This window comes from Dermochelys coriacea, chromosome 6 (assembly GCF_009764565.3).
Source record: "Dermochelys coriacea isolate rDerCor1 chromosome 6, rDerCor1.pri.v4, whole genome shotgun sequence".
NCBI classification, from domain to species: domain Eukaryota; kingdom Metazoa; phylum Chordata; order Testudines; family Dermochelyidae; genus Dermochelys; species Dermochelys coriacea.
In genome coordinates, this window is record NC_050073.1 from 52,459,879 (window position 1) to 52,604,057 (window position 144,179).

The following is a 144,179-nucleotide window of genomic DNA, read 5'->3' on the forward strand; positions in this document are numbered from 1 at the left end:
TTGGGTTCCCTTCACCCCCATTGCCCCCCAGTATCAAATTCCAGCTGAAATTTACAGGATAGGTTTGTTGTCCCCCCAAAATTTAGCATCTCTTTAGCAAACTGTGTGAGATCAGGGGCATGTAGGAGAACACTGCTCCTTTTCCAAGGCCAAGCCTCTGTACAGCCCCAGCTGGTAGGGGGAGGATAGTGGAGTCAACAGTCCCTCCAACAGCTGCTTAGTTCAGGCCGTCTGGATTTAGAAAGCCCGGTAGTGAAATTAAGTAGCTGGGAGCTAGGGAGCCAGAGTGAACCACCAGGTCTGTCTTTGTCCAACAGACTCAGTAAGGGATCCTCTTTATGGTCATCCCAGCCGGGTCCTGTCTCTTTTCGTCTCTACAGGGCAGTGGGTGGCAGAAGCACTTTTCAAATCACAGAGGGCTGCTCAGTCTGGCTGAGGGGGTTTGGAGTGGGTGCTAGATCTGCCCCAGCATCACACTGGCAGCTTGACTGTTAGATTTCTGCTTAAATAAGGTTATTTTGAAAGGTTTTTTGTAAAACCAAGTAGCGATGGACGGAGGAAATGAAAACAACAAAAGCTGGCTCTAGGGCAGGAGAAACGGAGGGTGAAAGTGACCAGACCAGCAACATTGATGATGCAAGTGAGGGGCAAAAACTAAATGAGCTGCAACAGTGGGGAAAAGTCGGTTTGGGCCCCAGTCCTTCCACTGGAGCCTGTGGCTCTGCACAAGACCTTGGAGCCATCTACCTGGATTCTATTCCACGCTCTGGACCTTTAGAGGTTAAAAAATCCTTTCCATTTTTATTAGAGGAAGGAGTTTTTACTGACACTAGGCGGGGTGGGGGATGGGGGAGTTGCATTGTTTTTTTGTGGAAGAGGGAGTTAAAATGTGTTTGTTTTTTTAAACCTTGGCGTTATCTCTTTAAAATATACATGAAAACTGGAGAAAATTTCAAGAAGGGCTTAAGTTCTCCCCTGTGACTCTGTCTGAGGTGGAAGGCAGCCTTGTTTCAGCAAGTTGAAAACCCACGCAGGGAACATGTGCCTAATCCAGCGATTCTCAAACTATGGGGTGAGACCCCCAAAGTGGGTCATGAGCCTGTTCTAATGGGGTCACTAGGGCTCCATTAGACTTGCCCCCCACCCAAGACTGAAGCCCTTTGGCTTTGGCGGCCCCCAGGGCAGCGGGGCTCAGGCAGGGTCAGGCTTCAGTCCCCGCTCCTGGGGTTGTGTAGTAATTTTTGTTTCAGAAGGGGGTTGCAATGAAGTTTGAGAACTGCTGGCTGATCATTAAGCTAATCTTCCACGCTGAGGCACAACTCCTGTTCATCCTTGGCTGACATAGACTCATTATTACACATGGACTTCTGGATACGTGCATGACACCTCCCTCACTGAGTGTGGGGGAAAGCTTCACTTAGAATTCTACTGACCCCAAAGACTTTTGAGGGAAAAAAGAGACAGAAGTATTAGTTTCACTTAGTCTAATAAATACATGTGAATGTTAGCTCTAATATAGGTGTATTATTTATATAGGGCACAGCAGTGTGCTAGGCAGTACATAAATAATAATAATATATACACATAGCCAGAAACCTGAATTTTGGAAGTAGTTTCTTTGGAGACAGTCCAACCATTGTGAAACAAGACTCTGAAAAGAACCCTTAATACTCCCAAATGAACTGCTTCATAGCACCCAGAGACAAGGAGTTGTGACAATGTCTTTCATTGGACCAACTTCTATTGGGGAGAGAGACAAGACTTGTCTCTCTCCCCAATAGAAGTTGGTCCAATGAAAGAACCTCACCCATGTTGTCTCACTAATAGCCTGGGACCGACATGGCTACAACAACGCTCCCTATTGCCCCTTACATGCTGGGCCAAGTTCATCCTGATTTAATGCTCCGGAAGTTACTGGACTTGCACGTGGGATGAAATGAGCCTCCATGTCACATGGGATAGCCAGGTCCGCCATAGCTCTTGTGACAAAGAGAGAGATGAAGCTATGATGCAGCTTCTCTTTCTCATGAGCCAAGATGCTAAAGCCAGCTGCCCCTAGCCAATACTGTTTAACATAATCTCTTGAGGCATGTGCATGTGTTACATACCCTGCCAGAATTACCCCATGCTGTTTCTAGTGCTGCTTCAAGCATCCATGGCTTTAAGCAATGGTGCAATGGGAGCTTCTGAGACTATCCCTGGTACCACAGACTCAATGGAAAGGTTGGGAAGAATTTGGCCTTGCAGGGGAAAACTCGTCCAACAGTTTACAGTTTAACTTTGAATAGTTAATGCAGCCCCAGGTAACAGGAAACAAATAGGAACCACAGAGAGAAATCAAGAAGTGCCATTGACTCAAAGGACACAGAGAGCCCAGGGAGATTCTGCCCATCTGCACCCTGCTGACCAGCATTTCAGAGGATGCACACTAGAGGCCACTGCCCCGCTACTACATGCTGTTCCGTAGAGGACGGTAGTGAAGTGACAAGGGATCATTCCGTACATACTGACGTCAGGACAGCGGCTGCATGTGTGTGGGGGATGCCATCACACATGAAAGCCAACGAGCAGGGGGCGCATGCTAGCACTTGAGTTGTGATTCAAGGGAACCTCCCTTCTGCTATGAAGACCAACAGACCCATGCTGGGTAGGGCCCACATAGCAGCTGCACTTCTACAGTTGCTAGCTGTAGGTAGATGCCAGTAACTGCTGACCCAATAAACACCTCTTAAAAGAGATGGAAGATTAAAGGCCTGCCATTCCCTTCCTGCTGTGGACCTGTGCTTACAAACCAACTAATGCTAGCTATTTCCTAGAAGGGGCGAAGGAACCTTAGCTTACTGGGTGCTAATGTCCTCTGAGCACCTAAAAGGCAGGGAAGTTGCTATTTCCCTTAGTGAGCCTGAATGGAGGTGAGTGAAGTAGGGTGTAGCTGATTGTCTTAGTCTGTAACTTCAAGCTTTTCCAGCAATGGTGGTACTTAGCTCTGTAGGGAAAGACATACCATCCCTTTCCCCATCCTTCCTTAGCCTCTCTGCAAGTCCTTGCTTCAGCTAAGCTTGCGCAACACAGAGAGGAACCAAGGCAGGAGTCAATGGGGGTAATTTTGATTTCTTTTGGACCAAGATTCTCCCCCCAGCTCTATTGCAAACTCAAATTGCTAGTTGTGACTCCTGCTAAGAGGCCAAGAGTGATGGCCCTGCGATTCCCCCCCCCCCACCCGGAGGTGCCTCCTTGCTGGTGCCAGGCATCACCCCCCACACTTGTTGCCTGTATGGGACAGAATAAAATGGATTAGAAACGACACTTCAACGCATGGGTGGAGGGAGGGGGAAATCAACTGAAAATGATGGGCGGTTGATTGGAAAGTCCGCTCTGGTGTTAGAAAAGGCATGGGGAGAAAAAATGCCCTGGTCATTGGCAAATGCAAGCATGATAGTGAAAGGGAAACGCCACCTGTTAGAAGAAAACACAAGTCTAGCTGGGATAGGAGCGATTCCGCCACTTTCTCTTATCCTGCTTGAGCACAGGAAGTTGGGAGCTTCCTGTGTGTACGTTTGAAACACTCCACTTACGGTAAGGTACGTGTTCGCTGTAGCTAAAAGTGCTGCATTCGGCTCCCCAAGGAGGCAATGGCTGTCTTGAGTCCAAGCGGATGGTGGGTTTTTTTGGTTGTCCCCGTTTGCTCTGTCAGTGTCTTGAGGGCGTTGGCTGCAGCCCTGTCATGTCGCCCAGGAGATGGCAGCACTGTGCTCCTTTGCCTTCATCCTCAGGGCCGCAATGCTGGAGGTTTTGCGGTCAGGCTCACCGCTCAGCTCGTAGCCATTGATGCCCGGGCTAATCCCAGCGGTGCCAAAGAGGCTGCCCATGTGAGTCTGTCCCACGTGGCTGCCAGGGCTGGAGACACTCAGGAACTCGGAGACACCACCAGCTGCATGGGGGTGTCCGTGGGGGGACATGCAGGAGGGTACTGTGTCACAGGGGACCACGCATGCGGGCACGGGGGAGGCAGTGCCATTGTTGCCAATCCAGGATGGGTTCTGGATCTGGGGGAGGAAAAGGAACCACAGTGTTAGCTCCTGGGCAGCCCTGGAGATGGAAGAACGGGTAAAGTACAGAGAGGAACAGTCCTGGCTTCTGTCGCCCCATGGGCCTCCACTCTGCTCCACAGGGGCCCCCTCTAGCGGGGAGAGGGACAGTCAGGGTCTGTGGCCCAGTCAGTCCTCAGTCTCCCAGCTGAGACCATTAGCAAGGGGGCCAGCTAATGCAAGCTGTTCTGTGGACACCTGGCCACCAGAAACTAGACTGAAAACCATCAGCCCATTTCACAAGGGCCCCAAACAGCCATTGCATGAGAACAACTTGCAACCTGGGCCAAGCTGGCCTAGATTTGAATAAAGACCTAGAGGGAAAATATTCCATGTCCATTTCCAGTCCCCACAGCCCTTCATTTTAAACTCCACTTAATGCAGCTTGACATAATATACTGGGTACAGCCAGAAAATTGCTCCTAGGAACCCCGTATACACTGAGCACCTGCTGACCGGTGGAATGGGATAGCTTGAAAGAACATATGAGCCACAGGAATAAAAGGGCTAAGAGGACAAGCAACATCGGCAGCCCTCTGGGGTCTGGCAGCTGCTGTTCCTGGGTTGGTTATGAGCACTTGGGACTGTTAATCCTGCTGGCCAGGTAATAGGGTTGAAAGAAGGCCCATTAGCCACAAACTCAGTGTAGGTAACCACTGAGCAAGGGAAAGGTGTAAGAGCAGAGGGGGAGAATTCTTAAATGTGTGTGGGGAGTAAATCCAGTTCTGTGTTAAGGAACATTTTCCAGAGACATTGGGTGGGTGTGTCTGGATTCATACAAAGCATCCCCCAAGCAGGAGACTCATGAGTGAAGGAGTGGTGCCATATTAGCCCCAAAACCACCTGAGCTAGGCCATGCTGTTTTGCCCAGTGAGTAGGGATACCGGCTAATCCCAAGGTGCTTTACACCCTGGGGATGGGTTCCTGGGTTTGGGAAGAGACTGCTGAAGAGGAGAGGACAGGGAGCACTGAGTGGTCCTCCTGAAGCACCCAGCCTGCTTCTGGGACATTTCCCGCCTGACCTGGCCTGTGGGAAAGGTTTGCCCCAGATTCCACACTTGCTGGATCTGCCCTACCCAGGGAAGCAGCAGAGCCCAAGAAGTTAAGCCAGGTACTTCCTGCTGTGGAAGCCAGAAGCAGTCGTGTGCTGAAGGTGTGGCTGGTGAGGGAGCTGAGGCCGCCGGGGAGAAGGTGCTAGGGAGCAACGCTTCTCAGATGTCTAAAGTACAGGCTAAGGAGCTGAGAGGGGCTCCTGTTGTGGTGCTAGGCAGATGGTTTGCAGGGAGATGGGACCTGAGTCACTCTCCTTCCACCCTTCACCTGAGAAATTTGATGGACATGTCTTCAGGTTAAAATGGCAATATGACATAAGGTCTCAGATAAGCAATGAAATGCAGAGGAATCTGCTCTACTGGCATCAAGTCCATTCCTAGCAGGCTGGTTGTTGTAAGTGCTCAGTCAAGTCATCCATGCAACCACCCAGTGTGCACATCACACCAGGCCTGGCACGTGGGTTTGCTAATAATGCTAACTCAGTAGCTGTACTCTTTTATCACCACCTGGATCTTCCCTGGCCTCTTCCATCTTCCGACTTCCACAAAATTTCCTTATGAATTGACTAATGAATTTACCTTAGCTAGGGAGAGAAGCTTCCCTTTTTGTAACATAGGCATGAAATGATCAACCTGAAGGGGGGAGAGGTTGTGTTCATATGTCCAGAGATTTTGTTCAAATTAAAGAGGGGAGTCAAATTAACCAGTGAATTGGTTAAGTGGATGGCTCCGTAGACTTCAGATGATATCTACATAAATCAGGAAGGCTTATCAAGTCAAGGGAAAGAACAATGACATCCTGAGCATTTGCTAGAAGGCTCATAGTTTTCAGAGGATTTCCCAGTGCAACTGACCCCCAATCTCAGAATTGACTACTAGTAGGTGCTATGCACTAGGTTCATCAGAAAGCAGCTCACTGTGCCTTTACTTATCTGCCAAGGCTTGAGTGCAGGATATTTACCCTGTAACAAAGAATGACACCACAAATGCCTAAAGCAGCACAAGGAGGTCAGCTCTCTGCCCTGCTTTAGATGTTAGCAAGGTCACAACTTGATGCCAAGGAAAAGCAGAACCTAGAATGCTGGTTTATGCAGGGAAAAATGTTTGCGGTCATTCCTATGTCCCAGCAGCTTGAGAGCACTCTAAAACAAATCACACAGCCTCCATAGGAGATACTGTCTGGGGATCCTCAGAGCATCCAGTAGATCCCCAAAGTCCTTTCCCACTGGGCTCCAGCTAAAACCTGCAATAGGTTCTCTGAGATAGGCTTCTTTGGCTGTTCCACAGTCCTGGGCAGGAATACGGAAGGGCCATCACCAGGATATTATGTTCACCTTTAAGTAAAGGCCCTTACAAGGCACATCTCTTCTTGGGGAATTAATTACTTATTGGTATGGCAGATTATGTTTAGAAGTTAAGCAATCCAGACCAGAAATTACTGCTCAAAGCCTGCAGGCCACATTTAGACCCAATGGAAAAGCGAGTGCAGCTCCACTGATGTCAGTGGACTAGCACCCATTCACACTAAGTCTGACTGAGAGGCACTGAATCTAGTCGATAGAGCTGCAGACTGGGACTCAGGAGACTGGGGGTCTTCCACTGACCTACTGTGTGATGCTGAGCAAGCCATTTCATCTCTCTTTGCCTATGGTTTCCTGCCCACCCCCTTAGCCTTCACTACTTAGACTGCAAGCACTTTAGGTCAGAGCTTGTTTCTTGTTGTATGACTATTCAGTTCCTTGCAATGCTGGTGTAGCTGTATTAGACCTAGGATATTACAGAGATAAGGTGGGGGAAGTAATATCTTTTTTTGGGCCCACTTCTGTTGGTGAGAGAGACAAGCTTTTGAGCTACACCAGGCCCTTCTTCAGGTCTGGGAAAGGTACGCAGAGTGTCACAGCTAAATATAAGGAGGACCAGATTGTTTAGCATATTCTAAGGCAAAGTGGCTCGTTAACACCCCTGTGGTCACCGGATAGGTTGTTGTAATAAGCCATAAATCCGGTGTTTTTATTAAGCCCGTGCTTTTTAGTGTCTAGCAAAGTTATGAAACTGTAGGTGCCCATGCTCGTCTTTTGAAGGTAATGTGCAGGTTTCCTTTGAGGACAAGGGTTGAGGGGTCAGATATGGAGTGATCACTTTGTGACAAGTGTGCACCGGTAGGTGTTATGTTGTTTTCATCCTTTATCATTTTTCTGTGTGAGTTCATGCAACAGCATAGTGATGCTCTGGTTTTGCCAACGTAGTTGTTATTGTGGCATTTAGTCCATTGGATGAGATACACCATGTGTTGTGATAGGCATAAGTAGGACCAATTAATCTTGATAGGTGTGTTGTGGGGGGGGGGTGTTGATCATCAAAGCAGTGGAGATATGTCTGCAAGTTTTGCATCTATTGTTATAGCAGGGTTTGGTGCTGCATTGAGTTTGTGGGTCCTGGGCTGTGAAGACCTTGCTTCTGATGATGAGTTTGGAGAGGCTGGGGGATTGTCTGAAGGCCAGCAGTGTGGATTAAGGAAAGAGTTCTTTCAGAATGTGGTTCCCATCGAGTATAGGTTGTAATTGTTTAATGATGCCTTGCATGCGTTCCAGTGTGGGGTGATAGGTGACAATGAGGGGTGTGCAGTCAGAAGTTGTTTTTTTTTTTCTATATGGAAGCAGGTTCTCTTGGAGTATTTTGGTGGCCCATTCCATGATGCGATCTACTTCTCTGGTGGAGTGTCCTTGTTTTAAGATAGGTATCCTGGACTTTCTCCTTGAAGCATATTCTGTGATATCTGAGGGCCTGTTTGTAGATAACAGCTATCTTGGGGCCTTGGGGGTGATTACTGGATTTGTGAAGGTAAGGATGGTGATCTGTGGGTTTCTTGTATATAGTTGTCAGTAGGGTTCCATTGCTGAAGCTGATTGTGGTGCCTAGGAAGTCGATGCTGGTGCAGGAGTGAGTGTTCGAGAGAGAACTGAATAGATGGATGGTGGAAATCTATGAGGGAGTTTAGGTCGGTCCAGAGGATGACAATATTATTGACGTATCTCAGATATACCATTGATTTCACTGTGCATTTGTCCAGAAATTCTTCCTCAAAGTGGGCCATGAAGAGGTGGGCATATTGGGGAGCCACCCTAGTATCCATGGCTGTTCCCATCGTTTGGGAGTATACAGTTCCTGGCTCAATTGGGCCCTGACCTTGGTTAGAGCCTCTAAGTACTAGTGTAATACAAATAGGTAATAAAGTGTTTGCAGCACTCCAGTATGCTTGTCGAAGAGACACAGGTGTGGTCAGCATGCAGTCTCTGGGACAGACCATTTCCCATTTGCTTGCCTTAATTTTTGCTTAGCATATGCAGGCTGGTTAGAGAGAGAAAAGGAAACCCCTGCATGTGCCCCCTCCACTCCCTAGAAAGCAAAGTCAGATTCAAGTGTCCAGCCATCTGGGATCCTGAATCTTAATAATAAAACAAAATGATACTGCAGAAGAAGAGCGGTGTTTGGCAACGGGAGGCCCTTCCTTGGGGAATAGGTGTGTTGGGGATGGGGGGGAATAAGATGAAAGAATGCAACAAGAGAAGATCCAGATGGAGTGAGAGTGTGAAGAGCCCAACATTCCTCAGCCCAGCAGCATCACTGGCTTCTGTTCCACTACTGACCTTTTACCTCCTGCAAAGTACATTTTTTTAGGCTGGGGGAGGAGGTGGTGAGGAGTGAGGGAGGCGATGAAAGTACAAAGGCAGAAGAGAGAGTGTTACAAAGTGTGGTCTAGTGTGTCCTTTGCTTGAAAGATCCTTTGGTGTCTCTCAGCTGTTTAATAAGGGCCTCTTATCCCTTCCAATACAAAGGGGAAGCCAACCAAGGGGAAAGGTCAAGCACTCTTGGCCTTGATGCAGGAAAGCCTGTTTGCCGTGCTCTCCAGGAAGGCCAGCCGAGCATCTGACAGCTCAGGGTTGGAGGGGAAATCCCAGCAGCTGAGAACATGGGAGAGGAAGGCTGGATCACTGTTTAGAGTGCTGGCCTAAGCGTTGGGAGGTGCAGGTTTGATTCTCTGTTCTGCCACAGGCTCCCAGTGTGACCGTGGGCATGTCACTTAGGGTGGGATCCACAATGGGACTTAGGCGTTGCAATGGTGAGTGTCATGGCAACTTAACAATCACAGGAACAACACTGTGATCCACAAAGCCGGAGTCTATCATTTTAGACTTGAAATCAGATGAAGGTTTTTAACCATCAGAGGAGTGAAGTTTTGGAATAACCTTCCAAGGGAAGCAGTGGGGGCAAAAGATCTATCTGGTTTTAAGATTCTACTCGATAAGTTTATGGAGGAGATGGTATGATGGGATAATGGGATTTTGGTAAGTAATTGATCTTTAAATATTCAGGGTAAATAGGCCAAATCCCCTGAGATGGGATATTAGATGGATGGGATCTGATTTACTATAGAAAACTCTTTCCTGGGTATCTGGCTGGTGAATCTTGCCCATGTGCTCAGGGTTTGGCTGATTGCCATCTTTGGGGTCGGGAGGGAGGTTTCCTCCAGGGCAGATTGGAGAGGCCCTGGAGTTTTTTTTTGCCTACCTCTGTAGCATGGGGCATGGTTGACTGGAGGGAGGCTTCTCTGCTCCTTGAAGTTTTGAACCATGATTTGAGGACTTCAATAGCTCAGACATGGGTGAGGTTTTTCATAGGAGTGGTGGGTGACATTCTGTGGCCTGCGCTGTGCAGGAGGTCGGACTAGATGATCAGAGTGGTCCCTTCTGACCTTAGTATCTATGAATCTATGAATCTAGGTAAGTGCCTAGCCCCCCATACAATGAATGGGGAAAGATAGGCACCTAAGAATGCAATCCGCAGATATCAGCACTAGGTGGGGAGCTGTCTAAGCTAGCCAGTGGGAGATGCTAATTCTGCCTCCCCCACCCATGAAGGCAAGCTGCAAGGAGATGCCTATCTCTGCTTAGAAATCCGTGAAAGGGAACCTGCTGCCTGGAGTCAGGTGGCTTAAGCACCTAAGACACTTCTTGTGGGAACAAGTTACTTGTGCTCCACACAAAATGGCTCAAGGAGGAGCCCACACCTTCTAGCCCAGTGGTTAGAGCTCTCTCTGGGATGTGGCAGACCCAGGTTCAGTCCCCCCCTTGCAGGCAGAGGGGGAGAAAGGATTTTAACAGGGGTGTTCCACCTCTCAGGAGCATGCTCTAACTACTGAGCTATGGGATAGTCCCATGTGGGGACTCCCTCAATCTATTCTGGTGATAAATAATGAAAGAATGGTTGGAGCAGGGGGACTGGCGCCTGGGTCACCTCCCAGATGGGTGTCCCAGCACTGGACTAGGGAGTTGTGTTCTTTCTCTCTGTCTGGTCCAATGACTATTTAAGTATTTATCCATAGTGGAACAGTCAGTGGGCCAGAGGGAGACAGAGTGTGAGAATAACTCTGGGCTTTGAATGATCTGGCTTAGGTGCCTATTGGGGTTTACTTTTGTGGCTCCTACTCTTAGACTCTTGGTGCCTTTGTTCCTTATGGGTAAAATGGGGGGTAATAGCATTTTCCTATCTCACAGGGTGTTATGAGGATAAATACATTACCAACTATGAGGTGCTCAGCTGTGCTGAAGGGGGACATACAAGTATCTAGCTAAATGGAGAATCCCTGAGCAGGGTGTTTGGTGTCTCCTCCTGCATGAATATATCAGAAGGCTACATCAGGTGATATCACAGAGGGACAAGCTTGTCCTGGGAGATTGAAACAGATGAGAAGCCTGCGCCTAATGACTCCTACTTGATTCAGGCAGGAACTAGTGTTAAAAGGGAAGGGACATCTGGGGAATTTGTTTAAGGGTGACTTTAAAGGTCCATTCACGCCTTTTCTAAACCAATTAAATGTTTTCAGGAGCTAAAATATCCAGGGATCAGAACAGAATATAATTTAAGAACTGAATAGAACAGAATTGGAATGAATGGAGTGTGGCCAGTGAATCATTGGCCTTGCTGCTTGGTGTCGGGTTGGTCTTGGTGTCGCACCCTAGGGGAGACTGCAAAGGACAGCCCTATATTAGGGCATGGGAAATCCAGATCAACCTGCCCACTCTTAGGAGCTGGGGAGAGCTGTGTAATGATAATTATTATCTATGTATTGATTTGCATTACGGCAGCACTTTGGGGTAGAGTCCAGGATCAGGAACTGACTGTGCTAGGTGCTGTACAAACACCAAGACCGTCCCTGACCCAGAGAGCTTGCAATCTAGGTTTCTGACAGGACATGAGAAGCCGACAGGGAAGACAAATGAAGGGGGCAGTGGGAAGAACAAGGTAACAGCAAGAGGAGCAGAATTAGCCCAGTAGACAGTGGCTTCACTGCACCACTTGCATAGCAGTCATCAGTTGCAAGACTTTTGTAGGCAGCACCGCAGAGGTAAGTCTGAAAGAGGATGATGTATAGCTCCACACCGTGCTACCCCATACTGTGCCTGAGATGCTCACAGGGTCAGTACAGTTTGTCTCTCAGCAGAAGGACTGACTTATTGTGGGAAGCACAAGAGACTATGAGTGAACGTTGTGTCAGGCATCTGTTGCCCAGACACTAGAAGTGACTCTGGTCTCGGCCCACTACCTCCCAGTGGGGCCAGCATTGCCCCAGTGCATCACAATGATGGATAGCCTCAGGGTTAGGGAGGTGGAGACTGAAAGAAGCTGAACAGGGCAGTCAAGAGGCCGGAGTGGGGCAGGGCAGGGGACACTCACCTGGGCGTAGTTCTCTGCTCGGGTTAGGAGGGGCAGCTCATAGGCCGTTGAGAAGTGGGTTCGAACCTGCTGCATCTGACCAAACCGCTCTCGCTTCCTCCATTTTGCCCGTCGGTTCTGAAACCAAACCTGAGGGGACAAGCACAGGCAGCAGAGATCAGAGAGGATGGGAGCAAGGAGTGAGCTCAAAGCACCTCCAGAGAGAGTAGGGGTTAGAGGTCCCGGAACAACCAACCTGGGGAGACTTTTGCCAGATAACACCTCTTGTGCTGTACCCAGAGTGCTTTGCAATAGAAGTCCCAAACCTAACTGGGGGTAAGGGACAATTTTCGATTGTAGGCATGTTAACGTTATGCCAAGTGACCACATGCAGTTGCACAAAGGCCCAAATCCTCAAAGGTATTTAGGCTCCTAACTTCCGTTGATTTCAATACAATGGAAGTGGGCCCCAAATCCCAGTTCTAGATATCTAGTCACCCACTTGAGCTCCCATATAAGGCAACTGGGCACCCCACTTACTGCTTGCCCTAGAATTCGGTGAATCAGAGTCTCTTGTTTATTGTTGGCTAGATGCAATTTCTTATCTGCTAAAGTAAAAGAGATGCTGTTGAGATGAATGTCCCTGCATCACTGATAAGTCCCCGCCCAGAGATTAGTCAACTGGAAAGAATTTTAAAATCTGTTTTTTTCTTTGTACCAATAATCTGGTGTGGTTTCTTTCAGCACCTTCATCAACTCAGAGAAAGACACTAGCCCTGTCATTTTCACTTTCTGTTCAATTTCATTCCATGGGTCCCATGGCTGCTGATCCCACTTTCTGACACTCTGGGGAAATTGTAAATCCCCCAACAAATTGTTTTCACAAAAAATAGATGGAAACTTCCCTCTTCCTCTGAGGATCCCAGTCCTTGAGAACTGAGCTTCCTCCTAAGATGAAGGAAAGTAGGAAACACTTCTTAGTTCAAGAGGGAAGAGAATCTCCTCTACATTTACAGAGCGGAGATCTGGGTTTTTCCATTGTTGGATCTTTCTGGTGCAAGGGATTCCTGTGTGAGCCATAGAAATCCACTGAAAAAATTCCTTGAATGAAAGGAAAAGCAAAGTTGTCTCATATAAACCTGGTATTATTTTTACAGTAGGGCAGAGAGGTCCAATGGAAATGATGCTGATCCAGGAGTGAAGAAACTTAGATTCCAATCCTAGCTCTGCTACTGACTCTGTATGACCTTGGGCATGTCCTATCATCTCTCTATAAAGATGATAATCCTGACCCACCTCTCCTGGTTGCTGTGTGGATTAATTAATTCCTATTAGATGAGAGGTGCTGTATAAAATTACGCATGAGATCAACAGCCCTGGAGTCTCAATTCACAGAGGCCACTCCTGGCAATCTGCCCCCTACACAACACTTCAGGGTTCCCCCCCGCCATGCCACTCCAATTTGTCCCAACTGCCTCTCTGTCATGATGGACCAAATTTAAGGGAATGGTGTAACAACCTGGTGTATGGGGGTCACAGTGCCACTCAGGTTTGGCTCAGCTGCTCCTCCATCGGGGGTGCCTGGGCCAAATCTGTCACTCTAGCAGCTTCCTTGTTTGCCTGTAGCTAGTGCAGTCTCTGTCAATTAATGTCCTTAGCTACTGATCAGGTAGCAGTAGTGCCAGCTTTTTCCATACTGCACCCCACACAAAACTCACTGTGTTGGGGCTGTGCTGGGCAACTTCTAACAAGCCTCATTTGGGCCAATTGATGTTTTTGCCCATGATCTCAGCCTAGCCCTAACCAAACCCTCCCTGATTTGGAGATCCTGAGAGTGAACATGAACGTTACTGGACTGTGTCTGCTTCCCTATTCCTGCCCTGATAGCTCCTTCAGCTGAGCTGAATTATCACCTGGATCAAAGGATCAGCAATGTGGATCAAATGAAGATCTTCAATAAATAGACTGTATGTTGGTGTCAAGTTCAGAGTATAGATCTGGGACCCAGGAAATCTTGAGTTTTAATCCCGGCTCTGACAATGGGTAACTCTAGGGTCTTGGGTAACTCACTAATCTCTCTGCCTTAGTTTTCTCATTTGTAAAGCTCCATGAAATGTAGTGGGCACTTGCTTCATGCTTAAAAGTGCTCAGTTAGTATTAGTATCACACATCCCTTATTTTACAGCTGTTTATTTATGGAGGTTTAATAACTACTTAGCTGAAATTTAGTTGTTCAGGTCTTGTCTTGGCAGTGGAAAGCCTCAGACCCCGATTCTGATCTGACTTTTGCTGACTGCACATCAATGTAACTGCACTGACTTCATAGATCCCAAGGCCAGAAGGGACCATTTTGCTCATCTGTTCTGACCTCTTGTATGATAGAGGCCATTGAACTTCCCCACAATAATTCCTAGAGCAGAGATTTTAGAAAAACAGTCAATCTTGACATACAAATGGTCAGTGACGGAGAATCCAACACAGCCCTTGATAAATTGTTCCAATGGCTCATTACTCTCACTGTTAAAAATTTAGAAATTATCACCTTATATCCAGTCTGAATTTGTCTAGCTTTAACTTCCAGCCGTTGCTCATGTTACACCTTTCTTCGCTTGACTGAAGATTGAACAGTCGATTATCAAATATTTGTTCCCCATGGAGCTATGTGATCATGTCACCCTTAACCCTCTTTTTGCTAAGCAAAATAAGTTGAGTTCCTTGAGTCTATCAGCATTAGGCAGGTTTTCTAATCCCTTAATCATTCTCATGGCTCTCCTCTGAACCCTCTTCAATATATCAATAGTCTTCTTGACTTGCAGACACCAGAATGGGACACAGTATTCCAGCAGTGGTCACAGAGGTAAAATAACCTCTCTACTCCAATTTGAGATTCCACTGTGTAGGTAGCCAAGGATTACATTAACCCATTTGGCCACAGCATTGCACTGGGAGCTCACGTTCAGCTGATTATCCACCACAACTTCAATGGAGTCATTCATGTTTTACACCTGTAAAGCCCATTCCTGTGTGTTCAAAGCCTCCTGAAGCTGTGGGTCACTGAAATGCATCCATCAAGAGCTGCTCTGAAGGGCTCTGACAGATGCATGCAGTCACTAGGGGCAGGAAAGCCCAGGTCAGGCTGGCGCATGAAAGGAGCCGCCATGTAGCTCAGGGAGCATTTAGCGCTGACCGTTCAGTCAAGTCAAAGGCAGGCTCGGAGGAGAGAACCAGCTCCATTGCTTATGAGCCGATTTCCTCGCCATGTGGTCTGGGGATGGGTTAGAACCTGTCAGTGGGACAGCAGGGAGATCACTCACACACATGCAATGGCATCTGCAATGGAGCCTGCTAGCTGCAGCCCAGTCAGCTGACAGCTTCCCATTTAGGGATAGCCTGCATCCAGTGCAGCAATTAGGAACCCCCCACCCACTCCAAAGGTAGGATGTTTCCGGGAAGTAATGAAACCAAAGGGAGCTCTGAAATATAGAGAGAATGCTGCATTTGAATAATATCCCAGTGGAACAGGTTTGGTGCCCCAGGCATCTGTCTGCTTTGTGCTAGCACTGGCCCCACCTCCGAGCAGTCCAGCTGGAGGCCAGTCCCAGTGCTGGCCAGCTCCATAGAGCTTTGATCTGCAGATGCAGTCAGTGGTGGTGACCCTACCACTCCCTATGCTGGGGAGACCATGCTGTGCATAGAAGATGGGTAGCAGCTAGGGGGTGTGCTGTGCACTGCACACAAGGCTGGTGAGAACATATGCCACACACATGTGCCCATCTCTAAGCATGACAAACACATATGACTGTCTCATGCAAAGTGCATCCCACACACCTGAGCTCCCCACTGAGTCACAACAGAGTGCATCCCATTCTGGCAACTCTATGCTTCCCGGGACTTCCCCAGGCAAGGAAAATCCTTACGTGTCCTGATATTCTGACTTTAGGTCTCCTTTACACTGCCAGAGCCTAGGACAGCATCTGGCTGCTAATATGTATGAAACTGAGCATACCGTGGCACCCTTCAGCTTTAGAGGAAAATGTCAAAGGAATAAAAACAGTGCACAGGGCTCTCTTTTCTTGTTTTGGGTCTTGAAATACCAGAGACCTTAGGTATCTTCAGGGAAACCTCCAGCAAAACTCTGGATGAAGGTCTTACTTATGGCGTGGGAGTTTTCTAAGCCCTTTGTGGGTGGGGGCCTTCTCAGCAAATTCGAAAGAAACAGAAAATGGTACAAACCCAATGTTCTTTTCTTAGCAGGGCACCTTTAATAGTGAGGAGATTACAGGTCCCCGCATGCAATGTGGCCTATCCACTCGGATCAGGAGGCAGCATTGCTGACTGTGGTCTGCAGCTCCATGCTAATGGTAGCAGTTAGTGTAGTGTGTTCTTCACCTGCAGGTTGCATGTTGACAAGCTCTGATCTAGCACAGGAACAAATCAGTCCTGTAAAATCTATAGACTAGAATAAATGGTCTGTGTCTCTATACACATCTAGCCTTATAGTGGTACATCAATCCATATACATGGATACATATTGTGGGTAGGAGAGGCAGGGAATAATTTGTAACAAAGAGGTCAGTAACTTCCTTCTCTCCACCCCTCTGCAGTTCCCCCATTCAGCTGGTGCTGCCTGTTCTCACACAGCAGGAAAATGTTCCCCATCCTCATAGTGCTCAGCTGGGTATTCTGAACACCCCACTCCCATGCTTACATCCCCCTATGCTTCTGATGCAACAGAAGTGATGGGGGAGAGGGGATGAGGAGCTTAGTATAGTTAAAGGAAAGAGGGGCTCATTCTGCATAATTGAGATCTGGCTTTCAGAGCCAACCCCCACACACTTCAACATTCAGGAAGTAGGGGTTGGGGCTGAGGCTGGGGCTGGGCTCAGCTCTACGGGAAGCTCTTTGGGTTTCTGGCTCCCTGTCTGTGGCTGCATTTCTCTGCCTCTGTCACTGTCCAGCTCCAGCTGTTTCTCTGTTGCAATCCCTCACAAGCTCTCTCTCATGGTCTCTGCCTCTTGTCTATCTTTCTCTTTCTCACGGTCTCTGTCTCTTTCTCTTCCTCTCTCACTGCCCTTTTCTCTCTCACGCTCAGGCTCACAGTCTGTCAGTCTCAGCTCCTCCCTTTTCAAGGCCAGGCTGTCTCCCCTTCCCTTGGTGAGGGCCACAAGCCCTTCACTTTCCAGCCTGCAAGAACAGAGCCAGAATTCATCCTTAAGCACTGAAACTGGACACCATTTTATCAGTGGCCTGGAATGGGAAATTGGAGCCTGGGATGAGAGAATTGAATAACTTGAGCTTGTTTTCATTTCATGTTTAATTTCCTGCAGGCTTAGCTCAGTCTTTCCGCTCCTTCCACCAGCCTCCCAGGGTTTTATGGGGGAAAAGGGATCAAGATATATTACTTCTTGCTTTGCTTTTCTTTTTTTTATCAAGGCAGTGATTTTTTGCTACAGCAGAGTTTGACATTTCCCCTTTGCTTTCAAGCCCCTGCCGCATCACAGGGTCAACACTGAAAAGATTTTCATTAACAGCCCTGCAATAAGGAGGCCTGCCCTGGGGAGGGGCAGTGGGGTGACATTCCCTGGTGCTGACCCCATGGGGAGGTGGCAAACCCAAATCACAGCTACTGTCTGCCAAAGAGAAACTTGCAGCCAGTGAGAGGTATGCTCATGTGCTGGTATTGAACTGGGGTGCACAGAATGGAGGTTGGGAGGGGCTGCATATAAGCAATTGTATGGGTATGCCTGGGGAGGCGCAATGGTACCTGTGTGTACACCTCTGTGTGTGTGTGTGCATGCGCATATATGCAGGAATGGAGACTTCGCAATGGTGTGTGTGCATGCATCAGACGGGTGGGGGGTGCAATGATGTCTGTGTGTGCATTTATGTATAGGGATGGGTGTTTGACAGAAGATGTGAGCATATGTGCACAAGGAAGGAGCTGTGTGTGTGTGTGTGTGTTTTATGGAGTGTGGTGGAAGGTCATGCAGTTGGGTCATATATTTCTCAATATATGAGGGATCAATCAAACCTCAAAGAGCCCCCTTGGGATCCTGTCCCTGGTCATATAGCCTTCTTCAGCTCTCACACCAAAGAACCAGACCTGATCTATATAAGGAAAAGTAGGTGGGACTCCAGGAGTGGGGACCTGAGGGAGGAAGCAAGGAGGGCTCCTGGGCTTGGAGGGAGAGTTGGTAACCTAGTTGCACTGATCCACTAAGTCCTACAGATTTGTCTCAGCCTCTCACACTGTACTGGTTTCAGTGGTAGGTTATTTGTGATGGACACATGCCAAGCTGCAGTGCTGCTCAGGGGGGCTTACCACCCACTTATGGGAGAGGGGGAGCAGAAGGAAACACATAGACATGGCCAGCGACCCTCTTTGGGGGAGCAACCTTTTGTGCCTGACCCATCATCCCTGTCCTAGCTCCGGCCTTTCCTTCCCCTGCTGCCCCTGTCTAAAAGTTTGTTACCAAGCATTTATTCCCTATGGGTATTTCTAAGAGGGCCCAGAGACTTTAGCTTCCATGGTACTATAGTTCTGTAACTTCCTTCTGATTCCATGAGGACCTCCATGGTCCAGAATAATTGAAGGGGAAAAAGCTATGCTGTACATAAACAAAGCTGTGCTGGAGGTTGCATGTCTTCCTGCCTTTGTTTACATGTAGCATATAAGGGTAGGAAAAGTTTATTGAATGCTTACTTTTGTAGAGGTGCCCCTGTCACTGCAGCAACCTTGCAGCACATTGGGATTGTCGACTGCTAAGGTCGCTGCAGTTTGGACCATGTGATATCTCAGCTAGCTGGCTCCTTTAAATAAGGTTCAGGGGCATCTGCGGGTGGGGAGTGAGAAATCGAATAGCACGCTGCACCTCAGGGGAAACTCAGCTTTATTGCCTGTAGACACCAGCTGTGGAGATTAGAATCCAAAGCAGGCAGAAAAGTGGCCTCTTCAGTGTCTGGAAAGGGGCCAAGCCGTGGAATGATTTCCAAAGACACTCCATTCCAGAGCTCCGCAGACGGAGCCCACTGTGCCGGGCCTGCTGCTGGGGTGAGTTCTTCTCCAGGTGCCTGGCTCCCAGTCGGGTATTTCACTCGCAAAGTGTGAGCTGGGGAGAGGTTTGGAAAGAACCAGACCAGTCACTTGTCTGTCAGGACTCTGTCTCAGCTACAACCTAGTGCTTGGGGACCTTTTAGTTCTGGAGGGAGACCAGATTGGCCAGAGGGAAGGCAGTTCCAGGACCAGGCCAGGCTTTTACTGAGGCAAGTCACAGCACAGACCACCTCATCTCCTCCCCGCCAGGCTAGGGAGAAGAAAGGTCTGGCTTTTGGTTCACCTATTACAATATCTGCTCCTTAGGGACCATAAAGCTCCCTGTTGGAGTCTCAGGTTCGGTTATGGGCCAGCCACGCATTCACACACTACAGGTTAGAGCCTCAGGCAGCAAACTTCCATCAAAGTCAATGGAGCTATGTGATTGGTAGCCACCAGGAAAGGGGGCTCATGTGGCAGGTGAAATCCATTCAAGTATGTTGCCACCATTTGGCAGGTGAAAAAAATACCATGGTGGGGACTCAGGTAACTTGCTGTGTGTTCTAACACTAGGTTTTCTCTTGTTTCTTGCAGCTTGAGCTTCCTTAGGTAAAGGACTCCAGTGACCTTGGCCACTTCCTCCATCTCCACAGATCCCTGCCCATTCTCAGGACAGTTTCTGTCACCCTCAGTTCTGTAGGCCACCTTTCTCTGGCACAGGTCTTAAGTGGAGAGGCAGCAGCAGGGCAAAGTTGGTCGGCTTTGGAGCGTACGATTAACAATCTGGTCACTCCATTTTAACAAAACCCAGGTCTGCAGACATCAGACACAAATATTAGCTAAGTCTCTCGCACATGAGCTAGAACCCCGGTCCTTTGGCTCCAGAATACAAGCTTCTGTCACTGTAGAGGTGAGGGAGTGCTCCATTAGTTAACAGCAGTGACAGACCCCCTAACCTGTCTACAGGCCAAACTCTAGAGGGGAATATCATTCATTCACTCAAACACACACAGGGCCTGACTCACTGCAGCCTTGCACTCTGTTGTCATTGCCACTACTAGGGCAAAGTGTACAATACTATCACTCACTTTGCACAGGTGTGAACGATGATGAAACATGCAAGGCCATGGAAGATCAGGTACCAAATCCTCTCGTCTACACCCCCTGGAGGACCCCTGGAGATGCATGAACCAGACGCTCTGGGATGAGCATGAGAAGGATATTCCTCCATCCCATTACCACTGACATAGCATTGCCATTCCTAAGCAAAAGAAGGCAGTCTGTGCAGCGTGTGATCAGTAAACCTGAGATTGTACCCTGACCTCCAGGAGAAACCATCAGCATTTGTGATGTGTCTCCAAGAAATAGTATCAATAGTCACTTCCTGGGATCTCTTCTATGCAAGCACTGATGAAGCCTCCGCTTACAACTGTGTGAGACCTGGCAGCTTTGCAGCTCGGGGTTGTTGTTGGACTATCCTGTTCTTTTGGAGGTGGCAGCCATACTTTTTGCCCCCAAACAATAGGCTTCCTGCATTGTCTCTGAGCCTGCTCGGCCAACCAGGCAGCAAAACCCATTTCAATTGTGTCTCTGCATTCTCTGTTTTGACTCCCTGGCATGGCAGGTCATGATGACCTCTGCCTCCCCCACCTTGCCAGCAATGGGATGTAGCATCAGAAAGGTTGGCGCCACCGTGGCTAGTGAGCCGGTATCCCCATCTGATTCTTTTGGAGCAAAATAATTTACATGAGAGCCTTGCTGGAGTAACTATCGCTGAAGACTACCTGCTGCATTGTTGCTTGCCAAACTGCTCCATTAGTTCAAGGAACAGCATGCTCCTCTGTGAACCTCAGAGGATACTAACCCAAAACAAAGAAGTCTGCACTAACATCAGGCAGAAATAAGGTCCCCTGCATCTTGGTCTATTGATGCCCATTGCCTAAGAGAAGAGCATGAGTCTGTGGCATGGACTTTGGGTACAGCCCTGTAGGCTGTAAGTTTAAGTGAAATTAGGGGTGAGGTTCTAGGCAACCTCAGCTAAGATGTAACATTGTAATACAGAACCATATTCCAGATCTATCAAGCCTCAGTGAATTATAAGACTCATTATCTTGCTGCCTGGAATATTCTTCGCTCACACACTGAAAACCCCACTGCTCCCATCCACCCCAAAGCTTCCCCCATTACCTGTACTCGGGCCTCAGTGAGATCTGTCCTCATGGCTAGCTGCTCCCTGGCATAGACGTCTGGGTAGTGGGTCTTCTGGAAGACTTTCTCCAGTTCCTCCAGCTGGTAGCTGGTGAAGGTGGTGCGGTTCCGCCGCTTCTTGCCCTTGTTGCTCTCCGAGTCGGCCTTGTCCATGGGGCTGGGGAGGTCAGTGCTGGCCCTGTCCTGGGGCACTTTCACCCCAGCCTCCTTCACACTGAGGTAGCTGCCGTCCATTCCCACAGGGTCAGAGCTTGGCTGTAACTCAGCCTCTCCCAAGGAGCTCTCTTTCCCTGTTTGTATGGGAGAGAGGGGGAAACAGGGATAGAGGGAGAGAGAGAAAGAAAAGAATGTAAAGCCCAGGACAAATGAATCAGTTTGAACAGGAGTCACTCCAGTAGGGAAAAGAAAAACTCTAACAGAGAGAGCAAGGGTCAGATGGGTGAGGAAGAAGGAGGGAGTGTTAGAGATGGGGAGAGGGAAGGAACAGAGGCCAATGGGAGAATGGGGCCCTGAGAAAGGAGAAGGACATGAGGAGAAAAACAGTACTGTGGGGCTTGGATTAGAGCTAGAATAAGAGAGGGCTGGGAGATGAATGAGAAGAGTGGGAGAGAGAGAAGGACTCTTTTTATGGCATAAGGGAAAATTAACAACACCTTAATTTATATTCAGTTGGAATTTTGCAAGTCTGGTAATAATACCTCGGATGAAACCCACGGCAGAAATTGAGACTGCTGCCACCAGTGGGCAGAAGCAGACCAAAGCATCCCGTGACTCCATAGGGAGGAGGAGGGGTAAGGATTCCACCTGCTCAGAATGTCCCTGGAAAGAATGGAGCCAAACTGGGCCTCACCCACCCAGTTCAGGTAGGAGTTTTGGAAGCCCGTTTCAATGTGAAATGCACAGCCAAATGTGGGAGGCCTGGTGAAGCCCCCACCATAGAGTGGAAACAGAGGCAGGTTCCTGCGGCTGTCTACAAAGGGAAATTGCTGAGATTTACACAGATTGAGCACCAAACCAACCCAAATCTCCTTGCCTTTGCTGATTTCCCGAGGACTGACTGTCACTAGAGCTCGACTTCAGGATGGAACTTTCCCAGGGTTTTGGGGGCTCTCAGTATCTGATCTGTGGGGGTCAAATTTGACTCTATTTGTATTTTTAAATTTTGGATGATGTTTATTATGCCAGTGAAGGCTGATCAAAGCAATATCACCCTCCATAGACCTGCGCGTCCATCATAGACTCCTGTGTACCAAAAGGGGTAACAGCGTATGGAGTGGCTAGCATTTCCAGTTCAGATGAGTGCAATCTGCTCCCTCCTATGGGAATAGGTCATCTGAACTAAATCTCTCTACGGTGCATATATGCCCATTACCATGTTAGCTGAGCACCTCACAGTCTTTAGTGTATTCACCCTCACAGCAACACCCCCCCCCCCCGTGTTCCATTCTACACAGGGGGAACGGAAGCATAGGAAGGCAGAGAGATTTGAGCAAGGCCATGTAGGAAGTCAATAGCAGAGCAAGGGACTGAACCTGGACATCCCAGGTCAGCAGCCTAACTTCTGGACCATGCTTCTTCTCCTGTTGAATACAGGTTGCTAGAAAAACAACTGCAAATGGTAGCTACATATTACGTTCAATAGGCCCTGTTCCCCTGTCATGTACACCCATATAGCATCACTGGCAGCAGGAGAATTACTCTGATTTACACCTATGAAAATGAGAGGGAAACCAGGCCCACTGTGTTTTGTTAGGGCTTCAACAATTTTTGGAAGAGAGGAGGAAGAAGAAAACGATAGCAATCACTGAAGAAAGTGATAAGGTAATAGAACTACAGAAAAAAAACAACAACACCCCAATGCATCCAATGAAGTGAGCTGTAGCTCACGAAAGCTTATGCTCTAATAAATTTGTTAGTCTCTAAGGTGCCACAAGTACCCCTTTTCTTTTTGCGAATACAGACTAACACGGCTGCTACTCTGAAACCCCAATTTGAGTATTACCTAGTCAGTTTCCAGCCTCAGAGAAACAAAGGGAATCCACTTGCTGCTTCCCATCAGACTGTCCCCAGTAATTAATAATCAACCAAGTGACATATAAAAATAGTAGAGTGAAGAAAGAGGTTAATAATTGTATTGGTAATGTGTGTTACTTTCTCTCTCAACCCCTGTCCTGAAGGCTAGAACCTCTTTGAGGCTTCTTTAAAAACATACCTAGAGCTATGTACATAAAAGAAAAGAAAAATCATGTTTTATTTCTTTAAATGCAATGATAAAGGGAAGGATCTTATTGACAATCTTTTAACTGGACATGAATTGTTCCTTTACTTTCTCTCCCCAACTGTCATGTAAGTCCCTGTCAGCTGTTAAACAGCTACCATGTTCCACATCAGAGATGGCTGACTTTCAGTGGTGGGTGAGGTGATCTTTATACAGATAATGGCTCTGGGATCCTATGGGATGGAAGTCACCATGATTAAATAATGGGAATTAGGAAGTCCCACTTGCTAATCCCAGCTCCACTAGCAACTGCCTCTGGAACCATGGACAACTCATTTAACCTCTCTCCATGGCTCACAGTCCCCATCTATAAAATGGGAACCCTACAGTCCACACCTGTTTAAATGTTTGAGGATTAATCAGTGAATAGTTGTAAAGAACTGTGAACACACGATGTGCTATGTAATTGCTAGATGATTTATTAAATAGACTACAGCATGTACAATATAGGGCCGGTAGCTCTCATTTTATAATTGACAAGAACATGCTAGACACACTTGAGGGGCTCTGTAAAATAATAAATCATATGCACGTAAGAGAGAATAATAATAAATCTCTTATTGCTCTCATCAACAGAGTCATTATATATATATTTCTCCAACCTAACATTTCATTCCAAAGCAACCAGACCCCACTTGCAAGGGTAGGAAAGGTGGGGTATAAATCCAGCCTGGCTGTGCTGACAGCCCTCCCTCGACATACTAGGTGTGAATTCATACACACAACTTTACACCTTGCCATGTCTTATTGGTTCATTTAGGCACAGCTGATTTGTGTTGCCATGTCACTGCTTTGAGCGGAACTCAGCTCCCGCTCTGGAACAGCTGGGTTTTAAGCCCAATCTAAGATAGGTTCAGAGTTGTCAGGACTCCAGGTGACTGGATGAGTATGTGGCTATCAACTTGCTCACTCCGCCCTGCCGTGCCACTTGTGCTGTTGCACTAATGTCTGAGCAGTGCCCGTCTGGTGTGTACCCACCTCCTCCCCACAGTCCCATCTATGGGAATGGTTAATTTGGGTTGCCCTAGCCGTGTCCTGTACCAGAGATGTCCACACTAGGCTCAGCATTGTGCCATGAGCCCAAAGGCCATGCCTAATCTGCATAGAATGGAGCAGATTTTGCTACTCCTCTCTTCAATAGGGAAGGACATCTCCAGGCAACTATAGTTCCCAGCATACAGTGCTCCAAGTGGCCTGGCTACTCAAGTCAAGGTGGAGCATTGCATTCTGGGATCTGGGATGACCCCCTTGTGTTGAATACAGGGTGTGTGTGCACGCTGTAGAACTCTGTTAGTCACACTGTGGGCTGCCCTAACCTGTACTGTTCATGGATTTTGCAAGCCTGTGACATGTAAGGGTTTCCCAAAGCACATTTTGCAAAAACGGAGTACAGTGGAGCATGATGTGGTTAAGAATCACAGCTCTTCAGCCAAATTACTTCCATTACTTCATGGCTAACTTTGCTAAACAGTGACTGTAGCAGAATAAAGGGGAAAGCTGAATTGAACCGCTTTAGGCTGGGGACCGACTGGCAGTTCTGCAGAAAAGGACCTGGGGATTTCAGTGGATGAGAAGCTAGATATGAGTCAGCAGTGTGCCCTTGTTGCCAAGAAGGTTAATGGCATATTGGGCTGCAATAGTAGGAGCATTGCCAGCACATCAAGGGAAGTGATTATTTCCCTCTATTTGGCACTGGTGAGGCCACATCTGGAGTATTGCATCCAGTTTTGGGCCCCACACTACAGAAAGGATGTGGACAAATAGGAGAGAGTCCAGCAGAGGGCAACAAAAATGATCAGGGGGCTGGGCCACATGACTTACGAGGAGAGGCTGAGGTAACTGGGCTTGTTTAATCTGCAGAAGAGAAGAGTGAGGGGAGATTTGATAGCAGCCTTCAACTACCTGAAGGGGGATTCCAAAGAGGATGGAGCCCAGCTGTTCTCAGTGGTGGCAGATGACTGATCAAGGAGCAATGGTCTCAAGTTGCAGTGCGGGAGGTCTAGGTTGGATATTAGGAAACATTATTTCACTAGGAGGGTGGTGAAGCACTGGAATGGATTACCTAGGGAGGTGGTAGAATCTCCATCCTTAGAGGTTTTCAAGAGCCGGCTTGACAAAGCCTTGACTGGGATGATTTAGTTGGGGATTGGTCCTGGTTTGAGCAGGGGGTTGGACTAAATGACCTCCTGAGGTCTCTTCCAACCCTAATTTTCTATGACTCTATGAGAGAAGAGAGGGTGGAATTGGCAAACTTTTCAAGTTTAATTTTGAATTCCATATATTAGAGTCCGGGAAATTAAAGATGGAAACGGTGCATTAGGTCTTCTCATCGATACCCCCTTTACCAATTCAAGATTGTTCCCTACAGTCTGTTCTCTAGCCAGCTTTGAAACATCTTGAGGCAAGGGTCTTCCATCACTATCCTTGGGCAACAATTCTAATGTCCTAATGGCTTTCACCATTAGGACATTGTCCATGCTATTCAGCCAAGTTGTCAACCCACTACCCTTAGCTCAGCCCCCCTTGTACCAGTACCACCTTAACCACCCCTCTTGCATTTTTCAGACATTTGTGCCTGGTTACAACCTCCCTTATAACCCATTCATTGCACATGGGGTTTTATCACAAGCACATATTTGAGGGCACATGTGGGGATTTGCAACAGGAAAACAGACAAAATCCCTCCTCCTATTCTCATGATCTAAGGAAATAGACAGGCACAATTCAGGTGAAAAATCAGAGAGTATAATGTGGCTGTTGTCATAGGCAGAGCTGGTGGAACGGCTTGTTAGAAGGGATTGGGAAGTGACCGGGAGGGCACTCGGTATGCATCCAAAGGTGAAAGAAAGGACAAAGACAACTGGAAGAAGGAGACACATGGGGAACATAAGAAAAGATGCACAAGCAGAATTTTGGAAGTGGCAGGACAGGAGTAGGAAATAGGGGCAGGACAGGCTATAGATATTTAGTAGATCTAAGCCTTGTCTTTTGGGGGGGGTTCCAAGAATCTCAGTTCATTCTCCCTCCCCCCCCCATCTACTTATTTTGGTTGATCCAGTACTATTAGGTTCTAGCTGATCTAATAAGTAGAAGTCTAAGAAAAGGACATTTTGCAGGGAAGTCTTTCCCCATGAGATCTTCTGCCCTGTCTTAGAGTCTTAAATGGCTCAAATAATTGGGGAAGCATCTGTTCTGAACCCAGGCTTGATCCAAACAGTTTGAGGTTTGTCCCTCCCTGTTTGCAGTAAACTGTGTTGCTAGGAGGAGAATCACCCCAGAGGAAAAAAATAACATGAGAGAGAGAGAGAGAGGATGCAATCTAAGGAAATAGCTTCTCCCCCAAATTACCTTGCACAGGCACACCTCTCCGTGGCAGCGGGCAACAAGAGTTTCCTCTGCATCATAATTTTGGGGGATTAAACAATTCAGGTCATCTTAATGGAGCAAAACTGTTGATTAATGACTGTAGAATATGACTCTCTGTGTTTATAAAGTGCTTTGAGATCTTAGAGTGGATGGTTTTGTATATATGCCAAATTCTCCTCTTCATGACACTGAGATAATTTTGTTTATTTTGATGGAGTTGCGTTGCATTGCATTCACTGAGAGGAGAATTTGGCCCTGTACTTTATTGTCTCCCATGAATAAGCCACTGGCCTGGATTTAATCCTTAGGTTCCAGCAGCACAAGAAGTTCTATATTGGCACAGAATGTCCACCAGGAATGGAGGCACACTGCATTAACTGCCTAAATCCCCCCCTTCTCTAGCTGATGATCTGGAGCCAGCTGATGCTACCTCCAGTGTGTGTGTGTGTGTGTGTGTGTGTGTGTGTGTGTGTGTGTGAGTGTGGGAGCAGCCAAAATAATTGAACACCTCCCCTAAGTGCCCTCTGCTAACAAAGCTCATATGGCATCCTGGCTGGATTTTGAAGCAGACCTCCCTGAATGCAATTGCCTGGGGATGGTGGCAGTGGTACTGCCAAAGTCCTCCAAGGCGCAGCTGCTCTTGCAGATGCAGGGGTGAATCTGGCCCATCTGGTAATGACAGGGTGTCTTGACAGCCCAGATGGAAAGGCCAGTGGCTATGCCATTCTCAGCGGCGTTGGAGCACTGACTTCTGCTGTGGTTATTACTTTACAGTTATGCCATAGAGGAGGAAGGAGGGGCACTTTCAGTGTGTGGGGCATGGGATGGTACATATATGCAGGTGCAACACGTAGCTGCCCAGGCATTTGTGTACATTGGACTCATAAAGCCAACAGCCTGAATCTCCAGCAGTTAGTCTTCAAGGGGAAAGAAGCATGTGTGACAGGGACATGCAAGTACTTTTGTAGCAGTAGGGAGGCCCAGGGAAGCAAGGAAGGGAGACAAGGCAGAAGAGCCAGCATTGGAAGGGCTCTGCCCATCAAACTCAGAGCCACGCAAATTCCCTCTGTGGAACTGGCAGTGGAGCAGCCTGAAAACAATGGCTTGGAGAAGTGGTCAGCTGCCATCTGCCAAGCCTCCCCCCGCCCGCCTTCACCCACCTATGGCTTCTTTCCCTGTTCACTAGGCTCATGGTGGGGGGGGAGGGGCTGTGGCCTGCAGGACTTAATAATGACTACAGGAGGGAAGGGGAAAAAAAATCACACACACCAACATGGGAGAGCACTGGGTTTGATCTAACTTCGTTGACTACATAACACAAATTGCAGCTAGGAGTTGGACCCAGGGCTTTCATTGGAGATAGTTAGCTCAACTGAAAGCAAACAGCCTTTGATTTACAAACAGCACTGTTATGCAACCCCAAGGACAATATATACTGGATCCGTCCCTAACAGGGGTCACCCTGGCTTCGTGAGGTCAGTTCCAAACCCCCTTAGCCTCCTTTCCTTTCAAGTCCCCACCCTTTATTTGTTGCCTTTATTTCATGGGATATTTCTCAGAGGATTCTTTTTGGGTGACAAGGGTGATTGTTTTCATGTCTGAACAGCAGAGCTGAGCTACCCTGCCCTCACCCTGCCTGTAGAGACTCTTGAACTGGCTACCTGCAAGATGGTGCCAGGTGACAGGCAGAACCTGCAGCAGCAAGGACTTAGTGATGGTTGTAGAATTTGTAACAAGAACCTTCTCTTCCTCCCACCTTTCTTTTGTCACTCTTCCCTGCCTTTACTTGGACTGGCTAGAGGGACAAGGGGTATCTTTAGAATAACGTATACTGAATATTTTGCCCTTATTAGGTGCTTTTTGTGTGAAGATCTCAACACGGTACAATGGGGGATACCATGTTAATTGCCTCACTTTACAGAAGGGGAAACTGAGGCACAGAGCAGGGCTATTCCTTGCCCAAGGTCGTGCAGGGTGTGATGGGCAGAGCTAAGACTAGAACTCAGGAGTCCTGGGTCCTAGTTTCCTACTTCTTTGAAATACACCCAAATATGTGACTCAGAAATTAGAGGGAGAAAAAGCTAGTTCATTTCTTTTGGGTGTCAAAGCAAGATTGTTCCTTTGGTATCTTCTCCAGAGATTTGTGCAGTCTAGTTGTAAAAGTCCCAGGTGGTGGGGAACCCACCATGTGCTTTGGGGAGACAATTCCACAGTCCAATAGAGATATTTATCCATGCTAAGAATGAGAAGGAATTAAAATGTACTTTACATAAATAATCAGAATGTGATACTCACTCAGACCTTCTACATACCTTTCATCTGTAGGGCAGGATAAAAAAAATCTGACTGAGGGACTGCAAATCACATGATTAGATGAGAGCCATTCTAGTGGTTACAGACGGGGACTGTGCATGCGAGTTGAGACTCCTGGGCTCTGTTCCCAGCTCTGTCAGTGCACAACCCTGGCCAAGTTGAGCCATAATTTCCTAGTCTGTAAAATGGACTCTTACATATGTAACTACCTCCAGGCAGGCTGGCACACTTTAAGGGTATTTGCAAAGTGCTACGAGATCCTCAGGTGAAAGGCACAATAGGCCAGACTGTACCCTGCTGCTCTGAAAGGCAAAGGAAGGGAAGGGTGGGGCTCTCTTCTCTGCACAGCAGCCTGGCACAAGAGCAGCTCCTTTTGTGTCCCCTGGAGATCGAGACACTCTGAAAGGGACAGGGGTGGGGTGGGGTCATAGTGACCACAGGCCAGTGGAGATAGCTAGCCATGCAGCTATGTTGTAGCAGATGCCCTGCCTCTGAGTGTCAAGGAGGAATCCCCAACCTGAGGCGGTGCCTTAATGGCACAAATGAGCCCCATAGTAGCATTATACATTTCTTTTTAGAGCGACTTGCTTCTTATGGCCCCTGTTCAGGACCATGCCAGGAGTGGTGGAGAGAAGCAAAGCCAGGAGGGTTCAGTTATAGTCATCCCTAATGAACAAACATAAAAATGGCCACCACTGAACTCCATGAGACAACTTCTGACCTGGTGTGAAGCCACTGATATCAACAGATGTACCCCAGGAATGGATGTGGCGCCATTTGCCGTCTGCTCTCTTCGGTCATTGGCAGAAACAGGCAGTCTCTGAAGTGCCAGTTCCAACCCAGTGTTGACCCAGCTGTGACTGGGGCAGGAGCAGGAGAAACCCATTTATAACCCATGGTCAGTTAGAAGTGGGAATGGCAAGGTGTGGACTGCAGGGAATATGTCAGACCTGTATGAAGGGGGTGGTGTTTCTCTAGCCTAGAGAGGGTTGCCAAGAGAGGGGACTTGCCTTTCCCAAGGAAAAGGGTCACCCCTGTCTAATAACCTCAAGATAGTTCTGTTAAATTTCGACATGAAGTAAATTACCTACATCTGCCTAGGGATAGACAAGTTCTGACTTCTTGTAAGCAGAGATAACCTGAAAGTTTAGATCTAAAGTTTGAGGGGTTTGGATGCAGGCTTTTTTCTAGTCACTCTGAGCGACATCATCATGAAGATTTCCTTAACCAGGAAGCAGTGTAAGCATCACTTATTCTCATTACACCCTTCAGGCTCTAAAAACCCAGATATACTGTTCAGTGCCTTCCCTCTGCTTCCCAGAACCCCTTAGTTGCCCTGACAGCAGCACAGGGAGACCTGTTCAGCTCCTGAGCTGTGCCGGTGCCTCTGCTTTTCAGTCTTTTCAGTCAGAGGACACCATGTGACCTGCAGTCAGAATCCCCAAGCCACCGGATACAATTTGTCAGTGTGCAATGGCGAACTAGTATAGTTTGGCGCAGAGCTCCTGAACAGCATTATTGTTCCACTGCTATGCAGGAGATCCAAGACTGGGGAGATTCTCCAACACCCAGATTCTGCTCCTCCTTCCTCCCCAAACACATACCCAAGTCTGGTGAAAGGAAGGACCTTTGTTGACAAAATGTATCATTCCTCCCACTGGATAACTCTGAGGACAGCTGACATCAGCTACTCTGAGGAAAAGAATTGCTCCTACTGCAGGGGACTAAGCATTTGGAACCCACCCACCAGATCTTAGCAGACGATGCCCAGTGTGCCAGAGAATGGCAAACCCCCAGGAAGGTCCCTACCAATAAACTCAGGGGGAACATTTTTCACTGACCTCAGATCTGGCCAATCAGCTTTTCAATGTGAACCCAAATGATCGTAACCTAGCGTTGTAGCCCACCACTGAGACACCACTTTTATCCACCCAGTTGAACTGTTGTTGAATCCTGTTAAGGTGGATCCTACTGGTATTGTCCCTGTAGCAGAGTAACAGACTTTTATCATGCAATCAATAGGGCTGTGTGGATTAGCAGCTCGAACCTATGTCACTCCAAATGGGCACTATATTTTGGGGAGCGTAATAGGGCCACGCCTTCCCGGAATTCTGTCATTTCATTCAGACTGAATTCAACATTTACAGTGAAATGTTCACACTGCAGTGAAATGTGAAGATTTCACACAAAGACAACACCACTAGGCCCAAGTTGAAATGACAAATGTTTTGACATGAAATTTGGCCCTGCCTCTAATTTCCACACAGATTATATTTAAGACCCTGATCCTGCAAATTGTTGCATGTGGCTAAAGCCTTGTGTCTGCATGCAGCCCATTGCAGTCTCAGGGCCTCATATAGATACTAACTGCAAGACAATTACATGATCAGGGAGATGCACTTATACTGAAAAGCCATGGTTATCACTGTCTTTTAGTACTGCAGATCCCCTAGTAATCACTAGGGAACCAAAGAGGCCTGCAGGAACCTGCCATTGCTAATGTAGGTAGTGTCTATGTAGTTGTTACGAGGTTGATGTTCTGACTTTACCATGTATCTTTATACATCATGATATTCTAGCTCCATCACTGAACCATAGCTATTAGTGAAAGAAGAGCCCTGTTAGCCCTACCTAGCCCATTCCTCCTGGCGAGTGGTGACCAGTCTAGTGTTAAAGGGCTGCCTAAATTGTGGCTTTGCCATGAGCACTAAATGAGGGGCACCCTGTCCTGCCCTCTCTCTGCATGGGATAGATCACAGCTGCTTTAAGGAGGCTATGTTCCTGCTGCGCAGCCACCTGTGAGGTGGGTAACCTGGGCAGGGGAGTAAGGAGCACTCAGCTCATCAGAGGAATTTAGGCTCTTAACTCCCTGTGAAATCAATGAGAGTTTGACACCTAAAAACCTTTGAAGGTCTAGGGTGAGAAGAATTCTGGGCAAGCGCCCTGCTCATGGTAAGATACACACTGCTTTCCACTTATATAGAGCAGAATATTGTATGGAACTGGCTAGCATGAGCGTATGTACCACTGTCCTCTGCTAAATGGACCCAGAACTGCCCAAGCCTGCCAGACTAGCTGCTGATGGAGAAGTGCTACACCCCTTTCTCTCCAGCATGGCAAATCAGGTCATGACGTAACCCTTATTTCTTTGAGCAATTAAGTTTATTTTGGTTTTAATTTCTCAGGCCCATATTTTTGGGAGATTTTTTAGCCTAATCTATGCTCTTCATGCCATTTTGAACCCCTGTTTTAACATCACTGCTAAACTTTTCCCCAGATATGGACAGGGGAGCAGATTAGCTAGCAAGGAAGATTTACATTACCAATGTACTCCATAGACTTGGCCATCTGTAGTAAATATATCCAGTCTTTGTGATCTTGCCCTAACTAACACATGCTGAAGCTATTATATTTTTTCGCAAGCTGTCTGTTACGGCCCTTTATTTATGTCTCTTGTCTGCTTCAGTTGAGAAGTTGACACGTGGCTGTCATTTAAAAACCAAACCAAGTATTCGTTTAAAAGATAAAATGGAGCTTCTGCATTTCGATTCACAAAAGCCAAAACACTGAGAGTTATTCACATTCAGTGAGCAAAGACCCTGGTGCTGCCCAAGCACAGAGGGAGACACAACTCTAAGATCTGAATGTCTTGGCTTTTATCACTTTATTAATGATTACTGAGTGTTTTATAAAGCCTTTCCTTCTGAGAGATCCCAAACAGATAGGGAACACTTGCTCCCCACTAAAAATGCAGCCATCTCTGGGGAGGGATGTGGCAGCTGTTAGACTTTCTAGAAGAATCAAAGATTACACTGATCAGTTGCAACTGTCGGTGGAATTTAGGCACAATCGGTGGAATGTCATTAACCCAACTGGAATTTGGCCTCAACCCCATAAGCATCTGGCATTGATTCTCATGGCTACTATTGCAGGGCTGGCTCACTACCATGAAAACTACCCAGGGATCCTTAATGATCACAAGTGGTTAGCACAAGGAATGTAAAATGGATCCATAAACACAATAGAGGGCTTAGTTCTGCTCTCATTTTGGGGTAACTCCTTTCATTGCAAAGGTGTTGCTCCTGCTTTGCTCCCTGTGAAGGAAGCACCAGGCCTCTTCGTAGTTTCCTGTATGGATTTTCAGACAGGTAAATAGAGGAAGTTGCCTACAATCCATGCTTGCTTTGGCAGATCAATTAACCTTTTCAGTGCTGGAGAACATACCACATAATGTGGGGCAAAAAGCACTTCCAGTTCTCCTCCCTTCTCACAGCAGCCATGTTGCCACTGAAGCATTGATGTTTCAATAGGAGATCAGGTATTTTGAGGAGTTTAACAGTCAAGTGTAGCAGCTAAGGGTTAAAGACAGGCACCCATTATCAGGGCTACTCCTCAGATACAGCAGGAGCTCTGGGTGAAGGTTCTGACAGTCTGGGAGCCAATCCCTACAACACTGGACCTCTGTGTTCCCAGCACTATCCCAGCAGAAGCCCTGACACAATTGAGAGGCTCCTAACCCACCGATAGCCTGGGCCAGCCCATGATCTGCAGCAGAGTACAGAGTCTAACCACACTTCTGCACCAGTTACCTTGCTAAGTGACTGGAATTAGAAGGAGATCCAAAGGCCCTGATTCCCCATTGTCCCGCACCTTGTACGGTCACTTATCCTACTGCAAAGCGGGTGTGAACACCATCATTCTGATGTGGGAACATTTTATACCCACTTTGCACAAGGCACTAGGCCGTGGTGAATCAGGCCTCAAGTGCTGATTAAGGGATCTACTTATTTTTTCTTTAGGCTACATATAAAATGCAGGTCATTGCCAATTCCCCAGTGGGTTTCTTCTCCAGGGGCTAAAAGTCTAAATAAAATGAGCAGCTAGATGCCTCCCTTTGGATGCTGCAGACTCTGCTGACTGAAAGCCCACTTCAGATGTGGTGCCCTTTGAAGCAGGTTTAGTCCATGGCATGCTGTGCCCTCCATAGGTCATCTCTGCATTAGGCTGCCTCAGCTCTGGATAAGGATGAACACAAATTCCTGGGTCACATCTTTTGGTGTCTGCCACCATCATTATGCAGGTGTGTGTGTGATGGGGTGGAGTCCTGCATGAATGTTTGGTCTTGGGATGTTTGTTTACCCACACCAAAGAAAAAGTCTGGCTGCTCTTGCAGAAACTTGCAGAAGAAAGCCTCAGAATTCTGGATTGCTGCCCCACTCATGGTAAGATACACACTGCTTTGCACTTGTCTAGAGGAGACTAGTGTATGGAACTGGCTAGTATGTGGGTATATATCACTGCCCTCTGCTGAATGGACGCACAGTGGCCCAAGTCTGTCTCATAGGCCATGTCCTGCTAGCTGCTGGTGGAGATTCTTTAACTCAAATGATGGAAGCTATGGTTTTGGAGCAATAGGATCTGAGTTCCCATTCCTCTGCTGCCATGATGTTTCAAATGGGTTATGTTAGAGCACGAAATGGCTATAGATGCTGCAGTCTGGCCAGAACATGCCTCCTCCTGGGGGGAAGGTAAGAGGGCCAATTTCTGTCTATCCAATGCACTCATTGTAACAGTAGCCAAGCCCTGTCTCTTCAAGAAAGACGTGTTTCTCTGAGCAGACGGCGAGGGTGACAGTATGTAAACCCTGGAGCAGAGAATGATGGGTAGTCACAGCCACCCTTCCCAACACCCTGGCCTGAAAAGAGCCTGGGCTTTGAGAGCCTAGCACAGAAGTGATGTAAAGGGTGCTGTAAGCTACACATTGTAAGTTGGTCCATTGGCTTTCTGTTCCTCTGACACCCAATGTGTAACCTACAACATCAGTTCTGTCCCAGTCTGGCCCAGAGACTTGTATGAGAGTCATCCTCTGCTTATACCCGGTTGCACATGACCCTGACTGGCTGGCTATGTTTTGTTTTGATAATCCCTATGTAGGTTTTTAGAATAAATTATCTGATTTGTAAACCTTAACTTCATCACATCTAACAAGCCCACACCATGTCAGTTCCAGCAACAGAGCATGTATGTGTTTTTATGCATGAGTAATTTTATTCTCTATGGTTATTGTTGTTTTTGTTGGGTTTCTTAAAACCATGTCTCTTTTATCCCATAAAACATCTGCTTTAGAGGCACATGTTGCTTTGTTTACTGATTTGTTGAATTCATACACCCTGTGGCTACTTGGGAAGCACAACATTATCAGTTTAAATGCAGCTGGTATTGTCTGTTTCTCTCTCAGGTTTGTTAAAAGACACTAACTAAACTCACTTTTGTATAAGATAATGTATGCTGAAGGCCCTGAACTGAGGCTATGGCTGGAATTCAAACAGGGCATGGTTAATACCCTGAGTTCTTCTTACTATAGCACTTAGCTGAACTAGAAGAAAAGACAGAGCTGGACAGTAAAGCTTTTACCGCTGCTTTAATTTGCAGCTTATGCCACTGCTCACTTCCCAACTTTCAGATGCAAAATATTGTAATGAACTGGTCTGTGTGCATGTGCTTGCCACTGCCCTCTGCTGGACAAGCATAAAATTCCTCAACTGCGTGTCAGAGGTGCTATACTACTGACAAACGAAGCAGTAATCTCCTTGAGTTAAGAGCTTGTCAGTTTGGTGTAGAAAGATCTTAGTTCTCTCTTTGCTGGCCCGGTGAATTTCTGAGCGGCCATGGTTTTCAGCATTGTAGCAAATGTGAAATTCTTCAGTGGCCACAGATGAGTTACACAATATGTTAGAAACCTCCTGCAGCCTTAATCAAGATCAGCTACTAGGTGGCACTTTAAATGAAATTAACATGATCATTAAAAGTGAAATTCACTGGTGTGTACAAGGTCAGCCCAAGGCCTATGCATTACCGAAGTGCCACTTGAGCAGGATTCCTCCCTTGGGTTGACCATGATCAGCTAATGAGTTTTTAAACATGATTTGCCCTGTCTGGATTAGAAGCAAAGTCCTGTATAAAGTCACATTAGTTAAAGTGGGTTAGCTACTGCATTTTTACACACCACTTTTTCCCCCTAGCGTATATGTGCCCTTAAAGAGCTGGGGAGAAAATCCTAATCCAGCTTCTGGGCTCACTTCCCTGTCTCCATAAACATGTGTGTGAGCTATTCCAAGTCTCTGCCTTTTCCTGCATTGACATTGCACTGTTGGTATCTGAGGGCATGTTTACACTCTTGTGCGGCTATGGTGTAAATGCCTACTACAGCAACAGAAGGGTTTTTTCCATTACTGTAGGTAAGGGCAGTAGGTAGCTCAATGGAAGAATTCTACCAATGACCTAGCTGCATCTACCCTGGGGGCGAGGTTGACCTTATTATGGCACTCAGGGTACAAACTTTTTCCATAGCCTTGAGCGATGTAGCTTCGTTCATCTAATTTTTAAGTGTAGACCAGGCAGAACTCATTGCTTTTAACAAGAAAGGTGCTAACCCCCCTCCCCAATTTCCTTGCAGTGTATTTTCAGTCGGAGCCTGCATAGTGCAGAATGAGGCTAAAGAGTATTTCCAGGGCATCTTAAACAAACTTGCAGCTTCCTTTAGGTTTGGGACTTGATAGCCTTCATGATGAGGAGGGTCTGGGTCACCTAGGTGAATTCTGGATCTGAAAGAAAATGTTTCAGTCTCCCAATCAGAAGCAGGTGTTAAAAATAACAGTCCTGGCCAGTGCCACTACTGGACCTGCTAAGCAGCCAGGGGCCTAAAAAGATCCTTAGATTGAGCATCTTAGTAACAAAAGGTGGGCATCCCCCTTTATTAAGGGGGGGCAGATACCCAATCGGTCATCTCCTTCAGATGTTTCCCCAGCAAACTGGCATTGCCTCCATCTTCTCTGCAATGAGCCTCAGCTATTTGCCATTTAAAGGCCCAGTCTTGGCTAGACACTGAGTAACCTGAGAATCTGGACTATCAGGGTCAAATGGAGGTGAAAGTTATCAGTATAATCATCCAAATTACTGACAAAGTGAGGCAACTCCAGGCCCCACATAGAAATCAGCCAAATCCTTACAAAAGGAAAACCCCACTTCAAAGCTTACTCCATTAGAGGGATTTGAACGTAGCTCCAGAGCCTGGCTGTGGTATGGTTTAAACTCTGTACTGCATACTTTGATCACAGAATCATAGAAATTTAGGGCTGCATGGGACCTCGAGAGGTCATCTAGTCCAGCCCCCTGTGCTGAGCCAGGACCAAGTAAACCTAAACCATCCCTGACAAATGTTTGTCTAACCTGTTCTTAAAAACCTGCAATGATGGGGATTCCACAGCTACCCTTGGAAGCCTAGTCCTGAGCCTAACTACCCTTATAATTAGTGTGTTTTTCCTAATATGTAACCTAAATCTTTCTTGCTGCAGATTAAGCCCATTATTTCTTGTGTTACCTTCAGTGATCATGGAGAACAATTGGTCACCATCCTCTTTTTAACAGCCCTTAACCTATTTGAAGTCAGTTATCAGGTCCCACCTCAGTCTTCTTTTCTCATTGCTAAACATGCTCAATGTTTTTAACTTTCCTCATAGGTCAGGTTTTCTAAACATTTTATAATTTTTGTGGCTCTCCTCTGTATTCTCTCCAATTTGTCCCCATATTCCCAGAACTGGACACAGTACTTCATCTGAGACCTTACCAGTTCTGAGTAGAGCAGGACAATTATCTCCCATGTCTTACATATGATATTCCTATTAATATACCACAGAATATTAATATTAGCTTTTTTTGCAACTATATCTCATTGCTGACTCATATTCAATTTGTGATCTACTATAACCTCCAGATCCTTTTCAGCAGTACCGTACCACCACCTAGCCAGTTATTCCCCATTTTGTAGTTGTGCATTTGATTTTTCCTTCTTAAGTGAAATATTTTGCACTTGTCTTTATTGAATTTCATCCTGTTGATTTCAAACTAATTCTCCAATTTGACAAAGGAATTTTCCATACTAATCCTGTCCTCCAAAGTGCTTACAACCCCTTCCAGCTTGGTGTTATCTGCAATTTTTATAAACATATGCTCCATTCCATTATCCAAGTCATTAATTAAAAATATTAACTAGTGCTGGACCCTGGACTAACCCCTGTGGGACCCCACTAGATAAATAGAGCCCTGCATGGTTACAAATTTATATCCATGGATGCAGATATCTGCAGATATAAATTGGTATCCGAGGAACCTCAAGGCTCTCCCGGGAACGACAGCAGCAAAAGGAACAGAACCTGGGGCTGCTGCTCCCAGGATCCAGCGCCCTGTGCCGGCAGCTCCTCCAGCATGGCTGTACTGCCCATAGCCCTGCCCCCACACCTTCCACGCAGCTGTCTGCGTCTCCTGTCTGGAGGCGTGCATGCTGCTTGAACACAAGCGTGTGACCCAGGACAGCTGCCAGTGAGCCTGGTGCCCACCCCAGTGGATGGGGCTAGGGGTAGTACAGCCAGGCCGGAGGAGCAGCAGCCCCACTTTCTGCTCGTTTCTCTGCTGTGGTTCCCAGGAGAGTCCTGCTATTCCGCGGATACTGATTTATATCCGCAGATATAAATTTGTATCTGTGCAGGGCTCTATAGATAAACCTTTCTAATTTGACAGTGAACCACTGATAAGTACTCTCGGAGTATGGTTTTTCAACCAGTTGTGCACCCACCTTATAGTAATAGCATGATTCAACTCATCACACTGAAAAAGTGCCAAGATGGACTGGGGTTATATGATTTGTCTGTCTGTCTTCAGCTGTCTGTCAGTCTCCTTTTCAAAAGGAACAGATTAAACAGTCTTGTTAAGAATACATCATTGAAGCTCAGCTACCTCCCAGAGGTGACTCAAGACACCTGCTTTGGGCCTCTCATAGAAGAGCTCAAGGTAAGATAATAAGTGGACTGAATGGAGGGAAGAAAGCAGCTTAGAGTAATTTTGTCATGAGCTGAGCAAGAGCTCAGCCACCTTAGCACTACAGGATCCTGTTTCAAACTAGTGAAAAGCAAACTTCAGAAGGCTTGGAGATACACTCCAAAGAGGCATCCAATAAGGTGGATGCTTATCTGAAACTTACCTAAACTATGGCCCTGACCCAGCAAAGGACTTAAGCAGATGCGTAGCTCTGCTGATTTCAGTGTGATTACTCGCTTGTAAAGTTAAGCATGTGCTTAAGTGCTTTGCTGGATCACGGCCACGGTGAGCATCTTGGGGCTGAAAAACGGATCTAACAATCTCCCAAGATAGGTTCCCATGAGGTTTCTAGTGCCAGAAACAACACAATAGAGATAATTTGGAGACTCAAAATCATTTGGATCCGGATCTCAACAAACCCAAGGGTATAGAGGTGTTTGGATCTGGGGCAGAGGCATAGTTTGACTTCTATTTTTGGTGGGGGCAGCTCCAGTCAGGCCAATAAGGTCATGTGTGGGGAGGCGGGGGGGGGCAAATTCCATGCCTGCCTGCGGCTTGCAGTTTGAGGGGGCAATGCCCCCTCTCCCCTCCAAACTACACTCATGATCTGGGGTACCAGTTCAGAGCCATTTCTAGCCAAGAACAGCACTTCTTTGGAGAATTTTGGCTCTTTCATTATCAGCTGGAAATTGGAAATTGAGAGCCATCTGAAAATGAAAGGAAAAAAAAGAGGAAAAAAAAGTTGGCTGAACTTTGAAGCACAAAACAGCTTGCTTTTGAATTTTGGGTCAATGTTTGGTCCAGGTACTTTACCCAAACTGTTCTGCCAGTTTTAAACAAGTGATCAGCAATATATATATATATATATATATATATATTCAGATGCAAAAAAATTACAAAAAATTATTTTCTCTTCCCACCTAGTTCCTTTACCAAGGCCTGCTCTTAGAAATAAGGCTAAAATTTATGTCCATTCTGACTGCCCATTACAGGACTGGGTATTGCTAATGTCCCAACAGGCATAAAATGTTTGTAAATATACTAGAGATAAATCTGGATTCTGGGAGCCAAATCCTGCCAATGTTCATGGATGCGATGGGGTAGGGGTTGGAAAAGAAGCCAGCATCAGCAAGACAGGATTCTTTGGCCCTAAAGAATATTATATGGCACTAAGGCATTTATTGTCTAGAGGATGTTGTCAACCTCTTCAGTCCACTGATACCCCTGCTGCATTAAATGTGACATACATAGACACAGAGGTCTGTGTGACAAAGAAAGCTTTTATCTTAGGGTTTGTCTACACTTACAGTGCTGTAGCTGCAACCAGTGCAGATGTGCCAGAGTAGCACTTGGTGAAGATACTACCTAGACCGACAGGAGAGCTTCTCCTATTGGTGTAGGTATCCCACCTCCCCGAGAGGCAGTAGCTTTGTTGATAGGAGAAGCCCTACACTGCTGTCTATGCTAGGAGTTAGGTCGGTATAACTGCATTGCTTAGGGGATTGGTAGTTGTACCAATATAAGTTTGTAGCATAGACCAGTGCTTAATGTGCTCTTGAACTCATCATGAAATATATTCCTATACCTAGAACATAACATCCTACTGAACTGATGTCAATGTGATATGTTCTTCTTAATGTAAATCACTGAATCCAGTCCCTCAACTAGAAAGAAAGAAAGAAATGGTCTGAGTCTGACCTGCCTGGAAACTCCCGGTGCCCCTTACACAGTCTAAACAAATATTTATTTAAATTACTCAAAATGCCCCAGTCTTTTATATGTATCCCAGAAGAGCGCCATAAAACATCTACAAACAGGACTCCATTAACCTCTGCTGCCCTGAGTTAGAGGAGCATATTTCAACTGCAGTTAAATTGAAGTTTAATAAACTCTTGGCCTCTGTTGGCTCCCTCCACAGACCCCTTCCCCCTCTGTCTTTCCTCCATGACTTATTACATTGGCATTCAGTATGAACAGCAGCTGCCAATATGGGGGACTCATTAGTGCTGCTCTTGCTTCTGATCTGACTGGTAAAGCACCTAACAGTGTTCAATCAATCACAGCTCTAAGCGGCTGCTACAATCTCACACCTCTTATTTTTTCGGTGGGGGAAGTGATCGAGTGGCCCCTTCTGGCCTTAATCTCTCTGACTCTATGTAAGCCTTCAAAGTTGGATTGTCCTTTTGACTGAAGAAGGTTAGATGCAACCCTCTGTCACCACAATGGCTCCTCAATGGGCAAAGAGGAGGTGTTCACCCCCATAGGTCAGAACTCATCCCACTAGCCCAGAGAATTTGGGACCAAGCCAGGTCTTGAACTTGGATGACAGGAGGCCTCCATCCACTGACACAACCACTGTGAACTTATGAAGATGTTTGAAAATCCTGAAGGTTTCACCAGATTTAACACGCTGTTTTATTCATTTGAACACATACATGCAAAGCTAATTATTCTCCCCTTTAACAGGCTTTTACTATCCAATCAGGGAATGGAAACACTACCACATGATTTGGGCAACCAATGACACACCACAATTGCCCAAGAGTCAAAACACATTGTTCACAAACAATCCAAAGGCTGAACATGATCAGCAGAAATGATATGGCAAATGCTTACAAATAACAAAGACAATCACAGAAACTGAGATCAATTTGAAAATGACTTCTTAGCCAGAAAGGGAGCTAAATTCATAAAGAGTATTCAAAATCTATAGCTTAGCCAGCTCCCATCACAACTAACCAACCTGGCTCAAGGTTGATCTGTTTTAATTGTATATAACAAGTTAAAGAGAAAATGAAATTCATTCAAAAATGCCATTGGATAATTTTGAGCAACCAAAACATTGAGACAATTGTACTCTGTTTGTGGAACTTTAAAGGAGGTGATGAATTATTCAGTGGATAAATTGCTCCTTTGAAATCATTCACTAGTTCTTTTCATGGCAGCGCATGAAATGCTAAATTTTGTTTCACTTAAAATGTCAATAGTGCCTGCAATCATTTTAATTGTCACAAACAAACAATAAAACTAAGATTATGTGAGTCCAACGGAATTTTTCTCTTTGTTTTTTACTACATCACTGTTTTGGCTTTGTTGTCACAACCATCTGTTTCTGTCAGGTTTTTCAGTATCCCACCCCTTACTACTCTGTCTTCCTAAAGGCTTGATTCTGTGCTAGTGACTTCAGTGGGAGTATGGCCATTGACTTTAATGGGAACTGGATCTGGTTCAAGATATTTATACCGTAAACATACAGTGGAAAAAATAGTATGTGATCATGTAATTGAAAGCTGAATCGTAATCACGTGCATTATGGGGGCTGAATGAAGGTTCCACAGACAGTCTTAATATTGGCATTTCCTAACTTTTGAGTTCTCAACTTTGCAACCTTAATAAAATGCTTTTAACATAGGAAATTACACATAAAAAACCTAAATTTTAAAAAAGCAAATGAAACCTCCTGCCCCAGATATTCCATCACGTGGCATCATATTCACACCCAAAAAGGTCATCAGCAGGGTTGGAACTGTTAGATCAACCACACAGACTTCTGCCACTTGAGCTAAGAGAATAACTGAGAGCAGTAGTAGGTTGTCATCCTCTATGTGGACCAGCACTAGAGGGGGATGGCAGACGTTGCCAGTGGGCTTCACAGATATTTGCTGACAGCAGAGGAATGGTGAGACTCAGGAATCTTGGGTGCCATTTCAGATTCTGGAGAGAAGCATGCTCTAGTGGGAACAGATTCTTCCACCTGTTTCCCCCAAGCATGAGCCCTTCTGCCCCATTCCCTCCAAACTGTCCCTGTCCTGATCCTCTCTCTTCCTCACCCCAGACTGCTCATTTCACTCTCATTTACCTCACTTAGCCAGTCCCAATCTCCATACCTCAGGCTTCTCATCTCAGTGCCAGTCTCATTGCCCAGTCATGCTTCTTCAGTCAGGGATCAAGAAACAGGCTAATGCATCTAATTGGAGCTAACCTACACAGATCAGATTTCAACATACACTCTACAGCCCAAGGCAGAGCCATCCCTAGGGTATGGCAAACCGGGGTGACTGCTCCAGGCCCTGTGCTTTGGGGGGCCTCGTGGGCCAGACTGATTGGCCGGCATGGTTGGTCCCGGAAGTGATGGGTCAGTCCCAGAAGTGACGGATTCATCACTTCTGCTCCGGGCTCTGCATCCCCCTTTGGGCCGGCCCTGGCCCAAGGATTACTCACAAAAACTGCTCAGCAAATAATCTTGGATCAACAAATCTGCAAAAATCATAAATGTCTCCTGGACAATTCACAAACAGAAAAAAGGATAATTCACTCAGTTCTAGTCCTGGATAGTGAATTAGTCCCTGGGTTTTACAATCTGATCCATGTGGGAGGAACTTTGTGCATGCACAGAGTTCTACTGAATTCAGTAGAGCTATGCATGGGCAAAAGGGTCATGGAGATTTCATGACCAGGATTATAGTCCTTAAATTATGCCACTTCTAGTCAGAGTGCAAGTGGAGGAAAAATAGCCGGGAGAATTTAATGGAACATGTGAGTCAGAGCAGGTATATGTGAATGGTGTATGCATGGCAAGGGTCATAAAAAATTTAATTGCACCAACATTTGTTAAAGACACATGTCCAAAAGGTACTTCTTATTTCAGAATTTCATATCTGACAGTAACCAAGCTCTCCCTGCCCCCACCCATTTCCTTCCGCTCAGTTCTTTAATGATGGGCCTATCTGCAGGGGTCTGGAAAGAATGAAATTAAGGAAGAAGAACAGATAAACAATTCAGGTTCCAGTGCCTGGAGAATCATGGAATTCACCACAGGGAATAGGAGGGAGGGAAGAAATTTGCTTAGTATTGCCAGAGACTGACCCCCAAACTGTTCCAGACTCCAGGATCAGTGGAATGATTAAAAGGAAAGTTGTTGTGTTTGGGAGGGGAGGGGGAAGGAGGCGGGGGTGGGGTTGTTTCTGTTTTTTTTTTTTTTTAAATAGGATTCATGCTTCACTGTTGCCTCAGTTTTCTAGCTCATTTTGTATTTGGGTCAGACTTGTGCAGGGTCCCTAAAAAAGCAGAAAAGTGTAAGAGAGATTTTCCTCACTGAGTTGTTTTCAGGCAGCCCATTTTGTTTGTGCCACCACAGGCATCTCAGGAGAATAGATCTAGTCAGAAGTGAATAATGATTTTCCTGACCCCACAACTCCTTCAGTGGAAGCAGTTAGACCATCTCCCACTGAGCCTGTATATTTCAGAAACCTGGGATTTCAAAACTACAGCTTCAGTCCTGAGGGACACTGTGGAAGCATTGCCCCAGGTGCAAAGGGTAAAGCTGGAATGGAGGAAGCATCATCTTTGTATCTTTGAAAAGCACATGGTCTGAGCTAAACAGTTAAGTGACGGCAATGGGAAAATCCTGCATGTGGAAACCTAGGTCTCTGTGACATTCTAGGAGGATGGTCTAATGTTTCCAACAGGAGAATGGGAGTTCGAAGGTCCGGATTCTTCGCTAAGTGACTCTGTACCTCACTTTCCCCTCTGTAAAATGGGGATAATACTTGCCTTCCTCATTGGGGCAGGGAAGTTGTGGGGCTCGGATGCTACAATAAGATGTGAGACAGAAAATAGGATTAAATAGTAACTGTTCACTTTGATAGCCTCCAATGAAGGACAAGAGAAATGTTCAAAGTATTAGAAAATAATGTAGGCAGATGGCAAGCCTCAAGGGAATGGGAATGGGCCCAGACCCTCATAGGTATTTAGGCTCCTAACTTTCAGTGAAAACAATGGACCTTTGAGGAATCTGGGCCACGATGTCTTTCACCTTTAGTCTGCTTGTATGAATCCAGAGAGGGTCAGGTGACCAAAGTTGCTGTCAACTGATGACTGTTCAGCAGCCAACGTGAAGTACATTGGTGGATCTTAGGTTAGTTTCTAGTGGACAACTATTTACATCACAAACACACCAGCACAACTGGCACTAATTGTCTCCTTCCCTGCACAGACCCTAAGACTGAATGGGACGCAGAGATTAAACTCCCCCTAACCCTCACTTCAGATCTGAAGCACTTAGGCAGGGGATATTTTATAGCCTTTGCTTGATCTGTTCTGTGGGTAAAAGACTTCACTTTGTAGGGCTGTTAAATAGGCCAGTACTTTTCACAAGCACCAAACTGATATGTATACACACAAATGCTTTTTATAGGACCATAGTAACATACACTGTACAAGCCTGGGGGCCCAAAATGCCCCTTCATATGGCTCTCCTAGTTTACGCAAAGAGATTGATTTATGGGGCTTGAGATTGAATGACCTGTTTACTGGGATTTGTTTTGATACAAGAGAAAATGATACTGAATGACAAGATAGAGGAAGGATGCAGCTGTTACCCTTGTTCACCTGAATGGTTAGACAGTATTTGGGGTCTTGCAGGAGAAGTTGATGATGGAGCTAGGTATTATTTGATACAACCCTCTTTGTTTACAAGAAATGAGCATAATGTTCTGTTTTCCTGAGCACAGTAGGAATCAAACAACAGGAGGCCATTTTTTTGCTCCATATTCCAAACCTCTTTTTCCAGCCAGCACTCTACCCAAAAAGCTCTCTCTTAGGGTCACACTACAGGTGCTTCTCTGGCTGTCCTGGGCTCCCTTGTTGCCTTCTCTATCTGCTTCTGAGATGTTTCTGACTGCATCCATTCATAGACACACAGCTCCACCAAAACAATACCCAACCCTCTGCATTTGCATTCAGTCCCCAGTAAAACCCCATCACTCATACAGCCCAGCTCCTGACCCACCTTGCATATGGCCTGTGTATTGTCTCAGCTATTTTACTTCCCAGAATGAATTTAACTCTTCTTACATTGATCCTGAACAATAGGCAGCTGTCACACTCACCAGCTCCAATGAGATTTAACCTAACTCCCAGCATAACCATGCCCCTATCTTAACTGACCCATTGTGACCAGTGAATCCAAAATGGTGATGCCCTTTTTGACCCCTCCCTAATGGAAAGAAAAAACATTATTTATGAATGACACAAGCTTAGCTACTCATTTAATTGGTTAATTCTCATACTGTTTCTTGGACAGTGCAGAGGCCAGCGAACACATTATGTGCCTCCATGATATTCTGTCAGGAGCCAAATCTGCTGCATTATGAGGTAGGATGCCTGTGAGGGGCACATATCTGTTGATGCCATCCAGCCACAGTGTTTTAGGTCTTCTGGTTGGCCGTTTCCATCCTGCTTTCATTAGGCTGAAATCAAAGATGAGTCTTACAGGGAAATTGGTAGCGATTTAGCCCAGATGATCAAAGCACTTTAAAAGAGATTTGGTGACTGAGAGAACAGCAATGGATCTTCGTTCAACTTCAGTTTATACTATTTGTAGTTTTCAGTTATTCAGAGATGCTTCATCTGAACGGTGTCCAACTTCTTTTCTATCTTGACAGTGAAGGGCCATGTTTCATAGTTCATAATATTACATAATGTTTTTCTGTCAGAATACATTCACATCAACAATCCAAACTGATTTTACTCTAGTCCAAGTCTCCTTGATGTTCTTCTCTCCCTACCCAATTTCCTTTCTACCACCCAAGTAGAGCTCATCAAAAATTGTCTATTGTAATGCTGGCTGACAGACAGAAACTGCTCATTCTGTTCTAATGGGGAACTCATTACTGTCATGACTCTCCCAGCCTCAGCTTCCACAGCTACATTCTCAGTTTTGGAGGGGTAGTCACGCTGAAATTGGGTCCCCCTGGTACCTCCTCAGACGGTTCTTATGAATAATGTTGGGTTTAGTCCTGGGACCCAACTTTATCCTATACATAACATCATTTATTTGGGTCAGTACTGTAGAGGGTCGTTCTCAAGGTTTATCCAGCTTAGGGCTGTTACCCTTCTTTCACGTCGGATGGTGAAACCAAACCAAATCCCTTCTTTCCTTATATGACCTTCCATCATAGAGGGTTGTGGTTTTTTTCATTTTTTCAGAGGCTATCAAATTTTCTCCAGCTAAGGTGTGGGCTTTTTCAGTTTTGGATTGTAGGGTTTCTACACAGTCCACATGGTTCAAATCTTTGTTCCACCTCAGGAACTCCATACAAAAAGTTTGCTGAGGTCCTGAGCTCATGCCTGCATTTCATCCAGTAGAAATTCTTCCTTAGCTTGGTAAAGGGTTTTGCAACTGCAAAATACCCAGCAGTTTTCAAATCATGACATAACCTCAAAACCTCCTTTTTCAATATGATACAACCAGGAGAGATCTCTCAACTATATTTATCATCTCCAGTGTTTTCCCATCTCCTGTACAATATTTCATCTTTAAATTCCAAGCTTTCCCACGCTGAGCAGAAAGCTTGTATTGTGGCATTCTGAGGGGATACTATATTCTAAGGTGGCCACATTTGCCAAATGATTTTCCAATCACACATTATCCTGATATTAGGATCTTCTCTTTGGGAAACTTTTAGCTGCTCTGGAGTTCATTCCTGCAAACTCACATCCACTGTTCCAGTGGATGAACCAAGAACATTTGCACTTCTGCAAATTACGGGAAGAGAGGCGACAGCCATCAGTTCCTGAGCACACTCATTCCTTTGGGCAGCCAACGCCTTGCTCTTCTACTTTGAGCAGTGTTTGTAATGAGCTTCCTAGTAAGGGCATCTGGACGAGTCATCAGCATTTCCATGCTGGTGCCTAGTCCTGTCTGTGACTATGGAAATCACAGCACTGCAGTTTTTCCAACCACTTGGCAAGTAGCCCCTCAGAATTCCTGAAACTAAAGAGCTGTTGCAGGGATGCATGGTCTGTCCTGACCACAAACTTTCTGCCATACAAATAGTAGTGAAAATATTCTATACATTTAACCACTGCCAGGAGTTCTTTTCTGGTTTTCTCTGGAGAATTTAGACTATTGCTGCATTAAACTGCCACCCTCTCAAGTTCCTTGTGCTCTTGGGTCAATACTGCTCCCCAACCGTAAGCACTAACACCTGTGTCCAATATGAAAGGGGTTTTGAAACATGGGTAGGTTAAGACAGGAGCAGTCACAAAAGCCTTTTCAACTCTGAAAATGCTAAATCGCACTCTACTGACTACTGAAATTTGCCTTTCTGATTCAGCTTAGGCAGTGGTTTTGTAATATTCGCAAAGACACCAATAAACCTTACATAACAGGAATAGAAACCTACACAATGTGAATATTTGTGAGTGTCTGGGGGACAGGCCAATTCTGTACAGCCTTGATTTTCTTTTTGTCAGTGGAGATTCTCCCCTCATTGACTGTGTATCCAAGAAGGTAAGTTACCTCTTTTTGACACAGCTCACATTTCAGTCTCATCTGGGGAGCCTTAAGCTTATGGCAGACTATTTGTAAATGTATCAGTTTGTGTTCATCAGGTATTAGCATGCACTAGGATATCATATCAGTATAGCAAATAAGCTAAGAGTGGTGTGCCGTTCCATACCCTTTCCATTAGCCTCTCAAATGTGTCTGATACAGAGGCCAAAAGCCATCCATTTAAATTGCCATAGGCCTTGCCCTGTCATGAAAGCATTCTTTTCTCTGTCCTTTGGATCTTCATCCACTTGCCAATACCCACTTCTAAGATCCAGTACGGAAAGCCAGATTGAACCTGATACAGCATCCAGCATATCATCTATTCATGGCAATGGATATGTGACTTCATTTCATTTTCTATAGTACACAACGAATCTGATGCTGCCATCTTTTCTTCTTAACCGGAACTATGGGTGAGGCCAAGGGCTGGTTGAAGGCTCAGTTATGCTTTACTGATTTGTTTCCACAATGCCTGTAAAGCCACTTCCCTCTTTGCTATTGGTAAATGCTGAGGTGGCTGTTTAATGGGTTAGTTTTCCCCAACATCAATCTGGTGCTGGACCAGTGCAGTGCAACCTATATCTTTGTGAGTTAGGAAGAACAACTCCTGATTCCTAACCAGAAATCTTTTAGACTGTTCAACTGCTCCTCATTTAAATATTCCACTCCACTGGAATAAGTCCATTAGAAACTCTGGGAGCTCACTTTCCCCCCTGCCTCTTGTAGTTTTCTTTTATTCCAGCATGTATTAGATCCACTGGTTTACATTTTGCAATAGTGGTTCCTTTTTTTGTTTTTTAAACTATTTGCTGCTTGTTAGAAATATTCAGCAAATGATCAGGAATTTGTTTCTGATTCAGATCCACAAGAACTTTAGCAGATATTACCTAGATTCCCCTCCTGAGACCCTGGATCTCAAAGCAGATTTATGTAGCTGATGTTATCATTTCTGCTCCTGGAGGCAGGACATCTTGTTCACTGAAAGACAATTGCCTATAAACCATGTGCTTCACCTGGGCCACATCTTTAAAGGGAATTTACACAGACTGAATTAGTAGGACATCTTTTCTGGCATTTATTACACAGTTATCAGCCATAATGAAACCCAAACCAAAATTAGCTCATCTACTGTCTTGGCTATGCAGACTTCTTATCTGAATTCCAGAGGTTCAAAATACAATTTTGCCCAGTTTTGGACCAATGTCTTTGCTCCAGTCACTGTCTCCATTTGAGACCAATTACATGGATCAGTTTTGGATCCCCTATTCCCTGTCTTTCATGACTGGTCTAATAACTATTATGTTTGAGCCAGTGTCCACTATTACTATTTAATTCACAGATCCTATCACACACTCAATAGGCAAACTTCCAACCGTTGTTGTTGTTTAACAGCCCAGATCTAAACCAAAACTACGAGGTTAATCCTTGTATCTCCAAGCTTCGTCCAGTCAGTTTGGGTGCCTCCACATTTCCTGAGCTGGGAGAGGGGCTTTCACTAGACATTTGTGATGCTCTGTCCTGGCCTGCTTTATATTTATAACAATCCTTTTTGTGGCCAGTTTTTTCACACTACCAGCATTTAACTGAACTGCTTTCCTTCATTTTTTCATTGTCAATTTCCCTTGTTTTACAAACCAAATGAATCATTTTTCTAATAATTCAAAAATGTAATAAACCAGATTAGAATACCCTTTTCAATCATACATATTAGCCACAGAGCTGTACTTACAGGGCTCATGGCAGTCAGCTTCCTCACTAGCAGCTGTTTCTTCCTCTGGTGAACAGCTGCAAGAAAAGATTCAAGTCCTGTGATAAATTCCACAGTATTTCCGAGTGTCTTTGGCCTCCTTTGGTTGATCTGCAAATCCAGGTCCCACTGAGCATCTATAAACTGGTCCTTTGCAAATTTATCCTGGAAAGCCCGTTCTCACTGGTAAGTTGATATGCCAGGAACACAAGTCTCCTTAGATCCGCTGCTATTTCAGATGCAGTGTCTTCTTCCCTCTCCTTCTAGCTCTTAGCTGTGCCCTGGCCAGCTCAGACTGATGACTGTCTCCAAATCAAATATCAAGGGCTTGTACCAGGTCTGGTCAGTGTCTTTTCTGGGGCTAAGTTCTTCAGCACCGTTAGAGCTGGATCACCCTAGCTGGCCGCTAGAAACCTTACTTTCTGTTCATCTTCCCAGCCATTTATTTGAGTTATGGCATTAAACTGAGCCAAATAAACCTCCCAGGGAGTTTTCCCTTCAAAGACAGTGGGGTTTTGCACTATTTGAGCTGGGACAATTTGACCTATCCCCTCTGGGCCTCTGTGGGTTACAAATGGGAGAGAGCAGTGTTGTAAATGTCCTACCTTATCCAAATCCTCTGGCTGGCCCAATTCCTCATCCAGGTGGCTGCCTTCCACTGTGGTCTGTGACTCTTTGATTTCCTTCTGAAGGTGATTTTTCAGTTCCCTATGTCCTTGCTGCAGCTCGTCAATGTTTGCAAGTTCCAATTTGGCCAAAGCATTCCTAGTCTCCCCTATTTCATGTCCCCTGGGACATGGCAGTCAGGTAACTGGTCACCTCCATTGATCCATCTTGCCATTTCAAACTGGGAATGTTGCACCTGGGCCTCTCATTGTCCCTAGACACTGTGTAGTTGCTGCCCCAAGAATGATTTAATCTCTGCCTGCAGGTCAATTTTCATTCTCTTCCTGGGAAACCTCCAGATATGACTTTATTTCCTTTTGCGAAGCTTCCAGCTTTTGATTTAGATCTTGATTTAATTCCTTCTGGTTTTGTTTTACTTCCTTTGGTCCATCTATGATTTCTGTGAGCACACTGATTATGTGTGCCATCTGAGGTCATTAGGAATCACTGGCTCACAATTTTTCTCCTTGGAAACCGATCCCAGCCTTAACACCAGCTTAACGCTTTTGACATGAGCAGTTCGCCAATATTTGGGGTCTTGTGGGTTGTGGGGAGGAGCAATTGATGATAGAGCTAGGTATTTTTTTGACACAATCCTGTTTATTTACAAGGTACATACAAAATCCTGTTTCCCTGAACTAAATGGAAGCCAAACAGAAGACAGTTTCCTTGGTCAATATTCCAAGCCTCTTTTTCTAGCCAGCACTCTACCAAAAAACTCTCTCCGCTTTTCTCTGTGGGTCACACTACAGATGCTTCTCTGGTTCTTCTTGTCTTCCTCATTGCCTTTTCTGTTTGCTTTTGAGGTGTTTCTGACTGCATCTGCCCACATAGCTCCACAGCTGCACTAAATCAATACCCAGCCCTCTGCATTCAAAGATCCCAGTGAAACCCTTCTGCCCACATCACAGAAAGTTTTGCCTGCCCCTTCTCACCACTCTGTTCCCAGCTCTCTCTGTTTCTCTCTTTCTTTGCATCTCTCTCCCTCCACTCCCTTTCCACCCTCGTATTTCTCCTCTCCTTCCCTAAATCTCCCTCTGATGGAAAGAAGATCCCAGAAAGATCAAGGGCATTAGAACCATTCCTATCATAGCATCTCTTCTTAATTAACAGTTGAAATATGGATCTCCATTCACTAGAGCAGAAGCAAAAACTGTGAAGTGCAATAAAGAAAGAAAATATAATATTCAAGTATAGCTAAACGTCATTTGTTTAAAGATATATAGTTTTCTTCCTTCAATATGTATACTGCCATTTAAAAGTCTGGAGCAGCTAGTATAAATTACCATAACATTCTCCTTATTTATATGAAATATTTCTGTTCATCTTTATGTAAATATTCTTGAATCGCAAAAGTCCTAGTCTTGCTGGGGAACCCCTCAGGTTGTTCCTAATTTTGAACTAATGTTCTTTCCTTTTTGAAAATACTTTTCTACAAAGATATTGGCTGTACATTTTCAAAAATGACTTGTGATTTTGGGTGCATTCATTTTTTGAATGCCCACCATGGGACATCTTAGAGACCTGCTTTTCAGAGGTCAGCATTTTCTGAAAGTCTGAGCCCTTTCAGGTGCCTCAATTTAGACACCCCAGAACTGAGTCATCCATATTTACTACTCACTTTTGAAAATTAAGGCCATTAATGTCTTTTGCAAAGTTAACCAGTTTAAGATATAGACAGGCCAGGCCACATGAAAACAGCTACAATTTAATACTTTGAATAAGTGTCTGCCAATCAAGAGATCCAGTTTCTATCCCTGATTCTGCCACTGACTCATAGTTGAGCCCTGGGCAAGTCACTTTCCATCTCTGTGCCTTAATTTCTCGAACTGTAAAATGGGGATAATAATACTTTCCCATGTTGACAACGTGCTTAGAGCTCAATGGACGAAAGCCACTATAGAAGTGCAATGTTATTGATAAGATAATCAATTGCTTTAAAGATTTCAATGTGTAATTGACAACAGAGTCAGACACTTGGACAACTAAGTGGCTAAGGATGTGGCTGGAGATCTCCTTAAGCACTAGACATTGGCTGAGAGCCACCAAGACACCTCCTCCCTCTTACAAGGGAAACTCATCAAGGCTTTGCATGCAGAACTTGGAAAGGGAATAAATCTTTTAGATCTGAGGGACTGAAGTCTGCACATTAGCTCCCCCTTAAACTCTGAGTGCATTAACTTGGGAGGTTAGAAACCAAAGCCAAAAAATCTCTTTTGATTCACAACTTGTTTTGAGCAGTCAGCCATAAAGCAGCCAGTGAATCACTCCCGCCAGTTCGTCATGCAACCACAGTGAACGTACACTCAAAAAGGAGCACAAAATAAACAGCCTGCAGCCCCAGATAACACACACACACAGAGCTCATTTATGCTATCTGGCATCAATATATATTGTTAATGGGACTCCTACATCAAACCCTTAGTAAAAGCCACATTTGTTAAGCATCCCCAAGTCTCTCTCTCCCCATCAGCGTCTTCATCTGTTTTGCAGTGTGTTGCTTTCAAAACAATTCAGACTAATAAACGTTTAAAACTCTTTTTTCCTCCTCCTGCTGCTGGTAAAACCTTTGCAGAAAGCGGTGGATAAAGCAGAGTTCAATCCAATCAGCACGGGACAGCTTGCAAATAAACAGCCCTAGTGCGAAAGGAAACCTTCCTGCCTAGAAAAGAAAGATACAAATACAGGGGAGGTTGACACATCAGTGTTATAAACAGCTTGGTTCAGGAATCCTATAAAACTCTCGAGCCAGATCTACCGGCCAAGCCAAGAGACGCAAAACGGTTTGGAAACAGACTCAAATAAATCATCTTGCGAAGACCCAGGAACACGCACGGGCCATACCTTCGACTCCTCCACTGCTCGATTAGCTCACAGAGGAAATCCTACAGGTCTGTGCGCGCAGATGGGGGAGGCTCCGCTACCTCCAGCGTCCGCTTACACCTAGAGTTTAGCCAAACTTCTTGGCGCCCGCTCCCTCCCCTCCCTGGGGCGGAGAGGGGGGCGCTGCTGGAGCCGTTGAATGGCAGATCTGGTGGCCCTATTGTAAAAAAGAGAAAGCCATTGCCAAAGCAGCGTCAGCTGCACCCCGGGGAGCCCGAAGACGCGAACCTGGCGCAGAAACCCGGCCTTATAAACCCTGGGAAGAGGCCGCTTCTCACCGGAGCCCGCGGCGACAGAGGCGAGCCCACGGGCCGGCTGCACGTCTGCCTGCTGCACTCCCTTGGTTCCTGCCTCCTTTCTCCCAGCCTGTTTCCCTTCCTCCGGGGTAGTCTCAGGCCATTGTTCGCCGCCTTCTCTTCTTCCTGCCCGTTCTTCTGGCCCCTGGCTCCTGCTCCCTGCCTGGCTTCTCGGGGGAGCGTCTCCTTTCCCCCGCTCCTCGGGCTTTGCTTGTTTTTCATGCCGGGTTTCTTTCTGTCCGTTCTCTCCGTGCTAGGCTTGCTTCCCCCCCTGGCTTTTCTTCTCGCCTTCCCTTCCTTCTTCAGCTCGCTCTCTGGTGCAGGCTTTAATTTCACTCCAGTGATGTATCTCCAAAACATATTTACTCCTCTACCCCCCCCCCCCGATTGTTCGTCACCAGTCTGTAGATACCCGGAGTCCCTTTTAGCTGTGTGCGAGGACTCTTGTCAGGAATGGAGCCCGGTTCAAAGCTTCGGAGGGGAGTGAAAAGTTCAAGACCTGTAAAACCGGCCCCATTCAGCCCTGGCCTAGAGAAAGTCTGACTCTCTCCTGAGAGCCACTTCGGCTCTGATCCCTATCAGTCACATCTGGAACCTGGGTTCCCCTCTGCTCCCTACCCGGCACATCTGGCTTCAGTGCAGTACTGCGGGGCAGGAAGGTGCTTTAGATGAGGGGAGAGCGAGATGGGACAGGATGTGTGTGTGTAATCCCCTCTTCAGACAGTGCCAGACGCTACCCTGGTGACACAGCCCTAGTGGGTCCCTCCCGTTGCGTGTTCCCCCTCTCCGACTTTCAATCTTGTATTGCTCGTGTGGGGGCAGATTAAAGGAAGAAAAATTGGGTCTGAAACAAACTTCTCTCTGCATCTCCGCTGCCTTTGACCGACGCAACAGGCGGGTCCCTTGGAGGATGGAGCCCAGAGCATCCCATTTTAAAAAAAGTATTGTGTTGTTAATGGATAGTTTGTTTACATGTACAATGGCCCGTTTCCCCAATGGGAGAGAGAGATGGCTGTTCAACTCCACCTGCTGATGGTCTGAATCACACTGAGGCCGGGGGATATTAACTACGGAGGGGACTGCACTGCTTTCTTTCCACTGGCCCCTCTGCAAACTCTTTCTCAGCTCTGATCCCTGCCTATCATATGCAACGAGTCACCTCACAGCCAACCTCCCTTCCCAGGTAGCAGAGAGTCTAATTCGACTCCTATTTCCACTGCTGTCTAAATGCTTCAGTAAGTATCACCGAGAGAAGGGAGTGGGGCGAAAGAGGAGGCGGGGAGGTTGTTTATGTTCAGGGGTAGGGAAGTATAAATGATACATTCCCCAGCGAAGGGTGACCAGAGGTCCCCCAGGGGAGAGGCAAGAACACCCAGTACTTAGTCATGCACCGTTATCTCTGACCCCGCAGGCCCAGCGTGTTGCTTCGGTTCCTCGCCTCCAGCAGGCTCCGAGCAACCCGCGTCTCCCTTGATCCTTGCTGAATCCGAAGGATCTTTTACTTTCGCTGAATTGGGACCCGCCCTGGAGCCGCGCTAAGGCACCAGAAGCGCGCGCACTCACATTCACACTCACAATCACACTCACACTCACACACACGGGGGGGGGGGCGGGAGAGTGGGGGCATTTTGAACACTTTGCGAATGGAGACTTCGGGGAATTCCGCGTAGGGGACTCTCCTGCACCTGGATGGGGATAGCAAGCAACAAATAAAGAAAAATATCTCCCAGTGACCACACGCCGCAAAGGTGCTGCCAGCAGCCTCCCAGCCCCTGTGAACGCAAAGGAGGGGAAGGGACATTGCAGAGATAAGGGGGAGCCTCTCAGGATGCCCCTTCCCCGACTTCCTGGCACCGGGGGATCTGCCGGGCAGAGAGAACCCGAAAAGAAAGGCAGCCTTATTGACGGGAAATCATTAGACATAGTGTAAATCGCGAGATACACCAAAAGGAGCCTTCTCTCCCACCTCCTCTCCTTAGCTAGCACTGTGGCGGCGCCTCTAGCCACATGCAATGCGCAGGGCACTCCTTGGGTATAGTTCTCTACAGGGGTCCTTATATTTCCACCCCTTCATTAAAATGTCCACATCGAAACTGTGGCGACCGCTTACCCTTTACGTGTGAACCACAGGCCCCTAACCCGTCTCCTCATCCCCCCCCCCCCTTTTTGACGCAGGCAGACATGGAAGCGCTGATAGTTCCCTCAATAAAACCGCTTCACACGTAGAGAGCAAATGGCAGGAGAATCCCACTATAAGGTGTCACCTCCATGAGCCTGTAGAGAAGAGGAGACTGGCTGCCCAGATCACAGCCGATTAGTGCTTCTCAACGAATACCTTCAAGACAGGGTTTTTTGCAAATTATGCGCCTGATCCACTGAGAGCCTTTCCATTGACTTCAGTGAGCTTTTGAGCAAGGCCCCAAATATCTTATAAGTCTTTAACGTCAACGAAAGGCTCATTCTGGAGCAAGATTATTGCTCCTATTTCTACATTTTAAAATGCTTGAAAATTCTTAGACGCTATTTTGCAAATGTAAAAATAAAAATGAAGAAAGTGCACTAGAAATATATCAGAAAAAACCGTGTGGAGCGATCCTTTCATTCCTATGGCAATGTCTTTCTGCTCTGTTGGATAAAGCGTTATAGATTGCACTTGATATTTGCACGGAAATAAAATAGATCGTTATTATTTGCATAACCTTGTACTTAAAGATTTTCCTATGCCAGGAAAAAACAGTTTGCATTCACCTAACCCGCTGAGCAAACATCCCAATGCATATTTTTCTTTCATTCCCGAAAGGGTCCCCCCCAACCCCGTATTTCAAGACAGCAATATTTATTTCCAAGAACTGTGATTTACATCACCTCTACGTAAAAGAAACGGCCATTTAATACATAAACCACTTGATGTCCCGTCCCCCGCACCTCTAACCCAAGATATAAGCTGTGCTTTTTTCTGGGTTCCAGTTTAGGGAATAATCCATAACTGGTAGTTTGACTGCAGTCAAAAAAAGGAAAGCATTGCTGCTGCATTCAGGAGATAGAGACGCCTTCCGTGTGCGTACAGCACGCCATTTTCCTTAGTAGTATATAAAGTCTATTGTACAAACATCAGACCGGAGTTCTTTGACTCTAGACTCCGAAATCTGGTTGCCACGACCTGCCTTGGTGCGTGTCCTGTCTGAAAAAAGAAAAGGAGTACTTGTGACACCTTAGAGACTAACAAATTTATTAGTTAGTCTCTAAGGTGCCACAAGTACTCCTTTTCTTTTTGCGAATACAGACTAACACGGCTGCTACTCTGAAACCTGCCCTGTCTGAGTCACTCTCCTTTGATTTCAGCGAAAACAAATACAATTTCGAAATTAAACGTTATAAGTGATTCGACCATTTCCTTTGCTTTTGCAAAAATTGCAGATCGGAATAGTGGAGGTGTTGTGCCCGCAATGCAAAATGGAAAAACACGTGAACATCACTAAGCAAACTAAAACCTTGCATTCGCCTCAGTGACCCCACAATCGAAATCCGCCCTAAATGAATTGGAAGCATTTCTGTTGTCGCTTCGTTATTATACTTGACTATAACTCTCCTTAAGCTATATTTATAGCTACTATCCAGTAGACGGCCTGGATAGTAGCGTAGGGCAGCCACACTCTTTTTAAAGCTTCGAAAGAACGTGTTTATTAAAAAATACATACCTCTAAAACCCCTCTCCATCAGGGGATATTTGCTCTTTGTTTCGTAGCTCTAGGTTTGGACATTACATTCCAGCCAAGGACCTAACAGTGTTTAAAGTGGGACACCAGCACAGAGTCCCACAGTCGCTTTATTCCCATTCTTTAGATGCTGGTCATCAGAAAAATCCAGAGGGCCGAGTTAAGGGACTTGATGTGTTTTTGATGCAGGTGGAGGAGGGTGGCGCGGGACAGCATTTTTTGAAGTCATAAGAAGCTGGCCAAACCCAGCGGAAATCAACAGGGCTAAGCCGGTTGAAATTAACAAAGGAAAACAGCTACTCAGAAAGACTAGGAGGTATGGGCCGATCCGGTCAACAGGATTCGCTCCAGTGGCCCTCCCTTACTAGCGCAAGTCCTGCCATCCGGCGGGGGTAGAATCAGGATTTTATCTCGTCCTAGTTTTCTAGTGAAGACAAGGCCTGGGGGAAGGAAGGCTCCTGAGCTCTGGGCAGGGCCGGCTCTATAGTTTTTGGCCCCAAGCAGTGAAAAAAAACTGCCGCCCGCGGACTGCAAAAGGGAGAAGTTGCCTCCGATTTGGCTGAAGCGAGAAGCTGCCGCCGATTTGCGGCTGCCGCGGAAACACGGCTGCCCCCTTCTCACTGCCGGCCGCCCCAAGCACCTGCTTGGAACACTGGTGCCTGGAGCCGGCCCTGGCTCCGGATCGGGCCCCCTTAGGGTGACCAGATAGCAAGTGTGATGGGGGTGGGGGGTAATAGCAGCCCATATATAAAAAAAGCCCGAAATATCGGGAATGTCCCTATAAAATGGAGACATCTGGTCACCCCAGGCCCCCTCCTATGTGCATTCTTGGCCTCATCCAACACTCCATAGCTTCGTTGGGAATTTGGGGGCTCTGGGGGAAGATCGGACCTTATTGTTCAGATTCGGGATACACTACGCTACAGCGGAGGCCCAAAAGGATCGGCTGAGAGGCATTATTAGCAGGGACAAAGTGGAGAGGTTAGAAAGGGCACTACTTCGAGATAAAGGGGCCAAGGAAAAGGCTCAGCTGGGAATTGGGAATAAAGCCAGTGCCACCAACCCGCGCAGGCACTGCCAGAAAGACTTTCTCGGCCCTCCTAAACTGATCTCCCTCCAGCTTACCAGCGAGACACAGTCCGGATCACTCAGCAGGGCAGTAAACGGAGAGACAAATAACAAGCAACTAAAACTGCATTTTTCCTGGTTTGCAGAGGTCATTAGCGCCAAACCTTCAACTCTCCACACTTGTTGGTCACGCTCAGCCCAGCGAAGAAAAGCTGCGTGGGGCCAGCACGAAGCGGGCGACGTAGTGAGCCGGACTGCCTTACTACAGCGATTCCACAACCCAAACGAAGGCTTCTCGCAGCCCCCTCTCTAAAGTGAAGCCCGCAGCCCGGCCTGGGATCGGATAGGGCCCACATCACGGGGGCTGGGAAGATTTGTATCTTGGGGCTGCTGAGAGCCATTGAACCAACCTGTAAACCCTGTGTAGAAAGGAGCCCGCTTCAAGCCAGGGGGTGCGGCAGCACCCCGAGCACCCCTGGCTCCAGCAGACACCGTTCTGAGCAGCTCCTTAGGAGCAAGGTGAGCTCTGGCCCAGCTGCGGGAACAGGGAGCTTTCTATGGCAAAGGCGCCCAGAGCCTCAGCACTGCACGATGGACATTAACCGATCCAGGAGGGGGGTTGTTAGGACGCTTGAGAAGGGTCCCCCCCATGGTTCCCGTAGATTCTGGAAACCGCTAGAATCAGCCTCTTTCCTCCCTTTGGCATGTCTCTTTCCACAAGTGTGTTTCATCCTTACCCGAACTGTGAGCCCTCAATGGCACCAGGTTGCGAGTCTCCCCTCAGACCAGGGTACATGAGGAGTAACTCCAGTGAGGGCAATGGGCAACTCCAGTGAGGGCAATGGGCAACGCCAGTCCAAAACGGATGCCCTGGAGGGTAGAATCAGGCCCAGGCAGCATAGATAGTGTCACGGTTTGGGATTAGCCTAGCCATGGAACTAGCTGACACAGAGATAGAAACAGCTGCCCCAAAGGACATAAGAACATAAGCATGGCCACACTGGGTCAGACCAAAGGTCCATCCAGCCCAGTATCCTGTCTGCCGACAGTGGCCAATGCCAGGTGCCCCAGAGGGAGTGAACCTAACAGGTAAGGATCTAGTGATCTCTCTCCTGCCATCCATCTCCACCCTCTGACAAACAGAGGCCAGGGACACCATTCGTTACCCATCCTGGCTAATAGCCATTAATGGACTTAACTTGCATGAATTTATCCAGTTCTCTTTTAAACCCTGTTATAGTCCGAGCCTTCACAACCTCCTCAGGCAAGGAGTTCCACAGGTTGACTGTGCGCTGTGTGAAGAAGAACTTCCTTTTGTTTGTTTTAAACCTGCTGCCCATTAATTTCATTTGGTGGCCCCTAGTTCTTATATTAGGGAAAAAAGTAAATAACTTTTCCTTATTCACTTCCTCCACACCACTCATGATTTTATATACCTCTATCATATCCCTCCTTAGTCTCCTCTTTTCCAAGCTGAAAAGTCCTAACCTCTTTAATCTCTCCTCATATTGGACCTGTTCCAAACCCCGAATCATTTTAGTTCATTTTGGTTTTCTGAACCTTTTCTAATGCCAGTATATCTTTTTTGAGATGAGGACACATCTGTACGCAGTATTCAAGATGTGGGCATACCATGGATTTATATTAGGGCAATAAGATATTCTCCGTTTTATTCTCTATCCCTCTTTTAATGAGACGGAGAATATTTTATTGCCCTTATATAAATCCATGGTAGGCCCACATCTTGAATACTGCGTACAGATGTGGTCCCCTCATCTCAGGCAGTCGCCTGCTCTGTTCATTGGTACATTTCTCCCCGCCGCAGATTTATGCCCCTATTAACAGGGCAATGGATTCTGGAGCTAAACTCAGCCTAGAGTGGCTGGACTCCGAAAGCCCGAGATTAGTAAAAGACAACGCTGACTGGGGTTTGGCAAAACTGCAAGCCCTGGTTAACCGGAAATACAAGAGAGCGATTATTCATTATTGCAATTATGCTAATTTCCAATGTATACAAATCATTCCGGGGTACAGCTGCATGCGGGCGAGTGCCGACTCAATACAGCGGTGGGGGAATGATTCAGAACAACACAGCGCGGGCTCTCTGGGAAGCTCGCCCTGGCCCGGTCTCCTGAGCCGGAGGCCCAGCAGATTCTCGCTTCTCTCCCACCCCCTCCTCTTCGCTGCTTGTGCAGCAGGAATGCTGTCTCTGGGATGGTGCAACCCGCAAAGGAAGGGTTAACCCTCCTGTTAAATTCCAGATACAGAACCCCATAAACTCACACGGCTCAGAACTTTTCATTTAATTTTAGAAAAGAAGAAATTCTATCGGTCTGGCATGCCACCCGTCCCTCTATGCAGCAATCCGTCCAAATCTTACAGTGGATATTTACTGTTAACCAGAAACTATTTTAATCATTAGCCATTATTATTGGTAGTGTTAATTCTCCTCACAGACCCAGGTGGCTTTTATTGCATTGCCATGTATTCTGAGAAACACCACACCACACTTTAAACCGGTTAGGGGTTCCATGGTACCACTAGTCAATTGGGAATGTTGCTTAATAGCAAATAAATAAACAAACGCCTAAATATGCAATCGATAGGCATGCAGAATCCTGGTGGCATTAATGTGGATGATACATTCATTTGGTTCTATACAGCCTTGTAATGTGTCATCGGATGCTAAGATGTTGCCCTGGATTTTTCAACCTAAAAAAAAGAAATCCAGTTAGCAGAGAGTTTTTGGAGAAATCAGGCACCTCTGAGGAATGGCCTCAAATACTATTTATTCACTGCTAATTACTCAGTAATGATTTATGCAGCGCCGGCCACATCCATTGCCCCAGAAATCATGCAGATAGATCCAAAGAGTTTACAATCTATGTTAAAGGCCCAGAGACTTATTTAGTGGAGTCCAGTATAATGAAAGTCGTTATTTAAAACATACCGACGGCATATGTTTGGGGAGTATAACGAGAGACACTTCCCTCCTCCCCCAGCGCCTTCTGATTTATCGCCTTGAAATGCGCAGGGAGGTGTATTGGGAAATGAGTGGCTGAAAGGTTGAGGGTAATGACATGTAACGTTCCAGGTGAGCATGTGGCTGTTACAAGTCTGTATCAGGTAACTCGGAGTGCTCGGCATCGTACGCATTACAATTCACACGCGCTGTAACTCACGGTGCAGGTCTCTGACACGGCGCATTCCCTCTTGGGGTTCCCTTGGTGGTGCGCGGAGTTACAGAACGGCGCAACGGAATCTCAAAGCGCCGGGGTGTGGGGAATTTGGAAACAGCCTTTGAAATCACACCGAATGGGGGAAGCTGTAGCTGTTTTTCTTTTTCAGACTCGTGCAAGCCCCCCTTATGCACTAAATCTTTCTTCCCGCCCATGAAGTGACCCAGGGCCAGACGCTGATCTCGGTTACACTGCTGCAGGTCTGGAGTGGCTCCACTGGGCAGTGTAAAGAAGAATAGACATAGTCCCCGTTGTCTCTATTCCATCTGGACACAAAGGATTTGCCCTGCACTGTTTCTTTCCGATAATTCAGCCACGATGAGTTTCCAGATCTGGCCTTATGCGGTGGGGGGAAGAACTCGTGCTACAAGCCATGGCGACAAAATCCAGGCAACTCCACTGCCCATTTCCCCGCAGCATTTCGGGGGGAATTCTCCCCTCTCAAGGCGCTGTGTCATCAAAAGCCCCTGAAGAAAAGTGTTTGGGTGTGAAGTCTGGGGCGCTGGTAGCTTAATTTCAGTTCTCGGGGAAATGAATCTAAATCGCTCTGGTTTCTTCTGCGCGGGGTCGTTTCTGGGAAGGAAGGTCCCAGATAACTCCCATCCAGAATGGGACAGTTAGGGACTGGAGCTCGCAAGGCCAGACCCTTGGCAGGCGGGGAGAAGGGCTTCTTCGGAGCATTCTAAGGGGCTGCTTTCTTTTTCTTTTCTTTTTTTTTTTTTTTACAGCGATTACATGTTGTGCTGTCTGGCTTTTTCATTATAGATGGGGTTAGCAGCCTGTAGATCAGAGCTCCCTTGCCTAGCAGCCTTTCTCCCTACACTGCGCGCGGTGCCTGAGCCATTGGCGGGTGCACAGCGTACAGATTTGCCCTCCACTTCACCAAAGGCGGGGAACTCCTTTGCAAAAGGCAAGGAGCTTTCAAGTTACTGGGACAAGGGAGACCTTTCCCCATGGGACGTTAGGAGCCTCTGGTTCGATCTATGTCTCTGGAGTCAGCTGCCATGCGGGGAAATAAATGAAGCTAACGGGGCGGGGTACAGTACGGTTGAAGATTGGCCGTACACATATTTCAAAGCGTCTTTCTCCGCTGCACCCCTTTGAGAGGGGCTGCCCAGGCCGGCTTCTTGCAGCACGAGTGATGGATGGCTTGTTAATGTAACCCCGGGCCCCGTCCCTTCCAGCTTTTCCTATAGTCAGCAAACACTCCAAGCCTTCAGGAGATGTTTAGGAGGGGTGGGGGGGAGGTAGGTGCCTTTGACTTGTTTCAAGTCTGGAAAGGGGGAAGGGAGGTGCATGGAGAGAAAGTAAATAATAAAATAAAAGCAATTGGAGAAGCTCAGACATAATCCAAACCAGTGTTCAAAGAAAATGGAACGAAAGAAGGACGGATGGGAGTAACCCCAGCACACCGCTGCTGCACTGTGGAAAAGCAGGAGCTGCAGAAGACTTAGCTTTCCCTTGCACTTCTGATCTTCCTTTTGTAATACTTCTCAATTGCTCACTTTGACTGGCATCGCTCGTGTTTTGCTTTCTCTTTATTCCTCTAGTTTGTTCCTGGTCTAGGGCTGCTTTGGGTAACTTTTGATTGATGGAAGAGTGGGAAAAATAAACTTTCACCGAGACTTGGTTTTGAAATAGCAGTGAATTCAGACTGCAGTGAATGCAGACTGTAGGAGTTAATTAACCAGCATTTGTGTAGAAACAGGGAAGATAGATAGATAGTGAGAAAGATAAAGATTTTTATTTTCACTTTCCCTTAACCAGAAGAAGAGGATTGTTTTTAACCTCCAAGTAGAACGGAAACGCCTAAACAAATGTTTGTCATTTTAAGTACGTCCCCTGAAAGATAATGAGAATAAATCCGGTTTAATTCTATTCAGGTTAGCGTCAATGCGGGGAGATATCTTAATTGCCACTAATGAAATGAAGAGGATGCATGTGTGTTACCTTTGATGATTCAAACGCAGGGCAGAAATCAACGGGGTGGAGGCGAATAGTAAAGATAACCCAATGATGGGGAGAGCAGATTTCTCTCAACATTCACATTTAAACAGAAGGCCACTTTAGGGAATATTTTGAGTAGGGATTAACTAAAACTTGTCTTTTTTTAAGAACACAGTTACGGATTTTCTTTCATTTGTAATGACAGAATAGCAATCTCTAGGTGTGCATCAGATCTAGAGAAATTATAACACTTCATTGCAGCAGGCCGAAAGGAAATAAGCTGCTGTCATAGAAAATACAGTTGTTTGGAACACGGCTGTGTTTGGAAACACAAAGAGGCATTGACTTTATAATAAATAATAATAATAAGAGCAACAACAATAAAATTACAATCGAGGGATGCGAGTCTGTAAATGACTTAAGTCATTCTATGCGAAATAAAAAACCAGAATAAGACCCATTGTTTCTCCCAAGGGCATGTGGTTGCTTTGTTTCAAAAAGCGCATATCCCCCCACCCCCCGACGTTACTGGGACAATTTCAGAGCAACCTCAGGAAAACGGATAGGGGGGAGCTTTTATACATCCCACCCCACTCTTTTCCTGGGAGCATGTGCATTTGTAGGGGAGGGGATGTGGTTGTTTTCTTCCATCCTCTCCCGTTATATGGTCTCTTCGGCAGTGGAAGACGGGATCCCGAAGCCGGCAAAAGGGTGCACGGTATCAGGGGAACGGCTCGCGTTGGGTTACTGCTCAAAGCGCATGCTGGAAAGACACCGGTACGACACCGAATCTATTGACCTCTCTCCGACAGAAACAGGCCCGATCCCGCAGTCCTTACTCTGGCACGGATCCCCCTTGTCTCCAGCAGGGCTTTAGTCAGAATATGGACAGAGCACACACTGAAGGAGAAGCGGGTCCCAAGCATGTGGCCCCTGTCCACCAAAGGCGCCCTGCTTTCTCTGTTTTACGTTCTTCCCTTTTCCTGGCACTTCAGTTTATCTGCGCGCCCCTCTTCCCATCTCCCTTTCCCCCGCCCCAGCCACGTTCAGCAGCAAACATACCCCTACCGGAGCCGTGTGCATGGGACTCACCGTAGCAGGAGACCTGCAGGGCTCCGTTGTGGCTGCTGGTCTCCTGCAGCTTGAGGTTGCTCTCCGGGGGAGTTTTGCAGGGGCCTCGCTGCATGTAGAGATGCTGCTGCTGCTGCTGGTATTTGTTAAAGGAGCCTTGTACCCCAGCAGAGCTGGGAGCCTGCCCGCTGCCATCCAGGGACTGGCATTCCTGCTGGCTATAGCGGCTCCGGCACTTACTGCTGCTGTCACCAAAGCCTTGTCCTTTGCTGGCCAGGAAAGTAGGGCTGAACTTGTCACTTGCTTGAAATGCCCTAAAAGGCGAGGAGCCCTCTGTGCTCTGGGAGGCTGCGTTGTAGTAGGAATCCATGGCAGCCGGATCACAATAAGAAACACAAGTATCAGCATTCATTCCTAAAATTAAAAGGCCCGAGTGTCCTTAATGCGCTTGGAGGGGCACCAGGAGCCTGCCTCTCTCCCTCTCCCTCTCTCGCTCTCTGTCTCACATGCACACTCACGGCTGGGCCAGGGAACTCTAAGAGGATTCAGATGTTCTTGAAAGCTGACCAGATCTCCAAAGCCTCCTCAAGATCTTGCAGAGCGAAAGGGATCTGCCCCCCCTTCTTCCCTCTCTCTCTCTCTCTCTCTCACACTCACTCTCTGTCTCAAGCTATCTACAGTCCAAAGACACTCTTCTCAACAGTTTTCCCCATACACATACAAAACCCGAGACCTCTCCCACAATTAATATGTAGTTGATGACAGTGGAGGGGAGGGGGCCAAGGAAGGAGGGGAGCGCGGGGGGGGGGAAAGTCAGATCTTTTGCATAAAAAAACTTTTTTATGATTAAAAAATAGAAAATCAAACACATGACATTCATGCAATTAGGGGATGAATATGGGGATCTGTGCAGGGCGGAAGAGCAGGGAACAATTTAATGGGTATGACACACTCGATTCGTTCTGGCCCTCTTCACTATTGACTTTGCAACGCAGCTGCAGAGACCTTAGACTTTGTAACCCCCTCCCTCCCCATTAGGTCCTTTATTAAAAGCAATATGGATTTCCCCCCGTCCCCCGAGCCATATCCCTTTAAGACCCTCACCCTTCCCCCCAATTAACCCTTTGGCAGCAGCCCCGCTCCCTCTGCCATCTCCAGGACTGGTAATGACTTTGATAGACCCTTTCAGCGTTGCTGTGGGGTGTTTTTCTGCCCCTTGTTACGAGCTGAAGACAGCCGCCCTCTACCCAGGGCAAGTTCGTTCTTGCTTCTAGCGGTATTATTAATGAATTAAATTATTATTATTATTACAAGCCAGGGAAGATTTTCACATTTTTCTATCAGATGTAAACAATTCTTTGTTGCTCGTGATGTTTTTATTAAAATCCCTCTGGTAGCAGAGCAGTGTTTTACTTGATAACCTGCCTCCGAGGCGGCGAGACTGGAACTTGTAGAGGGACTAGGACTGGAAGAAGCCTTTTCGGGACTGAAAGGTCAATTGCAACCCCAAAGGGGTTTAACCGCAAATCGGTGTCAGCCCCGGTCCCATCAGCTGAACCGGACTCCACTCCTGCTTCCCCAGTTAACTCCTGCTGCCCCTGACACTTATTTATTTATTTTTTTACCCTGCCTTTCTTCCATCCCTCACATCTGGTTTCTATCGCGCTCTTACCTTGAAGTTTTCAGTAATAAAGATATTACGCCAACTGCACCCACAGCTCTTCAGTCAAAAAGGCCCTTAACCCTTTCCTCGCCACCCGTAGCCGGACGATCATTTCTGCGCACCGCCGCGAGGGAGATGAGCCCAAATATCGCTAAAGACAGAAGGCCCGGCTCCTGCCCCTAAGGAAGTCAGTGGGCCCAAGGTCCGTGCAAAGCGTGGTGAGGGAGAGGGGAGGGGAGACGAGAATTGACGTTTGTCTATAAATATACACTCGGGGCTTTTGCAGATGTGTTCTCTCCCCTCCTTTCCCTGCTCCACCCCCCACTTCGGACTAGGGGGGAAACAGACTCACGTTTTTAGATTTAGTTACATAGTCGGAAAAGCAAATGTGCAGAACCTGAATTTAACAGGGAATAATAACCCTGATTGCAAGGGAATAACCTGGAAGGGAGGGGACTGGGCGTGAAGCCGTTTAGACACTTGCAAGGGGATTGTTACAGTAGGCAGGGAGATTTTACAATAATAACCAGCATTGTAAATACCGTTGTCTGACAAAACTATATCGCACATTAGTACTAAGTACATTACGGTGCAGCAAGGAAGGGCTGCCCTTTATCCCAGCGACACACCAGGGTTTCTAGTGAGGTCCTCGTTAAATGGCCAAAGATGGATTCATTTATTAGATTTCAAAACATTTTCAAGTCTCCCTCGGAGCAGAGCAGCAGCGCTGGGCTTGCTCAAGTTTCTGGTCCAAGAAAGCTTTCAGTGGATTTTCCTTCCCTATTCTCTTTATTACCTGCTTAATTCTTTCCTCATTTTTTGTTCCTCCCCGTCCCCCGTCCTCCCCCCGGCTCTCTCTCTCTCTTATGACTTAATAAAAACCAAATCAACTCAATGCATTCACGTCTTTCTAAAAAAACCCTCTTCTGGACGTCCAGTGGGAAATCCTCAGAGAAAACCTAGCCCGGGATTCTGCTCTGGGTCTCTTTCTGCAGGGTGAGTATCTAGCCTCGAAGATAATCGTATCTTTTCCAGGTCTGACTCCAGTTTTATAATCAGTAGCTCGAGTTCATTGAACGTTTAGACACAGAAATGAAGGAGAATACATATTTGTGCGTGTTGAATAAAGGGGTTTCTAGCCAGTGGTTTCGAGGGCAATTCTATTGGCAAAGAATCAGCACCGCCTCAACCACTCTAATCAAGAAATGCTGGGGTATTTCAAAACGCTTGGAATAAATGTGTGGCACGGTACTTGGCGTTTGGATTTCTCTTCAACAAAGCCACCATTAAAAAGGAATGAGATTCCCAAGATCCTGAACTACAACAATAAAAATACACTGGTAATGGTCAAAACTGCATCTCTCGATGGTTGAAACCAAGGTTCTGTCCAGTGAATCTATTAACCACTCGCTAACCCAGCCCCTAGTTGTAACGAAAATTCAATTAGCTTCCAATCGAGGATAATCTGCAGCACTGTGAAAAGGTTTGCTATAAAACTCTCTCTCTAATGACCAATTTGTGTCACTGGAAGTGAGAGGTTAACGCAGGAACCGTTACCGAGTTAAAGGGTGTTTGGAAAATACATTGAAATACAGCGATTAAAAATAATTGGAGAATTGCTTTTCATATCTATGTTATTTTGTTGTTGTCCAAAGTCCCTTCGCAAATCCGAACGATGATTATTTTTGGTTGTAAACGAAGCTGTGTAAACAAATAAAAGCAAACACCAAGTCTATAATTATACACCGTCTCAGCTCCAAATTAATATAAGCACACAGCTGATTTCCCCAGACTATCAGGTTTACTGAATGGGAACAGATTTTCGATCCTATATTTAAAAGGAAGAAAAAAGTAAAATCTTTTTCGACTTTCCGGCAGTCCTAGAAAGCCAAACTTAAGAATATGTTATCAAATGCATTTAATATTTGCAGGAAAGGTATTGAACAGGACATTATCTGACTGAAGCGACCCCACTGTCTGTTGATCAGTATAAAATCGATGCGAAAACCAAAGCTCACCTTTCTCTGATCAGCCTGAGCCTGCTTTTATCATACATAAATATAAAAAAAAATCCTGGATAGCTTTTCAATTCAAATCATGATCACATCAGTTTATTGTTGTTTTGAAAAGAAGTCCTTGCTGAATAAGGATTAGCTATATTGAAACTCCACGTGCCTATGAACAGTTGAGTTTGACCGAGACAGTTTTGAATGCACCAGACCTATTTGCGAAATCCATCGTGTTTTCCAAGCCACCAGAGTCTGGACTACTTTGGGAAATCAGACCTGTACACTGACATTGATAACGCTTATCAGCTCCACGCTGTCACAGCTGCACCGCAGCCTCTCGCTACGGAAATAAATAGCGCGTGGCATCCTTGCAAAGTTTTAATTTCATGCAGATAGTCTTTATTGGAATAGAAACAGACGATTCGATTTAAATGGTAGCGATGCCGTCTTTTGATAGAGGATTATTCAAGCAGTTCAGGCTCCAAAATAAACGTCTATTTCGGTCTAATGGAAAACCCAGGCTCTTGTGGTATCTAATGAAAAATACAGTGGTCAGCAATTAATCTATATGCATACGTGTATATACAGAGACATTGTATATTATTCATACATATTTATATGATGTTATCTACAGAGATTCTAGCATATCCTTTCATATATATATACAAAAAGAAAAGGAGTACTTGTGGCACCTTAGAGACTAACAAATTTATTAGAGCATAAGCTTTCGTGAGCTACAGCTCACTTCATCGGAGCTGTAGCTCACGAAGGCTTATGCTCTAATAAATTTGTTAGTCTCTAAGGTGCCACAAGTACTCTTTTTCTTTTTGCGAATACAGACTAACACGGCTGCTACTCTGAAACCTATATATATACAGTTGATTATATGATTTATGACCTACTGGGCATTTGAATTGATCTCTCGGATTAATGATTCTTAATGATATAATCTGTCAGATAGAGAACATATTTCTCTGGGCAAACTGCTCACCAATAAAGCTTTGAACAAGTGACTGGATTCAATTTCTATTTTAAAAACCAGAGCGGAGCGGAATCAATGGGAATGGGAAGGAATGGGATTCCCGGCTAAAATATTCATTGTGAGGCTAAATCCATCCCTCTTTCCCACCCAAAACCATCATCCTTTTTTTTCAGGATCTGGTTGCTTCCCTTTTTGTACCCTCGCTTTGCTAAAGGACCCCTTTTATTGTGACTGGCTCCAGCCCTGAGCTGTGCAGGGGAATAGCTTGGAAGGCGGTGGAGCGGCTCCAGCACTCTCCTGCAATCCCTTGCCTATCTTTCTCCTATTAGTCTTAGAGAGTAGGAGATGGTTCCAAGTAGTGAATAAATACCCCAATTCCGCGAGTGTGCTCCTTTTAAAGCATGGGGGAGGGGTAGTTTTTTACCCTTTTCCCCCCTCCTTTTTTTGGCAGAGACCTGCTCTTGGAACCTATCACGAATTTGTTTTCTCATCGGCTTTGCCTCAGACTACCAAACTGCGAGCGCCTTTTTGTACCTGATTTCTAACGCTATTGCTGGTGCTGCGGGTAGTGATGGTGGGATACGTTTTGGGCTAATCTCCAAAATTTTTGGCAGCGGAATTAATGTTGCATCTTTATTTCTGGAGCTCACGGCTTAGTTTGCATAGCAACAACGCTCTTGGCCCTTCCTTGTGTTATGCTTTTTACCTTTTATTTTTGTCTCCTACTAAACTAACACAGTCCATGCAGGGTACTGGTGGGAGAAGCTGATTTCATTGCTTTCTGATTTCATTGCTCTTCCTCTGTCCTGGTGGTTTTTCTCGAGGGTTTTTTTTTGTTTGTTTTTTGTTTTGTTTTTTGTTTTAAAGCACATTTCTTGGGCGATGAAAAGCCACTCTGAGGAAATGGGACCTGAACCAACCCCCTCACTGAAGTCAGTAGGAGTCTTCAATTGACTTTGGATCAGGCTCCTGGTTCGTTATTGGCCAAATCCTTTCCTGGTATTATTCAACATCAACCCAAACAGTTGACACCAAGGCTGCACTTGGCTCATTCTTTTCTTGCATCGAGTCACCACGCGCCACTACAGTCCCATGTGGATACAATGATACATCCAGCTCCGTCTCTTGCTATTCTGACTTCTCAATTGTCCCTCGATGATAGCTAATTTTGGGGGAGCCTTCTGAACTGTTTGCTAAATTCCCACCGAGCACGGGCTTCCACTGAAGCACAGGCTATAAAATAGTTGTTTTTAATCTTTCACTTTTAGGACTCAGAAAAATCGGAGCGGTGTGTCTCACCCCCCCCCCCCCCCACACACACTCTGGCTACAGCGCCGCTGTATGTTTCAAAGTTTCTCCCCCATCCCACCCTCACTCTCCACTTCCCCACCGTAAGGATTCAAGGGCTGTCCCTGGGGGTTCAGAGACTTTCTTTCCTCAGCGGGGGAATCTCAACCTTGTTGAAATGCCACCCCCCCCCTTCTTTTCATCCTGATACCAACGAGTTAAAAAGCCGGTAGCTGTTGTACCCGCATCTGCTCCAGAAGTTTCAGTTATTCTGAGGCTTCTTATTAGCGCCACTTCAACCAAACAGAAACTTCGGAGAGCGGCCAGTGTGGATCTGAGAGGCTGGCTTGTTGAAGAATTGCTGGGGTTTTGCATCGAGGTCTCCCTCTTTTCCCACATGCGCTAGCTTCTTAGGAGAACAAACGCTATTTCGTGTTTGCTTTGCACAACGATTTTTTTTATCTGATCAAAGCGCGGTTTCCATCAGTAGTTTGATCCCAGGAGAAGATAATTTCTTCTATCCATTGTTTCATTTTGGGTCTCCCTTTTTGCTTTGGACACAGTTTGCTCATGCTAGTCAAATATTTCCAGATAAACTCAACACCTGTTCAGTGGCTGGGCAGTCCCTAGAAAGCTTGTGGAGAAGAGGGTCCCTGCTTCAGACTCACTGCTTTAAAGATTGAATTCTACTCCGATGTTACGAGAAAAATCAGGAACAAACTACAAAATAATTTCGTGCAAAACAAAATAAAAGTATCAATGGGCTTCGGAAGAGAAACTATCGTGGGACCCTTCGGTCTCATTTGCATGCACCGTTGGCAGGGAGAATTCTAAAAACTGTACAGAAAGGATCCCCTAATTCTGTCTTTTAAATTTCCCGTACAGCTATTTTCTGTTGCAGGAGGCAAAGACTTTACAGGTTTCACGGTGTCTGTGTCACTCCCCTCAGATTTTACTGTCCATTGGGACTGGCCATGACAAGCCATGTGGTCCCATCTTCTCCTCCGTCCAGAAGCCCATTGTCACTTTTATGAATTATGTATCAATCTCATTGATTTGAGGCGGGGTGATGAGATCCTTCTTTTTTAATCACAGGTGGTGCAACCCCCCCCCTTGCAAAATAGCCGTAGAGTCTTCAGGTATGTGATATGAAGCTGGGTATATTCATTCCACTCGTGTGCTTGTTACTTGTTTAGACGCAGGTATATATACCAACCAGAATGTTTGTAGTAGAACAGATTGGATCCTGCTCTTAAATCCAGAATTAATATTTGAATCGATTTGTGAATTATCAGGGAAACAAGTGAATATACTTTCCCCTACTCTTTTACCTGCAGCCTTAACCATGAATGATGAAAGTATCAAAGGACAGATTGGAGGTAGAAGTTTCACGGAAGGGTTTTTTGCCACTATTTTAGTGACAGATCCAGAAAAAAACAAACCCAGGAGTCCTGATTCCAATCCCATGAGTCAAACTGTGTGATTCACACTGGTTTAGTTTCCTTTAAGAATTTTTGCAAATCTATATAAATATTTGGAATGTTACATGTACCGGGACCTTCTTATTTTGAGATATAGTAACAATGTGATGTTTCATTTTTAAATCTTCCAAGCTTTGCTGTGTGAGGAAAAATACTGAGATTGACTTTATCCAAGGATTCCTGGGCAGGAGGGAATCCCTATGAAAATTTGCCCTTTATTTGTGATTAACTGAGTAGCTGATGTCCAGAAGAAGAGGCCTCAAGAAGTCCTTTCAGTTACTATTCCCTCACCTCAAGAAAAATATAGAACTGAAAAACATTAAATGTTGTATAAGACTCCATATCATCCAACGACTTAGAAAAATAAAGGACAATTAAAAGTCTGAGTAGATGAAATTTAAGTCTACGCACGTACATAAACGAATATACACCCATTACATATGTTGTATAGTAAATGACCACATAAATAACCCTCCTCAATTATATTAAATGAAGAAATGCTGCAAAAGTGCATGTCAATTAAAACATCAGAGGTAACTAAGTCTTCAGTTTTCAGAATTAGATTCCAGATCTTGAAATAGCTGGTCATTTGCAGAACTCAGAATGGCAACAACAAAAACAAAAGACCTGGCAAACAGGCGGGTTGGGGGCATCTCTTATGTTATGTAGAGACTGAGCACAAGAAGAAATGAGAAAGGCAAGGGAGCTTCTGCAATGCTGCAGCCCGAGGACTGAGCTGGGGAGTACAGCAGAAGGGAGAGTTTCTGGGACCTGACGCTGAGCTGCGGAGCAAAGCAGTGTGGGGAAACAGAAGGGAGCACCACAGATCAAATCAAGTCAAACCCTTGAACTTATTCCCTCTGTCCTTCCTTCTTATTTCTCCCTTCCCTCTATTTCCCTGTCTCAACCCATTCATCATTTCAAAGAACCAGTCAATAATCTTTTTAGCATTGGGTGTTCAGCTCCTAAAGCAGAGCTGGACACTCGATTTCGTCTGACTCCTGGATGGTTTAGATTGCTCACGTATTCAAGGTTGAGCCATCCTTCAGCTGTGCCCCAAGGAGCTTCTTTCCTCCGGCTATTTTTTTAAAGTTGTGAAAAACTGATCTTTATTTTCCAGAAATATGCAAACTTATTCTTTCATTTCTTCTTCTTCTCCTCCTCCTTCCTCCTCCTCCTTCTCCTCCTCCTCCTTCTTCTCCTCCTCCTCCTTCCTTCTTCTTCTCTTCCTCCTCCTTCTTCCTTCTCCTCTTCCTCCTCTATCCTTCTCCTCCTCCTCTTCCTCCTTCTCCTCCTCTGATGTACAGGCCATTGTTACATTTTATCAAAACTTCACCAAGGTGTCCTGATAGTCCGATCTGCCGCAGAGTTTTAAAACTAAACTTCAACCTTCATCCAAATTCCAACGATCCCCAAAGAGGCTAGCTCAGGGTTCTCTGATGTAACAACAACCGCGGACTGGAATTTTCAATGGGTATCTTGCTGAAGGAAAGAAAAATCCCATTGCTATTAACTTCCTAGGAGTTTTGTCTTACAAGCTGTTATTCTGAATGGAGGTCTGAGCCTACAGAGACAAGAATCCTGTTGAAGTCAGTGGATATTTTGTCTGAGTAAAGGCCATATAATAAGAAATAAAGTTGATTAAAAATTCAAGGAGGAGGCCCGAAAACTGTTCTGAATGATGTTATGGCCTCTTCTGGAATGACTTTATGCAGGGACAGCTGTCTTGTTTGACAGTATTTTTACACATTATTTTTTTAGGTTCGTATAGATATTTCCCTCCAGAAGGGCTTGCTTAGGATGAGCGAGTCAGACTTTGTTTATACCTTTTTTTTTACAACACCCCCTCATCCTTATTATTGCGTCTGCTTGGCTTTCCAGAATCATTCTTTACAGTGAACCACACAGCAATGTGCAAGGGAGCCGAATAAAAAAAGAATCCCCTAAAATGGGGAAAGGTTGATTTAAAAGATTGTTTCTATGGATTTAGAAAATGGATTGTGTTTATGGAGTGAAATCCTGGTCCCACTGAAAAACAGTGCCAAAACTCCCATTGATTTCAGTAGAGCCACTTCCCACATTTACGATACCAGCTTGGATTCAGTGGCCTACCATTTCCAAAAGTGACTGGTGACTTTGGATGCTTCCGGTTTTGACTATGCCCAACTTGAGACATTTCAAGGGCCCTGGATTTCAGAGGCTAGCTGCTCATCACTTTCTGAAAATCAGCCCCCTGTAAATTGTCACTAATAGGGGACAGAAAGACTAAGGCACCCCACAATCGTCAAGTCATTTTTCAGAAAGCAAATTACTGAATACCCCATTTAGTTTATTCTACAGACCAGTGTTGCCGTTTTAATACATTTTACTCTTTAGCTTAAGAACAACAATTAACACAGAAAGAGCCACCAATATGCGAGGCATCTGTCCACAGCTAAGGATCACTTCACTTCTCTACAGGCTGCCTGGGCCAAAGCCAGTGAGTGATGCTCAGCCAGTGCTCTGCTGTGGCTATTTTTCTTATGGTCCTTCTAGCTAGCTCTAGATTGCTTTTAAAAAACCTTCCTGGTGTGCAAGCATTAGTCCTATACAGGAGACTGGGCGAGCCGGGACACTTTCCCACTGTTGTATTTGAATCAGAAACCAGGACAGGTTTTGTTGTTGTTGTTGTTTTTTGCCACACTGGGGAACAGTTTGTGTTGAGTAATTCAGCCTGGTCCAAAGCCCATAGAAGTCAAGTGCAGTCTTTCTATTGACTTCAATGGGTTTTAATCAAGCCCTTCATCTGTGGGATCGAAATTAATTTTCCGTCAAGTGAACTCTGACTGGACCTACAGTCTAGAAGGCGGAGGGGAGTTTCCCGTTAGAGAGGGCAGTAGAAGGGGAGCTTGCTCCGTGCTTCCTTATGGTGCCAGCAAGGAGAGGGGTCAGCGGGTGGCAGGGCTGATCGCTCTGAATGGGGTATTTCAGCCCCAGCCAGGACTTCTCTCCAGGGTGCCCGCGACCTTCCTGGAGGTCAGTGGGAAGCGCTGCGGCCGCTTGGCATCAGCTTTCCGGCAGTTGTGGCATTTACCGCCCCCGTGGGATGCGTCCCGAGCCTGGGAATTTCCTCTTTGCCCTCTACCCGGGGACACAATACAAAGAGGGCAGGGGAGGGAGAGGGCGGCGAAGGGGCTTCATATCGAAAGGCATCTACTGGCATTTCGTGCACCTGTCAATGCGCAGCTTGAGCGGATCACCATGACCTTCACAAGCACGGGACAAGCTAGAGCCAAGGCGGCCGCCCACGCATGGGGGGCGGAGAGGCGGGAGGCGGTGAAGGGGAAGAAAGAGATGGGGGGAAAGAGAAAGGGGAGCGGGAAGAAAGAGAGAGACTCTGTGACCATGGGGGGGGGGGGGATGAGAGAGGCCGTGACGGACTACAGGGGAAGAAGACAGCTGCAGCGTGGAGGGATGTGTGTAAACGGTTGCATGGGAGAGGCAAGGCTAGGATTTTAAGGGCGTATCAGTATTTGATTGCTCTCGAGGGCTAATATTTCTGCAGCTAACAGCCAGCATTGGAGGTGAACAGTGCGCTCCCCGAGCCAGGAGCGCCGCACGACACCCCCAGAGATTTGAACAGTCCCGCACGGCACAATGTTTTCTCCCCCTCTCGGATGCCCGCTCACCCTGTAACCCAGCTCCTAACGAAAGCATCCCTTGGCTTGCAGCGTCTCACTTTCCCTTCACTGGGGAGCAGCTGGTGCCTGCTGCAGAGAACTGAGAAGAAGCGAAGTGGGGATATTTGTAATTATTCTGTGCTCAGCGATAGAAAACCCCAGGCCTTAGCGACACCGCAATGAACCCCAGGCACTGAACCCCTTATTCCCAGTAGCAGGCTAATCTCACGCTCGAAAATCACTAAACCCTTTGCCTTTGCCTTTTAAAGGAGATCTGTGCCGTTTGTATGAACTTCCCCGGGCGCTGACTGGCTTTTAGAGCCGATTTTGCCAATATAATAAAGAAATATAACTCAATTTTGAATCACACTGCAGTTCTTTTTCGTTTGTCGTTCTTGTTGTCACTTATTTCTGATGGGGCCTAAATTCCATGATCATTTGAAACAAAAAAAAAGAGAGTAATTAATAGCACATGGCTGTGAAGAATACAGTAATATACAATGTGGTCACTACATCCTAATCCCATTGTGTATTTATTACTAATTGTAAGAACAGCAACAGAACGCGCACGCTTATTAATAGTAAAATAATGTACAGTGCGGTTATTACATAATTATTCACTGGGATATTTATTACTAATATTAAGATGTACAGAGTCTCACCGTGTGTGAGTACAGCATGTGGCTCACACCTATCGGAGATCAAACTCGCTTCCCATTTATGTAAAGGGAAATCACATTCATAACTGCACAGTTAAAATAAATGTGCCACGCCTAAAGACATTTTAATTAGCCCAACGATCGGCGCTAATGCCCTGGAGCACATGCCCTGATTTCCATTGTAGTGGAATAGGGAGCTCTGCTCTGGCCAGTAGCAAACGTCCCCTCTTCCCCCCAAAGCAAATCCTCTCTCGTATAGGATCGCTGTCAGGCTGACTTGAAAAGGAGAAGAAACAGTCTTTTGGGTTACACAAGCGAACAAACCCAAACCTCTCTTGCAAAAGTACAACAAAATGCCCCCGAGAGTGAAGAAGGCAAATGAAGGAGGAAGCAACACCAGAGGATGAGACAAGACATTTTAGTTGCTTTAATTTAGGAGAGGAATCAAACCCATCCCCGCCGCTGCATTTATATCATCCTTCTGCCCGGAGCTTCGCTTATTCATTTAATAGTGACTCATCTTAAAATAATTTGCTTGGCTCATTGTCACTGTTTAAATCAGACAATGAGTCGGGCAGCACCCACCCACTGTTCCAGTTATCAGAGGTTGCCCCAAATTCTCAGTTTATTACAGGAGAATGGAAACCTTAACGCTATCACATCTGTTGCTAGGCTCAGCCCCTGAATAGGAGAATAAATGTTAACAGTTTCCCTTTGCTATAAACAGAGCACACGATATAGACATAATCGGAGGTCGTATTTTGATTAAACTGCCATATAATTCGAAAGGGTTGAACCTGTTACTATTACAAGCGTTTCCCTGCCGTTGTGATAAGACCGCCAAGAAGATGTGATTCTACTCGGGGATGAATGTCCCCCTGTGAATCTTCTTGCTGTGGTCGTGGGGGTCACTTCAATGACATTTTCTTTTCTTTTCCTCATTCCATTTTTCCTCCAAAAACATTTTCCTTCTTTTTGTTTACAAGTGCCCACAAAAACCTGAAGATTAATTCTATCTTAATTATATATTAAACAAACAAACAAACAAACCCCCAACAACCCAGAATCACAGCGCATAAAAATTGGCAGAAAAGATCAGATTTCTTGTTTTAAAAAACCCCTTTCAAAGTGTTGATCTTAAAATATTGTGCAAACACTGGGGCAGATCTTCTGAGATTGTAAGCCAGAGAAGCTACCCATTTACACACCAGAAGAGGATCGGGCTTATTAACGCATTAAGTCTTACAACAAGGAAAACATGATTATCTCCGTTTTTCAGATGGGGAAACTAAGGCACGCTGGTGAAGTGACTTTTCCAAGAGCACACAGCTAATCACGTGAGGATCCGGCAATAGAACTCAGGAGTCCTGATTCTCTGTCCCAGGCTCTAACCACTAAATCTCCCATCGCAAGTGATTTACAAATCAATACATACACTCTATTAACTGGTTTCAGAGTAGCAGCCGTGTTAGTCTGTATTCGCAAAAAGAAAAGGAGTACTTGTGGCACCTTAGAGACTAACAAATTTATTAGAGCATAAGCTTTCGTGAGCTACAGCTCACTTCATCGGATGCATTTGCATTTTTTCCCACCAAATGCATCCGATGAAGTGAGCTGTAGCTCACAAAAGCTTATGATCTAATAAATTTGTTAGTCTCTCAGGTGCCACAAGTACTCCTTTTCTTTTTACTCTATTAACTGTGTTCCAGAGTTTCAAACCTAGTAATCAAGCTAGATTACTAAATCCATATTTAGGCATCTAAAGAAAAGTGGGTGATTTTCAAAAAAAACTGAGCACCCACAAATCCTAAGGAAGTTAATTAAAGCTGCAGGAGCTCAGCTCCTCTGAAAATCAGCCCACTCATCTTTAGGTCCCTAACTGTGCATTTAGAAACCTAACTTTAGGCATTGGGGTTTGAAAATTGTGGCCTGAGTGGTTTCCCCTTGTAATCTAGAACAAACTATGTTCAATAGTCATCCTCAGATTGTCAGAGGATTGTCAATAGTCAGATCCTCAGACTGAAACCTCAGACACGCAAAAATGGAACCCTGTCAATAGGACAAACCTGGAGCAACACAAGGAAGAGACACAGAGAATTTCAACATTCAGGATGAACAAGACAGAGGAAGGATTGACTATAAAGTGTGATCTTTGGGGGGTTAAAGGTCAGGAGAACAAAATGCAAGGAATCAAGACAAGACAACAACACAACAACAACAATACTGAAGCTAACATTAGTCACTCCAGAGTGATTCCAGTTTGGGATTGAGATGGACTATGGGTTGCATTTATTTGGTGGTTGGATGGAGTGGGAAGACAGTTAGAAATGACAGTCCAATCAGCTGAGTCCCGGGGCCACCTGTGTCCTCCCCGCTGCTCAGATTTATAGAGTGTAACATTTTAATAAAAAACACACACACCTTCCCACTTTGGTGCATTAAGAGATTTCTAGCAAAACACAGTAATACTGCCATAAATTTCCCTCCCAGCACCCTCACAAGTAATAACTCAAACCCCAGCATTTTGTATTTAATGTTTATTTTGATGGCTGCATTCCAGAAAGAAAAGGGAAAAGAGGCAAAATCGACTTCCCCCCCGTTGCTATTAGCCTGATGTTTTCAATAAAAGTCAGTGCAAACTGGGAAACAAACACTTAGAAAAAGAAGGGAGGCAAACAAGAGAGCTTATCAGTTGGAGCAGCTGGTTAGTGAAACTCTTGGGCAAAACTCCTATTGAAGTCACTGACCCTTATGCAGTGACTTATTGAGGCCTGGGTTCAAATCTTGACTTAAGTCACAAGTGGAATGTATTGGGCAGCTTCCCATTCTATTCCACTGTTTCACCATATCTGAACATCCCAACCAACGGGGCACAGTTGGTGGCTGTGCTCAGAAAAGGCTCAGCGCTGGAACATTGTGTGGGCTGCAGGTCATAAGTGAAGTGCATTGGCAGAACTGTTTGGAGGCACAAGGCTGGAATAGCAGAGGGATGGAGGTTAGGAAAGAGGGATATTGGTAGAGTTACATAGGATCAGGTGATGGAATAGAAGTTGGTGCTGCAGGTCACTTCTGAGGTTCTTGGAGGAACAGCGTAAAGCTTGACCTGCATATATTAAGCCATCAGTTCCTCCCTTTCACCAGCACTATTACTGCGGTATCTTCCTCTCTGGACTGAGTCCAAAGGACATGAGCAACTCATCATCTGATCTTCCCACTATCTGGCAATGAGATCAGATGGGGAGGAACGATTTCCCAACCTGGGGCTGAGGGACTAAAGAGTCACCATCCAATTCAGTTCAAGTGGCTTGGGGATTCATTTTTGGAGACCATCTCACCTACGGTAAGGCCAGCTCTGAGTTAGTCACCAACATCCAGAATTGTGGGGTTAAAGATACTTAAGTCTCTGATATATATAGAGGCACTGTAGATTCAATCCATGTTACACTGTATTCCTTGGGTCCAGTGGGAGCTGGTAAATTATGGATTGTGGTCCTGATTTTCAGAAGTACTGGAACCTGTGACCACCTATTAATATCTAAAGGACTTGTTGAGCTCAGCTCCTCTGACATATTTACAAACTGCACCAAAGGTGACAGGACTTTAATGGAACAAACCAGATCTCAGGAGCACATCTTGTTACCACTGGGGAGAACTTTGCGCTCTCTCAGTGCCACTTGAGTAGCATATGTCAGGACCCTGGGAAATAGGCACTAGTCTTAATGCAATCCAAACCACAAAGAGAGTTTTGATGGCCAAGTAGACAATAGTCAAACTCCCACTAAGGTAGAATGACCCCCTCTTTGGCAACGTGGAACAAAGTGTCAAGATGTGATGCCAGGTGCATTGCCATGGAGAAGGGGAGGTGCTGCGGGTATGTCAATAAGGTATTCCTGCTATAAAACTAATACATGCTTTCTGCTTCCTGCTTTTGGTTAATCCGGCCATTTGCATGTGCAATTACACCATTTACACATGAGTAATTGTGCATCAAAATTAGGTAACTTTATGTGCAGGTTATTGCATGCCTACATAATTTGAAAATATACCCTCTCTGCTATCATTGTCAGGCTCCCGTTAGTGAACACCCCATTGAGATGAATGAGAGTAGCTCATAGCTTTCTTGTAACTGTTTTTGAGGCTGTCGAAGACAGTTCTGGGCCATGGTCACATTTGCAATCTTCACAACCAGGAGGGCTAGAAAATTAGTGGAACGAGATGGATTTGCACTAGCTAAGGATCTGGCCCCTCTTTTAAAATTGTTTATTATATTTTTAAAAATAGAAGCTTAAATGCTGCAAACCCTGAATCTGTTAAGCAGGACTGATAAGTATTAGAGCTGGGAAAATACTATTGATCGGACGTGCTCTGCAGTGAATAGCAGGAACACTTGCACAATCATTTTTTCAATTAATGTTATTTGGAGCATTTGACATGTTCTAGTAAATACAACCACCAGGCTGGATCCAGCTTATGGGCCAGGAGTTTGATGCCCCTGTTGCAGACAGAGTTCAAGACACAGTATCCTAACACTTACCTGTTATATTTATTCCCATCTTCCTTCTCAAGGGAGGCCTTCAGCTGTTTTTTTTATTTTATGAGAAACTACAAAATGTTGGGAGAAGAGATGAAGTTCCTCCTCAAGGTCTTGAACCATGAAGGAAACGTATTCTCAAGACCCTTAAGTTGACCCTGTGGACTAATATCAGTTCCAAGATGCTCAGCATTTCATTTGGTATTAGAATTTTTTTTTTACTGTGTTAATATTATTGTAACATGGAGGATGGGAATAACATGTCATTCTGGATGGCTGGAGTGGTGTATTTCAGTTGCATCTGCATCCATCTGCCTCACAGTCCAGACAGCTCTTGAGGGTGAGGTTCACTGGGGTGTGAGTGTGTGGGATATCATTTAAACAATGTAAATGAAATCTCACATGAAATGAGACTTTTTAAAAGTTTCTGAGGGACTAGGAAGATATTTATTTTAAATGCTGCAGTCTCCCTGAATGGCCATTTGTTTTGCTTTTGGATAAACAGCAAGGAGGAGCTCACTGAACCACACAACCAGGCAGAGACTCACAGATACCACATACACAAGAACTTGATTACGGTGCTGGTTGGGGTTGAAGTGAAATTACATCCGAGGTCTCAGGTTCAAAAACCCAATGAAACTTTTATTTTGCTTCTAGCTGTATTCCCCTGGGCTGCAACCTGTGGGGCTGAGTTACTGCTTGGGCATGGGAGATACCACGAGACATCCATGTGCTACAGGAAGGGGAGTGGATGATTCAGTGACAGTCTTTCTTACGATTGATGCTGAGCTCCATTTTCACAGTGTGATGCGACAGGATGTTGTGCTGCAGGAGGTGTTGTCTTTTAAATAGGATGTGAAAGTCCTTAAAGATCTCAGAGCACTTTTTGCAAGAATCAGGGAGTCCAGTGTAATGATAATACTTAGCTCTTGCCTAGCACTTTTCAGCAGCGGATGTCAAACCACTTTCCAAAGGAATGCAAATACAGTTATTCCCATTGTACAAAATTGGAAACGCTTGCACAGGGAGGGGAAGTGTCCTGCCCAAGGTCACACAGCAGGTCACTGAGAAAGCTGGGAACAGAACTCAGGTATCTGCAATGGGTATTTACATTCTGTCTAGCTAAATGCTTCTGTACATTACATTGATACTTTATTCCTCACTGATGAACTCTAAACTGTTGGGTAGCATTGCTGGTGCTGTTATAATGGCTTCTGCATTCCAGAAGTAAGTGAGGAGAACCCTACAGGTGATGCAGTTTGCTTTAAGTCTCACAAAGGACATGATATAACTCAATATATCATAGCCTCACAGGCATATACCTTCATCAACAGCATCTGCTCTGAGATTGTTCAAGTGGTCCAAAGAAAGGGTCCTCTTAAATTCTCTCTTACTTTCAGTTCCTAAATAGCTGTGGCAGCAAAAAATGCTCACTTTCATCTGAGACTGGAAGATCACACCTCGTCCTTTCAGACACAGATCTGGCCACAGTGATCCACACATTTGTGACTCCCAGGCTGGTTTATAACAACTCATTATATCTACGAATGAAGCCACTCTCGCTGAAAAAGCTCCAACTAGTATAAAGCACATCAATCTACCGCTTTGACAGCTCAGGTCACTGTGACACACATCACCCCAGTGTTCTGCTTTCTGCACTGACTCTCTATTGAACAAAGAGACTAGTTCAAGGTCTCTGTTCTGATTTCCAGAGCCCTTTCAGGGACTGGTGATACTATCTAAGACACTGTCTCTCTCTCTATAACAATTACCTCTCATGATAGCTACATTTCACTCATTCCATGAAGCTGCTGACCAAAAGAGAGAGATCTGTGCCTGTAGACGACAAAACTTTCAACAGAGCTGGACCAAGACTATGCAACTTTCTGTTAGATGAAATAAGAATGATCATTAACCTCACCACATTCAGAGCTAACTGCAAACCTCATCTCTTCCACCTAGCCTTCCGACCTCCCAAGCTCCATGCCCAGTGGACTGAAGAGGAGCTGGGGACATGGGCAGGAAAAAATTGATCTCTCACTTTCACTAAATTTCATTGTCTCTTTCATATTGATCATAAGCCTAATATTCCCTCTTCTCTAGAAGCAGCAGCAGCCGCTAGCAGTGTAAATATACAGATATTAAAATTCCTCCTGACTAATTCTGTAGTAATTGACTAAAAATAAAAGTTATATGGCTAAGAAACAAACAATGCCTTTCCCAAAGCTCTCTGATCAGAAATCCCCAGGAGACTTGGGTTTCAAATGTGGTTAAAAGCTTTATGATTTGTTTAACCAACCCATATAAACTCAAAGGCTATTTTTGACCCAGAGTGTATTCTTGGCAAGTAAAGGGAAAAGCATTTGTAAACAGACAGTTACACTGTCTCCTCTGTGCTGCTGCCCAGTTGGTAAATGAACATCCTTTCTAAGCCATATTGGAATGGAGCAGTTGAGAAAGCAGCTCTCTAATGGAAGTCATGTGAATGGCGTTTTTGAATTGTATGGGCAAAGACTAACATTGACACGGGTTCAATAAATCATTCTGGAGAACACCATGCTCTCCTCATGGCAATTGAATTACTACAGCATTGCTGGGAAAAGAAGAAGACAAGAACCATCAAACAATCTCCTAATTTCTCAATCTCTCTCTCTCTTTAATGGGAAATCAACACTTATGGTTACAGGCTCGGTCTTAAATAAATCTTAGTTTCCCAGCGGTGTATGGCCAAATGTTGAGAACCGAATGGAAGGGTTGTGGGGAAGGTAAAGCCAACCCTCTGTAATCTAGTAAAAGATTTATAGGCCTGGGTATTGCTTGTGGGTTTGGATGATTGCTGAGGAATATTAGTGTAGAGATGTATTTCTAGGCCTCCTGCCCAGCCCCCTGCAAACACACAGTGACAATCACACTGAGCCAGATTCTGCTCTCCATTACAGTGGTGTAAATCTAGAGTAACTCTACAGATCCAGCTCTCTGTTTCTACCCTGCTCATTTTCTCTTCCTATTACTTTATCTCCTTAGTATACCACAGGGCACTACTTAGCAATGGCCACATACTTTCTTCCCAGAGCTTGGAAAGGGAGTATACACCTTCACTGAAGGGCTGGTAAGAAGCTGTGGAAATGAAGTCAATCCACAAGGCAAGTGCTTGAGCCAGATCATGAGTTCTTAGTTTATCATATTCTGTCAACCAGGCAATACTGAGCAAATAATAACCTGATTATCTTACGTCAAGGCAGCAAATCTGAGAAGGAAAAGGATATTTACTGGTCTCTGGATTCTGCAGGACTCTGATGCAGCAGACTGGATATTTTGCAACAGCCTCTTAACAGCATTTGTTTTTGATGACATAGGATGCAAGGGTGGTTGGAGCTTAATCCAAAAGTCACTGACAAAGGCTCTCTTGGACATCACTGGGGTTTGCCTATGGTCCTTGGTGCAAAGAAGTAATTAACTATTGAGACGACTAGCAATACACTCACTGGCTGAGGCATGGCTATACAGCGGCTGGGTTAAACTGCAATGCAGTGTACAAAAGATTATTGGGAATAGTCAGTTGTACTAAGCCAAACAAAGGCCAGAGGGGAGTGACCTTCCCCCTGCAGTAGCATATGGTGATACTAAAGCTCCCTGGTCATTTAAGCACTTTGGGCCCTTTATTTTATAGGCAGGGATAACGTCTATATTCACTTTTTTTTTTCAAACACCATCACCCTCTCTTGTGCTTTGTAGAGTCCCAAGCTACAGTTGCAGAGCTGTGGTCAGGCTAAAAGCCAACAGACCAACCATAAATCAGCTAGACTCGAGTTCCTTAACCTTTCATATTAACCTCTTGCATTGACTTGAGTTAGGTGCTCCACTCCACTGCTGTAAATCACCCCACAGGGAATTTATGAGCATCAGAACAATAAAGCAAGTTTTTTTTATTTCTCCCCACACCTCTTTCGCTTGGTGCACTTCAGAAATCATTTAGGAAAGGCTAATGACTGAGATCTGTGAATATTACTAACTCGTTTCCCCCACCAAAGGGATCTGGCAGGAAGAGGTTGGGGTGGGGGGAGAGGGTGTCTTAATTTCAGTCACTGGTGACACGATCGGAAAAGTCTATTCTAAAGACCCCAAGAAACCATTAGGTCCCCCTTGGAACAGACCCCCCCCTCCAAAAAAACCCTAGCAGTTAAACCCACTTGAGGGTTAAAATAAACACCCAGTCATATATATACAATCATCCCCGCATTCTATCTGCACCCTCAAACCCCCAAAGAAGGGCTTACGGGCTGCTTTGCCCAGCAGAAACCTGGGCTTTTATTAACCTGATGGATTTACCCTACACACATCATGTAGGGTCTCATGATTATCTCACTTACACTAGTGAAAATCAGGAATAACTTTACTACTGCCAGTGAAATGACACTGGTGTAAAAATGAATGTGAGAGGAGACTCAGGCTCTCAGTGCTATGCATTCATTTGAATGACTAGTATAAAAATTATTTATTAAGCAATACTAGCAATTTGTTCCTTTTCCTTCCTCAGTGTAAGCATGGACTCCAGGTTCAAATGGCCTAATCTTGGAGATGCGGGTGCTTCAAGGAATTGCCAAGGGAATTTTAGGGAGACTTACTTCAGAAAGTGCAACTTTTGTGGGGAAAGCAATAGGTATCACTAACCTCATTTGCAGATTTACCTTGCTTCTTAGCATTTAGTTGCTAGATCTTTCTGTACTCATACCACAAAGATAGATATTTTGCAAGCCCAGCAAAAGGCTTTTTAAAAACCCAACAAGATGCCCTAGAAGACCACATTCCAGCCTACATTTGTTCAGCAAGCTCTAGAATAAGATATTAATGACAATAAGGGCCCACTAACACACAGCATGGCCAAACCTGCAGAGCTTCATAATTTCCAGGACAACAGGGTGAATGGGAAGGGGAGACAGGGATGGGATCACTACAAGGTTTCACACAGTAATGGAGCATTATTTCGTTTTCTGATGGGACTTTAAAAAGTGAGGTCCTCCCTGTTCTGTGCAGACACTGGAGATCCCAGGGGACATTTTTTGTAAGAGCAGAAGCTTGCACGGTGTCCTTGACCAAATCTTCCCTTCTCCCAATATTGTGCAACATGTCGCACCCCCTAGCTGCTGCTCTCTACCCCAGAGATGGCTGCATCTCAGTGATCAATATAACTTATGAAGATCTAGCTTTGAGATCCTTATACTAAAATGAATACAGGTTGAAATTTGTGGCTCCTATCCTTATCCTGGAATCTACCAGACAATCTACTGATCTAAGGTATTTTTTTAGTGCCCAACATTGAGATGAGATGAAAACTAAGAAAGCTATTGTGAATAAAAATGAACTCACTCCTTAAATCTGACCTTGAAACATGCAGCTGAGTGCCTCATGAGAGGTACTGAATGCCCTCAACTTCCACTCAAGTCACTGGGGAGTTCAGGAGACTCAATATAGTGAATTACTGGGCACTATATGCTAGCAATTGGCGCTCTGTTTAAACATTTTAAATGCTTCCAGCACCATAACATCTAGGCTCCTGATTTGGATGGGAGTAGTTCTTACACAGGCATGAGCAGTCCCATAAGTCAATGAGACAAATTATACGAGAGTAGGTTACTTGGTATTAGTAAAGGGTTTGTAGGATTGGTCTCTTTGTTCTAAACTAGCAATGCAAGTAAAGAAAACTAGCAACAGCAGGGGAGAGGTACCCCCAGAACTTCTCTCAAGAAGTTACCACATTTACTTAGTTTGGAAGCTACTTAAGGCTGGGATTGTGTCTTTCTCCAGCACATTGTGGACACTACCTCAATACTACTAATAAACCAAGAGTAAAGGGATAGGGCAACTATGAAAAACTCTCCTGTTATCTTGAGCTTGCAAACAGGGAAGGGCTGCTGCTTCTCTCACTAATGGACAATTTAATTTCAATTTGCAGTTAAAGAAACAGAAAGTGCTGGGTAGGGTTTGATTAAAAAAAGAAAAATTAACAGCTTTCTGCTGTACCTAAGGGAGAATTAATCTCAGTGGCACTTTCAAAGATAAAATGGGTAAACATAAGCTTAAACATAACTGTTAAGCTCCAAAAAGCCCATTCCTTTTCCCTTTGGGATGATTGCTTTCTACAATTCATATCTACCAATACAGCCAATGATCTCAAACCACAGTAACTTTACATCTGTTAAGGATAAAGAAGGTAAGACTCAAACTCAGGTCCAATTACACAAGAAACCACACTGCAAGATTGTAATCACCATCAAACAAACTTGTATTATGTTACCCTGTCTGGGCAAATGGAATATGGCATTCCATTTTTCTCCCCATCATCATCCTAGGCAAGCGAATGGTTATGCCTGGCTCAGTGGATATTTTTGAAAATATAGCAAAGCTGCATTAGGCTGTTCACCGTAACAAGCTTCCTTGGGATCTATCTTGTTCTAATCAGGGATGCAATGCAATGGTTTCATGTATAACATGGCAAAAGGCATTTTGGAGGAAATATTCAGACAGAGGTGAAAGAGAGCGAGATTCATAGTAACCAGCAAAGCGGAGGAGGGACTGGTTTTGTGCCCTCTCGCTTTTTAATTTGCTTCTGTATTATGATGAATGAAGAACACTTGAGACGTTTTTTGTTCAGCACCCTTCCTCCTCTGCCCGCTGTTAGAAATACCAGGAATGCCAAGTCTTGTAATCAATGATTTTGCTGAAGGAAAGACTACTTGGATGTCTCAGCCATACATCCTGGGAGTTTTCTGCCTGGTCTAGGGTTTTCTGTAGTACCCACCACTGAAGTATCTATGCTGGTTTTTCAGTTCTTAACTTACAGGCCAGAGTGGGGAAACTTTAATGAAGGCCCAACTTCTCCAAGCTGATGGAGCCTTATTTGCCTCTGGGGGCTCTTTGAATCCGTTTGCAGGATAGAGAGCAAAGATACTGTGGTGATGTGAGCCAGAGAAGTACCAGGGGAGACAGATAGAGAGTTTCCAGGCCCCCAAAACATTTTAAATACCTGCTTGAAAAAATCCTTTCCAGGTCACCTTTAAGAAACAGTTTCAGACTATATTATCCTGTAAGACTCAGCTGAAGTGTTAAGTGAGGAAGGATAGCCTTGGGTTTAAAGCACTGTTGTGGGACTCAGGAGAGCTGGATTCAGTTTTAAGCTTTGCCACTGATTTCCTGGGTGACCATGGACAAGTCACTTGATCTGCCCATTTCTCAATTCCCCATCTGCAAAAGGGTATAGCAGTACTTCCCTTCTCCCATCCGTCATTTGTCTTGCCTGTTGCAGGCTCTTTTGGGGGCAGGGATAGTCTTTTACTATTGCATGCCTACAGCATCTAGCACTATAAGGCTCTTGGGACCTCCAAGCATTTCTGTAATATAAATAATAAATAAAATAATAATAATAAAACCCATTGGGAAGCAAGATGCCTTGCCAGTGGTAGTTTTCCCTGGATACTCAGAAGAATTTGAGCTCAGTCTCTTCTTTCAGCCAGTTCTGGCTGGCTAGAAAAGATATATAAGGTTGCCTCTCTATCCCATCCCTTTAAGCAAAGAGAACTCAGTACCTGGGGTTTACTGAAAATAAACTCAGGTCCCTTATCTCATCTCTTTCTGTTCTATCTGAACATCCAGTTTTCCTACAGTCTCTGAAGTATGTTTCTTGGTGACTTCTAAGGATCCACTTAAAGAGGATTTAGAAGAATGAATTCATATTATCAGAACAATACTCTACTAATCTTCCAAATGCTCTCAGTTTGGCAGGATTACAACATTTGGATTTAAATATTTGGTTTGCTGTAAAACAGAAATGACCCCCAGCATCCCACACCAGACAAGACTAGTGTCCCTTCCCCAGCACCATGGAAAACGTCTGTAATGTAAAAACAAGAGACACAACACAGAAAAGCCCTGACTCCACAGCTCAGATAATTCAAAAGGATATTTCAAGTTACAAGTTTATTTACCTTATACAAAAGCTAATTGTCTCCTTTTGATCTTACAGGGAAAACCACAAAGGAAATTTTGTTATAGTAGGAGCAAACTGAAGCCTGTAAGTTACTCTCCAACTCTAGATATTCATTAAAACAATTCTGTTTGATTCTTAATTTAAAGAAAACATTTTAAAATGTTTCCCTTGCTTATTATTAAGAATACCTCTGTCCCTAGGCTAGGATGTAAAGTGCTTTCCCTACATATAATTTTTTTGCTAGCTGTCAACATTGTGCAGTTTATAACCTGTCTTTAGGGTAGGGATGTGTGTGTGTATGTATGCATGTATACACATCGCCCCCATAATATTTTATATATATTAAGTCTGTAGGGATGCAGTCTTTAAAAATAGTCAAATATCCAAAAGTATTCTAAATCTTAATATCCTTAAGAATAATGATGCTTGCTTTAAAGAAGGCTATTTAAATTTTAAAATCTAAGTATTGTAAATTCTAAAAATGTAAACATCTTCATTTCCAAATCTGGCACAATTATTAAAGTGAAAACTTTTAAAGAAAAATTTCTTTTTTGAGGTTTAGCTAATTAGTATGCTATGTTGGGGAACAATCAGTGCAACATATTTATGGAGAGGTATCAGAGCATAATAATAATAAGTAATAATAATAAGTAATTAAAATAAATGTGATATTTAAGAGAAAACCAAGTAAGAAGAAAGTAGCTGATTTTTTTTCTCAAATTTCTAGATACTTAAAATTTTGAGTAGGTTTTAGACACCAAAGCTTCGTTGCCTGTATGATTTTTATTTTAAAGATGAGAATTATTTTCCCCCTCTTTTCAGCAATCTATATATTTTTCTGCAGATAGCAGGATTAAATATCATCCAGAGAAGGAGGAAAATACAAACAAACAACAGAACCAAACAAAAACAAAATAGCAAAAAATCCCCGCAAAAACAAGCAAGTAAGCAAAGAACCCAAACACTGCAGAGCAGTAGAAAAGACTTGCTGAAAATACTGAAGAAAAGAACTGGTGAAACAAACAAAACTAAAGTGATTTGCCCTCATATTGGGAGAAAAAACAATGGCTGATACAGATAAAAATCTGAAGGCACAATCTTGGGACATCTTTATGTGCAAAGCTCACAAATGTTAATTGTAAAACCCTATGGTTTTAAAAGGTGAGATTTATACAACATGTTCTTGCATACTTTCCTTGTTCTGACTTTAGAATCATGCCACACCATGTGTCTAGGCATACATACATATGTGTTTGTATATTTTTATCTCTCTGTCTGTATACACATTGTCATTCAAATACGTACTCATATAAAAGAAAATAGACAGACTGAAAACAAAAATTAGTGTATAGCAAAAAATGTCACAGTATTATCATTTGCACATATTAAAGCCATGATTGATTCTACACTGAACATGAATAATCTGAATACTAGTTAGAATGTTATGCTTTAAGACATTTTATTTTAATTATATATTTAAAAACCCATCTACATAATTATTAAGAGAAATAAATGAAGTAATCCTGAGTTAAATGCTTAAAATATTGAATGGATTCTTATAATTTTTGCTGCTACAGTTTTCAGGGGTAATGTTGAATGGGACAAATTTTTAATTATTCAGCAATAAATGGAAATGTTTGTCTTGACTATTTTTGAATTTCAGTTTTAGAATACCATGGAATTACCATAATATAATAATAAAAACAACATTAAACTAGTTGTTGATTTTTGTAGTGATATCCCAGAAACTGCCTCTTATTAAAAACAACCAAAAAAACCTTTGAAGAAAGCTGTTATAATTCCTATTTACATTATTACTGTATATTTGATATTTCTAGTTTCTAAATATTATTGGAATGTGTATAACCATGAATATTTCCTTTTCCAAACAATATAAATATAGACACAAACAATGAACCCAAATATAAAAAAAATCTATTTTTTAAAACTGGGTGAGCATTTAGATATTCCATTTCTCAGTTAAGAAACCAGGAAATAATTGAATAAATATGGATGATATTTAATTAAAAATAAATGATATTGGACCATTGAATTGCTTAGAGTGAAAAACAAATAAAAAGAATTGGACTATTCATATTTTATCTCTTCCAAAATATTATTCTGAGCTTTTTATGTTGAACATTTTCTTCCCACCACAGAAGGGTTTGTAGAATTACTAAAAAAAAAAAAAAGCAAATTTTTTTAAAAGGAAGAACTAACCATAACCAAAAATGCCTGCAGGTTTTTGACTAAAATTAGATAGTTCATAAGAGGGAAGAGGAAGAAAGACAGTGAACTGACAGAGCAATGAAAAGTGCAATCAGGCACTGGAAATGCAAGTGTCCCTTTGCCTGCTTCATCTCTGTGTTAAAAACAATGAAGTTTCCCAGCAAGGAAAGAAAAGTTCGGACCCTACCTTTTTCAGCTGAAAAGTAATGGGGGAACTTGTTCCAAAAGTGGGTATGACCTGCACTGCCTATATGGTACGCCTTACCTTAAAATCTATACATTTCTAACCAAAACAGCTTGGAGCAATTCACATAAAACAGACCCAAATGTTACCCATTCCATGTAAAAGATCAGGTTTCTGTCTCAGCTCAGCCTCAGCCTGTGATATCAGGCTTGTTTTTTTTTTTAAGATATGTATTCTTATGTTTCCAATCCTCCAACACACTTTTTTCATCTTGGTAAAGTTCTCTTTTCAGAGGGGGTGTTTGGGAAGGATTTCAAACTTGTCAGGGCTCTCTTTTTTCAGTGCAGCTAAGCTTTCACTTTTTGAAGGCTTGAATGATTTGCTGTGGTCACTGGCTCTCTATTATTAATATTGTTGCAGATACATAAAGTTTACTACAAGCTGTAAATATGTCAGGTTTTGCCATGGGGTTTGCTAATAAAGGAATCTTAGAGGGGGATTATTGATGGGGAAGATAATCTTTTCAATAAGGGTTCCTGCTTTTTTCCAGGGACAGCAGGGGCATTCCACACCAAGGAAAATGCAGACATTTGAATCTCCTAACCTTTTGCTCTGGGCAAGGCATAAGGAACTTTGGGCATAGCACTTTATTCTTGACTTTCTCCTGGCTAAATGTGATCCTGTCTTTCAGCACGATTTTAAATGCCCTATTAGTTTTATTAATATCTTTGGTACTCTAGTGTAAAGAGTTCTTAACCATAAGGAACTGATTGATTGCCCTGTGACACTTCCAAGTTATTTCTATAGCTGTCCCCTTGGGTTAGTACAATGATAGTGAAAATAGCTAATAGCTTTGTTTCTTTAACATTCAAGGGACATCATGAGGTTAATCAATTTTTTAAAGAAATTGTCTTAAAAGAGCAGAGCAGATTTTTATTTCTTTTCCTCTGGCATTCCCCCAGGCCTCCCAAAAAATAAATTCTTTTGAGGGGGGCAAGTCACAATAAGTGGCTGATCAATCATTCTTAATTCACTTTGGTATTCATTGTAATAACAATAAACATGCTGAGTTCATCTGGTGCTAATGTGGTTGTCATATGGTTGCCCAGAAGAATTCTATGGACATTTACCATGAATTGAGTGCATCATTATGAATTGTGTCTACAGTAAAAAAAGAAAAGGCACATGAGGAGGCTTGACTGCAGGGGTTAATGGTCAGGGAGGGATGTACCACTTGAGTTATTATTGTACCTAAGTGAAAGTTAAAATTTCAATGCCGTCAAAAGAAGGCAGGAGGACACAATAACCTGCAAGCATGTGTCCAAATGGGGTTGGTGCTAGGTGTATAAACTAATGTCAGAGACCTTGGAGAAGATGACAGGAGATGGAGAAGGTTTCATTTGACTCAATGAGAAACGCTAAGTTGTGGCAGGGGAAAGAAAGCAGCAGAAGTTTAAAAAACAGAGGCCTGTGGGAATTTACCTTCCTTTCCCAAGAGTTTATACATTGAGGGCTGAGAAATAAGCTTCTTTATCATGGAGAAGGTTTTAGAGTCCTCAACTCCCCTCTGCATCCTTGGAAGGGTTCCAAGACTGGAGAGTTGGAGCGATGGTTGTGGACGGGGAAGGGAAGCCAGCTGAAACTCCTTGTATTCTCCTCCCTGCCCCCATGAGGTTTGACTTATGGTGTTTCCTCCTCCATGCCATAGGAATTTCTGGGGGAAGCAATCGTAAGGGCATAGATACGACAGTGATGGGCTATAGAAAACCGTCAGATAGCTAGGAAGGTCTCTGGGAACACTCCTTTGGATGAACTGTGCTACTTAGGAGCTGGGGGAGATCTGTGAGATTGAGGCCAAGTGCAGTGTGTGGATGCCTTTGCCTCCTGAAGATCCCCAGAGATCCAAAGAAGATCTGGGGGATTAGTGCATTAAGGCATGGAATTGCCATTGGGAATGTGTGGGGCAAACTCTGCCTCTCTATGGAGGAATGAATAGGACACGCTGCAAGTTGAAATTCTTAGAGATTCCTCTCTGTGAATCATTCCTGCATGAGGTGGCTGTATTGCAGTGGTGGGCAGGCAAAGTGATCTTTGTTTAGAGTTTGTATGTCAGTCTAAGTTTGCAAAATCCTTTGTGATAGGAGGCATGATGCAAATGGATATTAGCATTCATTAAAGAATTGCACTGGAGAGCACATAGTAGATCTTTTGTTATTATTAATTATTATTATTACTTTTACAGCACCCCAGCATGTGCTGGGCACTTTACAGAACAAACACAAACAGAGTTCCGGCCCTTGAGAGTTTACTATCCAATTGTAGAGAACACAGTGAATGGAATTAAAGACAGCAGGGAGGGTTTAGGATGAGGAAGAATGAGAGATATAGCCATACAAGTCCCAGCATGCATGAGATCATCTTAGTAGCTCAGCTGAGGGTTTTAGTGTAATTTCTAATATAAATAAGTTATTATTATTGCCTCACTTCTCTTAGGCATCACAGTGTTAGTCCTACAGAAGGATGTGAAGGAGGTGGCCTGGCAAAGCAGAGTGTTCTATGCAGAGAATGGGTGGTGTGGCCAGGCTTGCAGGAGAATCAGAGGGAAGAGGCTGGTGTAAATGGGAGATAGTGATGTGATGAGCATGTGCTTAAAGTTAAGCATATGCTTAAGTGCTGTCCTAAATAAGATTTTAGCATGTGCTTAACTGGTTTCCTGAATCAGGGCATAAAAGCAAAGAGAGCGCCTGAGTCTTTCCAAATGTAGGACTCAGAATTACTCACATAGTGCTAGTGGTCAGGAACAGTTCAAAGTTTTGCTGTATAATTGCAAGCAATTCCCATGTAGGATCAGGAAAACTGAACAGGGGGGCTTGTTTATTTTAGCCTTATTCCCCCCACCCCTCAGGCAGGCGGCTAGGTTTAGATTTCAGCCTGATAGCTGTTCAGACCAATGATGTGAGAGCACAAGGGCTTTTTTGCTCCATTCCGAGGCCTCTGCTGAGCCTGTACGAGTCTCCTGGCACTTCATCCTGACTCATAATGTTAATGAAACCCCTTAAAATAAACACTTCCTTTATAACATGCTCTTTGACAGAGGGTGGGGGTGGGATCATTTGACTTGGGATCAGGAAAGCACTATGTCAGACAGAGGCAGGTACATCATGGTGCAATTCATTGGAGAGAAATGGGCTGATTTATTCCAACAGGTCCTGGGTACAATCCTTTAGTCCTTTCTTCACTTTTCCCCCTTCTTCCTTTCTCACCTGAATCCTTGCAGGCAGACATTAATGAAACTGACACAACCATGCTGGCTCATTAGCACTGCCTATGCATTTCTACTAGTGGCCTTGACTGCAAAGTTGTAGCACAAGTCATGATTGTCTAGTGCGCCTATGAATTAATGGAGGAGGATCTGCTGGCATAAAAGGCTCTTAGGAATGTCAAGCTAGACATATGCATTTTAGACCATCTGCAACATTGAAGGGGCCTCTCTGAGATTAGAGGGCCAGATTCTGGTCTCAGTGACACTGGTGTAAATGGATTTCAATAGAGATACTCTGGATTCACACAGGCATGAGATCAGATTATGGCTCTTTGTAATGTATTGACTGCAGTGCTGCTGTACCCATGCTGCTCCCATGATATTAGACAGACAAGGTGAGTGAGTTAATATCTTTTATTGGACCAATTTCTGTTGGTGAAAGAGACAAGCTTTTGAGCTTACACGGGGCTTTTCTTCAGGTCTGGGAAAGATAGCCCTCCGAGTGTCCTTGTACTGTACTGAGTGACATGCTCTTTCCACTCTTCCTGCCCTGGTCAGATCCAGGAGTCTGCCATGTGGGCATCTCTCTTCTTGATGTCTTGCCAGAATTTGATTTGGAGCTAATGCTGATGAATGAAAACTATGCCTCATCTCTCCCTCCTAACCATTTGCATCCTTAGCATCAGGCCCATCTTCTTCTTTGTTCTGCACACTGCTGCTCTCTAACCTCATTATAATAAATAGTCATAGAACGGTGCTCTTTGACATCAATAGAGATCTGCTAAAATATTAGGGTACAATATGTCCTTATGTAAGTGATACTAATATGTAATATGAACCCCTGCACTCATCACCTCTGAATCAGGCCCATGCTGGATGTAACTGAGTCTAAATTAATCTAAATTAGCATAATTTATACATCAGAGATTGGAAGGTGTAAGAGGCACTAGATTATCTCTTGGCCCCTAGTATCTAAATGGGAACCTGGTATCATAACCTCAGCCATATAATCACTAATGGGAGTTGAAGGCTGCTCAGCATCCTGTTGGACCACAGCCCAGCTGGGCAAAGTAGGGCAGGGATCCCTCTTTCTACCAGGTGAAATTGCTGCATGTAGGTTAAACTGAAGCCCCACACTACGAAGAAAACAGGTATAGTTTTCCAAGCAAAGAAGAAAATAGTGAACATTTTTGCATTTGTAAAATCTCACAAGTTCACAGTGTTACAGCTCTAAATATTTCCCTGGCCTCTGTACATGATCTGGCAGAAGTGGGTAATAAGCATAGAGGGCCAGATTCTCCTTTGCCCCGTGCCCTCTTTATGTTGGCCTGCTAGCAGATTCTGGCTGTAGAGCCAGTGCATCCAGCCATGTGAGGATCAGCTCAGTGCCAGGGGGATCCTTCTGTGGTGAACAAACTGATCATGTGCTTAAATGGTTTCCAGAACTGGGGCCTCAAACTGTAACATTGAGCCCTACACCTCCCATTCAGAGATGTTGATCTAGCCAGCTGTTCACCACAGGGTTAGACTGCTGAATTGGGGCCGAGTTATTAGGCTGCTAAGCTGATACAGTGGCCTGAAAAGATTATGATCCTTATGATATAGAACTCAGTTGTCATTCTTAACCTGACCAAACCTACGCTCCTGGTTAGACCCCCAATGGAGCCCTGGCAGAACAATCCCTCTCTCATGACTACCAATACTTTCACACCTGCTGGAAAGGCCTCTAGCTTCTTCCAGTCTCCTGTGAAATTTTTCTTTCCACCAGAATCTGCCTGAAATTGGTGCATTTTCCCCTGGAGACTCCACTCTAGTATCTTCTACATTAGAGTACTGCTACAGATCAAGGGCAGTTCTTTCTGTTGCTTTGACACATGGTTAACCCTTTGAACTTTTTGCCAGAGGATGTTGTGAAGGCCAAGACTATAACAGTGTTCAAAAAAGAACTAGATAAGTTCATGGAGGATCGGTCTATCAATGGCTATTAGCCAGGATGGGCAGGGATGGTGTCCTTAGCTTCTATTTGCCAGAAGATGGGAATGGTCGACAGGGGATGGATCACTTGGTAATTATCTGTTCTGGTTATTCCCTCCGGGGCACCTGGCATTGGCCATGTCGGAAGACAGGATACTGGGCTAGATGGAGCTTTGGTCTGACCCAGTATGGACATTCTTATGTTCTTATGTTCATGGGGACTGTTTGGGAAGTATTTTGCTCTGATTTGTGAGAGCTACAGTGCTCAGCAACTTGGAAAAATCAGATCATTTGACTTTGGAAAAATGTGTCTTCTTATCTACTGTTGTGTCCTTTCCTGGTGGTATTGATGGAGTAGTCCTAGCAGCACTTCTAGGATTGTGGTGAACCCATCACCAACAAGAAGGATTTCCTCTCACCAGCCTATTCAGGACAGGCTCAGCTATGCTGTAGGTGCAGTGCACATGAGCAAATATTTGTTACTTTTATTTACTGAGGATTGAGCGCTCCTTTTATGAAAAATAGAAAATACAAGCCCAGGCCCAAAGGAGATGACTTTCTAAATCTCACGTGCAGTTCAGAAACTCAATGGATAGTCTAACTTTAAATGCATGCATGTCACAGCAATATCATTACCCACATTGCTATGTAAGTTTGATTAACACTGATAGAGTTTTAGGAGGGATGTAAATACAGAGAGGGTGATCAAGTGGAGCACAAGCCCAAGTTCCAGGTGTAAAAGATGGCATGGCAAGAGACATGCAGGAGAGAATCGGCCATTGAGGAATGTGGCTTAGGGACAGACCAGGAAGCATGAGCAGTCGGAAGAGGAGAGAGCAGACATACAGATAGAGGATTATTACACAGAGATTTGAAAGTGAAGATGAGATGTAATGTAGATGAATGGCAGCCCCTGAAGGATATAAAGCTAGGAGATGTGTGGTCAGAGTATCAGAGAGAAAGATTTAACTGGAATGCAGGTGCAAATCATGCCTTCTCATGGTGGGGCTTCTCACTTTTGTCCCTCAGTTTATGAGCATTTTTCAATGAACACAGCATGGCAAAAATCATGACTTTGTTAACCTCAAACAGCTGATATCAAGTATCTCCTAGGATCAGAGCTCATTGATTGTTCTTATATATATCTTAGAGGCAAGTCATACTAGGTCATCAAGTAATCATCAAGTGATCCATCTCCTGTTGCCCATTCCCAGCTTCTGGCAACAGAGGTTAGGGACACTTTAGAGCATGGCTTTGCATTCCTGCTATCCTGGCTAATAGCCATTGATGGACCTATCTTCCATGAAGTTATCTAGTTCTTTTTTGAACCCTGTTATAGTCTTGGCCTTCACAGCATCCCCTGGCCAGGAGTTCTGCAGGTTGACTGTGCCTATTAATTTCATTTGGTGACCTGATGAATAGGCTGTCTCAGAAGAGAAACTAAAGATCGAAAGAATCCTGAACTGCCTCTTCACTCTTATAGGTTGTGCCTCCATGTCAGGCAGTGGGTACGTTAGCAGAAAGCATTAGGATGCTTGCACTGCCAATGCCCATGCTCTGTCTATTCCATGGGGGTAAACTGAGGGTTCTATTCTCCAGGACTCTAATCCAGAACTTGTCACAGAACTAAATAAAATGGAATCTTAGAAAAATGTTACCTAAATTAGAAAAACCAAACATCTGTCCTCCTCTTTGATGCTGCATTTCTCACTGTGAGCATTTAGGGGGCCAGATGGGAACATTCTTGACCTCCAACACAAGGGGAAAAGAATTCATACTTGCTCTCACGGATGGGTTAAAATAGGTTGACAGTAATAATCCTAGATTAGAACTGATTTGCTCTCCTTTAGAACAGAGCATCTCCAGACTATTTGAAGTTCAATACTGGTACATTTGCAGACATAAGGCCTCTCTTAACCTGCATTTTATGAAGTCCCTTGCACTGGATATTTTTTTGCCTGTTGGCTGGAGAACATGTGCATAAGATGAAGTCTTCAAAGGAAGGTTCGATTGGCTCAAGAAAGCCTCTAAGGCCCTTTCCCCACTCTTTGGTGTTATTTCTTAGTCATGTCTAATTGGTTCTGCCAATAAAATTCCTTTCTGTTTCTCTGTCTCTATATCAAGAAGTCAGTCTTTGGCACAAAGGACCACAGCACAGCCACATTTTAATATTTTGTTCTCAAACACCTTCTATCTCCAGATACGTTTCCCATTCACTTTCTTTTTATCTGCTTCCTCATCACTGTTAACTACAAAGACCCACATCCTCAAAAGGTATTTAGGTTTCTCACTTCCATTGATTTTACTGGAAGTGAGGATCCTAAATACCACTGAGGATTTGGTAAAAGATGTTGTTCAAATAGAAGCTATTTTCTTTATAATAAGTAAACTTAGACCACACACAACCTCCCACCAATAGCTCTGCCAGTTTTCCTCAGTCCAGACTTCTGGCTCGCAGCAACTCCAGCTATTTCAGTTTTGGGCTCCCCCCACACACAGCTATGCCAATGCACCTCATTCCTAGGCTCTTCACATACAGCCCTGTCAATTCCCGTCACTCCGGATCTACAGCAAAACCTCCGATTGTAATCCCATCCTCCCCTGGCCTATATACCTTGGAAATATATTTATTATACACTTGAATTGTCCAGCATTTCAATTGGCTGGCAGAATGCTACTTGGCCAAACGAAGTTTTGATCTGTTCAGTAGATATTTTGTAACTGTTTTCTGACTAATAAATGGTACAAACAGGGTAACCTCTAATAGGGCAGCCTCAGTAGGCTAACTGCTTCCATTTTAGCTGTTGCACAAGACCGTAGTATTTGAGATATTTATTTTTCCCTCCCCTTCCTCCCCACTTTTAGCTCCTGATCATGCAATGAGCTCTATGTGAGCCTTCGTGTGGTACCTTCAGTATATAGTCTGTCACCTGCTGACTTCAGCTACATTGTAACAAACAAGATTCTGGGAGGGGAGGGGGAATGTAAGAAAAATGACACCAAATTAAATAAAACAAACACTTTATGCATTTGCAGGGACAACAGTTTTCCAGGTAAAAGGAAATATATTAAAACAGAGGAATGTTTTCTATTTACATTTACACAAGAGGTTTGTTACTTCTGGAACTCTCTTTGCTGTTGGCGGAGAGGGTTGCCGAATGCTGTGTGGTCACACACAATAGCTTCAGCAGAAGCTAACTGAAGCATTTTTATAGCGAAATTGTGAGGGGGAAAAGAGTTTGGATAATTTTCTCCAGAGATCAAATCTAACCCAGCAGCCTTACCACAGTTTATTGTTATTAAGAAAGGGGAGCTGGTAGTGACCCATATATTTAGATTATCTGACACTTCCAATTATAGTGGATTTTTTTAAACGCTCCATTACATTATATTACAGTGCCCACCCCACCAGGGCACCCTCAAGCATTCAACCACAGTGGGATAAGTCCTACCTCAGTTACCCTTTTGCTGTCCCCAGAGCCAACTGAGTTGCCCATCCTTTTGCCTACAGATCCAATCAGTAACCATTACAAGTGCCCAGGAAAGGCATGATGTCTTTCTCCAAGTCCAATTCATGGTCTGCCTCTAGGCATTATTTGTTTATACAGTTCTAAAATGAGAGCATTCCTGAACACCAAAGTAAAAGCCAGCAGTTCTCTTGTCCTTATTTCAGGGCCCATTCTCTAGGCCATCTATTTGTGAGTGAATAAACACCATTTTGTAATTCCTGCATTCCTATTCCAAGTTCTCTACACCACTGGCCACTCACCACACTTTTTACAGCTGTTTCACCACACTCGGAGACCAGGGCACCTGTAAGTGGGCTCCCAACATCATTCAACTCCTCAGGTCCCTCCACCTGGGAGCCCTACCTCTGCCAAACTCCTCCAGGATCCTGCTCTTGGTTTTGACCTGCCCCTGGGTGAGCCTGTTCTTCTCCTTTACCTAGGGACCTCCACATAAGTCTGCTATCCATCAGGGTTCCCTAGCTCTGATCAGTTCTGTCATACCTTCTCTGTGACAGCTCTTCTGCCCCCTAGTAGCTCCCAGGAGAGGTCCATCAATGGCTATTAGCCAAGATGGTCAGGGACACAACCCTATGCTCTGAGTGTCCCTAAGCCTCTGACTGCCAAATGCTGGGACTGGATGACAGGGGATGGATCACTCCGTAATTGCCCTGTTCTGTTCATTCCCTTTGATGTGTTTGGTACTGGCCACTGTCAGAAGACAAGATCCTGGGCTCAATCGACCATTGGTTCAACCCGGTATGGCCTTTCTTATGTGAAACAATATGCCCTGAATTACAGAACATCAGCTGTTCAGAAGAGACAGGTGTGTGATGGGGAAGGAGCAGTCAGATGAGGGGGATCTGCAGGGTCAAAGAGAAGCTGTGTAACTGGTTTGAGGAGCGGGTACAGAAGTAGAAGAACACAGTGTTCAATGTGTTCATTGATGCTTTATTGCCACATTGCTTTTAGAATAAACATTGCTGCACTATGCTAGGAGAAGCAGCACGTGCTTGTGGTTAGAGCAGTGGACTGGGAACCAGGGGATCTCCCACATCACTATGGCTGAAATTCACTCCATGTTGTGGGACAGCACACAAGGCTTATGCACCATGTAAGTTGCACCTAAGCTTTTTTGAGGGGTTAATTGAAAATTAAGCAGTATATTTGGTGAATGATGACTTTCTATATCGAGGTGAATTTCTTTCTGTAAGACCTTGATCAAGTCACTTGACCTATCTGTGCTTCAGTTTCTTCATCTGTCAAATGGAGAATGATATTATCTGCTTTTCAGGGGTGTTGTGAAGGCTAAAGTACTGTTTGTGAAGTGCCTTGAGATCCTTGTGGAGAAGGCACTGTTTGCATGGTAAGTGTTATTATTTCCCTCCTATTGTGGGAACTAGGAAAGCAAAGGACAAAGAAAACACTGGTGTATTGTTTATGAATCCAGTTTCTTTTGCCCTGGAACGTGGCCTATGGTGTCAATCTAAACCCACCTTCAAATATTTTCAAGTTTTATCTTTTCACTTCAAACCTACCCAACTCCTCAAGCCAACCTTTCAAACCTTGGAAATGGATGAATCACTCACCTCTTTATTTGAGTTGTGCTATAAACATTCTGTTTCATAGTAGTCAATTGGCCATAAAAGATGAACTGTTACAAAACAGACAGCCCTGAGCTATGTTTCAGGCAGTCCTCAAGCTACTTACAGCTGATTAACACACCGTAGCATGAACTATGAATTGACATGTTTGTTCTGCCACTTCACCGCCAGCTGCTCCCACAAGCCCTCAGCCCCTCCTAACCCAATAACTTAGAAAGCCAGACAGTGATCAATGCTTCTGTGTTTAGCAGAAAGGACTCCTGACATGGGGGATTATTTTTCTCTCTTATGAGCTATCTGTCTCCCTTCTCCTGCTTACCCCATTCTCAAGCAGAATCCACAAACTGTAATCATTTCCCCCAAACACCATGGGAACACATGCAGCCACTATATGGTGGGCCCCCAGGGGCCCCTGACATCTCAGAATGAGATAAATGCCTTTGAATGACAGCAATTAATCCCAGAGGAAATAGTTTACTTAAGGACAGTGCCCCGTTATGTCTAAATTGTTTTTCCTTTTTGTCTTTTTATTCCAGTCACATTGAGGGGTTTGGACAGAAATTTGCCACACATATTCCTTCCTGCTCTCCTTCCTTTAAGGCTTTAGCCTGCCTTCCTCTCCATCTTTCTTGCAAGACTTTGCAAATCTCCTCAAACATCCAGAGGAAAAAAGCAGAACTGAAGCTTTGCAGTTAGCTGCATAGATCATTCCCCACTTTGTGGTTCCAAACCTTTGTTCTCTCTTCACAGAGGAGAAGGGGGCAGAAAAGAAGCTTCTGGCTTAGTTTAACTATGTTGGATTTTGCTGATAACTAATATAACATGGTAGAAGCTTTGACTTTCAATAAGCAGATTTATCTAAAGGGAAAAAAGACATTATAAAAAAATTGTAAAAGATAAAGGAGACGCTTAAAAGTGATCCAGCCACGCTATTCCTTTGCCATTGCTAAACAAAGAGAATCTTTCAAAATGATCTGAAGAAAGTTATTCAGAACGTAGCACTTTGCCAGGGGAAGCAGATGTGACATCTCGTCTTTCTGTTTCCTTGAAACTAGATGTGAGCCTGAGCCCTAGAATTCAGATCTGGATCAGAACCATCCCCAAATTCCAGGGTATTTGGAGCCACCATTTTGACTCAAGACCATCTTTGCTGACCACGAAAATCACTAAAACGTTAGTTACAAAATCAGAAACAAAGTTAAATACACCTGCTTTTATGTTTTATTACAAACTCAATTTCAGCCAAAGTTCACCAAAAGGCTCCCTAAACTTCATGAACCTTTTTGGGGGAAGCAGAGCTGATTTAACTCAGCACAACCAGAAGCCTTAAGATGAGTTAAACTTTGAATGGTTTTCATTCATTTTCAAAATTAAATCACCAAGCAACACACAGAGATCGAGCCTATTGTTGTACATGGCGTTTTTACACATAGAATAAAGATGTAGCCTGTCCTGAAGATCTTACTATCTAGGCTGAGAGTCTGGGTCCCTTCTTCTCTCTGAGCCTCAGAATACTCTGTAAAATGGGGATAGCAACATTTATCTATCTTCTAGGGTGTCCAAGATTAGATAATGTTTGACATGCATTTGGGGATCCTGGGATGAGAAGTGCCATAGAAAAGCAAAATATTAAGGTCTGATTCTCATCTATCCTAAAACTTCTTGATACTGCTCCAGCATTATAATTTGCACCCACTTCATTTTGTAGAGCTAGAGTATTTGTGTTAGTGGATCTCCAGGTTCCTCCAATCTGTTACTGCAGGAGAAATAGAATCCAGAATCCTGGGGTAGGTCTATGCATAGCGGGCAACTTTTTCATTTTCTTTTTGCAAGGATGCAATTGCCCAATAAGAAAGGGGCAATTGTTCACTGGGCTTCCAGCCACTACTGGGCATTGTGCATACTCTGGTAGATTTTAGCACTTACACAATGCTTTATCAATCTTCATTAATTGCCATCCCTACCCCCCTTTGAGGTGAGTAAACATTATTAGCCCCATTTCTCAGATGGAGAAATTAAGGCCAAAAAGTGAAATGACTTGATCAAGGCCACAGCGGGAGTCAGTGTCTGAGCCAGGACTATAATGCAGGAATATCTATCTCCCCGCGCTGTTCTTAGCCCACTAAACTATATTACTTCTTGTGCTATTTAGCTGCTGATTCTCATGACCAGAGGTCACAGTGGCTGCTCAGCATTGGAACTAGCTTAGCTTCAGACAGCAGCTTGACATGTCTCTAGTGCCATTAGTGATCTCCAGACCTGCAAACTGATTTGCAGCCCTGGAACCTGAGGGATTTGCGGCGATAGATTTGTTCTCTGCCCTTTGCTCTCCACTCTTAGCCAGACCCTAGAGCTGTGTCTGAGCTCTGTGGCCACAGAGCAGAGGGGCAAGAATTTGGACCAGTGCATTTATTTATTTAACATATTTCCATTGCAATTGCATCCACTTTTGACAGATCTGAATTTGGTCTGAAAATATGCATTCTGGGATGGTCTTTCAGCTCTAATAAAACCCAACTAGAGACTTATCTGAGTAGCACTAGGGCCATGTATACACTACCACTTACATCTGCAAAACATGTGTCGCTCAGGAGTGTGAAAAAAAACCACCCTCCTCCCGAGTGACATAAGTTTTGCCAGCATAAGGGGTAGTGTGCACAGTGCTATGTTGATGAGAGAGCATCTCCCATTGACATAGCTACTGCCGCTCATTGGGGGTGGTTTAATTATGCTGACAGGAGAGCTCTCTCCCACCGGCATAGAGTGGCTACACGGGAGATCTTACAGTGGTGCAGCTGCATCGGTACAACTGTGCCACTGTCAGCTCTCTAGCGTAGACTCGGCCTGGAATGGGTAAGACTCAGTGACCAAGGGTCAGATTTCCTAATAAGTTCAGCACCCAACAGCTGAAGCACCTAAATAAGTCATCAGACTGTCAAAAGATCTGCATCATTTGAGAGCAATGAGTATTGCTGAGTGCTGAGCACTTTTGAAATCTGGTCACGTATACTGAGGCCCTACTTTAAGCTGTTGAAATCTGAGTTCTTTTGAAAATCTAGCCCAATGTGTCCAGCTCACCTTCCGGAAGCAGAGTAGAGGGAAACAGCACACATCTCTCAAAAACAAGGCCTGGCAACACCCCATTTTTCTCATGATGTCATTGTCCTGGAAACTTTTGAAAATACATTGCCAAGGAGGAAGCCTTGTGGGCCTGAACTTACCACAAGTCTCACTGAGTGGGCCAAAGTTTGCTGAAAACAGCTCATTATCAAAAGTGGGAAAAATCATGTTGGACGTTGTTTACCACTGAGCTCACCCTGGTGCATCTTCCAGCTGCCTGAGGATAGTGCAGAAAAGACACAACATTCTTGTTAAAAGATTTCCATCCTTAAGGTGACAAGTTCTCTCTCTTTTATTTGTTTTTAAGACATCTTGTCCATTGAAAACAATTCTTCTCAAGCCTTGCATGGTTCAGAGCTCTGGGTCTGTGCCAAAGTTTGAAGCTGCTTCTGAGGAGAACTCCTCCAGCTTAGTTTACCTTTCAAACCCTTTTATAAATTTGGTTTCCCTGTGTTGGTGATGTTGCCTACAAGAAAAGTAAATGGATGTAACAATTCCCAGACAGTAAAGGGATAATTCCAAGTTTCAGCCTCATTGACATTACAGTTCAACTCTAAAAAACCTCAGCAATAGAGATCTTTAAGTTGTTGTACTTTGCATACTTTTTTCACAGCATCTGATAGTGAAGCACCTCAAGTATTCAGAATCCTAGAAAGAGAAGGAAAAATTCAGACACATGCAGCCTGCAGAAACTCAGGGACGTAGGTTAAACTTCCAGGAAAGTCTCTGTGTCTCATTAAGCTGTATCATAAATGATGGGGTAGGTTATATGTTGTGTGAGAGTTGCTTAGGAAACAGAAGTGGTAAGGTAGTATAAGCTCTACCAATTTAAATTTTGACAGGTGTGCAAACTGAATGTAACTGACACACAGAGGACCAAATTCTGATCTTACTTTCACCAATGTACACCCAGAGCAAATCCAGTAAATTCTGTGGAATTAATAGTAATTCATATCAGTGTTACTGAACTCAGAATCTGGTTCCAAGTGCCTTCATCAAACTCACCAGGAGATAGAATAGTGGCCCAAATCATTGTCAGCTACTAAGGGATATACGGTCTTCCCTGGTTTGGAGCTTCAGTTCACAAGAGCTTCTAAGAGCGCCACAGCTTTTGAAACCACTTTGGTTTAGAAATCCGATTGGAAATGCCACCAAAACAGCCTCTTCTCTCATGACAGACTTGCTCCTTCCATTTCTGGATAGGCTGCTAATTCCAGACAAATGGCCTTTCGTATAGCATTTCTGCAGCAATTCTGCTTCCAGGAAGAACTAGGTAGTCCACATAAAAACTAACACAAATTAGCTGGACCTTGCTGGACTTCAGAAATGGTTCCTTTTAGATTTGGATCCAGTTAACTCATTTTATTCCAACCTGCATTTCTTATTATTTAGCATTGCTCTTGAGGTAGCACCCAGAGGCAGCAGTCAGGACTGAGGCCTTTCTATGTAAGGTGCTGTACAAACACATAGGAAGACATGAGCCTTACCCTGAAGAATTCACAGTCTAAGCTGGTAGCATTTGTTAACCCCCCCCCCCCAACAACTTTCCACTAATTAATAAAAATGCATCCTCCTTCCATCAGAAAAGGAGAGAGATTTTAAAATGATGGTCCTTGTAATCAGCAATAAATTCCAGGGGAAACTCACATGAGAGTGACATTGTTTATAAGAAAATTAGAGATGGAATAGAACGAGAACCTTAAATCCTCGCAACAGGTAAATCTAAATAAATAAAATCCTTTAAAATTGTATGACTCAAACTTACCCATGTTCCTTTGGTTCCAGTTTGCAGTCAAAACTGTAAGAGGATTCAAAGTGTGGACACCACTCTAGATAGTGGAAATTTCACCCCAATAAATGGCCACAGTGGCAGAAACCTTGCAAGAGCCACTGATTTCATGAGACTTCAGTGCCAAACCCAAACCTTAGCTCTGGTTCCACTGTGAACCTAAACTCCAAATCCTAGCCTAAACTGGATCTGGGTAAAAAATCTCAGCATTCAGAAGCATTTGGCCTATTAATTCAAAGCAATTGTAGTGCATGGTAAAGAAAAATTTAAAGGGAATTAGTGAAAAAAACAAGGAGTGGAACAAAACTAGGATGGTTTTGTCTAAACAGGGCCTGTCTGAATTATTTTACTCCTGCTTCCAAAAGCAAAAAAGGGATGAGGGGGAAACCTTGGCTCTTCTACTTTGCACTAACTACTGTATTTCTGCTCATAAGGCAGAAAGTGGTGCGATGTACAATATGGTTCTAATATGCAACAATGGAGCCAAAAAGGGATTTTTCCTTTCCTTTTTTATAAAAGGAGTTAACTTAATTTCAAGAGCTTGTGTGTTTTTCATTAGCAATGCAGCCTTTTGAAATCTGTCAGAAGAATGCCCAGCAGAAACTGAAATTGATATAAAAGGGGTTGACTGAAATCACTCTCTGCACCCTGCTACCTTGGTTCAGCTTGATTGCTTGGGGGTGGGGTGGGGGAATGGGGAGAGGAATGAAAAGGAGACACAGATCTGTTCTCTTCTCTCCAGTCTTCATTACTTCTTGGTAGGAGGAACTCAGGCGTGATTAGGCTTTGGAGCTGGGAAATACACCGTCCAGCCCCTTTTCAGTTTTTTGATGAAGAGTGTTCCAGACGGGGACATTCCAGGTAAGGGTAGTACAGCATGCAGGAAAACAAATGGGGTCCTGCTGCCTGGGCTAAACTGTGACATGATCTTCAGACTCAAATCCTGCCAGAGCAGCGCTGCCCTGCGTGAAGCCCTTGCCTTTCACCACATCTTCCATTTTGATTAGATTTTTTGGCCAGGAATTGATTACCCGGTATGATGCATGATCAGCCTGGTGTGTGTATATATATCCTCTTCAACTACACCATATAAACTGTCACAGATCTAAACTAACCTAACTTGGGGTGGTGGGTGGTAAGGGATGCTATATATGTAAAATTTATAGGGAGAAATTCTGACCCCATGTACATCCATATAAATGGGAAATAACTCCATTGACTTCCATGGAGTTACGCTGGATTTACAGCACCTGTAACTGCAAGAGAATCTGGACCAGATGTTTTATAAAAAAAAAGCAGCAGGAAGTTCCTTATCTTTGCTACTCATAACATGTTAGAATGAAAGAACTACAGAGATTTTCAAAGTAGAATTTGCTGTCCATCCTTGGTATTTTTCTTTCCTTTTTGCACTATATAGTACTTGGCTTGATCAGTTTCACATCCAGGGCTGGCTTCTGAATTTGTTCACACTTGTGTGAACTGGGTATAACTCCACCAAGGTCCATGGAGTTTCACTGGTGTAAGTGTGGTGAGAACGAGGCTTCTTTTTCCTCGTGAGAATCTTTCCAGTTCTCATATGCTGCCCTAGTGCAGTTGTGAGAGATTCAGGGGAAAAAAGAAACATTGTTTTTAATTTAATTAAAATCCTCCTCCACCTTAGTTAAATATGAAGTTTGGGCCTAATACTAATCAACAGTATCTCTTTTAGCAAACCTAACCACTGCAGGGTTTGGGCCAATGAACTGGAGACTGTCACTACTATTGGTTATTACAAGCTGTCAGGAAGCAAGGTCTCTGCGTGTGTGGATAAACAAGCAGTATCTGTACAGATTATTTGTAAATTGGGAGTATGGTCTGCTCCTGAGTGGAGAAAAGCCACACCAGAAGTCTATTGATGCAAGGGATGTTAATGCAATACCTCCAGAAAGATCCTTGTCTTATTACAAAAGATGTTGTTGCTGTTTTTTTTAAAAGAGGGAAAACATTCACGGGCATCACATCTTTTTCTTCTTTATTCTCAGTCCCTCAAAGACCCTTCTTCCACCCAATTCACACACCCAAGAAGGGCTGAATGCAGTGTTATGTTCACAGCAAACACACAGAGAAGTTAGATAAAAACAAAGTACTCTTGTTGGAAAGTTGCAGTGGAACCCTACTTTATTTCTTAGAATTAAAAACAACACACAAGAACCCCAAGCCAGAGAGAGAGAAAACAGGTCTTCCCTAAAACAGAGAAGCATAACTCAATCTACCTTACTCTAAGCTTGCCCTCTGCAAACTGATGCTGAAAGATCCAGATCAGATAAGAACATAAGAGTGGCCATACTGAGTCAGACCAATGGTCCATCTAGCCCAGTATCCTGTCTTCTGACAGTGGCCAGTGCCAAATGCTTCAGAGGGAGTGAACAGAGCAGGGCAATTTATCATGTGACCCATTCTCTTGTTGTCCAGCCCCAGCTTCTGGCAGCCACAGATTTAGGGACACCCAGAGCATGGAGTTGCATGGAAAACAAATGGGGTCCTGCTGCCTGGGCTAAACTGTGACATGATGACAATCTTAGCTAATAGCCATCAATTGATCAATCCTCCATTAATTTATCTAATTTTTTTTGGAGCCTTCAAAATATGCCCTGGCAATCAGGAGTACTTCCTTATGTTTCTTTTAAACATGCTGCCAATTAATTTCATTGGGTGACCCCTGGTTCTTGTGTTATGTGAAGGGGTAAATAACACTTTCTTATTCACTTTCTCCGCGCCATTCATGATTTTATAGACATCTATTATATCTCCCTTAGTCATTTTCTTTCGAAACTGAACAGTCCCAATTTTTTTAATCTCTGCTCACATGGAAACTGTTCCTCATCCCTAATAATTTTTCAATTTCTCTGTACTTTTTCCAGTTCCACTAGATATTTTTTGAGATGGGGCCACCAGAACTGCACACAGTATTCAAGGTGTGGGTGCACCATGGATTTATATAGTGGCATTATGCTATATTCGGTCTTATTTTCTTATCCCTTTCCTAATGTTTCCTAACATTCTGTTAGCTTTTTTGACTGCTGTTGCACATTAAGCAGATGTTTTAGAGAACTATCCACAATGACTCCAAGATCTCCTTCTTGACTGGTAACAGTCAATTTAGACCCTATCATTTTGTATGTATAGTTGGGAATATGTTATGTGCATTAATTTGAATTTATCAGCACTGAACTTCATCAACCATTTTCTGACTCACTAACCCAGTTGTGTGGTCCCTTTGTAATTCTTTGCACTCTGCTTTGGACTTAACTATTTTGAGTAATTTTGTATCATCTGCAAACTTTGCCACCTCACTGCTTACCCCTTTTTCTGGATCATTTGTGAATATGCTGAACAATACCAGTCCTAGTACTGATCCTTAGGGCACAGCACTATTTGCCTCTCTAAATTGTGAAAATTGACCATTTTTTCCTACCTTTTGTTTCCTGTCTTTTAGCCAGTTATTGATCCATGAGAGGACCTTCCCTCTTATCCCATGACTGCCTACTTTTCTTAAGATCCTGTGATGAGGGACCTTGTCAAAGGCTTTCTGAAAGTCCAGGTACAATATATCTACTGGATCACCCTTGTCCATGTTTGCTGATCCCCTCAAAGAATTCTAATAGATTGATGAACATGTTTTCCCTTTACAAAAGCTGTATTGACTCTTTCCCAACATATTGTGTTAATCTATGTTTCTGATAATTCTGTTCTTTCCCATAGTTTCAACCCAGTTTACTTGGTACTGAAGTTAGGCTTACTAGCCTGTAATTGCCCCAATTGACTCTGGATCCTTTTTAAAAATCAGCATTATATCAGCTACCCTCCAGGCATTTGGTACAGAGGCTGGTATAAGTGATAGGCTACATACCACAGTTGTTAGTTCTGCAAATTCATATTTGAGTTCCTTCAAAACTCTTGGGTGAATACAAGGACAGGACAAAACAAGGACAAAGTCCTGGTGACAAAACAAGTCCTGGTGACTGGTTACTATTTAATGTATCAATTTGTTCCAAAACCTCCTCTATTGGACACCTCAATCTGGGACAGTTCCTCTGATTTGTCACCCAGACAGACTGGCTTCAGTGTGAATCTCCCTGACATCCTCTGCAGTGAAGACTGATGCAAAGAATTCATTTAACTTCTGTGCAACGGCTTTGTGTTCCTTGAGTGCTCCTTTAGCTATGCAGAAGAGATGCTCCTCTGCAGAGCCCACTAGTTTTCAAGGAGGACCAGAAAACCCAAGAATTAAAAGCAATAGCATATAATTTTTACACACTTTCTTATATATCACATGCAGCTCTCCAGATCCTCTTTTTAATAAAGTTTTCTTTCCCTAAGAAGGAGCTTAATATTCCACATTCTGTCAAACTCCTTGATATGGCTATGCAAAGCTGTTGTGAATTTACTTTCAAAATGTGTCATTTTGCACTCACATGTCCCTAGGGAAACTTCTCTTCATGGTGTTTTTTAATAAGGCTGTGAGCAACAAGGCAGAGATGACACTCAGATCATCCCTCCATCTCTCACCTTCTTCCCTGAAGAACTCTCCATGCTTCTGAGTAGGGGCTAGTCTATGCTAGAAGCACTACAGCAGCGCAGCTGCATTAATGCATCTCGTGAAGTTGCTCTATGTTGACGAGACAGAGCTCTGTTGTCAGCATAATAAATCTACCTCCACAAGAGATGGTAGCTATGTCGTCAGGAGAAGTTCTCCCACTGACCGAGTGCTGTCCACACTGACACTTAGGTCAGTGTAACTTATTCAAACGCCCTCCCCCCCACCTCCCTGAGCGATGTAAATTTATACCAATGTAAGTGGCAGCGTAGACCAAGCCCTAGGTATCTAGCTCTGAAGTTCACCAGGAAGCAGAGTACTGCACAGGGTAGTACTTAAACAGGAACCCCTGCCGGCTGATCAGGAGCTGCATTAGCTGAGTACATTAGCGGAAATATATGGGCCCAATCTTGCAAGATGGTCCCTGCTCTCTGGGGGCTGAAGACAGTGAGATCCTTGCACAATCAGGCCCTAACAGAATTCTAAATGGAGCTGTGTTCAGTCTACTATGCTGAGAGTCAGAACAACATGGTAGAGGTCAGATAAGGGGGAAAATGAGGCCTTCAGTGAAAGTACAGATTTAACCTGGATCCTGCCATGGTACATGGATACTGCCACTGTCATGGATTTAATATTCAACTGCTCTCACAGATGAGCTCCTTTCCAGGTGAGCTGGCTATATCATGCAGGTAGTGTCAGTCAGTAGCTCTATGGGGATACAGGAAAAGGGGCATTCTGCAAAATAAAGAATTGAAACAAAAAAGTCTTTCACTCATCTGCTCAGATACACACAGTCCTGTTATTCCAGGAATTTATCACAAGGTTTTCTAGGATTTTTATACCCCCAAACTGGTTCTCTCTCTCTCTTTATGTCATCAGCTCTCAGAGATTTTGCTTGGGGGGGGGGGGGTAACTGGCAAATGTGTGTATTTAAGAGCTTGGGCAAAAAATGTGGTTGTATTTTTTAAAAGGCAACAGAAGAAAACCTGAGAAATTTAAAGTAAGAAAACCAAAAATTTTAAATTTGTATAGAGATTTTTGAGGAAATACAAGATACTTTGGAAGATAACATGTCAAGTGAATAGTTATGAAGATTTTGGTAGTTCTGTGTGTTGCCATATAACAAGATCCTGTATCTTTCAAGAGTTTCTTTATACTGCCTTGAGTGATGATTAACAAACAGAGCAAAAACCAGTTATAATGGGATACAGTCTTTGAAAGACTCAGTAACACTTGGTTCTGCTAACCACTTTTGCTACTTAACCTTAAAAATCCCTTTCCAGTAAATGTTTCCTTCAACTTCTGTTTTCCTCTATTTTCCCATGTTTTTACCCTGTTTTCCAGAACTTTTAAGTCCTTATCTTGCAGAGTTTGAGTGATGTGGTTTTTGTTTGTTTGTTCTTTAATTAAGAATTGGGCAAAGGTGCCCGACTAATGGCCCTGGAAACCAAAATCCCATCAACAGAGCAAGTACAACCTTATAAGATTCCCACAATGTGTGTCAGCCTGGATCCTGGATGGACATTGCTTCTATGAGGGCTTAATTCTCACTGACCTCTTCAAACGTTGTGAGCTGAGGCTGCCAGTCAGCTGCCAGTTATGATGTTGATTGCTATGATGGGGAGACCTATCCAATAAAAACTGGACTGAGACCCGCCAACTCGTTTCATATAGGATATTGAATCGCCAGTTGCAATGTCTTACAGTCACTATCTCCATTTGAGTTGGCAACCAAAAGATTAAAGGCTTTTGTACCACATCCACCCCAACATGGGAGGTACTTGTTAACAAGTAGGAGAAAACAGAAGGAATGAACTCCAGAAAAACAGTCTTGAGAAGAAAAATTAAAATTACTAGAAATAAAGGGTGAAATCCTGGCTCCATTGAAGTCAATGACCAGGATTTCACCCAATGTGGTTATCTGATAGTTAAATGAAGATGCCTTCTGAATTGTGGGGGTGTTCTGGGAAGAGCAAGAGAATTGTGGGGGTAATTTATTTTTAATCCCAAGACTAATGGTCGCTAGTGGCAATAGAAGAATTTCCCCCCAGAACATGAATAGTCCCCAGGCAACAAGACAAGATCATGTAGACAGCTCTGCTCTTGGCCCGCTGAATCTCAGAGAGAAATTTGTGCCCTTAATTAAGTTCTGCTTCACTGAGTGGTCACCCTGAATCAAATTCTGCTTCACTGAGCACTACCATGTTTGAGTACTCCAGGATTACAGACCCAGCCATTTCCACTGAGGAAAAAGTCATTTGAGATGGCTTGTTATTCCATCCAAACCCTGTTAGTCATGGAGGGCAGGCTGCCTGCTACCCAGAGATCCCTGTGCTTGTTGAGACAGAGAAAGAACAAAGCAGCCATTCTCTGCAGAGGACAAAAAGAAACAGTTACTCAAAATTCTCCTCTAAATAGTGCTGCAAAGGGGAAAAAAAACCCAGACTTATGGAGAATAGATAAAATGCTGGAGATGAACCCAGGAGGAAACAGGAGAGTTGACGCCATGTTTAAAGAAAACACTGGCAACATTTTGGGTTCAGAGAGCTTCTCCAAACTTCCTAAGTAAAAGGCCTCCTGTAGCTAGTGTTCCCTCCATATAAGGTGGAGATGGTCCCCAGATCCAGTCAAAGGCAGAAAGAGTGACTTGTAGTCTTTCCAATTTGTAGCTGGCTCCAGCTGAGGCTTGCCACATTCCTTCCTTTCTCCATCCCTTTACTCACCCATTTATTGGCTAAGCAAAGTGAGGCTTTGGCAAATTCTTCAACATAACGGACAGGAGTAGAGCTGAGTGGAAAAGCATTTTTGCACAATGAAAAAGCTGTTGAGCTATCAAAAGACGCTCTCATCCCGAATCAAGATGAAAAGTCAAAATCTTGAATATTTTCATGAATTGAAAATAGGGAAAAAATTTGGGTGAGGTCAAGTGAACCATTCTGTTTTTATTCTGACCATTAAATATTTTTTTTACTCTAACAGAGACACAGGAGCAGCATGGAAGAGCCTTTATCATGCAGGCATCTGGGTCTGCCCAGCAGGGATGGATGGATGGTAGTAGTGCCAAGGAGGCCTTGATAGGGCTGAGAGCACAAATAGGATTGGAAAGTATCCTCTGGAACTTACCTGAATGTGTGAGCTTTCCACCCTCCATATTCATTCCTGCAAACCAAAGGATGCTCAGCCTGTCCTCTGCAACTGTGCATCTTTAGCATTGGCACACTGGTACTGGGGGGATAGCTCATTATCATGGTTAACTGAATGCTGGTGACTTTATGGCAATGGGCCAGGAAGGGCCAAGATTAAAACAGACTCCAACTCAACTTCCTTTGGTAGTCACATGCAGCCAGTTAATGACCACATTAATTGAATATAGGAGCAGAGCCATAGTTTGGGGAGCTGAGGGTGCTCCAGTGTTTTTGATTATTTTTGAACTTCCCCTCTCATAATTGATAATTACACGGACTGGAAGTGTCTCTTCCTAGCAATGCACTTGAAAAGAAAAAAGATAAATAAACGATTTTTGTGGTTTGTTTTAGTTGCTGCTTGCCTGAGGGGGGCGGGGGGGGGGGTGAAGAAGACAGGGAGCAGAACAGACCAGCTTTCAGGGAATGGCTGACCTTTCAGACCTCCTGAGCCTCCAAAAACCTTGCCAGTGTCAAACCAGCTGTGGAACCAGGAACTCCCTTTGACGTCACTGCTGAAAGGTCCTAATTAGTTAATTTCTCAAACCATGTGGGCCTCAAGTGGTCTAGCTTCACCTTTAGCCCTGGACCAACTCACCCAATTTAGTGGTTCAAGGTTCAATCCTATGTCAGGGCAAAGAAGTCCCTGAGAAGACGCTTATTGTTTCACTCCATTGTATCCATATGAATTTTGCCATACTATTTCTGGATACTTACTTTGCTTTATGTTTCCAGGGCATTAGCAGTCAGCCATGTGCCCAATTATCCCTGCTCAAAGAGGACAACAATAGCCAGGAACTAGTTTGCATGTAACCCGCTTCTCTTCTCCATCTACAAATCAGCTATGAGCTGAATACACCTCCCCATAAAGTGCCTTTCTTTTTAAATGCTATGTGCTGCATCACATGCCACTGCATGAGAAGCAGCTAGTAAATGATAATAGTGATACCTTCTGCTTCTTCGGTGCCTTTGCTGGCATGCCAATGCTGGAGATGCGCACGAAGATTCCTAGAGTAACGTAGACACTATACTTGTTTGAATTCTTCTATTCCATAAGGTGCTCAGATAGTACAGCAATGGATGCAATATAAAACATTGGTGCCATCATAGAGAATACACTTCACATACCCCTGAGATGCAGCTATTTCCCGGATGGAACATGACAGTCCTATATCTGTGGCCAGCAATGCTACACAAAAGTTTAGGACACAAAGAAAAGGAGAAACTGAGACTGTGTGGGGAATTCTAGAGAAGGTAAGAGCAAAATGGAAGAGAGTGAGTCTACCCTGGCTAATGTGAGAGGAAACTTCTCCTAGCTGGCCCAGAGAGCTTTAGTGCTGGTTGTGCAACAGGGGTCCAGGTTCCTTCTCAGTACTGGCCCTTCAAACTCCATGCTGGGGCAGGGTGCGAAGGCTGGCACTAGTGCCTAGATCCCCAAAAGTATTTAGGTACCTAACTCCCATTGATTTTAATCAAAGTTAGTTGCCTAAAGTTCTTTGGGGATCTGGGCATAGTAGGCGGCAGCAGGTACTGAAGGTGCCTCTCTCCTCTCCTCCTTGGGCCCTGTTGGAAAAATCTCATGGGGGGTAGGAGAAGGGGACTATATGGTGCATCCCTCATAAAGTCTTAAAAGCATGATGGAGGAAATAAAAAAGTTCGGATTGCAGCAGCTGCCATGGCAATAGGGGTTGCCTCATGACACAGCAGCCGTGGGGACAGCCTAGCCCCAGCCTCAGAGAAGGCAGAAATTAACAAGTACAATTGGCCACAGAATTCTGGAGTGGGCTTGTGAAAGTGTTTTCTGTTATCCCCTCCCAAATGTAATTAACTGATTTCTTTGCACATTGTAGCAGAGGACAAGAGAGCTTGGAGCACTGGGCCTGGTGCATGACCTGAGGCCTGAATCACAATCAGCAAAACCAGGCTATGCTTATGAGCAAGTCAGGCCCTGTCATGCACATGGTCTGCCTGAGGTTTGGGAGTGGTGGGGGAGATCAGGGAGATGATCCTCTGAGGCACACACCAAAAACCAGACTCATTTTACATATAAAGTGTGTGTCTCTCTGTGTGCTGTCCCAGCTCTGCATAGGTAGATGGCTTGGCACACCTTGATAGTTCTACCCAGAAAAAGCACAGACTTGTGCTCATCCAGGTTTATTGTTAACCAAGCACAGTCCTAGTGCCCTGACTCGGTGATTACAGGTACATTAACACATGTATGCCTACAATGGAGCAGCTCAGTCAGTGGAAGGACTTTCCACCACCCACTAGGCCAGACAGAGATGTCCCTCTTATGATTTCTCTTTTATACATTGATATGCAACTTGTCTGTATTACCCTTCTGATGTGGTTAGTTACCAACCCGACACTTTGTACCAGTTGATTCGAACAAAACTTCCCCATTCATTATTTTGTCTTCCCATCCTTGCCTAACTTGGGGTCGGTGTGTTCCCAAGAATGTGTTCACATGAATATCCAGTATCTACTACTTAGATGTAGTTCATGTAGTTACAAGTTCATGTATCCGACAGTGAACTTGTAAGCAAACATTTGCCTTATGACAGTGCCTGACATGCTCATAGCATGGCCTGGTTTTGCTGATTGTGATTCATGCCTCAGGTCATGCACCAGGCCCAGTGCTCCAAGCTCTCTCTTGCTCTCTACTACAATGTGCAAAGGGGCATGCCAGTTACAAATGGTGAGTCGAGGTGGTTCTAAAGAAGTCTAGATCAGTCAGGCTTAGGGCTGGTCTATAGTACAAACTTACATCGGTTTAACTATGTCTCTCAGGGATGTGTCTTCACACCTCCCATCAGCCTAATTAATCCCCACCCTGAGAGGCAGTAGCTAGGTCGGTGGGAGAAGCTCTCCCATTGACATAGTGCTGTCTACATTGGGGTGGGGTGAGGTTGGCATAACTATGTCATGTAGGGCTGTGGATTTTTCACACCCCTGAGCAATGTAGTTATACCGATATAGGTCTGGAGTGTAGACCTGTAGTGTAGTGACCTAAGAGATTCTAGAGGAAGAGTCAGTTATGTAATAGAAGAGTTCAGGATGCCAGAAGAAAGTATAAACTGCACCAATTTAGCTTCACTCTAGGTTGAAATAGATTGAATAAAATGCCCTTAATCTCAGTTTGAATTAAGTCCAGAAAGTGAAATTGTCCTGTCTGGTTTGTCTGTCCAAACTAAAGGAAGATGGAAAATAACCCGTCCCCACAAACATTTAACCACTTTTTAAATATTCTTTCCATTATTATAACTCAATGTATCATCAATAAGATTGTTAAGGACATTTACATAGATATAGAACTAACTTCTACTTTGACTTTCACCCCATGCAACACAGCATAAGGACCTGGATTTTAATTTGCTGCTGTAAACTTTGTTAGTGCAGAGTTAAGGTTGATCAGCAATACTTTCTACCTTTCCAGAATGTTGAATGTACCTATATTTAAACCTCTGAAAACCAGGAAAACCCTGGCTTTAATGTTTCACAACAATTTTATGGTAGGGCAGTAGCACTATTACAGGCAAGGCTACCCCAAGATCTCCTTTAAAACATGTGAAAACCCTTCTAAGAAATTCTGTCTGTTGGGTTAAAGTCTCATTTTAAAATGGTTATTATAGTTTACGCACAGCTTGATTTCTCTATAGCACTTTGTGAAAGAAAAGTATCATTTGACGTTTAGTATCGCTATTTTCAAAAGGGCCACATGACAAATTTTCCTAGTGTCTGACATTTTGCTTGGATCTCTTTTCTCTCCAAAACAATAAGCATGTTGAGGGGGAACATTGATAGGTATAAATCTTTGATTTATGTATACTAGATACATCATCAGAAAAAGCTGTGTTTATTGTTCCATGATAAACAAATTATTGTTTTGACTGTTGGACAGCACTGCATTAGTCAATATTGACCTTACTCCAGGCCTTAGAATAGAGCTCTCTATTATGGGTACATGTCCTAATGCTTGACAAATCTTTTGATCATACTGACATTGATGAGAGTTACAGCTACTTGCTTTTGTTTGATCTCACATAGTCCCATTGTGCTTGAATGAGTAAGGTACATGTAACATGACTGCATTACCCTATAACGACTGCTTATGAGAGTCTTTCATCTTCGCTCTACTGATACCACACATTTTTCCTTGACAATACTGTTAGAGTAAAATCTGAGTATGCATATAGACTTTAGAACATTTTGCAATATTAGCTCTGTCAAGGAGTCCACTCACCACAGTAGCACCTCCTGCTGGCCATCCTGGGGATTAGCTCTCCCAGCTTGCTCTCTTTCTTTAGTGTTGTCTTCTCCCATCTTGTCTCACTCTGCTGCCCTGCTCATTCCCAAGTCTACAGCTCCTCTCTGTGGCGTGGCCCTCTAGCCAGGTCACTAAAGTCCTTTTCCAAGAAATTCACAGAATTTCCAGACCTGCTGTCTGTCTGCCACTTCCAACACCCTTGCTACTCCCCAGTGGCTGGTAGGGGAATCCAGACCTGTCCTCTCCACGGGGTTCCAGACCTGGGACCCTATAACAAGCAGCCACAGTCCTCCTACAATTCAACCAGTTGTTGTTGTTGTTTCCCTGGGCTTCTTCCTACATATCTGACTTCCCCACTCTCTAGGTTTGTCAGCCTCCCAATGCCCTACACTCAGGGAGTGACTGCAGCCTACTTCCCTACAGCTTTTCCCAGCAGCAGCAACCACCCCTCTATAGCTGGCTACCTGGCTTTATACAGACTCTGCCTGTTCCTGCACAGGTGAGCCTATCTTTAATTAGCTGCCCCCAGCCTAAAGCTCCCCTGCTTGGAGCCTAATTAACTGATTGGGCCCACCTGGCTTAATACAGCTCTTGAAGGGCTAGAGTGGGAAATCCATCCCATTGCAGGTTCTTAAACCAGAAAATTTGCTTTTAGGGTAAAACTTTCAGAAAGAGCCCCTGCAGAATCATAGGGCAGGTCTATACTATGGGGTTAAGTTGACCTAAATTACATAACTCCAGCTACTTGAATAACGTAGCTGGAGTCGACGAACCTTAGGTCAACTTATTGTGGTATCTACACCATATTGGGTCGATAGGAGAAACTCTCCTGTTGACTTACCTTATGCTTGTCATTCTGGTGGAGTACTGTAGTCAATGGGAGAGCGATCGGTGGTCGATTTAGTGGTCTTCACTAGACCTGCTAAACTGACCACCAGGTGGATCAATCACCACAGCATCAATCCACGGTACGTGGAGACAAGCCCATAGAAATGTAGGGCTGGAAGGGACCTTGAGAAGTCATCAAGTCCAGCCCCCTGCATTGAGGCAGGTCTAAGTAAATTAGACCATCCCTGACAGGTGTTTGTCCAACCTGTTCTTAAAAACCTCCACTGGTGGGGATTCCACAACCTCCCTTGGAAGCCTACCCCAGAGCTTAACTATCATTACCATTAAAAGCTTTTCCTAATTTCTGATCTGTATCTCCCTTGCTGCAGAATAGAACTACTAATATGAATAATGCACATTCCTCAGAAAGCTGCCATATCTAGGCCTTGAACTCATTGCAAATGGGTAAGGTTCTAGTTCAGTGGCCAAAGGCCATTAGCTTGAGCTAGCCAATTATTCAGAGCTCAGTTTGTCTGAAAACACTCTGGTTTGCAACAGAATCATAGTTCTGCTGCATATGCAGAAATTACTTTCTATGGCTCATCAGCTTGGCTCACACTGCACTGTAGATCCAAACTTTTACCCTGATTCTCTTTTTAAATATTATTTCCTCAGAGGGTACCAGCCACTAGTGAGATAAATGCTGAGTGTGTGATATCAATTTGGGGATGATCAGAGCCACAGACTGAGCCTTAAGTATGCACAGAAAAAAAATCCCAATAGAACCATAAAATGTTGATGTCGCAATTTTTTTTCAGGGGTATATATCTCAGAAACCCCTTACTCAACCAATGCCAAATTTGAACCATTAATCCTACCCTGAATCTCCATGAGGCAAAGCAATTTTCAAAGCAATCTGTAAGCATGTGAATTTTGCAGCACATAGAATAATAGACTGTTAAACAGTAAGTGAGTCTCAGGGGAGGTCTACACTTAAAATGCTGCATATATGTTGATGGGAGAGAGCTCTTCCATTGGCCTAGTTAATCCACCTCTGTGAGAGGCAGTAGTTATGCTAGGGTGACCAGACAGCAAGTGTGAAAAATCAGGACGGGGGTGAGGGGTAATAGGAGCTTATATAAGAAAAAGACCCAAAAATCAGGACTGTCATAAAATAGGACATTTGGTCACCCTAAATTATGTTGGTGGGATAAGCTCTCCTACCGACACAGCACTGTCTACACCAGTGCTTAGGTCAGTATAACTACATCGCTTGGGGTGTGGATTATTCACACTCCTGAGCAACATAGTTATACCAAAGTAATTCTGTAGTGTGGACCAGCACTCGGACTTTAACTATAATGGTGCTCCCACCCCAGAGGTTGCTTCATCCTTCTCTACCCACCCGGATCTTCACATTAAAGACAAATAAATACACGAATACATTATTTAATACTATTGAGGTTGCTTTACTTACTGAATTAGAGTTTTATTTTCAGATTTTAAAAATATATTTATATACATATTGTTTTGAGATTTTTTTTTTAAATTCACCCTTCGTTAATCCTTTCAAGAATACAGACAAGGTCATCTCTTCCTTACTTTAAATTTAAATTTCTTAAAGCCTTGACTTAAGAAAACTACCCTCCCTCCCCAATCTATCAACAATGCCAGGATCAGTGAGACAGAGACTTGGAAATCACAGCAACCAGGAGTTTACAGCCAAAGCAAAAGAAATGGATCATTTTCCTCTTGTCTTAATAAACTCAACAATTTATGAGAAAACAAACAAAACTGTGGGCTGGGTGCATAGCTGAAGCCCTACAGCTTCAAAATCTAAACTATACAGCAAAGGGCTGACTAACTCACTCTCACGTCTCTCTAGCATGCAATTTATAACACCCGAGATTGTCATGTGTGAGCTCATTCATCTAAACATTAAAACAAGCCAATGGAACTTTCTGCCTATCTTTGCTTGCGCAAATCACTGTATAATGTAGAACCCATTTGTTGCCAAATTGGTGTTCATTAGGTAATGCAGTTCACCTGGGGCAATGACTGGGTAGTTCCAGACCAATAGGGACCCCTTCTCATCTGACTCTAGATTATTTTATTAGCAAAACTGCTCAGCTGGGACACTGAGGGATGAAATTCAGACAGAAACTTTTAGGAGCTCTTTAGCTGACTCTGATAACAGCCTTGAAAGGTTGGAATGGGGCTGAAAGGAATAGGGGTGATTCTCCTTTGCCTGAGCCCTTGTAGTATTTTACACCAGTGTAAAATGTTACTGCATCAGAATGGCAGCATTTTATGCCAGTGTGCTATGTGTACTGGTGAAATAACTAAACAAGTACATGGAAATGGCTAATCAAACCCAGTACATTTTGAAAACTGCAAGAAAACTTACTGGAGGAAATCCAATATTGTAAGATTATGTCGTAAACTTTTCACAGCAGGGAACATGCTTTGTTGTATTTTTCATAGAGTTTGTTTAATTTATGGTGCTATAATGTTATTTATTAATGATAATAATTAATAAGAATTGCTCATCTGCAGCAAACCACAAGAGAAACATTATTCAACTGTATTTTTTGAAGCATTTGAATATTAGCCCATCTGCTAAGTAATCCCATTATAGATATATACTCTTGTGTCCTTGTTCCACATTGTATTCTAGAAAGGATTTTTCAGCAGCTGAGGTGCCAGCCATGTGATCTCATTTCCCTCAGCTTTTACTTACCCCTGGTTACAGTTAATGTGTGTGCGTGCACACACACACACACACACATTCTCTCACTTGTATTGCTAGAGAATCTTTGCCTCAGAAAATGTTGAATTATGAAACTGAGGTTACAATAAAAAAATCATTTATGCACAAAGGAATAAATAAACACATTGTTTGTCACTTTCCTGCTGCACTACTCTTTCCCCCATCTTGTCCCTCATTAAGGGGCTGTCATCATCTGGCCTGCCTTTACCCTCTGGAACATGCTGAAATCTCTGAACTATTGTACGATCTCTGAACTATTGCTTTCAAAAGCTTACAAAGACCTCCAGAAGAATGATAATAACAAACTCTGTCTTCAAAGTACTTTACAAATATTAATTAATCCTCACAGCATCCTTGATAGGTGGGTCAATATCATTATCAGTTTTACACTTGGGAAACTGAAGGTCCAGATTCTCGACCCTATTTAGGTATTTAACTCCCATTCACATCAGTGGGAGTCAATAAGAGTTAGGCACCTACATGCCTTTGAGCATTGGCAAAAAAGTGACCTGCACCAAGAATCAGTCCATGGTAGAGCTGGGATTAGAAAGTTCCCTGGGTGTTAGGCCTGTGCTCAAATCACTAGACCATGAACCCAATTCTTGCTTTTGTTTTTCCCTGATCATATTACTCTTTAGCCCTCAATTTTCCTTTAACCCCCATTGTGAAATACCAGTAACCCAGGCAGCCAGTTTCGGGGGGTCTTGGGGTATCTCCCTCTATTGAATGCTCTGAGAAGAACATTTTCTTTGGGGTCTCCACATAAAGCTTATTCTTCTTTGATTTTTGCCTGTCATGCAACCTCAGCCTGCTGAAGACAATAGTGGCTTTGTTACTCATTAAAGGGCTTTAATTGACTGAAAGAAATATTCAAGCTCTTCCTCAAGAAGCTTATAATTTAATAGGTGAAATGTCAGAGAAAATCAATGCAAGCCTGTTTCCTCTCTGCTTCATTATGCACTCCATTAAATAGCTTTTATGTTCTGTTTATAGGTTGGTTATGTGTTTTTTTCCCTTTTCTTTTCATTTTTCATTTCTTAGTTTTATAAAAGAAACATTTTTAAATTTATGATGTAAGGAGAGCTGGGCTGAGAACCAGCATTCTGGGAAATTCATTTGGTGTCCGCTGGCAAAGGAGGGGATCCATGAGACCACAAACAACAAGATGTCCATAGCAATAGACTCAATGGTGGCAAACTGCCGAGGGGAGGAGGGCAGAAGAATCAAATACATTCCTGGCAATTTACTGATTGCGATTCTTCTGAGGTATAAAATGTCCTTAAATTGCTGCGTACCCCCTACAGAGACCTGATCGTTCAACCTGGAAGGAGAAAACCACAAGCAACTTGTTAAATTTTCTCCCTCCCCCCCTCTGCAAAGAGCAAGAGAGAATGCCTTTTCCAGTTAGTAAACAATCTGGTTGACTGGAGGGATGCTATCACCCGGATGTGGTAAGTTTTATAGGTGTGTGAATAAGAAAGAGCACGCAAAGGAAAGTATTACACTTTCGGGACTGATTAAATATAATGACAACTTGCTCTGTCCTCCCACTCCCCTGTGTAACAGGTCCAGAATCGGGAATCTCAGCCTTTGATGGGATCCAGGAGCAAACCATGATGGTGCAACCACAGTTTGGAGACGAGCTGGAATATCACAAGTGATATACCATTGTATCCTAGAACAATGGAGGGAGTACTCTACAGCTAAGACCATGAGACTGAGCGTCAAGATTCCTGGGACCGAGTCAGGATTCCAGAGTTCTTTTCCTTGATCTGGCATAGAGTTGGTTGGGCAGGCTATTTCTCTTCTCTATGCTCTTTGCTTCAATGTAAAGGACACCAATACCTTGGGATCAAAACTGTGTGGGCTTGTTTGACTGGCTTCAATAATATTGTATGGTGGAGGGCAGGGGACATTCACCATAACTCAAGCAATCTGACAAATTCTCCCAACTGCAAAGCAAGGAAGAAGGTTCTCTGATAGAAGAGAAGAGTAGTAGAGAGTACTCTAAGAAGATTGTCCATTCATAATTGTAAGATGTAGGAGAAATAAGTGAGAAGAACTGAAGGTTATGATAAATGATGGAGATGACCTACTGGGATAATTTCTGAAACAGGAATGTCAAAAATTGATAGGTACAGTCTATACAGGAGAAAAGTAAGAGAGGCTTGGCTGTCTGTGAGTTGTGTGTCTACAGTGCCATTCAGCAATGAATAATGTGGTGAAGAAATTGTTTGGGTGAAGAATATAAGGAGTAAAAAAACAAAGGAAGCTACAGCAGGCTCCCAGGAGGGCTGGAGGTGAGAGAGAAGGACTAGCTGTTATGGTCCTTGAAACCATAAAATACATACTCATGGGTCACTAACTTTGACTAGCTGGACAGCCCTAGTGGAGAAAATACAATCAAATATGCATCAACAATTAGATACTTATGTGACAGTGAAGATAACTATATGATCCAAAAGGCAGAGAATCCAACTAGAAAAGAAGCCATGCTGAATGTACTTTTATAACAATAAAGAGGAATTGACTGAGAACATGAGAATAATCTGGAAGCTCAGTGCCAAGCTTCACAAATGACTATTATGAGCATTATCAATCATACAGATTGCATCAGAGCCCCATCTGTGCTCAGAGCTTTCCATACACAGAAAGAAAGGCAGTCCCTTCCCCAAAGTGTTAACAGTTTAAAAAGACAAAGATGGACAAAGGATGGGAGAGAGGGATTCATAGATGTCAAGGCTAGAATGAACCACTATGATAATTACTCCTGAGGAAATTTTGCGCAAAAAAGAGAAAATTCTGTGCCAAAATATAAAAATTCTGCGCACAATATTTTAAAATTCTGCAATATTCTGCATATTTTATTTGTCTAAACAACACAATATAATCACACCATTTTCAATTATTTGCTGACAAGTATTTTGAAATAAATTGCCAAAATAATTGAAAATGGTATGATTATATTGTTATTGTGTTACTGTGTTATTTGACAAATAAAATATACAGATCTGTGTAGAATTTTAAAATATTTATTTATTTTTTTGGCACAGAATTCCCTCTAGAGTACCAGGGAGTGTGGTACAATCTGGGTATGGGCAGCTCAGTGGGGGGGGTCTGAGTGCAGGTGGGGGGGGGAAATTTGGATGCACAGGGGCTTGGTGGGGCAGGGTGTTTCTGTTTGAAAGGGAATGGGACTCTGCAGGGGTGTCCAGATGACGGTGGCTTGGGCTCTGGGGGAGAGGGGGCCTTGGCAAATGGAGCTTGGTTGGATGGTGGGTCAGGAGCTTGTTGGAGCTCAGTAGGGTGGGGGTCCAGGTTTGGGGGGTTCCCACTGCAAGAGGTGAGGCTCAGTGGGGTGAGGGTGAGGGGGCTTGGGGGGGTGAATGGGTTCCTGATGCAGAGGGGACTTGGTGCAGGAGGTTCCGGGGCTGGGGGAAGGGATCACTGTATGGGGAACTGTTCTCCCTGTCTGCCAAATCCCCATGCATTCAGACCTCCCTAAACCTAACCCCACCGAGCCTCACCCCCTGCACCCAGACCCCCCCCACCCACACCACACCTCTGGGTCAGTGTTTGGAACAGGCATGGAGTTTACATGAATATCTCCCACCCTTTCCCCCGAATTCCTAATTTTAATCTCTTTTAATTAGTTGTGCCAACCTCCATCTCAGAAGTCTGTTTCCCTTTCTATTCAGGTGGAATCCATCCCACAAGAACAGTCCCATGGCCATGCATGTGTCCCAGTGGTTGAACATCCCAAACCCCTGGCATCACTGCCTGATGCAACTGTTCATCATAATCTTGTCTCGTCTTCACTCTCCTCCTCTAGCAACAGGTAGAATCCTACTGAAGTATCTTTCTCAGACTGACATAGTCTCCCTTGCTGCATTCCAGTGAGAATCTAGTTGTAGCATTTGTTCCCACACGAGAGACAATCAGTGGATCCTTTTCAGTTACCATTAGGATCCTCTTCAGCCTCAGGTCCACATCCTGTATCTTAGCTCCTGGCAGAGAGCACACCCTTCTTCTTCTCCAGTTCATCTCTTGTGACAGGCCTGTCCATTCTTCTTAGTAGGGAATCCCGAGTCACATAGAGCTGCCTCTTACTGGTGTTTGTGCGATTCTCCAGCCTTCCCCTTTGAACCTCAACCATAGTTTCTACCTATGTATCCAAACCTTAGACCTTCTCTTCCATCAGCTCTATCAGGCAGCACTTCATACAAATGCTTTTCAGGTACCCGCTCCAGGATAATGTATATGCTGCAGCTTCCACATCCAGTCATCCTCACTGTCTCTTCCATTCCATGGGTCCTTACCACTGCTGCCTCTGTATTTGTCATAGCCTTCCCATCTAAGCTCTGGTCAAGGGGAAAAATAAAGACACAAACAAAACAAAAACAGAACACCACACACTCCCTCTCCCAAAATCCCCTTACAGACTTCCACTTAGGCTATGTCTACGTTGCACTTTCCTCACTGCACCCCTGACCAACAAGTTTTACCGATGAAAAGCACTGGTGAGGACAGCTCTTTGTCAGTGGGAGAGTTCTGTCCTGCTAACAAAGAGCCACTACATGGTGTGCCTTACAGTGGCACTGCTGTAAGGTGCACAGTATAGACATAGCCTCAGACTCTCCTGTTTCCAGCTCTGTTTGCTGGCTTCTGTGCTGCTACCTGGCAGTTTGGCCGCCTTTATAGGCCACCTAATAGGGAAGTCCCGCTTCCTAATCAGGGCTCTGCTGTGATCAAAGGTGCTGCTTCTCTCACAGCACGCTGTCCCCTACCAGCAAACTTAAAAAAACTCCAAAACAAAAGAAACATCCCCCCAGCCCTGACCAGCAAGTACAGACCAATAAATGAACCAGAGGGACAGCACTAGGCAATGGTGCCAAACAGCCTGCCCATGCTGTTTTAGTTTGACTGTTATTCTGCTTTCCTTTTTGAACTCTACAGCACCATTGCAGTTATACTACCTTGTAGGTATCTGTTCCACAGTTACCAGCACAACTGTCCAAAGCAGCAATTGATGGGAGATTTGAAAGGCTTTTTAGGAGCCCAGGAGCATTGTGGGGAACTCCCATAATTCCTGAGAGATGCTCCATAAACCTCTGACTGCTGGTACCATTTCCTACATTTCTTAAAATGGCAGCCAGGATGAATGTTCACCATTCTCTACTTGCTCAGAAAGGTTTCTGCTGAACCTTTTGAAGAGCAGTCGTTAGAGGATTGGAGCAGCTGAGGTGAGGAAATGGAGGGTGTTCCAGCAGGACTTGCGGAGAGCCAGAGACTGAGACCAGCAGTGGGCTGAGATTTTGCTGCAATAATGATCAACTCCCCCTCAGCTGCTCTTATTATTGTTTTATCTGAGGTGGGGAACAATGTTCTAAAACTGGTGAGAGGCTAATTTTTTCTTCAGTTTTGTTTAAAATCATAAGCTAGAAAAATAAAGCTGTTTGAGCAGTTGAGGAGCAATGAACATTTGTTAAAAATAGCTGTTGATAAAAAGCATATAAAGGAATGTGGAACATATGACTATGTATAAGTCAGCAGTTGGTTTCAACCCCTCACATTTTTGTTTGAAGGGGAATTTAGAAACAAAAAGAAAACTTTCATTTTGGTTTAGTTTTCAAAAAGGGGGGGTGGAAATCAAATTTTCATTTTTTTCTCCTTTCCCCCCTTTTATACTGCTCTTTCTCTCCTCCCCATTTCTCCCCCACAACAACACAAATATGACTTAATTAATGCCTAATAATACCATGAGCCAGTCATGGGATTGCTACAAAGCAATATGCACAGTCTGGAGACCCCAAATGGCATGATCTGCAAGCTCAGAAAGTCATTGGAATGTGAGTCCTGATCCAGGGTACAAGATGAAGAATACAAGGGTCTCAATCGGGAATTCAAGAAAAGCTCCAGAACCCAAAAACCAGGATCAGAAACTCCTTAGTTCACACACATAAGGCTTAGCTAGTTGGAGAAATATGGATAATTTAAAGGGAAAATAATTGAATGTTCCCCCCTCCGCCACTTCACCCCGAAGCTCCATCTCATGAAGAAAACTCTTTTGTAACTGATGGAGCTTGAAACTGAATGCACATGAAGCGAGTTAGAGATGACAGCAAACTCTTGATTAAATTTGCTAAAAAAAAAAAAGCCGCAGATAGAAGGCCATAATTGTATAATGCAGATATGGGGTGTGAGGGGGGGAGCAAGCTCTGAGAAGCCATTTGCTATTAAGACTTAAAGTCATGAGACATTATTGTTCCTGAACTCTAGAAACGATCCATCATCGCTTATCAGGGGCACTTCTGGATTCAGCACAGTCATGACTTTCTATGGGCAATGAGTTTCGTTCTGCAGCATGCTGGCTACTTTCTTTGGCACTGAAGGGGAGATACAGCTCTATCTCCTGATGACTGAAGCTGGCCAAGGCAGGATTGTTGCTTATAGTACATTTTCTAGTGTTTTGTCCAATATAGTTTTAAACAATTCAAGCTTCCACCACTTCTCCTGGGGCACTATTTTAATTTCTGATACATCTGATTGTCAGAAAGTTTTCCACAGTTTCCGATAATTACGGTTCATAATGCACTTATTGTATTGTTTTCCACCTCCCTGCCCTGCTTGTCTGTAATGGGGAGCATATTTTCTGTAATGTATTTACAGCAAACCAATTTAAAAGGTGCAGTGAATAGGTGGAAGTGGTTGTAGTGTGACTGTTTAGCATACAATTTAGCACAGCTCCAGCCTCTGTTCCTGATGGGCCCATTCCAATTTAGAATTTTTCTGTGCTCTTTCCAGGTGGAAAGTGTTGACTCACAATGCCTGCTGAAGTGTTCTGCAGACAGAATGCTCCCTCTAGCCATCCCACAATTCTCTTGGGATAAGAAGAAGGTGGAGTGGAGTTTTGTGCCTGCCTCTCCTGAACCTTTGCCTCATCTTTCTGATACTCAAGAAGGGAACCTAATGTTTCAGAAACCAAACTAAACCAACCTCCTCCTGCCCTCGGAAAAAAATGTAGCCTTTGCCCATTTGTAGAACTGAATCTCTTTGAAGGTTCTGAAATGTTCAGTTACCTTTGAACTGTCCTTGAGCAGCTCAAAATAAACCACAATTCCATGAGGAAAGCTGATCTCATGAGTGTTGCAGACTGATGGGGTTTGGATATATATCCACTTGTAGGGGTATATATCTAGAATGAAACTAAACTGTCAACCCCCTGAGGTTCACCAATAACTACTGGTCCTTGTACGTTTGTACAAATGTTCTCTTGGATTGAACAACCTGCCCTACAGAGCTATCATAAGGAACTCTGGATTATGAATGGCTGGAAAACAAGAAATCTATTCTGCAAAAAAATTCAAGGTTTCAACATCTGTTTTCGATCGGCATTGGAACAAAAACTAGAGCTTTAGAATTTTTTCATTTTTAGAATAGCCAACCTCCTGGTGGTGGGGTTACTCACTGGAGAGATGGGAGACTCAGCTTCAAGTCCTTGCTACCCACAACCCAAGTGAGTGCTCTAACCACTGGCAATGGAGCCACTGTCTATCCCTTGTCCAGTAATGTTTATACAAAACGGAACAACTTCAACTGAAGAGACTGAGAATCAGATCAAATTATTGGGTGCATGTCTCTCTCTCTCTCTCTTTCTGGTTTTGGCCAGAAATTCCATCCTTGATCTGAGAAATGGTTTTGACGAATAGGCATTTTCTAATGAAAAACCATTTTGTTGAAAAATTCCCCACCAGCTCTACTGTGGATACATATGACATTACATTGCCTACCCTTGTGTTACTTTCTCTCTGTTACCAGAGATTTTATTCATGTAACAACCTGAATAGTTTAAAAAAACAACAATCCAAAAACTAATTTTAAAGGGATTATGACAAACCTCTTGTAAACTATATTCAATAAGAAGAGGACTTAGAACAGGGACTGTAATAGGTCTGAGTGACTGTGCTGGGGAAACAGATCATTTCCTGATAGTTAACATCTAATTTTTCTAACAACCAAAATGCAGGAATCCTGCATACAGGGTTTCTAATAGACACTTGTGAAAATGGAAAGAGGGGCTGATGGATACCAGGTGGCCAAATTTTATTGCCAATTATTGAAGACTCTGTTCAGCTAAGTAGGCAGTAAGCATCAGTGGCCACCTGATTCTGTACTGTAGGTATGGGCAGTTTGTATCCATATACTGGACATATTTGCACACATGAGAAATAAAATCTATCAATAAATTGCATTGTTTGCTCTATCTCCATTAGTAAAAACAAGATAAATGTTCAGCCCTGGAGCTGATTCCCCACTACTATTCTGCAGTCATGAGAGGACCACGGTTTGTTAATGTAGTGTCTTTTGCTACTGGTCTGCCATATTACTCACTGTGCTGCTTCCCCCATTGAAGCCAATGCACTGTTAGGGTATACTTGATATTTTCAGTAGCAGTCAGTGGATTGGCTGTGGAACTCACTGCTTCAGCACATTAATGAGGCAAATAACTTAGTAACTTGTCATACTCCTTTGTACCTCCCGAGACACTGCCAACCCATTTGTACTGTGGCAAGAAGACTTTTCTGTGTCTCTTCTGTTGTGAGTTCCAGACAATGCTGTACCTTATAATATTTAATAAAATTATAATTATTACTTATTAATACAGCAAGCTGAGATTTTTTTAATAATAAAGGGGTTTTTTTACAAAAAATGACCATTTCTTGAAAACAGAGCTTTTGCTCTGTTTGTAAAAGCTGCCATGACATTTTCATATCAAATTTTTTTTATTAAAATATTGATAAAAACATACTGAAGCTTTTATAAAAAACTGAGATTGGGTCTATTTGAACCCTGCAAAACAGAAACCATTTCCAAATATCCAGTGATGCTATTTTTTCATGCTTTTACCAGGTCTGCTTATTAGCATTAGCATTAATTAGGTACCCAGTCCTCTGGTATCTAGATTGACAGGAAGATGGGGCCAAATGCAGAAGTTTGGATTCAGATTTGGGTTCTGAGTCTGAAACAAACACTGAATCAGTGGTATTGGGATCTGATCTTCCAGGTTCATGATTTGGACCCATTTCCAGTTTTAACTTATTCCTTCTCAGGCATTCCTCTTCTACTCCCTTGCTTTGCTGTCTTATATTCTTGCCTGAGGATCTGGGAGACTGTAATTTTGAAGACCTTTGAAAATGTGCCCTTCTCCTTAAGCCAAATGTGCAGCTTTCTCTTTTCAAAGTATTGCTCTCCATGGGTTTTCCCCAAATGCTAGCTGCCACGTCTGTAAATACCCCATGATATGTGGTTTCATGAAATTCTTATGAAGCAGCAGAGCAGAGCAGAAAACCTATTGTTATTCATGTCATCTGGATACATTGGTTTGGAACAGGGAATCTAAACAGAAAATAGTTTGGATGCAAATACTCCAAACTTAGCTAGAACTAACAAATAGGCAACCGTGCAATACAGTGTAATTAAATAATAATAAATAGGCTTGGCAGATTCAATTCAATTTGTATTTTTTAATAATTTTGCCAGATAATATTGATGTTTATTTTTAAGAATTTTTCCCCAATTTTTATCAATTTAAATTTTCACAATTGCATAAAATTATGGCTTTTAAGCATTTTTTATGTTTTTATGGATTTAAATTTTCACAGTGGTGGGAAATTATGGTGGGGTCAGACAATGGGGGAGGGGTGTCAAACAATAATTATTTAATGACAGACTCAGATTCAAAAACCATTTTAACCATTAAAACACAAATTGTCAACACTGCATGTCAAAATATACAAAGTAAACAGCTTTAAATCAAATTCTAATAAGTTCTCAACCAACATTTTTCTTATTTTTGCCTACCTGTAAATTTCTATTATTATCGATGAAAATATTTTTCATCAGTTTGTGTGTATAGTGAAATCAATGTTTACCGACATTTACTGATAAAAATCTCATCCTTCTAACCCCAATAATACATTACAAAGCAAATTCAAGGAGGGTTCTGGGGATATTAGCCAGGGCAGGGCTTTCAGTATCAGCTGGATAGTGGACTGCATTTCCAGGGACTACCATGGTTCTGGACCAGTGGCACTGCAAAGAAGCTATCTTACCAGAACACCCACCCATTTTAGGAGTCCTTACCCAAAAGGTGATTTGTGGGAGGAGGTAGGCTAGTAAGAAGACAAGTTTTCTCTAATAAGGAGAGAAAGGAAAACAGATAGAGAAGTTGGAGAAAGGAAGGAGAGGTGGGAAGACCTAGGGAAAAAGGGAGAGATCCAGGAGATCTTGGCAAGGGGAAGGTATAGAAATGAGAGACGCACTTTGTCAATCCCAAGGAATTCTTCATCTAGGACACCAGTAGTGATAGGGCCAGCCCTGAACCAAGCTTTGGTTCGTATGACTCACTAATGCCCCCTCAATGGAATTAATTCTTCATGTTATGTAGTTACCTATATGTCCTTCCTTCCTTGTTTGATACTGTGTAGACTGTAGTCCAGTGATTAGTGCTTATGTTTGGAAGCTAGAGCTCCTAGATTCTATTCACAGCTCCACTACTGATGTGTTGAGAGGCCTTGGACAAATCACTTTATCTCTCTGGTCCTTAGGTTCCTCATCTGTAAACAAGGGAGTTAGTAATACTGACCTGCCTTCCAAGGCGCTTATGAGGCCTGAAGTCATGCATGTTTGTAAAACACTTGGAGATCCTTGGATGAAAGGGGCTATTGAAGGCCATGATTATATTAATTATTATAATTAATGATTTGTTACTGATTTAATAATTAATAAAATATGTTTGCAGGCTCTCATAATGGTTGTGAAAGTCCCAAAGACAATGCTCTAAAGCAGGGTCATCCAAAGGCTGGCCACAGACTAAACATAGCCTGCAAAGCCCTGAAATGTGACCTTCTGGTTTGCTGTAGGTTAGCTATGGAGGAAAAACCCTTAGAGATGAAGGATTCTAATAGGCCAGAGCCCAAGTTGGCTATTTGTGTGTGGTGGTTCTAGGCTTGCCATGTTTTTTCTAGATTTTACGACTGGGAAACTCAATCAAGTAATTTCTGTTCATCCACCAAGGGAAATATAAGCATAAGTAAACGGCAGAGCTGAGAATTTATTTCATATATGAATTAGGGGTACCCCTAAACTCCTGGTGTATTGCCAGTGTGGCTCTGATTGTCACAAAGTTGGGTATTTTTTTGGGGAGAAGGGATTTTCAACAAACCAGAGTTGAATTTTGAAAGGGTCTAGTAAGAAAATATGCAAGTGACAAAAAGAGCAGAGTATAGTTGCCTCACACCAGCACTGCAGGGACACTCTCTGTTTCAAGTGTGAGCAGTAAGACTATATTTGCCTTGAACAGCACCTAGGAGAATAAAGTGAAATGATTTTTAAAGGAAATATAAACTGCTTTGCAATGTATATTTACTACACGTACTGCGCCTTCCTGCTTGCTATAGAGCGATAATAATATTAGAATGTTTCCCACTCCCACAGCAGAGGATGTCACAGGGCTTTTATGAATTTAACTTCATAATCCTGTAATGTCTGCCATAGGATAGGTAGAGGTTAATATCCCCAGTTTGTGGATGGGAAAACTAAGGCACAGAGAATGAAGTGACTTGCACAGGGTCCCACACGGTATGTCTACACTGCAATTAAAGACCAGTGGCTGGCCTGTGCCAGCTGACTCGGGCTCGAACGGCTTGGTATAAGGAGCTGTTTAATTGTGGTGTAGATGTTCAGACTCAGGCTTTAGGACCCTGTGAGGCAGGAGGGGCAGCTTGAGCTGCAGCCTGAGCCCAAATGTCTACACCACAATTTAACAGCTGCCTAGACCAAGCCCCATGAGCCCGAGTCAGCTGTCATGGGCCATGGGTTTCTAATTGTAATGTAGACATACCCACAATGACTCAGTGGCTGAGCTGGGAATAGAATCCAAGACTCTGGTCTTGCAGTCAGATGCTTTAGTCATTACACTACTCTTTTAGAGCATGGATTGTGCTCAGATTGTGTGAATGACAAACCTCTCACTGACATCAGTGGGAGCAGAATCAGGCCCTTTGCATTCAGTCATGCCCAGAGGAAGCTGAGCTGTGCTGGGGAGGAGTAAGAGATGAACCTCAGGTACATGTAAGTTTGGAATGAGCTAATAACCACATAGCTGGTCACTCCTGTTTAATGCACTCATCCCATGTCATGGCAATACACCTTGTTGTCTTGTTTTCTCTGTATATAATCACACACAATGTATTCCATTAACAGTGGTTACTAAATTACCCTCTGAAAGCCTTGTCCATAGGGCAGGCTGGAAAATGGATTTCCTGTCCCATGAAGATTTTTGAGATTTTGAAAGTTTTTCCCATCCCAAACGAGGACAAAATCTCAAATATTTTCATAAACCAACTGTCATAAATATAAAGGGAAGGGTAACCACCTTTCTGTATACAGAACTATAAAATCCCTGCTGGCCAGCAAAACCCTTTCACCTGTAAAGGGTTAAGAAGCTAAGATAACCAAGATAACCTCACTGGCCCCTGACCAAAATGACCAATGAGGAGACAAGATACTTTCAAAGCTGGAGGGCAGGGAAAACAAAAGGTCTGTCTGTCTGTATGACGCTTTTGCTGGGACTAAGTCAGAAATCCTCTTCAGAACTTCTGTTAAATTAGTAAGTAATCTAGCTAGAAATGCAATAGATTTTTTTTTTGTTTAATGGCTGGTAAAATAGCTGTGCTGAGTAGAATGTATAGTCCTGTTTTTGTGTCTTTTTGTAACTTAAGGTTTTGCCTAGAGGGATTCTCTATATTTTGAATCTGATTACCCTGTAAGGTATTTACCATCCTGATTTTACAGAGGTGATTCTTTTACCTTTTCTTTAATTAAAATTCTTCTTTTAAGAACCTGATTGTTTTTCATTGTTCTTAAGATCTAAGGGTCTGTGTTCACCTATGCAAATTGGTGAGGATTTTTATCAAGCCTTCCCCAGAAAAGGAGGTGTAGGGCTTGGGGGGATATTTTGGGGGGAAGACATCTCCAAGTGGGCTCTTTCCCTGTTCTTTGTTTAACATGCTTGGTGTTGGCAGCATAGGGTTCAAAGACAAGGCAAAGTTTGTACCTTGAGGAAGTTTTTAACCTAAGCTGGTAAGAATAAGCTTAGGGGGTCTTTCATGCAGGTCCCCACATCTGTACCCTAGAGTTCAGAGTGGGGAAGGAACCTTGACACCAACCAATTGAAGTTTCTTGGGTCGGGTCAATTGAGATGTATCATGTTAATAATTTCAGAATGCTTTGTTTTGATTTTTGACCTTTTTTCTTTTTCTAAAAGCCTTGTTTAATCTACATTTAGTAAAAAATTTTAAAGAAAAAGTCATTTCAACTTGAAAAATGGAGACTTTCCATGTCAAAATGGAACATTTCAAACTTTTTTTTTTTTTTTTTTTTCAAAAAAAGTTTGAGCTGGGCGATTTGTCAAAAATGTGTTTCACAACCAGTTTTGGTTTTGATGAATCAGCACATCTCAAAAAATAGTTTGCCCAAAATTTCCCAAACAGCACCACATATCCAAAGCCTATTGAAGTCAGTAGAAAACCTTCTATTGACTTCAATGGGCTTTTGAACAGGCTCAGAATGACCCAGAGCTTGTAGTCCTTGTGTATACAAAACTCCCACTGGAATTTTTGTATGCATTTCTAAGTGTTGCCAGCCTAGGGCCATACATGTTATCATTCTCTTTTCATTACTGCATAGCACTAATACAAAGTGATTGATAATGTAAGAAGTGTTGTAGCACATGTTGATGTCAGTTCATTGCATGTCATCAGCATTTTCACTGGCAGCTCATTACTGTAGCGTAGAAAGAGCAGAACACAGGGGCTGACAAATGCCCCTATCTAAAAAGTCATCAGCTATAGTTTTCCTCCCCACCTCTCTACAGAGATCATATATAAGAGGGATAGGTAATATTACTGTGGGATTCAGGGTTTTGCAAACTTCCCAAATGATTTGTGGGATTTTCTAAGCCAGTCTGAATTCAGAAACAATTTCTCCTGCAACTGAAACCATAGGGCTTGATCCACAACCACTGCCACAAGGGTGTCTGTGTCTGTGCAGATTGTACCCCTATGTGTCACTGGGGGCAGTGGCATGTGATAGAGCATTTGTCCTTTGAGGAGTGCAGTGGTGTTGGGTTTTCTGTCAAGGTAGTGCCTCTTTAAAGCAGTCAGGGCTTCATGGGGGACACAATGATGGAGGTGGCCTGGGAGATGCTTGAAGACTCCAGGTTAGCAAGGTACATGCTTCTGTGCTTTGCTGAACGGGGATGTATGTGAGTACATGCTTAAAGTTAAGCTTGAGTGTGAAGCTTTGGGGTATCTGTCTGTACAACTTATGAGCTCTGGTTGATATTAAGAAGGAGTTACTATGAAAATTGCTGTATCATTGAATGTCTCTATGTAAATCCACCATTGCTGAAAGGACTCTAAACATCTCTGCCAGAACAGGGACAATGGTCAGTTGTTAGACCTTATGGTTGCCTATACAGACGGAAACACCTAAATGACAAGGGGTTAGCTGAGGCTGATGAAGGGGAGAGAGTAGAAAGTCCTTGAACAGGTTGAAGAGACAAAGTAGTTTAAATGTTATCTCAGATCTAATTGAGCTACTTCCTCTGACAATCATCAGACTGTTGTGAGGGGATCCAAATGCTAAATCTCTGTGTGCTTTAAGCCTCTGGAGTCTGAACAGAGTTCAGGCATTGCCCTGGACTTGAGATCTCTAGGCACATACTTGGGGTGCAGATCCTCTCTCCAGCAGCCCCTCTTGAGAGCTCAGACCTTGAAGTACAACTGCCTAGCTGGGACCAGTGTTGACTCTCCAGATTTAGTTGAAACATCTCCCCTTCCCCCCACTCCCCTAGAACTCCAATCCTGGGACTCTCTGGATTCACAGGTTAACTCTTCCAGGATATGTGATAAGTATCACACAACACCACAGACTTTACACAAGATGCTATGAAAACAAACCTGTCTGTTCCCCTCTCCTATGTGACTCTCCAAAGCCTTCTCCATGAGTCCTTTTTAACCCCCTGCTTTGTCACTTCTGATTCTCCTATTTGGGGACTTTCCGCTCTCTCCCCTTCATTAGCTTCAGCTAATCCATTGTCAATCAGGTTTTTCCACCTGAATAGATGACCATTTAAATTCTAATGACTGGCCATTTCCCCCTGGCAGAGATGTATTTACAGCCCTGCCAACACTGGTGTATCCTTGTCACTGGAACTACTCCCTATGAAGCCAGTCAGGACTCTGGGGGAGCCTCCTCTCTGAGAGCAGACTGTCTTCAGGGCAAGAAGCTTACACAGCTTCGACCTTCCTGAGTCTGACCTCGGAGCATTCAGCATCCCGTCCACACTGTGCACTTCCCCCCACGAGTCCACACAGGTGGGGCTCCTGGGGAAGCCAGTGGGTCCTGCACGCCAATTCCACAGTCAGATGTAAAACAGAAGGTTTATTAGATGACAGGAACATGGTCTAAAACAGAGCTTGTAGGTAGAGAACAGGACCCCTCAGTCAGGTCCGTTTTGGGGAGTAGGGAGGCCAGAGCCCCACCTGGGTCTCCCTCCATTTCCCCAGCCAGCTCCAAACTGAAATTCTCCAGCCCCTCCTCTTGCCTTTGTCTCTTTCCTGGGCCAGGAGGCCACCTGATCTCTTTGTTCTCCAACCCCTTCAGTTGGCACCTTTGCAGAGGAGGGGCCCAGACCATCAGTTGCCAGGAGACAGAGTGTCGGCCATTCTCTGTGCAGACAGCATCACACTGGCCCTCTAGGGCTCTGCAACACACCCTTATCCTACCACCTAGATACTTAAGAAATGCCTAGGGGAAACTGAGGCATTCATACAGTATTCAGAGAAAATATTATGAACATTCCCACTTTGTCACAATCCCACATTTATATACAGGCATTAAGTGATCAACAATTTTCATAGTAACAACTTCAAGCAGGTTTCAGAGTAGCAGCCGTGTTAGTCTGTATTCGCAAAAAGAAAAGGAGTACTTGTGGCACCTTAGAGACTAACAAATTTATTAGAGCATAAGCTTTCGTGAGCTACAGCTCACTTCATCGGATGCATCCGATGAAGTGAGCTGTAGCTCACGAAAGCTTATGCTCTAATAAATTTGTTAGTCTCTAAGGTGCCACAAGTACTCCTTTTCTTTTAACTTCAAGCAGAGTTCATAAGTTGTACAGATTCCCCAAATCATCACACCCTGCTTAAGTGCTTTGCTGAACTGACACCTAAATCAGCACATCTCCCAGGTAACCTGGCCATGTCCCCTCCCCAACCATTGCTACCCTTTTTGAGGGCTGTGGTGCCCCCCCCTCCAGGTATCCTCAGCAGAGGAGGGTTTGCACCTAACCCAGAGACTATGTTATGTCAGATTTTACAGCAGAAACCCAGGTCTGACTCAAACTTAGATTTCTTTTCCAGGGAGCTTAAGTTAAACAAAATTTAACAAAGCACGCAATCCCTTGCTCTATATTAAGATTTAAAAAGCCCACAAAAGCTGGGCTGGCACAATTAGCTCCCTATACAGGGTATGCATATGCATAGTCCTTACTATTTATATGTCTTTCCCTCTGTGCTGCTCATGAAAAGCAAACCTAATATTCAGGTTTAAGTCAGTTTTCCAAACCCCCAATACTTGAGTGGCTTTGAAATCAGACTCTGTATGGTAGCCCGTATTGAATATATGCCATGTGTCTGTATGTGTGTACACATACATGCACACACACGCAGACTTTATTATAGAAGGAGCTGGTAGCATGGCTACTATTAAGATTGCCTGACATGTCCCATAATAAGGCTACTTTCACTTACTTATAACTTTGCCAAAATTTAACCACTGGGGCTGAAATTTTGCACACTGGATGTCTGCCTCAGGCTGAATTATTCTGAAAAATTTCTGCCAACACAATATAATCATTTCTGAGAATGAGGTGAGGGAAAAATGCATTGTTTACCCATGTTAAAAAGTGTTGGTGACCTTTTCTTTGAAAAGCCCTCTCGCACACCCATTCTTTGGAGTAAGGATTTGAAATTTGGCAGAAGGGAGGGAGATCTGTTCCAAGAATGTGCTTTTTGCCATGCCTGTGAAAATCTGCCCAAATTTGGCCAAAGTATAGGCCTTTGAAAAATCAAAGTTTGCATATACTCAGTAGAGGCTTCTTAGATTTTAGCAGTTAAATTCCCTAAAGACTCCGTCTGCACTGGGCATGCTCCAGACGACCAGGCCTTTCCCTGCAATTGCAGTTCAGGGCTGCTGCAGGCCATGCTGGGTCCAGGCAACTGAATTAAGAGTAGGGAGCATGCCTCTCCAGTACTTTCAAAGACCCCTCCTGCTGGCAACCATGCAGCATGGAGGAGGACACTGCCTGATTCCAACGCAGAGGGGACAAGAGCTAGAGCTCTAGGTGGGGGGAGAAGAGGAAGTAGATTGGACCAAGGAGGGGGTATGGGGGAGACTGGGATGGACTGGAGGGTGCCAGAAGAAGAGGGAAACAGACACTGAGAGTTGGGGAGGAGGGGAGACTAGTAGTGAGAGTTTAGAGTGATACTGGGATTCGGAGCTGTTGAGGAGACTGGGACTGTCTAGGAAAAGAGACTGGGAGCTGGGAACTGAGTGAAGGGAGATTGGAACTGGCTGGGTAAGGAGATTGGGACTGGGAGCCTAGGGAGACTGGGAGCCAATATGTGAGCGAATCAGATCAGATGAGGAGCTGTGGGAGACTGGGGCTGGCTGGGCAAGGAGACTGGGGATAAGAACATGTAGAGTGTGGGAGAAGGAGAGGATGGGAGAGGGGAGTCAGATCTGATGAGGAGCCAGAGTATGGATGAGGACTGGGATTGGCTGGGCAAAGCTATGGGCAAAACCAATCAGTGTGTGTGTGTGTGTGTGTGTGTGTGTGTGTGTGTGAGAGAGAGAGAGAGAGAGAGAGAGAGAGAGAGAGAGAGAGAGAGAGAGAGAGAGAGAGAGAGAATGGGATGATGCTGAGATTGGATGTAGAACCTGGGGAGGGACACTGAAGATGCAGAATGTGGGTGTGGGGGCAACTGGAGGTCAAGGTCAGGGAAAGAGACAGATCATATGATGAGTCAGAAGGGAGGAATAGGGAGTCACTGGGCAAATAGACTGGGGTGAGAGAAACCTAAGGAGTAGAGACTGGGACTGGCTATGTGAGGAGAATGAGACTGGGACAAGGAGCTGATTTGGGAAAAGAGACTGGATTGTGACAGGGAAGGTTTTGAGAGGACAAAACAGAAGGGATCACATTTGGGTGGAATGGGTAGAAGAGTCTGTGCCCACACTCCCTTCCAGAGTCTGAAATGGAACCCAAGATTCCTGAATCTCACCATTCCTCTGGTGTCAGCAAATACCTGTGAAACCCACTGGCAAAGTGTGTCATCTGTCTCTAGTGTTACTTCACACAGAGAATGACAAGCATCTACTTTCTATAAGTTAGTCTTTTAGCTCAAGTGGCAGAGATCTGTGGGGTGAATCTAAAGGTTCCAGCATTGCTGATGACCTTTGTGGGTGTCAATATGATGCCACATAATGGGAATTTGGGGGGATTGGTTTGCTTTTTTTTTTAAACCTAGGGAATTGCATACAAAAACCCTAAGTTAAAAGAATATTGTCAAGGTTGCAAAGTCAAACCCTATCCAGTTAGGAAATGTCAGAATTAAGATTTCCGGTGCAACCTTAATTTAGTCTGTGTATGCATATGATATAGTCTTTAATTAAATGATCAAATACTATTTTTTCCAAAGAATCCCTTCCCTATTCAGTGCACAGAGGGACCTGCCTGGGTATGAATCAGTGCTGTGTAGAGATGAAGACTGTTTTCTTTTGAACTCTGCTTCATTTGTTGCCAAAGGTGGAAGGTGTGTACCTATTGCAGGTACTGGAATAGACCCATCCAGAACGAAAGGTCTACCGCTCAACTGGGCATGAGGAACTGCTGAACTCAGCCCACAAATGAATTCTTGAGACAACAAATGAAGAAAAAAAAAAGGGAATGGAAGTGAGGGTCAAAGGTTAAAAATCAGGGAACCAGAAAGGGACACAGAGCAGAAAACTCCTGACAACTCCCATGACTCCTCAATGGTATCTGAGGAGTCAGTGGACACCTCCCAGAATAATTCTGCTTGTATGTGTGATTTAACAAGGGACCAGCAATAGGACTCACAGTTGCAGAGCACAACCCCCCTTACTGTCCCTCCCCCCGCCCCATCCAGCTTCCTCTTCCTGGTGTGATGGATGGCCAGCTTGGCCAGCACTAGGAGGCTGTTGATGAGGAAGTCTTGCAGCTTTGTGGGGCATTGGATGGGGAGTATGTAAATGAGGAGATGTGGGGGAAAGTGCAGCCAGAACCTCAATAAGAGGCTCTGGAGGAGCCACAAGAGGGGCTGGAGCCTGGCACATTCTATATACATATGTGCAAGGGTCTCCTGCTTGCCACAGAAAGGACAGGTATCAGGGGAGTCCATGAACCATGCCAGGTACACTCCTGTGCTCACTGCTCCATGCAGGAACTGCCAACCAATAATCCTGGCTGGCTGTGGGACCAAGGTGGAATACATACTGGCCTACCAGGGCTCCCAACCCTCCACAGGTGGCAGCAAGTCCTGCCACTTGGAGTTGAGGTACGAGATGAGGGCAAGGAAGTGGATGGTGTGGAGCAGTGGTTCTCAATCTTTCCAGTGCTCTTTAGGAGGCTGATTTGTCTTGTGTACCCCCAACTTTCACCTCACATAAAAACTACTAATTTACAAAATCAGACATAAAAATACAAAAGTGTCACAGCACTCTATGACTGAAAATTTGCTTACTTTCTCATTTTTACCATATAATTATAAAATAAATTGCTACTTCCCCACATTGAGAAACATTGATATAGTATATACAGCGGTATAAACAAGTAATTGTCTGTATGAAATTTTAGTGCATACTGACTTCACTAGTGTTTTTCATGTAGCCTGTTGTAAAACTAGGCAAATATCTAGATGAGTTGATGTACACCTTGGAACACCTCCGCATACTGCCAGGGGTACGGATACCCCTAGTTGAGAACCACTGGTATGGAACACAAGCATGTGTACAGATGTTCTTGAGGTTCAGAGATGGGCCAGCTAGATGGCATTCAGCAGATGCATGTGGTGTGTCAGGGACTGGAAGGCTCATGAAGCAGGGGCCTGATGACAAACTCTGGAGGGCCAGAGGTGGGCAGGGAGTGCCCTCCTGTGGGACTGTTTGAGGAAAAATTAGAGCAGCAGGGTTCAAGGCTGCCCTCACCTCCTGGGGCACATGACAAGAGATGCGCAGAGTAGACAACCCCATGAGCTGGCTGAGAGCCACAGGGTCCAGCCAAGGTGGTCTCTGATTCTGGTGGCAACAGCCAGGACCATCCTCCAATGCACCATGGGGGATTCCACCACCTGCACATGAAGGCGTGGTTTGTGCAGCAAGGTTTCTGTTGGGTGATCTTCCCCCTCAATGGCCTGGTTGCTGAAAGTAGCTTCCATATTCTGGGGAGGTCCTGGTAGAAGACCGATAGCTAAAAGAGGTCTTGGGGGAGACATCTCGGATGGAGGTAAAAGACCTGCTGGTTGTATCGGAGCCCTTAGAGGAGGTTGAGGAAGATGTGCACCAGCATGCTTCGTGCTGGATTATGAGCACCATAAAGGAGTCTCTGCAGGGCCTGAAGGCAGAATGCATGGAGCTGGCTATAGATGCAGACCAGGCCCTCGCTCAGGGGGAGGCTTAGGACACCCACAGAGATCCAGTGCAACCCAAGCCAGAAGAATGCCAGAATCTTTTTCTGGTTAGCTGGGTGTCTTCTACCAGGACCTCCCCCAGAACTGGAAGCCATCTGCAACTGGGCAGGTGGAAAGAGCAGGGAGAGCTCCAGAAGCAAGAGCAGGAGCAGGCAGGAGCATGGGCAGGCAGCATCCCAGGCAGGAGGCTGTAGAAGGGGAGAAGGAGGTGAGGGCACTGCAATAAAATTAGCATGTAGACCAAGGCCTGCTCCAAAGTGTTGTTCTCCCTCTGTGGTAGACATGTCAGACCCAGGGCCTTGATCTCCTTGAAGATGGGCTGGAGGCCCCCATCTGCCAAAAGGTGGTCCTTCCCATCAGAGACCAAGGCGTGTTCCACCTTGGCACAGAGCAGAGTGATGGATGATAGAAAGGTGGGAGCCAGGGAGCTCCCTCTGAGGCCTCCTCTATAAGGGGCTCTAGGGGAGAGGCGGAAGGTGTCAACCCCCTCTACTGCCAGAACCTCCTCAGTCAGCTTCACCTACTGGACTTCCTTAGTGCAAAAGCAGGCCCAGTGGAAGCCTCCCCAGATGACTTATGGGAGGCATCATCCACTTGCTTGAGAGGGAGGTGCTGTGCCTATGATTTGTGCTTGCTGCTCTTACCCCCTCCACTCCCCTTACCAATACCCAGCCCTCACTGCTGTTGTCAGAAGGTGGGCCAATGTGGGTGGGTTCAGTGGGCAAAAGCAATGGGATCAGGGCAAGGGGAAGCAGGGATGGGGCAACAGAGGGAGGGATGGTCTTCCCCTGAAATGGATCCTCCCCATGGCTCTTTGACATCACTGCAACTCCAACCTCTCTGGACCCCACCCATTAGTTATAAGCAGTGGGGACCGTCTGCTTGGCTGACGGAGGGGTGCCCT

The 144,179-nt window shown here is 44.3% G+C and overlaps 1 protein-coding gene across 1 annotated transcript; it reads right to left on the bottom strand.

The window, feature by feature from the left end:
* Positions 1–904: 904 nt before the first annotated feature.
* On the bottom strand, positions 905–66,773 carry ALX4 (ALX homeobox 4). Its single transcript, XM_038406932.2, has 5 exons — positions 66,568–66,773; positions 64,917–65,309; positions 21,075–21,385; positions 11,876–12,004; positions 905–4,046 (listed from the first exon to the last, which is right to left on the bottom strand). Exons 2-5 carry the CDS (start codon positions 65,305–65,307, stop codon positions 3,723–3,725), a joined length of 1,155 nt encoding a protein of 384 aa, XP_038262860.1. The 5' UTR covers positions 65,308–65,309; positions 66,568–66,773; the 3' UTR covers positions 905–3,722.
* Between the last annotated feature and the right edge of the window lie 77,406 nt (positions 66,774–144,179).

Bases quoted from the DNA above. Each gene is read 5' to 3' on its own strand.
- ALX4 (XM_038406932.2), bottom strand. From the start codon at position 65,307: ATGAATGCTGATACTTGTGTTTCTTATTGTGATCCGGCTGCCATGGAT. The intron at 21,386-64,916 runs GTGAGTCCCATG...CCATACAAACAG, and splicing joins CCTGCAGGTCTCCTGCTACG to GGAAAGAGAGCTCCTTGGGA. The intron at 4,047-11,875 runs GTGAGTGTCCCC...TTCCTCCCCCAG, and splicing joins GAGCAGAGAACTACGCCCAG to ATCCAGAACCCATCCTGGAT.